This window comes from Dysidea avara, chromosome 12, assembly GCF_963678975.1.
Source record: "Dysidea avara chromosome 12, odDysAvar1.4, whole genome shotgun sequence".
Classification (NCBI taxonomy): Eukaryota; Metazoa; Porifera; class Demospongiae; order Dictyoceratida; family Dysideidae; genus Dysidea; species Dysidea avara.
Window position 1 is genome coordinate 9,705,292 of NC_089283.1, and position 136,072 is coordinate 9,841,363.

Below are 136,072 nucleotides of genomic sequence, written 5' to 3' on the forward strand. Positions count from 1 at the left end.
GTGAGTTTCAAATTAAAGATGCTTCACCACTCCATTGAAATCTAGTTACAATATGACAAATGTTTATCATTCGTACTTCCCCTCTCAAGACATGGAGACTGCCATCAATAATTAAACCACGTATCACGTGTGTTCACTTGAGGTGTTACAGGGACTTTCCAAGAGATTTCCCCTAAATAGGTCACATGATCATTGTCAGTAGGTGGAACCGTATTATCTACAGTGAAACTTGTTCATAGTGATGCCTCTACAATGCGATACGCGTACTTATTATTTTAGTATAAGCTGTCAAGAATTTTTAGTGCACTGCTGATTTATTTTTGGTGTTCGTGCACTGCTGAAGAAATGTTTAATTATTATTCGTACTTCCCTTTCAAGACATGGACTGCCATCAATAATAATATAAATCGCGTATCACGTGTGTTCACTTTTCACTTGAGGTGTTATTGTACAGGCAAGAGATTACCCCTAAATAGGTGAAGTGATAATTGTCAGTCAGGTGAAACTTATTTATTTCCAATACTGCACCATGGAGCTTGGCTTTCATTAATCATTATGCACATATCATGGTGCAACAAATTTGTAATGGATTGCTTGAATGTGGTTCATGGTTTGCCGGTGACTGTGTAGTCTACTAGCAGACATGCCAACTCTCACGCAATAGGTGCAATAGGCGTGAGTCTCACTCTTTGGCTAGTAATCTCACACTCTCATGCCTAACCCTCTGTTTCTCACTCTTTCAGCTTAGTTCTCACGCATCTCTCACACCTGATCATCTTCATCATTAGCCCTGTGCTTAAAATTGGACAGCCCTGTGCTTATTATGTACTTTGAGCATGCAGCGACCTTTTTTTTTTGGTCTTCACTACCAAAAATCCTGCAGCTGCACTTGAATCTGGTCTACATTGCTGGTAGTGTTTGAGGTCTCACTCCTAAAATTGTTCAGAGGTTGGAATCTCTGTGTAGTGGGGTTGTTCCATACAGCTTGCACAATATTCAAATTTCATGGATGTCTACATAACGACACAAGATTAAGTGAGACCTGTAAAAGAACAAGCAGACACTGAACTTAACCTAAAAATTAAACACACAATCAACTAACCTGGAACATTGGTTGCAACACTTGCTTGGATATCTCTGATGACACAATCTAGCAGGCACTGAATTAAAAAGAGAATGTATATACAAAAAAATCAATACTCCAGGCTGGTAGATCCTCATGGCTTAACTATGGAGTGACATGTGTAATAAATGGGCACTAAACAGAATGTACAACACAATTTTCTTTTCTGTAAGACTTTTAACACATAGTAAGGGTACTACCAGCTCACCTACAACTACAAGAGCATTTCAAGTTAACTTGTTACATCAAGTACAACCAATATGTGGTGTATGTGTGTGAATATGCGTATATAGTGTTTGCACCTTTTGTGTATGTCTTGTGCCTGTATTTGATGTAAGCATGTGTATGTAGTGAAATAAAAATAATAGTATGATGTATGTGATCTCTTTTTTAGCCCTCAGCAAAGCATCTTGTTCTATGAGTGGCAAACCAAGTTGATAAGTTGTCCTCAAGACACTACAGCCACTATGGCAGTGGCCATAGTCGGTTTTATTTATTGAAAAGTACAGAATCATTGATATTCTCTAATAGAACAGTCAGGCAATAAATACTCTAATAGAACAATCATCAAACAATATAGCTGAATATTTAAATCTCTGTCTGAAAACACTCCCAGATCCCAGATGCAATCTCAGAGTTGCTATTTCAAGATGGTTGCATTGCTTTGCAAAATAAGTGCTGTACACACATCTTTGATAACCACCCTGACTAATAGCTATTACTTGGCCTGATCAGTAAATCGCAGTAATTTCCACTGGATCTTGTCCTAATAAAAATTAACAGCTACTATAGGATTGTATGTTATATGCTCACCACTTATCAGCAGATTTGTGTTTGGTCGCAAGGCAGAATTCATCATACACCCCCATGGCTTGAACATTGAGTCTAAAATTATATAACTGACAAAAATTAGTGATATCCCCCCCAAAACATCTTTGCTGTAAACAAAGACACGTCCAAGAAACTACAAGTATCTGTACTCCTAACAACTCAACTGTAGAAGAAGAGTCCCTGAAATTAACTGGTAACCGAAAGAGCTGATATCTGGAGTGGCCAAGAATCAATGTTACTACAACTGACTATGATTACCAAAGATTTACCAAGTCCATGAAACAAATTGATGTTGTGCTACTTCTAAAAACCAGGCGCCGTGCAGCTAGCTAACTCATCTGGAATGACTATAGACAGTATATACTACTATGAATTAACCATCTATGTATAACTACTTTACAATAGGGTAGTTTGGGTTGTGCAATAATGTAATTAGCTATTTCTCGTATTTCGTAATTCATGAAATATTCGTAATTCGTTCAATTACGTTGCTATGCACTGCTAAGGAAGCGTTTGTTAAATAAACCGCTTTTACCAACATATTACGCACAAAACTATCTTCTAAACTGTTTTATAGTGTGACTAACGTGTTTTTTCCCACAAATTCTCTCGACAAAGCCTCAAAGCTACTCTTCATTTTCGTTCGCGTACGTAAGGGATACGCCCCCTTTCAACTCGAAGTGATAGGCTATTCCTGGCAGTGTACGAGGCCTGCACCGTTGTTTTTCAGTTGCTAAATGCCTGAAAACCTCAAGGGGAAGGTAGTCTGAGGAAAGTCACCACACCCGTATTTCAGTCCGCCGAAAAGAAACCACCTCAGAGCAAAGTTCACCTGTGCAAAAGTTTAATACAGACTTCATTTCACTTTTACTTCTTACGTAAAAGCTGCTTTTACCGTTATTAAACGATTTTGCTCACGTGGGTGCGTACGGACAAACATACGTAGATAGGTACACACACACACTTTTACGAAAACAATTTCAATAAACCAGGCGCACGCCCACAGCCGGCCTTCGGCCGGCTGTGGGCGTGCGCCTGGTTAAAAAAATACCTTGGCTGTAAAACAAGCAAATAAAGTAACTGGCAACCAAAACAGCTGATATCTGAAGCGGACAAGAATAAAAGTTAAGTTGATACAACTAACTACAATTATTAACTTGCAACATTGAATCTTAATCATTCAACTGTGTTCTATACATTCACCCTTGCTACATCCTAAATTAATTCTTTGTAACTCTAATTGGCTGGTAGTTTGGCCACCTTTTTTCTTTACACTGACTATTGAAAAAGGCGGCCAAATTACCAGCCAATTAGAGTTACAAAGAATTAATTTAGGATGTAGCAAGGGTGAATGTATAGAACACAGTTGAATGATTAAGATTCAATGTTGCAAGTTAATAATTGTAGTTAGTTGTATCAACTTAACTTTTATTCTTGTCCGCTTCAGATATCAGCTGTTTTGGTTGCCAGTTACTTTATTTGCTTGTTTTACAGCCAAGGTATTTTTTCATGGACTTGGTAAATCTTTGGTAATCATAGTCAGTTGTAGTAACATTGATTCTTGGCCACTCCAGATATCAGCTCTTTCGGTTACCAGTTAATTTCAGGGACTCTTCTTCTACAGTTGAGTTGTTAGGAGTACAGATACTTGTGGTTTCTTGGATGCGCCTTTTTTTACAGCAAAGATGTTTTGGGGGGGATAGCTGTTATACTGTATCAAGCTTTGATTCTCTTGTAAAGTCGTAGTTGTAGTGCTACCTCATGCTGCTACGAACTGATTTAACATCACTCCAAAGCCATGGGATCATAAAAATGAAAAATTGCATACTAAGCTGATCTCTATGTCCACCTCTTGTGATTTTTTGTTCTCTGTCTTGACATGACTCTCTTTTAGTTTCGTTTCCTCTCACTCAGGGGCAATTGCTCAGTTACTGGCCATATATCTACTTCATCATCTCTATAAAGGGTACACACCAACTAGAAAAATGCCAAAAGAACAACAGACTCACACAATTAAATAGTCTGGCTTCAGTAGTATTGCGCACTACAGTATTGTTGAACTGCTGTGGTACTTGGGTTCAGCGACTCTGGTTGAGAACACTTAAATGCATCCATAAGTCATTTCTGGGTCAGCTGTAGCTCAAAGGACCATTATTATGTAGCAAATGACTTTCCGGCTAACACACAGTTGGCTACTCATGTTACTGTAAGCATATGGCAAACCACATGATTCTTACATTATTGAAAACATACAATACGTGACCGAGCCTGCAAAATAGGGCATATATGTACAAACTACACCCCATCACATAACAGATCATATCTCAGCACTGGAATAGAATATTTGCATTCTGTAACTTGCTAATTTAATATTAGTAGGCAAATAAACTTTATGTGCCCACACATTTTTTTGCAGGCCCAGTCACATATACAACACTGAAGTTAATGTGAATGCTTTTAATGTGTTTAAATGCTAGCAGAAATAAGACTTTTTCTAAATTTTTGCTTTCTACCACCCTTGGTCTGCTGCTTGCATATAATTGTGATAAAATTATCTATGAAGCAATTAATGATGTATTTTAATTTGTCTGCAATAAATGTGACTAAATAATGCTTGAACTACACTAACAGCAATAGTTATATATAAAGGAGTCTTTATTTTACCTGTAAATTGTTGCCAATCTGTTTTAAATTTTTGTACAACTTGTGTATTAATATGCTGCATGTACAGTACATTCACTTCGTACCCATTTATCATATTTCAGGCCTAGTTTGTATATCTCATAAATTATGATTTTTTAATATCTTTTCTTTATTTAGAATGTGCTAGCAAACCCGAAATGAAAGATCTGAGTAACTTTGTGACTCCTGACTATGCTGCAAAATGGAGGGCTATTGGAACATTCTTAGGCCTAACTAGTGGCACACTAGAAATTATAGATAGCGATTATAACAGGACCGAAGCTCGTTGTAATGAAATGTTGGAACGGTGGCTAGATACAAACAGCAATGCAACATGGGGTAAAGTAATCTCAGCGATTGATGCTGCAGATACTCTAGGTGCTCCTGAAGTTTTAAGGATTGTAAAGGGAATGTGTATTAAACGGCGATCTGAGATTAATGGAGATGATTGGCCACCATATCAACCTGAAACATATACAACTGTAGTACTTATTCATCACAAAGAAAAAATTGCCTATAAAAAAGCTGTTATTGCTGTTGCAAAGAAAGCATACAAAGGAGAAGTTATGTCATCGTGCACAAATGGTAGCAATAATGATGTGAAGCCTTTATCTAGCCGAATAAAGAATTCATATCTGTCTAGCTGTAAGTACATTAGAAACATTTATGACATCTTCCCAGGCTCTAAGCCCTATACTGTGCTGATTGAAGGTGCACCAGGAATTGGTAAAACAATTTTGACTAAGGAAATTGCATTTCTCTGGGCAGACGGGAAAATATTGGAAGACACAAAGCTGCTGGTTTCAATATACTTACGTGATCCTTGTGTACATCAAATTTTGACTTTTACTGACCTTGCAAAGTATATCACAACTACATGTCATCAAAATAAGATGATAGAAGATTTTACCCTTGCTCTTTCAAATACATGTGGTAAAGATATAACGTTTGTGTTTGATGGATATGATGAATTGCCAGAATCCTTTCGAAAAGAATCATTCATAGCAAACATAATCAACCGCAAAATGTTCCCACTCAGTAATCTAATCATTACATCACGTCCATCAGCTTCAGCGCATCTTCATAAGATGGCAGATTGTAGAATTGAAATTTTAGGATTCACTGATGATGATCGAAGAATGTACATATCACGAGCTTTAAAAAATGATCTTGAAAAGGTTGAAAAAATCTTATCATATTTAGATGATAACCCAATTATCAATAGTTTATGTTATATCCCTCTAAATATGTCTATTTTTATTTGCTTGCTAAAGGAGTTGGCTCCAAATGAACTTCCCAAGAATCAAACAGAAATTAACAAACAATTCATCTGTATGACAATATCTAGGTATATCTTAAGAGAAGAAAAGAATAAAGTTGAAAGGTGTCTCTTGAGGGAAGAAAAGAATAAAGTTGAAAGCTTCTCATTAGACAATATGCCAATGGAATATAGAAGACAATTTAAAGAGCTGTCTGAACTTGCATTTGACCTTCTTGGTAAAGATAAAATTGTATTCAATCATACAGATGTCAAAGAAAATTCTCAGCTTTTCTCAAAAGATTTAAATGGCATGGGTTTACTAAAGGCTGTGAAGCATTTTAGCTTTACAGATAATTGTGAACAGGTTTCATTCAACTTTTTGCACTTTTCTTTGCAAGAATTTCTAGCTGCTTATCACATTGCATCGTCAACTGATGCAGTACAGAAAAGGATCATGCATGAAAAATTTTGGTGTGAACGATACCTAAACACATGGATTATGTACTTTGGCTTAACTAAAGGCAATTATCCTCCATTGATACACTTTTTGTCTGGAAATCGATTCTTATGGCTCACCAAACTCAAATTTAAAGGTAAACAACAAAGTCCAATTGATGAAACTATTATCGAAGATAAAATCAAATGTCTTCACTTATTTCAATGCTTTTTAGAGGCTGGTAACGAAACCATGTGTGAGCAAGTTGGAAATTTCCTAAATGATTTTATACTTGATTTGAGTGGACAAATTATAATGTCAAGAGAAATGTATACACTCAGTTTCTTTTTAGCAAGATCATCTTGTAAAAATTGGCAACTTTTGAATTTATCAAACTGCTCTCTTGATGACAGCCATTTTAAAATTCTATCAAAGTCATGTCTTTCAGATCAAGTAAGTAATTTAAGTATAAAAACTTTAGATGTTTCGTCTAACAACATTACATCATCCTCTCTCCATGAAATTTGTAAATTAGTGCTTAAGTTAAAGATCCAAAAGCTCATCCTAAACAACAGTTTATCTGATGAAGAAATTTCAGCAGCTCTTTTAAATGTTGTTATTAGCAATGATTGCTGCAACTTTTGCCTTCCACTAACAGTTGTCAGTAGTCAGAGAAGCATGAATAGTGTTAGCTGTAGTTTAGGCAGTTCTTGTGACAGTGCAAGCTTTGAAGACACAACATCTATCTATGTGATTAATTGCAAGTGTAATGAATTAATAATGAACTTGAATAACAAAGATAGTTTTGCTCATGCCCAGCGTCTGTTTTTGTGGAATTCAACATTAAACATTGACAATTTTAAGATACTTGCAAAGTACAATGTCGATTTACTTATAAGTATTTTTAACACCAGTTTGAATGACAGTGAACTTGACAACCTACAGTCAGAACTACAGCAACATTATACTTCAAGTCCCCTATCTTTGCATTCCAAGGGAAGAGCAAACTATGTTTTGAAATCTGAGAAACAGTTGTTGATATTTGGTGCAGATATTCAACACTGTGTTCTGCTTTTTAAGAACACTTTCACAATTCTATCAGTTCTCCAAGTGACAGGTTGCTTGCTTACACTTGACGCTTTGCATTGCATAGGAGCTATCATATCTAATAACCGGATCAGCTGGGAAATGGTTGGCTTGTCTGACTGTGGCATTAACGATGAAGGCTTTGCAGTTCTTTGTAGCTACTTTCCAGGTGTGACAAGCGACCATACTAAAGTTGCAATCAGCATTAAAGTGTTAAATATTTCTGATAACTGTTTGACATCACTTTCAGTACCAATTATTATGAACTCCCTCAAACACTGTATAGTAAATCAGTACATTTTGTCACATAACAATATACCACAACAAGATTTATCGGATGCTTTCATTACAGAGCTACGTACTGAATTTGTTTCTGCAAACTTTCTACAAAAACACCCTTTGATAATTATCAATAATGCAAAACATCTGAATACACAGGTGCAACTAAGCAGGAATGTTTGTAATATGTATATTATTAACTGCGAGATTGAGGCTTCCATTTTTGAGATTGCATTGCATAACCACTGGACAATTAATGAGCTTATTCTTACAAACAATGACTTTTACATGGATAAATTTGACCTATTTGTATCATTATTACCCAGTCTCCAGATTATGAAGTTAAGGATATTTCAAGCAGGAATTTCTGATGAGGTTGCTGTTGCACTTGTAAAGCTAAAGGAATTTACTAAGATTGAATTTGTACTGTTATCTCAAACAAAATTTCTGTGTTATCAAACTGATAACAAACAAATTTATAAGATCATTTCACATCATCCAACCAATACAGTGAGCTACTTACAGATAATAGATTGTTGTATCACAGACAGTCGTGTGCTGAAAATGATATTCAATAAATGTTCATTTAATCTACAATTCATTGATTTCGCGGGAAGCTCCATCAAAGACAAAGGCGTTATGGCTTTGCACACTTACCTAACTGGAAAGGAAACAACATTGCATGTGAAAATACTAAACCTGACAAGCAATAGCTTAACTTCATCTTCCATTGTTATGATTGTTAAAATATTCCATTTGTGCATAATAGAAAAACTGATAATTACTCACAACAATTTTTACCCCCAGGAGCTGCACAATGCAATTCTGTCAGGGATTCAACCCAACTCCAACATTCTTAACTTTAGTTGCCACATTCCCATAACGGTTATAAGTAGTGTTAAAAACTGCTGTAGGAATTATCAGTCGAGAAACTGCAAAAAGTATGCATACATTTATTTTGTTAATTCTACCATTACTGAAGACATGATGGATATTTGCAATGAACTATCAGAAGAAAACATATTAGTTCATAAGCTTGTTTTTTGCAATAATGAAATAAAAATGAAGAATGGTGACCTACTTACTTTAAGCCTTGAGCAAGGTCAATATGTGAAAATCAAATCTATTGGTAGTACATGTGAAACAGAAGATGACAAACCAGAAGTCATTAAAGGAATTAATTATCCAGGTTGCATTTTGATATACAAAAATAGGCTACTGTGCTTCAGAATGTTTCATTGCCAAATAGTCGAAGCATTAAGCCAGAGATTAATAGATCAAGTTAACTTGGATACACTGCAACTTATTAATTGCAACATACCATCTTCAGTGGAGCTTTCACAGCTAGGAAGGATCATATCCAGTTCCAAAAGGCAATGGAAATGTATAGATATTTCAGGATGCAACATTGAAGATCGGGGTTGTGCTACACTATCACGCATGTGCAAAGAGTACACTAAGATTGATGATGTCACTGTGAAGGTACTTAATCTTACAAACAATGGGTTGACTATGTCATCTCTTAAGGATATTAGTTCAATAGTGTTACTGTGGAAAGTTGAAAAGGTTGTGATTTCTTGCAATGGCATTCGTCAATATGATCTTAGTCATGCCATTTCTGCAATGGCAAAACATGAGATTTTTAAACAGTACTTATTTCAAATTGAAGTTGGAACTGTGTACAAAAGCATAATCATTCATAATCATAGCAACTGCAAGCAGTATCTGTCAAAAATGTTGACATTTGAAAAGGCAATGTTTGGCAAAATGATTAGTAACAATTTAATTGACAGTCAACAAATTTTAAGATCCTCAACTATAGAACCGCCTCCTCTTGAAAGCTACAACACCTCATCAATAGCACTGCCAGACATAAGACAGGGAAACCTGAATGTAATAAATACTGTCACTGTTGGAATGCATGACACACAGTCATACTTCAGTTTAAGGAAAGGTATAATTCCTTACAGGGACTTTCTTTACGTGACTCAAGAGGTAAAATTTATTGCACCCATCCAACATATCCATGTAGTAGACAGCATCATAACAACTGAAATAGCGTGTCAAATATCAGAGACAATTAGCTCTGGAAAACAACTTGAATCTATTGAACTAGTGAGCAACAATGTGGAAGAGCAAGACATAATAAAAATTGTAACAGCCTTGCAATGCACATCAACACTACTTTACCTTTGTGTTAGTGACAATGTTGTAAGCAATGTAACAGCACAGACTTTTGCTTCAGCCATAAGTTGCAATATTGATCTGGAGCATTTTCACTTGAGTCACTGTGAACTTAGAGAACAAGGAATGCTGACAATTATCAAATCTCTTAGATTAGTAAAGTCACTAAAGCACTGTAATTTAAGTGGCAATTACATCACTGATAAGTGTGCTACAGCGCTTGCATCCATTATAACTAACAATTCAATGCTTTCTCATTTGAACCTGTCAAACTGTAAGATGCAGGAGAATGGACTATTTTGTATTGTAGATGCTTTGGAGAAATCCTCAACATTAACTTACCTAGATCTAAGTTCTAATAAAATTAATAATGAGTCTGCTGTTCTGATATCTAATGTGATAGACAAGAATGATAAGTTAAGTCATGTGGATTTCAGTAGGTGTATGTTGAAAGAGAAAGGACTAATCGAAGTAAGCAAATCACTTTTAAAATTACCTTCCCTGAATTACATTGACCTCAGTTTCAATGAAATCTCTGATCATGTTGCTCAAAATTTAGCGCCAGCTTTTAAACATGCCAGCCATGTATTCTTGAATATCTGTAATCTGCAGAGGCAAGGTATTGAGAAGATTTCTTCAGTGCTGGAAATGGCTTCTTCAGTGAAAGAATTAGGCCTTAGTGAAACATTTCTAACTTCACCTGTAATTAAAAAGTTAGCAATGGCGCTGACTAGAAACATAAAATTGAATCATTTAAGCATTGCAGCATGTGGTTTGAAAGAAGACGACTTTCAGCCAATTTTGCAGGCCACTGAGATTTCGTCATCTATTAAGTACCTGGATATAAGTTGTAATGCATTTGATGGTGTAACTAGCAGAAGCCTAGGTAAACGTATCCTCAGACATAAGGCACTTCAAAATTTAAAGATGTTCAATTGTTCCTTTAAAGAAGATGGGTTAAAATACATATTTAAGGCTTTACAGTTCAACAAGAAGAATTTCTATTTTCTTGACACCAGTTGCAATCACATTAGCAATGATGCAGCCTTACAATTAGCATTGACTATCACAAGTAATCATACCTTAAAACACTTAATACTCCACCACTGTGATCTACAGGAACAAGGGTTTGTAGCAATATCAAATGCCTTAAGGAACATTGGTTGTTTGAGGACTCTAAATCTGAACTACAACAAAACATCAGATAATGTGGCTTATGAACTTAGTGGGGCTATCACATTGAACTGCATTTTTAGTCACTTGGAAATGGTCTCTTGCAACTTAACTGACCTAGGTGTAACAATCATAGCTAATTCACTGGCTAAAATATCATCATTAACACATCTGAATATTAGCTACAATTCCATCTATGACACAGCAGCTAACAAGCTGGCAACTGCCCTTTTATGTAATACATCCCTGCAGCACTTGGACTTGTCATATTGCAACCTAGATGAGAATGGATTTTGTATAATTTGCAAAGCTCTCTTGGTAACTTCTACATTAAGGTATTTAAACTTATCAGATAATAAAATAAGTAATTCTGTTGCTGAAGTTTTGACAGTAGCTCTCAACAAAATATCTACTCTAAATTACTTGATTGTTTGTAACTGTGACATACAAGAACTAGGATTTGACCTGTTACTGGGAACGCTTTGTTGCAAGAATGTTTTACATCATCTTAATGTAAATTGTAATATAGTTTCTGATCAAACAGCTGCTAAAATCTGTGAGGTTACTGCTGCTAGCACATTCTTAACTGAACTAGAAATTGGTTCATGTAACATTTCAGGTCACGGCTTTAGATTGATTGCAGAATCATTGATGAAAGACAATAAAATTTCACTGGAACATATAAACATGGGCTGTAACACAATATTATTCAATGCTGCCGAATCAATTTCAATCATGTTTCATGCAAACAAGTCACTGGAATATTTAGATCTATCAGGTTGCAAACTGGGTGAACGTGAATTTATAACAATATGCAAGTCCTTAAGCAATAATGTACTGCTGATGCATTTTAATGTCAGTTGCAATATCATTACTAGTGAAGTTGCCACTGAAATTGCCTCTATTATTAATGGGAATAAAACACTGCAGTATGTAAACTTTCACAACTGCAGTTTACGAGATGATGGAATTAGATGTATTGTTGATGCACTGTGTAATGTTAAAACTCTGAGAGCATTTATTGCAAGTTACAACCCTGCTATTTCAAATGACAGTGCCAAGTATGCAGCAAGTGTCATCACTAATAACACTTTTCTTGAACACTTTGATCTGTCAAATTGTAACTTACAAGAAGCAAGCACTAGTGTGATCAGTCAAGCAGCAAAGAACATCTCCACACTGAAGTGCTTAATTTTAGATTAATATCAGTTTATGCACAGTGAAGAAATTAAGTACTAGTATGCCTACATATTATAACAATAGAAGAATAAAACAATTTTAGTTGTATATAATGTAGAAGTGTATATAGCTTCAGTATAGTGAAGTATGACATCATAGCTATGTATATTTGCACCACTGTAGAGTGAAGGTATTATATTGTTACATATAGTATTAAGTTAATTATTTCACTATTCATTTTGTACTGTATCATGCACATTTTTATGCTATAGCTACAGATAATGTAAAATTTTCAATCATTTTATACGTCTGTACTTGCTAAATATTTTTGTAATAATATCAATGTACCATTTATGACATAATTATGACACTGGCTGCACTGTTGTCATGTATCATGCTTGCAAATTTCTGTACTCAATTGCAATCTCAAGGTGCCACAATAGTGTAATGGGGTGGTAAAATGTGAATGATGCACATTTACTGCATAAGTTAATGTTAATTATCATACTTTCTTTAGTTACATTATCTGATACTTAGTGCTAAATTAAAGGTAGCTTGTACATGTGCATGTGTGTACCTACAGTCTACATGCACTAAACCTATTAAGAAACACTAAAGTTATTTTTCAAACGTTAATGCCCATGCTTCTCTGAATCACTTGGCTGGCTTTGAGAGGTGATAGAGGAAGAATGGTGGGTCATCAATAATGGCCTTCTCAAATCTAACCATTGAATTATTGCTATGATGAGTCTGCCTCTTGTGCTCAGTAAAGTAGTGCTCAATTTGGTCAATCTTCAAACCAGCACTTTTGGTGTGGTCATTAATGAAACTAGTAGTATAGAAATAATCAGGGAAGACCATGGCTTGGGTCTTGATCCACACAGCTTGTCCATCTTTCAGCTGGTTTGCATCATTCACTCTGTACAAACGACCATCTTTGTTCAGGGTAAATGTCACCAGCACCACATCAGTAAGATCTGCAAATGCTTTGTGAATCTGCTCATTGCTAGGGCGAACAGGCAGCTTGGCCAATGCACTCTCTATTTTGCTTTCAACTGTTGCACGATTTGCCCCATCATGCAGATACATGACATCAAAAGCAGACTTAGCAAGATTAAGCACCACAGCCTTTCCACCAGGGGAAAGTATGCGATACATTTCAGTGAAATGCTTATCAAATGCTGGTTTTTTTAGACCGCAGGTGACATAAAAGCTTAAAGCTAAATCAAATGTATTATCACCATAAGGCATGTTCTTCACATCTCCTAAACAGATCTTAACATTGCCAAAACTAACAGTAGCTTGTTGTGCCAACTTCACCATGTCTTCATGATCCTCAAAGCCATCGACACTTTTAGCACCACTCTCTGCTGCACACTTCACCCAATCACCAGTTCCACAAAGGATATCCACCACCTTTTTTCCAGGCACTTGTGCTGCTAAGTACTCTTTGACATGTGGGATTAAGAACGCCTGCTTGATTGGCTCATCAACATTGTCTTTTGAGTAACGCTCGACTTCATTGGCATCATATATTTCAGCATGACTGTGATGCTCCATTCCAATGACAGGCTGGTAAGCAGAGATACTTGCTTTTGTTAGATCACTGTAGAGGCAGCTGCTAGAACTGATGTCAGTGTGAAAGACTGCTTCTATTTATACTTTCTAAAAGAATTGACTTCAGGCATAGTTTGGTGTAGTAAAGTAATTTCTCTAGCCATGTTTGAATGGATAAATAACTGGCTTAGGTTAATCAGATGATTTCAGTTACTTAACTGATTCATGTTATTTATTTATTTATTTATTTATTTATTTATTAAGGCTTTACAGCACAAGTACTGAAGGTATGTAGGACACCTGGTCCTACAGCCTATTTAAAGTTGTACATAAAGTGTGTTTAAAAAGGTGAGAAAAATCCATGACTGGACCTGAGCAGCCCCAAACTTGCAGCCATCCAATTAACGCTCGAATGCTTACAGGAGTCTGCCAGGCAGTCAGGATGTTTTCTCCCTGTCATTAAGATTTTCATGTATTATATCCATTGGAACTCTAGATAGTGACTTATTATCTCAAAGTAACCCAGGTGGAACCAAATGGACATCTCATGACTTACTTCTAGTCACAGCATATAATAGCTCACCTAACACAAACATACAGTACATGATTTCATATTAATTTTGACTTTACCATTACATAACTATAATGCTTATTATTATGATTATTCATACATACAACTGAACTAGCTAATGGTATTGAATCAGCTAATGAGGTATTATGTGAACCATGGTGATGGTTACAAGTGTTTAGTCAGAAACTCAAATTGGCTGCATATTTCTTGGAAGTAATCCTCTTCTTGTGAAACAGGTTTTCTACTATGGAAATGACATAATTAAGTTTTAGTGAATTCATGACTGTGCCAGTGGTTCTTCATATTAATTATATTTTTATACTTGAATTAATAGGTATTACGTATGTGTAGTTAGACTCACTGTAAACAAATGTAAATACATACTACTTAGTTGAACCTCATTTAATTCCCTTATCTAACACCATCACAAATCCAGGCAATGTTGGCCACAGTCTTTCCACCACAGACTGTGAGAAAGATGTTAGAGTCTGGATAACTTGCACCTTGCACCCAAGTGTTCAATGCCAGAAGGCCATATGCTAAAGTAATGCAAAGTGTTGCTACTATCAAACGATCATTTAAGTATATTACAATAGATTTATTTAACATCCTTTTTATAACATACATCCAACCACATATTGAGCACTGCATTCAGGCTTGGAGTCCATATTATGCTAAGGATAGATATGTTGGAGAAAATTCAGCACAGTGCTACAAAATTGATACCCCAATTAGTAAATCTACGTACCTTACCAAGAAAGCATCTAGCGTTATTCACTATACTGTAGATGATAGTGTGGAGACTTGATTGAGACTTCTAAGATTTTAAAGCAACACCTACTCATAGATTCTACAAAATTGTTTAGCTACCCTGTCACCAACCAATTTTACAAGAGAACATGATTTCAAACTTTCTAGACCCTGGTGAATTACCAGTCATGTTATTACCATAGATTATCTGCGGTAAACAGCAGTATTACACCCACATATAGCTAGCTGGTTGTGCCTTGTAAACATGTTTTTGTTAAAACAAATGTATGTGCATGAGTCCCATCATAAAGATGGTAGGCCAGGGGCGGTGGAGCAGGCCAAAGAGAGAGGGGGCCAAGCCAGCTGTAAGCTGAAGACCCAAAAAAAGGTAATCACCTACTGGCAATAGCTGCCCTCCACCAACTATATCTCCTTATTTATGACTACACATATGTAGCTATAAGTAGCTTGCTACACTGCTTCTCTGAATACTGTGACTGCTCTATTAGAGTATCTAGATCTTGACTGTTCTATTAGAATATCTCGATCTTTTCTTTTACGCATTGACAGCTGCATGGGGGTGGTTGGCTTTCACACAACCCAGTCTGCTTCCAGGTTGAGAGGTCTGCAGCCTGGGGATGGCTATATGTGGCTACACAGCTCGGTGGTGTTGAATAAAGACCTGTGCTGTAAATTTCTTTTCATTTTAGCCAATACTGATACCTGAATGGCCACAATATCAGAAATTTGACGTAATGGGCCAATTGATTAAAAAAATTAACCTAACATAGTACAGTGTTGCATTGGCAATACATTCAAATAGTGTAGTACAATATCCAATCTGTAGTGAATGTACTATTAATAGTGGTGTATTTATCAGGCCTGTATGCAGGATTTTCAAAAGGTGGGACGGGTAATTGAAGTAGTATCCCCCAGACACTAAGAAAGGTTTAAATTTAGTATTAGATTCCATGGCCGAAAATGTCCTCAAAATACAGTAATTTCTAAATGCATACACTTATTAATAATCTTTCTAACACTTGACACATACTATATATTCCTCTTGCATGACATGGACCCATCATATACTGGTGCAAACACTCAATTGTACATACAGTACACTCCATCATTTCTAAGGACTGCTCAGGGTCATTGTGCTACTGATAAGTTATGCTAGCTAAGCCGCCTAATATACATATGAATGCTACCAACTGTGGCATTGTCCACATCACAAGATTCATTAAGAATGAAAGTAACCAACATGTTCACACTCATTCCAGTTTAGAATTCATGTCATTGTGCAGTGATGGATCTAGGATTTTTGAAAAGGTTTTACTGCAGGGATGGATCTAGGATTTTTGAAAAGGTTTTACTGCAGGGATGGATCTAGGATTTTTTGAAAGGGGGGGCTAAATTAGACAGGGACATGGGTAACTAGCCAGACATTAGAAGATACAAAGCCTTCTCGCAAGGCCCTAGTGGTAAGATTCATGCAGTATTTATGGTCAAATTAGCTATTTGGAATAATAACTACATTAAACAATTAAGCATGCCAACCTAGGGGGCCTGGGGGCATGCCCCCCAGGAAATTCTGAAAATAAGGCCCTCTAAAGGTGAATCTGAGAACGTTTTTAGCAGTTTTTCAATGGAGAACAATGGAATTTCAGTTTATCAAAACACTTACTTTTCCATTAAATCAGGACTGATTGCAATATGCATTGAGTAGCTATCATGCATGCATGATAATCTTTTCATTTGTAGCTACCAAGCATTTAGATATAGCTAACTATATACCATAATGCATCAGCTACTCTTAGTCATGCTCTAATCAGCTAAATCTGTGAGGCATAAACATGTATAGCTAAGTAGTAGTGGTGTTGAATGTCACAATTATTAGTATGGATGCTCCTTAGCCTAGTGACACTTTGTTAGTCTTAACACCAATAAAGTGTACTGAAAGCAGAATGCAGTGAAGGATGCTGGTAGCTATTAGCTAGTCCACTGGCAATACTTAGCAAAGAGCAACTATATTGCATTTATGAACTTTCTGAATTTGCTGTTGTGATAGTGAACTTATTTCTAGACCTGCCGGATTATGAAGACTGATCTACTATAGCTGCCTTATGAGACTGTAAATTACCAAAAGACTACAATTTGCTATAATGGCTGTCAACATATTATACTGAAGTTGATAACTGTAACCAATTAAACTAACTAACACTTTTTGAATCATATAAACCACACTAATCACCCTTTATAGCCATAGTGGATAATTATCTGAATAAAACAAAACCCACAATTAAAACTTTTGTAACTGGAGATGTATGCAACCCACAATCGAAATCTTTTTTTTAAGAAATCTTGAGGAAAAGGAAGCTATACCCTCCTGGAACAGAGTTGAACAATAGATATAGTTAATAGACTTTGTGTTGGTAGTGATGCATAGTTCCTAAAATAAGTCTGCTTTTGATACACATAGAAGATTTAGGGTTTTATTGGCCAAGTACTAACTTAGAAAGGAAAGGGATGGGGGGGCTACAGCCCCTTTAGACCCACTCACCCACCCTAAATCCACCCCATCTTCTGGGAGGTGTATTATAAAGCCATCACTTAGTATAGCTATGACATTCTTACTTGCTCTATCTCTTTTATCAAAGAAAGATAGCTAATAGGTTTTCCTTGCTTTAAGTTCTCATCAGGGTCTCTTCTCTTTAGTTTTCTTATTTGAATTTACGCAGAAGCAAGCACGTGAAAAAAAAGGACCCTGTCCAACTGAAGCGACGTTGAACAGTGAAAAAATGAAGCTGCCCATAGCTTTAGCCATCACTGAGTTATGCTTGTCTGAAGGCATCAGTCAGTCAGTCACTAGAAAATTCTGCTTTTTAAAAATTTCATAGCAATATGTTGAAAGCGTTCGAGTCAATCTGAAAGCTTGTTTGGGCCTGCTTCATCGTCATCAGGGAAAAGTGAGGCTGGTTTTTGAGTGATTTTTTCATGGATTATGCTCACACCTTTGTGGTCCCTGCTATACAGTACAATAGATAATGTAAAGCCACAAGACTCTTAGAAAGTATGACAATAATGTTGCATCCAAAATGGTTAGATTATTCTTAACATGTTTGTGGACATTTTGTGAACTGATTCTCAAGAACTATGTAAATTTATGGCTTTGCTCAGAAGGAAATGTGAATTCAATTGTTATTGGAATGGTTGCACACAGATGCAGTGAAAATACATCCATAATGCAATTTGTGGTAAGTGGAATTGTACTCTGTGACAGTGTGATGGTATTGAATATACAGTGAATATCTGTAATGTGATACACATGGAGCACACATGTAGATGAATGCTTAGCTACATAATAATTATAGTACACTTGAGATGATCACTGTTATGTGATATCCTAAGTTAATCTGTGGTGTGTACCACACAATACCATATACATAGTATATAAAACTTTGGTGATTTAAAACATTGGCAAATTTGGTGAATTGCCATTTGATTCACCATAGTTTTTTCAACCAAAGTATATTTCCAGCTGTCATTAGCTAATGCAGTGTGTAGTGACATGTGACAAAACATGACAATTCGCCAAAGTTTTTGCCAAATAGATTTCACCAATCAAAATGTTCTATACCATCAAAGTTTCCTACTATCAATACAGTATACTGAAGTACTGTAGCTATATACTGAGATGTCACATTTTAGGTGCAAAGCATATCTGTATCATCTACATAATGAGTTGATTTTAAAAACCTAAATGACATTTCCTCTATATACACATCCCATATGCAGTATATGTACATGTATTTTTTCTTTGCTCTCTGTGTGATCAGTTCTCAGTCCTAAAAATATTGTTCATTGATATTTTAGTTTAATATAGTTAGCCATATCAAATAGTTAGCCATATCCTGGTTGTGGGGACAAAGTGCACATGTACCCACTCTTTGTGGTGCATGCAAACCACAACAATTAATGGCACAATAAACTTATACCCATTCTTATACCTGTGAAATGGTTTCTTGTATGTCTGCATTTACTGAACACTATGAATGAGAGTATCACAGAAAAAAACAGTACATAGACACACACACGCACGCACACGCATGCACATGCACACACACACACACACACACACACACACACACACACACACACACACACACACACACACACACACACACACACACACACACACACACACATGCACATTTACACATATATACTTTTTATATATGTAGTTGTTCTCAGTGTGCATGTGTTATATGTGTATCTCTCTATGTGACTGTCTCTGTGATTTATGCTAATACAATGTTTGCATATTTGCTAATGTTTGTTATTGGAATAAGCTTTGTATTTTTTATTTGGTTAGCTGTATCCTGTTTATTTAGACAAACTACACATACACCTACTGATTGTGGTAGCTACTGTATACCACAAAATATATAATTATATCATGCTAGTGTAGCAAATTTATACATCAAACATTTTTGTGTCAGTAAACAATAATACTGATTGGTTCGGCTGCAAAATACTATATCAGGACCACTGTTGATACCAGTATAAGAAGTGTATATCTTGCTCACTACTAGCAACACACAATAATAGCAATTGCTACCTTCTTGTTTCTGTCGACATCTCAAGGTTCTGCAAAGCCGTAATAGGAGATTGGTAATTTTGTGTGGTCAATTATCTATCAGTGTCTTTAGTAGTGTAATCATAGATTCAGCTTTGGCAGGCTATACTTCTCATATATGTCTCTACTGCAATGATGATCAAAAATGATAAGTTGAGCATGTGTAAATTTGCTGCACTTGTTTTTAGACAGTTAATTAATCACATGAGCTTTTTACTATTTTGGCTGCTTGTGCATGTGACTCACTACAGATACAGCAGCATGGACTATAATTATTCCAACAATTCTACAGTTGCATGCAACGGAACCTTGACTACTAAAATGTTCTTTTTAAATAAGTTGCACTGTTGCAGATAGGCATTTGATAGTCCTATCCCAAATTCATAAGCTTGTAAATGGGTTATTCAGCATCCCCTGGCTAGGTGAGTGTATACACCTTCCATAAAGAGTTAGAACAAACATGATGATCTCAAGAGGTCTATACAGGCAGATAAAGACGTGTGCATTGTGCGTTCAGGTACTCATGCATGTGTACATGTGTGTGCAGTGTTTATTCTAGGATTTCTCCTTTGGAAGGAATCAGGAATTTTGTGGGTGACAAGATGAAGGTCCACTTCCCCAAATTCAAAATCAAACAGTTGAAATAGTTGCCAAACTAGTTAGCTAGTCAAGGCTGTGTTGATTTTTGTGATTGGCATTGGGTCAGTGAAGCCAGACTTTCTAATTATATGGTTGGTTAGAGCTTGATGCATGGATGTTGTGATGAGACAGTGGTGTAGCCAAGGGTGGACCTGGGTGGTTGTGTCATAATGAACTGGGTGGGTGTCTTCAAAATTTTAAAATTTGACTTATAGGGTATTTTTCATGGTTAGAGCTTTAGAGTAGGGCTGAAACAAATACTAATACTCGGAGAGTACTCGTTAAGGATTTGGTACTCAGATAGTAAAATTGATACTCGAGTATTCGTTAAGATCATGTGAACCAGCTCACATGATGTATTTATCATCAGGGAGTGACACACAATGAAGGCTGTAGAGTTTTATTAGCATTTTTTTGTCAGGAACACTAACACCAGTACTTTAATACAGTGTGTGTATCATTGTTGTTACTTGAAAAGCTATAAACTGTTCAAGGTTGGTACAAAACATGTCAAATGGGTATGACTACAAATAGCTAGTATTCGTGAGTACTCGATTGTTAACTCTAGAGAGTACTCGAATACTAAAAAACCATGATCGTTTCAACCCTACTTTAGAGTCGTTCTTAAAAACAAGGAAATTTTTAAAATCAAGCTTTCTGAGATTAGATTCGAGGGTATTTCTGCTGGTTGTGCATGTTATATTTGAAAGCAAACCTCAAAGCAATTTTTAAAACTACATGCACACTTTCTGAGATTTGAATTTAAGGACAATTTTTTGAGAGCATACTATTTTGAAAACAAGCTTAATAATAAATTATTTAAGATACTGGGTAAAGTTTTGGGCTCTCAAATATTGAATACATGATATAGCCATGAATTTTTGATACTACTGAGTTGCATATGTATCTGGAGAATTTTTTTAATTAGGCCATCAGAGACTAAATTTGAGAGAATTGTGTATGCAATTTCAAACTGATGTCATGCTGAGATTGAATCTGAGGGCATTTTTTTTGGGGGGGGGGGGGGGGGGAGGGAAGGGCAGACAGCAAAGCTGTTTAAGCCAATTTTTGATAGGCTTGTGTGACGGCCTTAATAACAAGTAGCTAAAACCGAAGTAGCTATATAGCTGCATGCAGTGCAGTTGTCACAATTTTAGGGGGGAGTCTGAGATTTAAGAGCCCTAGAATATAAACACTATATGTGTGTGTGTGTGCACACCATTTATCTATCAAAGTTGTTACCCAAGATCAATATAAATTGCATGGAGTATATATACGTATATCACTGTATATAGCTATATCTTACCCCTGAACTATAAGCGTTTGTGTATAAGTCAGTGCTAAATACTGATAATTCTACTCAGACTATAATAGAAACCGAGCAAGCCACATAAGGTACCAGGGGCGGATCCAGGGGGGGGGGGGGGGCTTTGGGGGCTGAAGCCCCCCCCCTTCATATTTAGGCTTTACTTGATCAACTGATATGCTGATGAAATTTTGTCTTAGCATAATTATATGATCACTAATAATACAAATACTCATAAAACCACCTTATAAACATTTTTCCAAGGTATTATTAATGGATTTATGCTAAAGGTTATGCAACAAGGACCCGGATCAGCATTGGAGGTGTGCAAGATCAAGATAATCTAATAGAGCAGTCAGCTAACTACTCTAATAGAATATTCACTGGAAACATGTAGTTGGTTCTGTTATGGAATTTTTCCACTGCACCTATGCATACAATGAAGTGCATTGGTCTGTTTAAAGGGCTTCATTCATCTACTTGTGTAGTTAATATGTATGGCAATACTTAATTGAGGTACACAATTTCCATTGAAAATGCTCTCAGATTCAATCTTGTATTGTTCAAATTTCAAAATTTTCCACTTTCAACATTATTATTCTAACATGCACCTATTCAGTGTTGTGCAATTGTGAGAGGGGTGCAACATGTACTTGGTTGTCTGTACCTACCCAAACTTTTCCATTAGCAAAATGCTTCAGAGAGCCATACCTATAACCTAAAGGCAGTATATAAAATATCTACAGGCAGAAAATATTATTAATTTTATGTGGAAATATCTCTAAATTGCAGTATTTTAGCATCTATTTTTCAAAATTTTCCTGGGGGGGGCATGCCCCCAGACCCCCTAGTTCCAGCATGCAAAGCATGCTGGAAAGTGTGCTTTGCACACTTCTATACCCAAGAGATTAGTACCTTGAGTTAGCCCCCCCCCCTTTTATAAATCCTAGATCCGCCCCTGGGTGCCTCATATATAAAACAACATGCACTTTCACAAGATAGTTTTAGCTACGTACTTGGAATTTGTGCTTTGCCGGGAAGTTACTAGGGTCATGCCTTACATGCAGCAGCCCTATAGCCGTCTATGCCGGGTAAGTATTTTGACAGTTCGGCACCTGCATGACACGCTATCTTTAGCTATAGTTGCATACATGATATTGTACACAGAGTTTATGCAAGTTAATTTGCATGCATGCAAAAGTAATATAAATATTCATTCAAACGCTCAAACTGCATAGCGTGGTATATGTATATACGTTGACTAGTTACCGCGTGGAGGCTAAATCAACTAGCCCATAGCTACCGTCCTAGCTGAAGATCTACGTAGTATTCTGAATTCTTCGTCCGTGTCAGCGCGCTCGTGACGGGATATGCACTAGTACTTTGTTAATTTGGTGAGTTGCATACTTGCATGTGTATATAGCCATAGTGGCTACCATATGTAGGCAATGAAAGAATCGACCCCCTTCATTAACTTGCAACTCAGGGGATGGAATGGTATAGTTTTAAACGGTGGGTTTGGTTAGGGAGGAAATGCCTTCGGTGGTCTGATAGCTATATAACCGCGTGTCGCATTCAGTTGGCGGATTTTCGCTCAATCCGGCAGGAACGTCATTGTTGTCCATTGCTTTTTTGGGTTATTGGGCGAAGTGCTCTACAAAATACACTTACTTATTACTGGGCAGGCAGCTCTGCTGATGTGCCCAGGAAAAAAAAGAATTTACAAAGATTTACTAGTAAGTATTCCCGGCTAGCTACAATGATTTAGGAGTATATAGCAGTAACGTTAGTAAGTTACTGCTGGTCAGCTGTCGTTTCTTTTGCGGGCGGCTTCGGACACTCTGCCAACTGCCATGAATTTTCGAAGGTGGAATATACAGTGTCATGCAAAATGTGTACTTTGTGATTCCTCACGTCCGACTACTGCTCATGTCTTGGGGGGTTGCCCGGTTGCGTTATCTCAGGAAAGGTACACTTATCGACATGATTTAGTCATTCAGTCTTTGGTCGACAGTTTCATCAGGGTTTACATTGACTTGCCCTATATCCGGGTTTATGCTGACCTTCCTAACTTGCGAGCCAGTGAGTCACCCCCATCTACACTTCCACCTAATGTGATTGTGACCCCCTTCAGACCAGACATTGTTATCCATAATACCGTCACTTCTAGTATACTTTTATTTGAACTGACATGTCCATTGGACAGTGCCCACCATCTTGAGCAGGCTAGATCCCGCAAACAAAATAAGGCTGAATACCACCAAATTCTATCAGAGCTAGATCGGTTAAATGTTACCAACTTTTATGAGACTCTTGAGATCAGCGTTTTAGGTCACTTCCAGCAATTTTCAGTCACTAACACTTACAATGTACTACATTTTATTGATAAGGACATCAATATCACAAGGTCACTGGTTCGACGGATGCTGGATGATGCCTCGAAGGTTTGTATGACTGCATCCCAGAGGATTTTTATGGCAAGGGACTGCCGAGAGTGGTTGTGATAATGTACTTGTAATTTAATATTTTTGTTTTGTTTTGTAATTGTTGTTTTTGTTTGTAATTGTTGTTTTTGTTTGTAATTGTAATTACTTTTCTCCCTTGCCATGCCCACGTTGGTATCACTTGATCACCAGCCTTGTGGTCGCGTGTGACCGAGGGTTACTGAATTTGTAAATGTATATACATGTCTCATTTATCATGATGGTTTCAACAATCAGTAAATAAGTTCAAATCATCATGTTCGATTATTGCTGTGCATGGGTAGGTTGTTCCAGTCATTAATTGTTTTTGAGTACTGAGAAGCTCTGTTGATACGTTACAACTAGGAGATGAATTTGGAATATTGAAGTGTTGGGGGTGATACTGTCTAGTGCATGGTGTGTCTTGTTGGGTAGAGATAGCGATGTGGGATTTCAAGAGCATAGTCATTGTGTAAAATTTTAAATAGTCATTATTAGTCTTGTTAGCGCCTTTTTTTAAGAGTGTCCCATCCTAAATGTTCCAACTTGTCACTGACTCGCTTAAAAGTGATTCGCTGTACCTCAATTCTCGCGTTTCACGAGTCTGCAATCGAGGGGTCCGACATCCAAAAATCGCGTGTAAGATTCCAAATCTCACCAATTTTTTGCAAAGATTTTGGATTCCAAGCCAAGATTCCAGATTCCAAATCTCGAAATTTGCATAGCTATAGTACGTTCGCGTTGAGCTGAACCCTCAAAAACGATTAATAACTTACGATTGCTACATCGCATGGGGCTCCTGTATTGCTCGATACGTAGCGCTTCTCGGTCCGCTAAAAATATATTAAAAGCGCTTCATTCGAATGTAAGACACTCCCGTTATGACACTGTAAAGTTTCGCCATACATTTTCAATGGGGAAGCCTCTAAAGCGCGGCCCTTTGATGGTCATGTTGACACATGTTTGTGGCGAAGCCAGACGTCACATACCCGCCCTCAACACGCATGATTTCACCATCCGTTATGTAAGAGGCTGTAATACACTTTTACAAGAAAAATAAAACAGATTTTGTGTGTGTAAAACAGAGTTGCATAAATAGAAGAGCTGGGGCCACTGTTGCACTGTATTTAGAAGATAAGTGGCCTGCTTATATTCAGGTAAAAACTTCTTCAGCCTCAAAAGAGAAAAAAACCAAATTATAACAGCTCAAAATCCGTTATGTAGCATTGGTGTTCCTGCAAATGAGCCAAACAACATGTATTTTACGTCACATTCACCACAGCTGACTATCGTCTTCTGTTCCCATTTAGTCAATTTGTCATTTTAATACTTTTCTCATCACTTCGCCACACATGTACACAGTTTTTCCAGCCAGCATTTTGTTTTTGAAGTTACATTCCCAAAAAACTCTAAAAGTTTCAACAAATGAAATAATACTGTTTGTATGAATTTGGGCTGATAGTACCTGTAGTGACTTCCAAACACTCCTGCACTGATTAAATATACAAGGGATGGTATGTTCAACTTCTGATAGCACAATAAAGCAATGATATTTTTTATTAAAGTGCACACACTTACACGTACTTCATCTGTATTTTCATGTACTTCACAGAGTTTAATCCCAGCTACCTGATGACTCCTGGGGAACAAAATTCAGTTATAACACCAATGCTGCAAATATCAAACAATCTTACATCAGATGAAGTAAGCCCAGAAGAAGACTTGGACCCGCTGCTGCTAGTGGACAATTCATTAATACCACCATCACCATCTTCACTATCACTGCCGATTTGGATGAGGAATTGCTCTAGAAGTTCTTCATTACCCAAGTCTCATCTAAATACACAACTGGTCTTCCTTCAGTTCTGTTGCACCTCGTTCGTCTTTAATATTTATGATACTGATGGACTGTGCAGGGCTGCTCATAGCATACCCTGCACATACGTGTAGTGAAATTAAAGCACAAACAGTTTCAATGCTAACCTCTTGTCATTAATCGTCTTGTACTTAAATCCCATATCACTCAACACTCTTTAAAGCAATGTTCTACCCCCAGAGAAAACACCATCATTCTTAAGTTTGGCCTAAGACGGAGTAAGTGACAAAGTTCCAGGTTTCAAAATTTACCTTACCAAAATCTTTGAGAGCGATAGATTTCCTCCCTTCCATACAATGAATGGGGTCAAAACTGTCTGTATCAACATGGACTCGTGAACATTTGTACCTGACGATTACAGAATTGAGCGGGCTTGTGCAAAGTGCATTTTGTACCTTTTTCTTGGCGTAAATAAACCGCCTTTCTTGCGGTGTTCCATTCTAATGGATGTCCTTGAAATCCCTGCGTGGCGTAATGTATGCCAAAACTCAGCAAAGAAGGCATGATACAATACCGGTGGCCTTTATTTATTTATCTGATTTGTCAAAAAAGACAGGGTGACACCAAAAGGCAGAGCCTGTACGAGGGTGTTTCCCTAGAAGATACAAAACCAAAAATGGAAGGGGACAAATACAGAGAAAACACAGCTACAAAAAAAAAACAAGCAAGAACATATACACATATAAATTAATTACAACAAAACAGATTATACACAGCTTGGCGAAACTTAGATGAGCTGAGATCAAATACATCACACGATAGAGTGTTCCATAAGAAAACAGTGTTCACAAAGAAAGAATGTCTATAAGAATTGATAGAAGACTGTAGCGGAACAAGGGTGAGAGGATGCGCTCGGGTACAAGATGTATTGAAATTACAGTAAGCCTTCGAGATTCTCTCCGTGATGTTGATAGAAATTTTACATTTCTTCGCTTCTTGCTTAAAGTACTCCCATAGTTTCATAAGTAGATACTTCGTTTGGCTGTTTAACGTCTTTCCAAAAGGGTTTCGCTCCGCACTCGCCATATTCTCAACAATTAAGTGCGCGCCCGTAACATGGGCTTACGAATAAATGCGTCATAAACATTATGTTTAAAGCCTTTGATCTTGTATGGCTTCTTAACCAACAACCCAGGATTCAGCTCAACGCGAACGTACTATAGCTATACTTATATTAACACTTTTTATGCACTCTGCTGGCTTCCAGGCTAATTGGATCAATGGAGATAGAAATTCCTGTACAAACATGTCGAGACACGTGCACAGTGCTCACGAGACTAAATTAATTGCACGATATAATATGCAGTATAATTTACAGAAAGTATTCAGACTTTAAGAACATTTGTCGAGATTTCATTTTATCAGAGATTCCGGATTCTTGCCCAAGATTCCAGATTCCATTTTGGGATTGCAAGTGATTTGTGTTGGATTCCAGTTGGTGTTGGACCCCGTTTGCACCCACTGAAACTCACTTAACGAAGTGCAAAATTGGTTTACTAACTCTCAGACACCTTTTTGGACCTAAATACCTTAAGTAGTTTTTTGCTGTTGGAATAGCTATCAATAAATCTATTACTACGACTACGGTAACACTACTATATACCTACTACTAATTAAGGGAAAAGGGATTGTTATTAAGTAGTCGGTTTTCACGTTCAATGCAAGCTGACCCTCAGGGCCATCACGCCAGCTATGATTTACTAGAGAACCACGCGGCATCCGTTACTCTCAAAAATACTGATGCATCCTTTTTCAAAAGTATAATGACTGCCATGCAATGTATCATTTGTGGAACATTAAAGCGCAATAAACTGCGTCACTGATGGTGCTGCCCATTTTTTTATTGAAATGAAAAAACCAGCCGCAAAAATTTTTAATGCACGCTACAGAAATACAAGAGGAATCACCATATTATTACCCTTTACAGTAGTCCCTCGATTATCCGGCCATTGATTAACTGAACTTTCGGTTATCCAAACTGTAGCGATGACTGCTCTAATAGAGTATTTTTATATAAGGTGTGCATTCTATTAGAGCAATTGAGCAATTAAGGCTCTGTATATAAATAAATTGGCTTTGATTATCCGAACTTTCCGATTATCTGAACACACCCAGGGCCTAATGAGTTCGGATAATCGAGGGACCACTGTATACGGTTTTGATGTAGACTTAAAATAGAATTGATCACCCAGAGTTGGATGAGAAACTATAGAGGCTGATTTTTATTGCCAACCCTACTATTATATAGCAACATATATCTAGCTCTTGGTCTAGCTATACTGGCAGTTTTGTGCATCAGTACCGTTGAATACAACTTAGAGGCTATTTTGGCATTCTTGTCTGGCAAAGACGTATTTGTAACCTTGCCAACTGGCTACAGCAAACTTGCTTTGCTTCAAGCAACTGTTCAACAGAATAAGAGGTAAAAGTTTACAATATTATTTGTAAATTTGTAAGTAAGAGTGCTTTTGTTTAGGTTGTGATAATAGCTTGGCTGTATGCATCAGTCCATTGACATCACTGGAAATAGACCTCACTGAGAGGTTTCAAGGCAGGGGGATTAATGCTTCATGCAGCAAAAGGACTGGAGAAGAGTGTTGGAGGGAGATGTAGAAGTAGTGTTCATTAGTCTGCAACAAAGATTTTAGGAATATGTTACAAAGTGAAGCTTATAAAGAGAAAATGGTTGCCTTGGTGATCGATGAGGCACATTGTGTAAAAACATGGTGAGTCTAACAGTGCTTTGGCCTATGTATATATCAATACTAATTTGTTGCAGGGGTAATAAATTCCGAGTAGAATTTGCAAAACTGGGAGAGCTGGGTAGTTTAAAATCAGAGGCTGTTCACGTGATGGCCTTGACCGCCACAACTACTTCAGATACTCTCAAAGTTGTTACGGAGTGTCTCCTCTCCCTGAATGACCCTGCTGTTATTGGACTGTCCCCTGACCAACCACATATATTTTATACTGCAGAAGCTTCCCAAAGTTGGAGATTTTTGTAGGCATTTGTGTTCTGGTTTAAAGGAACTGAGAGTCTCCTACCTAAAAACAATTATTTTTGCCAGAGCTACAGTGATTTTAGTGACATGTATCATACCATTGAAGTTTTATGATGGGTCCCATTTTACTGAGCCTTATGGCTATCCCACAGGATTACACCAGTTTAGACTTGTGAACATGTACACAAGAGCGTCAACCAAGGAGATGATTATGAAACAAGGTTTTGGATTTGTTTGTTTCTGTTAATGGTACATTAAGAGTTGTAATTGCAACAACAGCCTTCAGCATGGGCATAGACTGTCCAAACATAAGGGAAGTTACTCATTTTGGCACTCCAAGTAGCATTGAGAAGTTCGCTCAGGAGACTGGCCGAGCTGGGAGGGATGGTCAAACTGCAACAGCGATGAAGTCTTATGGAGCCAATAGTGAACAATCCTGTTTAAATCTTTCCTATTTTATGATAGAGAAGCCAACACTTTAACCAGATGCAAATGCTGTGATAATTGTGCAAAGACTTGCAGTTGTAGCATTACGTAATAGCTGTAGTTACACACATTATTGATTAACTAAAATTAAAGTTGAGTTAAAGAATTGATATAATGATTTAAGTTGCAAACATCACTGAATTATTATTTTAACACATTAGTTAAAGGTTAAAGCATTTGATACTTTCAGTTTTTTCTTGGATCCAGTTATGCAACTTGGGCAGGCTTGGATGTACCCATGTGTCAACTTAAATGTGTTATGCATTCTCGTAGGTTTATTTGTGAATACCTCTCTTTCTTGAATGGTCTCAAGAATCAAATTAATCATTTTTATCTGGCTTATATTTATGGTGGTCACTGTCTTTGCTAGCACTAACCTCCTTTTCAAATTGTTGGCACACCTTGCTGACAATGCTAACAGTTTTGGCTGCTCTTTGAATAGTAATTTGAGTTATTGTTTGGTCCTAGGCTATGCAGACTTCCCTTAAGGTTACGGGATACTGTGAACCTCACATGTACACTATCAATCATTTTTCATGATTAGGGGTTTGATTTTTCTTAATGCATTGTTATCAAATATTTATGCATTCTTAACTTCTCATTAATCGACATGAAATTCAAATGTTGTTATGGAAACATGAGTTGTCCCCATGCCAATTAGTGAAAACTATGAACCAAAAATCAGACCAATGAAGAACCATGAGAACTTACTAACAATTCTAAGGTTTGAAGAACATCACTTGTGAGGGACTGACAAGAGGATTTGTGAATAATGTGTATAGTTGCTGAAATATGCCACTACAATATGGCCTAAACAAGACACTGTGGTCACAAAATTAATTTTTAAATTGATGTCACAAGTACTAGAAACATTATTTCTAACAAATGGCTCCATCAGGACCTAGACAAGAAGCCAAACTAGTAGTCTTTTATACAAAATGTTCACAACTAGTTTGACAGTCCTGATTTTTGGTTCAGGAAAATATCACCATTAGTCAGCAAAACTATGCATGCGCTTACAGGTGTGCCAGTTGCTAAGTGTGTTGTTTCTATGTTACCTTGTACTGTTACGCGTGTTTTCTTGTACCTGTCCAGTCAGCACACTATGGCTCTCCCAACAATTTAAGCCTGTTACCAGCTGATGCACAACACAACAACACCAAGCCTGCCTTAATTATGTAATAAATTTTTGTTTGACAGTCGCTCAGTATCCCGTAACCTTAAACTTTCAATTGAGGTGTTCCATGTGTAAATCTGCTGGTATGTTACACCCTGGCCATCTTCCCATTTTAGCTGTGCCGATAATCTGGTAGGCAGGGTGTGTGCTTGATAGAGCAGGTTGATGGCTTTTATGGGATAGTTGCGACAACCTCCACGCTTGAAAATCAAAAGGAGAAATTTCCAATAAACAAACGCTTTGTTGTCATCTCCCTCCCTAATGGTATTGTTAAACCCTAACCATAACAAACCCAATGTTAGGACTTCTGTTCCATATATATAAACACCATCAACTGGAGGAGCACGTTGGCTGGCAGCATGTTGCCTAGCAGCATGCAACTTCACACCAAAACTATGCAACAAACAGCCTTCGCAATGCAATGATGACACAGACACCTCTTCTGTCCGGGCCCACAACCAATCAGCACTCACCATATCACTGGTGAATCCTGAACATGGCAGACTACTCCTCCTCAGTCATTGGAAGTTTACCGTTGATAAACCCCTTGGCTTCACCTCAGGGTTGTAAACTTCCTCTGACTTCAGAATTGGGGCATAGGCGGCGGAAAGGGGGGGGGGCTAGGGGGCTGTAGTCCCCCCTCAGAATGACATCACACTGAAATTATCCTTCTTGGAGTGGGGCTGAAAACCGCGATAAAGATCGAGATACTCTAATAGACGCTACTGGGCAATATATCCATGCTATTACCATGGAATTCCCATAATCACCTTGAAATACCCATGAAAGTTTCAGTTGGTATTTTTCATGGGTAATGAAATACCTATGAAATGCATGGAGCAAAATAATGTACCAATGAAAAACCCATGAACGAGTGAGTTTTCATGGGTTTGTATGTATGTACAACCCATGAAAAACCGGTGAAATCAAACCTATGAAAAATGTATGGAAAACCTATGAAACACATTCATAGGTTTTCCACAGGATTTTCATAGGTGTGATTTCATCAGTTTTTCATGGGTTGTACATACATACAAACCCATGAAAACTCACTCGTTCATGGGTATTTCAAGGTGATTATGGGAATTCCATGGTAATAGCATGGATATATTATCCAGTAGTGAGAGCAGTCACTCTAATAAAGCAGTCACAGTATTAGAGCAGTGTGTAGCGAGCTATGTAAGAATTTTATGTAGTTTATCAGCTATAAATGCATAGCTAGTGAGGTGGGCAGCTATTCTCAGCTGGCTGTGACCTTTTTTTTTTGGTCTCACCTTACCAAACCAGAGACAATGTAGATCATTTCCATAAGTCTGGGTCAGCCCAGCCCCCAACTACTTCCTCCGCCCCTGATTATTGGGATGTGTATAAGTGCAATACACCACATAGCCATGATTTATATACATATACCACTTTGACACCTCAGATCAAAAGAATCCACAATAGTATAGCAGCGTAACCCCCAAAATTAGCCAAATCGTGCACTTTTTCATGAAACCATGAAACTTTCCACATAAATAGTATTCCTCATGACATGTATTTCTTGATATAGTGCCATCACAGATTTGACCTTTGGTGACCTTTATGATCAGTTTTGTCCAGAAATTTGATCATTCCTGTCTTTAACTCCCTGAGGCAGTAATTGACATGCTAAAACATGTAAAGATCTTATTGAACGAAACAACTTGTTGTTTAATAGGCTATTCCATTTTGAAGTTATGATTGCTTTTATAAACCGCAAAATTCTCTGAGTTTACCTGCCCTTGGGGTGTAAATTACCCATGGGGAGGTAAATTATCTCAAAATTCATGGGTAATATAAATGATTATAACTTTGGAATGAAATTACCTAATAAAAACTAAGTTGTTTCGTTTAACAAAATCTTTATTTTTGCACCATGTTTTAACAAGTTAATTAATGCCTCCAGGAAATAAAGACAAAAATGATCAATTTCTGGCATAAAGGTCACCAAAGGTCAAATCTGCAATGGCAGTATATCAAAAAATTTATGTCGTGAAAAGTACTACTTATGTGGAAAATTTCGTGCTTTTATGAAAAGTGCATGATTTTGTGTTGTGCTGCTATACTACAAGGCTTTATATCATTGATAACATTACAATCACATTAATATTATTTAATCACATTGATTTGTGCACCAAATATTAATAATCGATTAGTGGGCATGGCTCCACATTAGCCTGCAGATAGCAACTTGTGCATACCTGCAGACTGCTGATAAATGGGCATGGCTCCGTGTAGCCAGACAGTTTGTGTCAAATCTGTGAAGCTGGTAATGCCCACAATGATTCTCAAAGCACAACTTCACATTGCAGCGTCACACAATACTCCATGTATGCCTACAAACAGTAGCACACTATCCTTATAAGTGGGAGTATCTTACGAAAGAAACTGGGGCTAGACTATGACGCGTTAATACACTTCCAACTAATTTATTTATTTAGCATGTGATCCAATATAAAGCAGGTCAGACCCGGATGATCTGGACAAAATGTGACCCGGTTGACCCAACCCTGTTTCAATGCTGGTACCAGCACATGCTCTGTATCTAAGGGCATGCATACACTTTATGAAAACATAGTTTTCTGAGATTGAATTTGGGTAATAATTTCTGACATTGTTGAAAAAGCATTGAGTCATTGCATGTTGAAAGAAAGTGATGTGGATACTTAATCATCTTCTCAGAGGTATCAGACTATTTTGTTTGAGTTATTTGATGGCTCTATTACAGTAGCTGACTGGTCTATAAGCACAGAGATTATTCCCCCTCTAAAAAATAGGTTTCAGCAATCCTTGCCCCACCCCCTTCTGTTTCACCTAAGCAAGTCTTACCTCAATATATTCAGTATCAGACAAAATGTGACATAGTATAGTTTACCCAGATCTAATGAATTCATTGTTCCCCTCCAAATGTCTACTTTCTTAAGAACAGAAAAACTTGGCTAATATATACATCATTCTTTAGTATTATTGGCATAGATTCAGCAGTGGATTAGGGTTGGGAAATATTTCAATATTATCGCCTGTATATGATGTGCAATACTGAATACTGCAGCTTTTTTGAAAATACCGCAATACCATTTGTGCAATATTATTGCATTTTCTGCATAATTGCTAAGAGAGAAATTGTACATGTGTTATTGGTGCTTTGCAATGATTACAGGACTGACACAAACATTAGAGAGCTGTACCTAGAAGCACTGAAGGTCTGACAGCAACTTGTGCTGCCATTACATATCAGAGTTGAATACTGTAGGCCCACAATAATGTCTTATTTATGACACATAGTATCTTATAATGGACATGGCAATACTCGCAATTATCACATGATCACCTCAGTGCAATAATCGCAAGTAGAAAAATTAATACCAGTACTGCCCAACCCTACAGTGGATACAGGGGTTGCAATGGTTTCCAATGAAACTTCCTTTGAAAATACTGCTCACACCCCAGATGAGTTTATGGAGTGGTGGGTGATACTGCATATGCACTATATATGCAGGCTAAATAGTGCCTGAGTGATAGTAAAAGTAACATTCATTACACAGCAGCACATGACTACCATATATGTGGTTTGATTGGTGAAGATTTGCTTTGGTGAATTATATAGCTGTGTTTGCCAAAATGAGATCCTGCCAATATACTTTACCTATGCTTTGCTGCGTAGCTGTGCTCCCCAAGTAAAATCCTATATCTGTCCTTGTCGCTTAAACCTGAAAGTCCCTCTGAAGTTTTATATAGATCTGTCACTGGAATTTGTTTGTGTGGTAAAATTAAACTGTGCAAACTAATTCAAACTATAGAAGGTATCCATTTATGTCATTACCCCACACATGCACAAAAGTAATCGAGTTGTGCCCCTGTTTACAAAACTAACACTGCTAACTCACTCATACATTTTGTAATGAATGCCTTTACCAAAAAAAAACAGTTTTGCCATCTTAAAGTATAGTCTCGGAATCCTCAGTGTCTTCTACAAACAATGTAGGTCTATTTGTTCTACCATACTTTAATTACCAACATTAAATATTTGCAAATCAAAATTGCAACATTTATGGATCTGAGAAGAGACCCAAAGCCTTCGCTTAAGCTTTATGAGCAACATGAAATTGAACTTGAAACAATAGAAGCTTATAAAATAAGGTAAATACCCGAACATGCAGTCTGTAGTAAATCTTCTGCTCGTTATCAGCTGATCCATCATTATTCTAGAAGATGTCAAATGAATTCCCAAGCAAGAGCAACAAAGCGCCAATCGCCCATTGTTCTACAAAGAGAGGCAGACACAAGCACAGCAAAACACCAATCCCCCTCTGTAAGAAAAACAGAGGCTGAAGCTACAGCAGCAAGTGCAATGATTAAAGTCTATAATAGAGAGTACAGATTGATGACTATAGATACATTTACATTGCAGCCAATCAATTCACTGACTGATGCTGTAATTGCAATATGTAAACTACACTCAATGACACAATGTGTGGTATGCAAGAAAGGAAGGCTACTCCATCAGAGTCATCTCCAACTACTACTTGTATGGAATGCAATTCTACAGTATTAATCTCTGCTTGGGATGAATTGAAATCAGCTGAAGTTGTCGTAAAAGTACAGAGTGTTGCTTACAACCTTACAATTAATTAAAGATGAAGAATTGGCCACACTGGCACAAGTTCCAAGCAACCAGATCACTAAAGCAGCACTACTGGCAAGTTTGACAGCCAGTATAATGACAACATGCAGATAACTAAATCTGTCGTTAAACACAGTTTAACCAGCTGACAAAAACTGTTGTGATTTTGTTTATAGACAGTCCATTTCTATTTGTAGTTGTAATCATCACAGTGTGCTAACACGAATCATTCGAAATAGTTCAATAGATATAATAAAGCAACACAACAAACTGATTGCAGTTGCAGCTTAATTGTCTCACTAGATACCGATCTAACACGCAAGTATCATGATGGCTGGGGAACAATCAAATAATCAGTATTACAGCTGGTTTTGCCACATTGTTTTCATTAATGCAAGTACACAAAAAATTAGGAATTTTCAACTAGAGTAGGGACCATAGCACATCAATAAAAAATACTGAAACAAGCTGGAGTAGTGCATGATATTAAATCACAGTAAAACAATAAGAGGTGTTATATCCCTACTGTGCTCAAGATACCATAACGGAAATGTACAGTAGGGATATAACACTTCTTATTGTTTTACTGTGATTTAATATCATGCAATACTCCAGCTTGTTTCAGTACTTTTTATCGATGTGCTATGGTCCCTACTCTAGTTAAAAATTCCTAATTTTTTGTGTACAACATTTTTTATAAAATAGAATTATTATGACTGGTGAACCCACGCATACTGCATCAAAAGAAAGGCCGCCACATGCCCCAGCTATCAATTATCATCTGAAAAGTGAATTATCCATTACGCTTCGTTGTCAGCTATGTTCAACCCGTTACATAGCATTACGGATCAAGGACTGTTCATAAAGCACCTCTGCAATCAAAGTAGCCACAATTAAAAATACGGATGATTACCGTTACGAAAGGAAGCCATCATGTGCTACTGCCAAATTGACACATTTCACTGTCAGCAAAGATGAATGGGACACAAGGAGGACACTGGTAAGTCCATGAAGAATGCACTGTACGTACTGCAGTATGCCAAAAGGCACCTCTCGGGCTGAAGCGACATCAAACAGTGAAAAAATCAAGCCCGTAGCCTTAGCCGTTATCGAGTCATGCTTGTCTGAAGGAATCAGTCAGTCAGTTACTCAGTCAGTTACTCAGTCAGTAGAAAATTCCATTAATTTTTTTTTAATTCCGTAGGAACTTGTTGAAAGCATTTCGGGTCGATCTGAAGGTTTGGTTGGACTTAGTTTTACCTAACCAATACTGCTTATCATTGTCTGGGAAAAACGAGGCTGGTTTTTGGGTGATGTTTTTCATGGGCCACACCTACTCCTTTGTGGTCCCTACTATACAGTACTATCGTACTGTATGATGATATAGTGAATATTCGGTCGACATCATCCAGGAGTACAAAATCCAATCACATCGTCACTTTGTATGCTATCACTACCACTGTCACTTGATACCTCGCTTGATGCAATGTGAAGATCCATTATTCCAGTTTTGAACTGAATGAGTATGATAGCCACAACAAAGTTGGTATTCTACATGTGAGGTAAACTAATGTGACAAATTAGCCATGTTCAACAGGGGTTTAATATCATGTTTCTGCCTCCCTGCTACACAGGCTTTCAGTAGCCTTCTTTGTGGGTCCCTCGTGGGACAGTGACTAACAATGTTGTCACTTTAGGTTATGAATTTAAAATAATTCCATAATGCATAAAACAATAATAGTTTCATATGTAGCTAGCCAGTTAAAATAAAGCTTATAGTTTGCACCTATCAATTTCATGCCCCATGCACATGTTATAATTATACATGGCAAGCTACAAATTTCAACAACATGATACTTATATTAATTGAATAAGTATATTGCTATTATTTAACAGAACTCATAGATTGATGACTTCCATATCTGGACTTTTCTTGTTAAAATATACTGGTGATCATGGACTGCAATTAGCACAGAATAGAATGGCTGCTTCATAAGCGTGTCTAAATCTCATTGCTGATGTTGAGTGATTGTCTGGTTGACGTATCTCACTAGATACTTGCACATGCCTTTAGAAATGACAGACAGTGTTCTACTACTGACAGTAACAATGTAAGCAGATAAATCTTCTAAATCAGGGTGAAGAAATATTATTTTGAGCTAGGAATAATATTTTTCACTGCCAGCATTACACCACCATCTGATCTTTGACTCTAGAAAGTCAGCAATAATCATTCTTCCTAGATATTTAGCGATAGCCGTTCTTCTCTGCCAGAGACATAAATACAAATACACATTAACGATGACCACTACAATATACACTTGCTCTGCACCAGTGGTGATTCTAGACCTGACCTACAAGGGGCCAAGTAGGGCAATGCATGACTATTGTTGTATGGTTGTAATATATAAAGTAGAATTTCAGGGGGTCTGGGGGACTTTTTCAATTTGAAGGCTTAAAAACAGCCTAAAATTTATATTAAAACATGTTAAAAATAACAATGCCAATCTGTACTGCAACTTTTCCCCAAGATTTTTCACAACTTATTTTTCAGCAGGGAGGCCATGCCTATGCTCTGCACTACACTGCAGTACACTACCCTTGCCTATTCTAATAGAACACCCGCAAAAAAATCCAGTCAGAAATAAACTCCATTATCAAATATTACATGATAACCAAGATTCTGTTATGCCAGATATGTCATAAACTCTAGGTTTAAAAATTAAAAGTTAATACTTCTTATCATGCATCAATACCAACCTTAACTGACTTTGCCTTTACTCTGTCTTGGGACCATAATTTTAGTCTGAGACAAAAACAAATCCCTGTTCCCAATACTAGCCACAAGTCCCAAGGATAGATAGTCAGTATTGGTCAGCAATCAAATGACACGTTTGTTTTATGGATATTTTGCAAAGTGAGGGGAAAAAAGAAACGTTAAACTTTGGTGAAAAATATGGCTCGAACAATAATATTTTGCTTGAATTTAGTATGTATACTGCCCTACCTAGCAGGCAACAACGCTGTAAAAATTTCTTTGTTCTAATAAGGGAGCATGAAGCTACACATGCATATATAATGCTTTATTGTTCTTGCTGTTAAAAGCATACTGTGGCACACCCACTTCCTTGGCAGCACAGCACACTAACAAGTGCCTTAATTGCCTTGATATGGATCTGTCATTGTGAGAAATTATATATTATGAATCTATTGGTGATCCTTATCTACTGCAAAAAATCTGCCATTACAGTAATATGTCTTTGCTTTGCAGCTACCATATTGAATACACTACACAGAATGGATGTACATTGGTTACTACTGTTTTTGTGCTTTCTAAGTGGACAAGAGTAAGTTTACAGGTTTCATTGTGCAATTTATTTGTTTTACTGGTTATGTTTGTTAGAGAATCATATGCTTCATACTTGGATCCTCCGCGTATTCATTTCACTGGTCAGTTCAGAGCAGATGGCAACTCTCGCAACAATCTCCCGTGCAACTTTGATCTAAATAATCCAATAGATAATGTCATGGAGTGGAACTACAGAGGCACTAATGAGTGGGAGTTCATTGATACAGTAGTGACAGCTGTAGTTGATGAGACTGGGAATGAAATTCCTGATCACCCACTATTGAGAGCAGTGGTTTTCACCAATGAAAATCGTCCATTTGGAAAACTTGTAGATCTTGATGTAGATTTACAATTTTCATCACTATATGGCCTGGAGTTTGGTCTAGAACATAATGGAGAGAACTTGTTTTGGGGAAAATGGTCAACATCTGTCATTGTTCAAAATTTATGGACCAAAATGAAATGTAGCAAATTATCAAATGACCCAACTTATGGTACACAAAGCACTACAAGAATTACTGATATATCATGGTCAGAATCTGAAATTATACATAGTTTTAAACATGTTGCCACTGAGAGCTTTGGTGCTACTGGTGATTTGTCTGTTTCTATCAGTTTAGACATGTGTGGAGTTGACTTTCCAGTTATTGGTCGTGTTCGTGGAACTATAGGTGTAGCTAGGGTCAATGAGTCATTGAATGTTGGTGGAGAAAGAAAAATGGAAGTTGTTGATGAAGATATGCCTATGATCTTTCCACCTGATCATCCTTGCTATCATTCTCCACATTCAAATGAAGGCCCATGGATCAACAGAATAGCATTCAAGATTGACTCTGACAGAAAAGTTTTGGTAGCTGATCTTGGAAATGCTTTTTCAATACTAGAGGATGGTAATGTGATAGATATTGGAACCTTATATTTTGGCATCTTTCAAAATAATGAAGTAATAAGTTTTGACGAAGCTATCCCATATAATAACTTGAGCAGCTCTTTGTGGAGGCACTCAGGAATTATTGAAGTGTCACTTGGAGATTTTATTATTACTCAGCTACAAACATATCATCTTACAATTTTTATGGATTCCACTAATGATAATAAAACTAATAATACAAATAAAAGTATCTATCCAGTTAAATCGGTTTTCCCATCTTTGAAAAATACAGAAATGGTATCACTGTTATTACTGGAAGTAGATTATTTTATTCGGCCTATGGGTTACTACATGGACAGACTGGAGTATTCTGGTAGCAGTGTATCTGCTAGAGACACTAGTGATTTTACCCTTCTAGTTACTCGGTTTGGTCAACCAGTTGCTAATGAAGAAATTGAGATCAAGGCTGATAGTTTTAATACAACTCTACCATGTGGTGCTGTGTCACCTACAGAATCAAGTAAGATGTCAGACAACAATGGACAAGTAACTTTTACATTTAAAGTGAATAGCCCAATACCTGAAAACCGAATGTATGCAGATGTTTGCCCATCTAACGCAGAGATGTACAAATGTTTGTGCTATGGTAACAAAACAAGCCACAAATTTGATTTTTTAAATAAAAATAAGTATCATGAAGCAACTCAATGTGGTGAAGCCAAATACTCTCTTCCAATCGATGGTCAAGTGTATAATTTTCGTTACTGCATGAAACAAAACTGTAAACTCCCAGAAGAAGATGAAGCAATGATCTCAATCCTTGCATTTTCGACAATGACATATAAGAAACCATATGAATGGGTGCGTGACGTGGAGCCTATTTTTAAACAATTTCACCACTTGCACTATATTATGGGGACTATCCTGAATATGAGTAACTTTACACAAGTCACGTTACCTTACAATATAGAATTACTAAAGGATGTATTCAGTAAGCAAATTAATGACCCAAACTACATGCCTGTTACCAGAGATCTTTCACCAGCAAAGAAACAAATGATAGTAGAATGGCTAGAACACCCTATTTATAGTTCACAACATAGTCAACCAAACAATGTCACTTCACAGTGTATTCATAGTGATGTGCCATTTAGTGCATTGATAACAAATGATTCACATTTTATTCCACCAAGATGCAGAGAGAAGCACATCCCATTTAAATCTGAACCGATAGAGTATGATAAACATTTCGAAAATATATTTAAAGAACCTCATGTATCACGGCTAATAGAGCTTGCTCATCAGCCACCAAGAGCACTTTTTGGTTTTGGATCAAAACAAAATAACATCGAATTACATAAAGTACTTTTAGAAAATGGTTACAATTCAACATCTGCTTGTGATATAAGTGGATTACGGCATCAGCTACAAAAGGCGGTGCTCCTTGAATTTTATACTATACCGGTATACTTGACAGCTTTGTATTCTATAGTGGATAATTGCAACATTGATGCCTACCAAGCCATTAAGGAAATTGCGATGCAAGAAATGTTGCATTTTGTCCAGGCAGCAAACATTTTGATTGCACTTGGTGGAAATGTGAAGATAGATGATCGAGACCACGTCCCTTTTTATCCCAAAACTGGTCTTCCCGGTAATGTGTTACCAAAACTCCCTGTTTCATTAAAGAAATTTGACTTACAGCATGTTTACTATACGATGTTGGCCATAGAAATACCAACAATTACCTTTTTACCTGAACCGCATTTTCACCTTAACACCATAGGGCAATTTTACAGTGAAATAGAGCTTTGCATTGACTTTCTCACATCACTTGGAGAAGACATATTTGATGAAAGCACAATTAAATATCAGGTAAAGTGGCCTTGGAAAGAGCCTGATGATCTAGGCAAAGTGTATCCTATTAAAGATGCAAAGTCTGCTTTGAAAGCAATAGTGCAGATTACAGAACAAGGTGAAGGGAAAAGTCCCATTAATCCCAAACAGATTGGCACTGGTGAATATGGTCACTTTTATCGCTTTGAAGAAATTGTATGCCAGAGAAGATTAGTTAAAGTAGATGATGATGGTTATGCTTATGCTGGTGCTCCAATAAAGTATGATCCCTTTGGCGTATATCCAATGAGAGACAATCCAGACTCCAATACAGTTGTGCCAGACAGTGCTTGTTATATTGAGGCTAAAACGTTTCATCGCACTTATCGTAGTTTCCTGACCACTTTACAAGAAACTTTCAACAAACATCCAGAAAAAATAAAGAGTGCTGTTGAATTGATGGAAGCTCTTCAAATGCATGCAAAGAAATGTATGTGGACACCTTATGGAATAGGAAATACTTGTGGACCTGTCTGGAATTATGACTGGGATTGACAGCACCTACTGCTTAGTTGTTTTGTAGAATTCTGTAGTTGTAGAATTGTTGCAAATGGCATAATACATTGACTGCAAACTATTTCCTTCCATTTTGCTGTACACTTTTACACAAGAATGCCAATTTTTTGTAGTGACAATAAAATTAGCATATTTTATGAAGAAGACAACTCAGGATGAAAGAAGCATCAAGACAGAGTAAGTTAGTAGGCACTCCAGGCAGGTAATGGGCTGAAACTAGGCCTGTGTCATATATGACAGCATAATAAAAAGCATAATAGGCTGGAGTGCTATGCCAGCACAATTAGGTGAATATTTCAAACTATGGAGCTTAATTCTGTGAAAATAGATGGATATTCCCTCTGCAAACTGCAACAGAGCACTCAAATAGTTTGTATATAGCTCCTAGATCTCTCTAATATAACAGTCACTTTATAGTGAAATACTCCAATAGAGCATTCACTGATTAAATTATTTGCTAACTAATGCAAGCATAATGTTAACACTGAAGAGGATAATAGGCGAAAAATTTGAAAGCATTTTGAGCAAAATTTTGAACATATTTGATTCAGGCCTAGCTGAGACAAAATGGGATTGGGCATGTGGCACAAACTACACCTGATCTCATAATAAATCATAGGATATGTATATCTGCATTCTGTTACTTGCATTACAAACCCAGGGTGAAAATTCAACACATTTATATACAATTTGTTTAATAATCATGTGCATGCTATAAAATGTTGTAATTTTGTGTGTTGAAAAACATTTGAAATAACAATTTCAGTGAAAGTATAGTGACATTGAAAGTTTTGAATTGTTAAAAAGTTCAATAACACAAGTGCCTGCATAAATAGAACATATGGGCACAAACTACGCCTCACCACATAAGAGATCATGATCATATCTAAGTACTGGTAGAATATCTACATTCTGTAACATTTAAATGTGTAATCAATGAGGAAAATTGTGTGGCCATAGCATAGCATCATATAAAAGTTGTGAGACATGAAAATAATTATATACCCACATGTCCTATTTTCACAGTCCCAGTAACATGTGTTAATTTTTTTTAAATTTATTAAGGCTTTACAGCACAAGTGCTGAAGGTCTGTAGGACACCTGGTCCTACAGCCTGTTTAAAGGTGTTACAGAAAGTGTGTTTGAAAAGGTGGAGAAAGGAGAAAAAATCCATGACTAGACCTAGGCAGCCTCGAACCTGCAGCCATCCGATTAACACTCGAATGCTTACAGGAGTCTGCCAGGCGGTCAGGATGTTTTCTCCTCATCAATTTCATGTATATGTATCCAAGGAACTCTAGAGAGTGACTTATTATCTCAAAGTACCCCATGTGGAACCAAATGGATATTAGTTTATTTATTAAGGCTTATGTGCCCATATGTTCTAGCTTTAAATTTTCAGTCACCAAATTACCTGAGTGTAAAGAGAAAGATTTTTTATGGTTGGAAATTGTGAACATAATGCTGTAGTTGCCTGAAGCATTATGCATAATGCTAGTACAATAGGCAGAATAACTGTGCTAGTTTGCAAAAATGCATAAAAATATATGCAAAGTGGCAAAATTGTTATCCAATTAGAGTTCAATGGAATTTAGCAAAACTGAATGTAGAACATGGAGCACATTCAGCATGGTGATGACACTAGTCCGGATCCAAAGCAGTGGATGTCATAGCTAGTATATATAATCCACAGCAGTAGATGTAGTATTAATTCACAGCAGCTGGATAACCACTGATTAAGACCCAATGTTACAACTTTGCTTATGTATTTGTTTACATGCATGCTTGGCCATTCCAGTCCAGATGTCAGCTTTTTCGGTTGCCAGTTACTTTTGCTTTCTTGGACCGGCATCCCTTTTTTGTAGCCCAGTTGTTTTTGCATCATTATCTCTACTGGTATGATAGAGATTACTCTTGCTACTGGTGATATATAGAAAAAGTTTGAATGGGATTAAACTGCATTGAGATGTCGATGCATTATACTCTACACAACATGTTAAGGTGTCATTTAAACACCACTATCAATCAGTCTCAATTAAAAATCTTAAATGATGCATCTGTTCTGCTACTTTGGCAGCATCTCCACTCCTGATAAAGGGAGTGTTGATAGTATATAAGTAACAATTTAGTACATATTACTGTGTAAGCATGTCTCTTTAAACTATTCTAATAAAACGCTCACTATAATATTCAATACAAAAGTTCTATCTATTGTGACTATTTTGACCCTCAAAAATAATACTTTGCCACTATATTCCTTATACATTTCCCTTCGCTACCACCATGTTGCCTTGCAGTTAACTACAAAAATAACTAATCTGTATGCAATTACTCTTTGCTGCTGTATGTATCATTATGTTAATCTTAGTGTGTGGGCATGCCTGTACTTGTGTCTGTGGGTGCATTTCTTTCTGTGTGAGTGTGTAATAAGGTAGCAATTGGTATCAAAGGTGGATATATATTGTTATATTGGTGTGATTAGGTCCCACCAATATCATGTATCAGCATGTATAGAGCCGGTCCCAAATATTTAGTTTTTTTGTTCATTTGTTTGTTACAAGAATTAAGTATACTAGTGTGATCAGTCAAAGAACATCTCCACACTGAAGTGCTTAATTATAGATAAATATCAGTTTATGCACGGTGAAGAAATTAAGTACTAGTATACCTACGTATTATAACAATAGAAGAATAAAACAATTTTAGTTGTAATGTAGAAGTGTACATAGCTTCAGTATAGTGAAGGAGGGTCATATATTTTGAACCACTAGAGGTATTGTTACATATATTTTTAGGTCATCTATTTTACTATTCATTTTGTATCATGTATACATTTTATGCTAAAGCTATACAAACAATGTAAAATATACATCTGTATACTAGCTAAATATTTTTGTAATAATATTGATGCACCGTTTAAGACATAATTATGACACTGGCTGCATTGTCGTCAAGCTAATTTCTGTACTCAATTGCAATCTCAAGGTTCCAGGTAGATAAAATTAAAATGTGAATCATGCACATTTATTACATATTTCTCTTTATGTTGTTTATTATATAATCCATATATTGTCATGTCATGCATAATCTCATGTACATATAATCTCATTTGCTATTATGGTGTCATTGTGTTCTTGTTGATTTTTGTGTATTGTTACGTACACTACCGGCTTTGTGGAAAATGTCACGTACTTAGCATAGGGAAAGTAGGCAATTATAGAGCTTGATGCGGTGGAAGGGTGGATAGCTAGGCAAATAACTCTATATATGAGCACATATGTGTAATATAGTCCTCAATAAATGGTGGCAGTTGCCACTACTCCCAGGGGTGGGCCACAGCAACCGACATGTTAAACTAAATTAAATATAACAAATATAACACACAAAATTCAAAAGTAATTGTGCATGTGTGTAACTACAGTCTACACTAAGCCTATTATGAAACACTGAAACTATTGTTCAAATTCAGCTGCAGTTAATGTCCATGCTTGTCTGAATCACTTGGCTGGCTTTGAGAGATGATAGAGGAAGAATGGTGGGTCATCAATAATGGCCTTCTCAAATCTAACCTTTGAATTAGTGCTATGATGAGTCTGCCTCTTGTGCCCAGTAAAGTAGTGCTCAATTTGGTCAATCTTCAAACCAGCACTTTTGGTGTGGTCATTAATGAAACTAGTAGTATAGAAATAATCAGGGAAGACCATGGCTTGGGTCTTGATCCACCCAGCTTGTCCATCTTTCAGCTGGTTTGCATCATTCACTCTGTACAAACGACCATCTTTGTCCAGCGTAAATGTCACCAGCACCACATCAGTAAGATCTGCAAATGCTTTGTGAATCTGCTCATTGCTAGGGCGAACAGGCAGCTTGGCCAATGCACTCTCTATTTTGCTTTCAACTGTTGCATGATTTGCCCCATCATGCAGATACATGACATCAAAAGCAGACTTAGCAAGATTAAGCACCACAGCCTTTCCACCAGGGGAAAGTATGCAATACATTTCAGTGAAATGCTTATCAAATGCTGGTTTTTTTAGACCGCAGGTGACATAAAAGCTTAAAGCTAAATCAAACGTACTATCAACATAAGGCATGTTCTTCACATCTCCTAAACAGATCTTAACATTGCCAAAGTTGGCAGTAGCTTGTTGTGCCAACTTCACCATGTCTTCATGATCCTCAAAGCCATCAACACTTTTAGCACCACTCTCTGCTGCACACTTCACCCAATCACCAGTTCCACAAAGGATATCCACCACCTTTTTTCCAGGCACTTGTGCTGCTAAGTACTCTTTGACATGTGGGATTAAGAACGCCTGCTTGATTGGCTCATCAACATTGTCTTTTGAGTAAAGCTCAACTTCATTGGCATCATATTTTTCAGCATGGCTGTGATCCTCTATTCCAATGACAGGCTGGTAAGCAGTGTTATGATTGCGGATTACATAATCATTATCACTCATGCCTTTACACTGTTCCTTTATAGTGTAGTGTGATTATAGTGTACAGTGACTAGCTTTTAGTCACAACATAATAGCTCACCTAACACTAACATACAGTACATGATTTTTGACTTCACTATTGTGTATGCCTAATGCTTATTAGTTATTATGACTATTCATGCATACAACTAGCTAATGGTATTAAATCAGCCAACGAGGTATTATGTGAAGCAGTGAACCATGGGTGATGGTTACAAGTGTTTAGTCAGAAACTAAAATTGGTTGCGTATTTTTAGGAAGCAACCCTCTTCTTGTGAAACAGGTTTCCTACTATGGCATGCAATGACATACATAATTACGTTTAGTGAATTTGTGACTGTGCCTGACTTAATGTCATTCTTTGTATTTATTTTTATACTTGAGTTAGTTGTAAGTATTATGTACGATTGTATAGTTTCACAGCAACAAGTTAAGTGCTTATAGGTGACTTTTCAGGTTGAGTCAGTAAGCCAAATAAGGTATGTGTGTATAGCACAAAATCTGTAGTATATACATATATATATATCAAATATACTTGAGACAAGACCGCAGTAATCTGTGAATAACATTCAATCTGCCATAATATATAGAAGTCTTTGTTTTATGTTGTGTATATGAGTTGATGGTTATTATGCAACTGCATTAAGTATAAGTCAGATTACATGAAAAGCTAAAGGAGAAATAATGTGGATTAAAGTTTTATTTACATACTTGATCGGTTAATCTGTCTAAGTTTATGATGATTTATGCACATATGCTTTTTCACAAAATGACTTTTTAAGTGGAGTATAATAATCAGCAACACTGGATAAATATCAATCTTACATGCAAATGAAATAAAGTTTACATGTGGCCAAATATATATCTTTGGGCCAAAAATGTTGTCGTCACAGTAATCATGTGATCCTACATGTATATGAACAAAACACAAACAACATAACATAATCATGACAAAATTTTTCATGTCACCCATTGTACTGTGTGTTTAAATACTACATTTGCCTTTGCATTTTGACAGTATTTGCTTAATCGGTGTTCAATGAAGCTTTAGATTTCCAAGAATCTAGCAAGTTCTATGAAAACACTATAATCTATGTTGGCTTCTGAAGTCAGATACTTGGGTAACATAATTACTACACTATGATGTTTTGTGTTGTGACTCTTTATGGCTTGGTGTAATTAGCTTATGGGTTGTTTATATTTCAGTTGCTAAATTATGCCTTGCTTTGTAAATTAGATAGCTGCTTAAAACTTGGCCAGCCTAATAGTAAAGCTGTTTCATTGCTCCATAAAGTGGCAAAGTTTGAAGCATATTCATTATAGATCATCTTAAACTTATACACAGCTTAACCAGTTTATAGGTCAAGTACAAAACTTTAATCCATATCATTTTCTTGTAGCTTTTTGTGTCAACTGACATAGAGTTAAAGCAGCTGTGCAATTACCTTCAAAGCATATACACAATGCAACATAAAACAAAGATTTCTATGCATGGCAGTTACAATAGCATTACACAGATTACTGCAGTCTTGTCTAGAGCACATTTGATATATGTACTATAATCCAAGTTTTGTGTGTTACACACATACGTACCTTATTTGGCTTACTGACTCAACTTCAACAGCCACCTGTAATCACAAAACTTGTGAAACTCTATGCATACGTAATTTAAAGAAAATAAAGACATTAAGTCTGGCACAGTCACGAATTCACTGAAATGTAGCTAATTCATTCACTGAAACATAATTATGTCACTGCAGAAAACCTGTTTCACAAGAAGAGGGTTGCTTCCAAGAAATATGCAACCAATTTGAGTTTCTGACTAAACAATTGTAACCATCACTCATGGTTGACTGCTTCACATAATATCTCATTGGCTGATTTAATAACATTAGCTAGTTCAGTTGTATGCATGAATAATCATAAGCTAATAAGCATTATACATACTGTACATAACAGTAAAGTCAAAATTAGTAATCATGTACTGAATATGTTAGTCTATCATAATTATGCTGTGACTAGAAGTAAGTTACTGTACACACTAAGCAAACTGAATACAACTGACACTGATCGGATATGTAGAAAGTAACACTGTGGCCTGTTTGGTTGTGTAAGTCTTTGTGTAATCCATTGACAAGCAATAGAGTATATGGGTTTTGTCATAAAATGTAACTGGGTTAGTGACAACAGGACATGTGCCATTTGTAATAAATTTGTACAGGTTATCATATTGTCATGACTCATAGCAAGAGTAAATAATAGAGAAGAGAGTATCCAATTGCCATATACCATATCAAAAATGATCCTGTTAAGTCTTTCTGCATACACACACACACACACACGCACACACACACACACACACACACACACACACACACACACACACACACACACACATGTGCATGCACGCACGCACGCATGTACACACACACAAAAATTCAACTAGTAAGGAGTTATTAGCTTGCAAGATGCTTAGTAGTTATTATGTAAGAGTAAAGAATTGTTCTCTGACTGTCCATCAAAGTATGTGACTGCTTTATTAGAGTATCTCAATCTCAATTGGATATTATGCTCAAACTTGTTTCAAATACCCTACTTCTTTTAGCCCATCATTATTCCCATATTTATTTGGGCATAATTATAATTTTCTGAGACAAATCTTATTCAGCAACACGATTATGATTCAGTTGCAGAAATTAAGCTACCTTCACAGGAACAGTGTCACTTCTCAAATACATTTATTTCTGTTTGTTGACCCATGCCATGCTCACATGCAAACATGTACTTTAGATGCATATTATTTTTATACATATTTGTATAAAATTAGTACTATATTGATGCCACACACTATAATTATAGTTCAAATCAGAAGAAACAAGCACAATACACATGTACTAAATGTATAGTGAAACATCATCAATAAGATCACTTTTCAGACCAATGACAGCAATAATAATGAAGTGTTTTTATTAATGAAGCTCTTTACTGTCCTACTTGATATGTTACTATAAAGAGGTATGGTTCTATTAAAGTTGTGTATAGCCACTATGCCATACTGTACATGATTGTGTGTTAGCTTGCATTTGCAAATGGATACGTAATTTATGCTATCCCTCTATTACAGTGTAATGTCTTTGGTTAATGTTGTGTACAAACCAATGAAATTCAGAGAATGGTTAAACTTCCAAGAATCTTATGTGTTCTTTGTAAATGGTATGTTGACATGACTTCTCATGGATGGTTGAGATGCAATTAAATTTTATGCTCTACAGCTCTGTAAGTATATTAGATTTAAACTGGTCTGATTACATGATTAGTTGTAAAAGAACAAAAAAAAATTTCATAAACAACCTCTATTGTACAGCATTTATTCATAGAATAACATTAGTGGTGAATGCTCCACATTACATCAAGTGCAATTGTAATGCATACACATTCATATACCAGACCACGCAGACTATATCCAGCTTTTTCTCACATGACCCAAACAACCACTCATGTGACCATAACTTTAACATCTTAGAAAGTTCTGGTTTCTAATAGATCAATCATGTTTATTAGCTGTCTTAGACTATACTGATGATTAAGTTATGGCATGGACCTTTATACAGTATTGTAAGTCTTGAGATGGTTCTGCAAATATGTAATTCTGGCCACTGTAGCTCAGAAAGCATGGTTGATACACTGTTCTCCTAGTTATAGTTTGATTTCATCCATCTTGCTGCCTCTTTCAATGGCATTGATGTCTTTTAATAGGTACGGATCCCAAACTGCAGATGCATACTCCAATTTTGGGTGAATTAATCCAAGGTAAGCAGCAGACATTACAGACTCTTCACATTTATTGAGATTACACCGCACAAAGTTTAGTGACTTTATTGCATTACTTGCTATATTGTTAATATGTGTTGAGAATGACATTTGAGAATGGAATAAGACTCCAATTGCAAGATATTGGTGTTGGCTTGTGCAATTTAGCATTGTATTGTCAATGTTGTAAGTGGAGAGGTAGATCTTGAACAGGTAAGTATGACACATTTTTCGATGTGTAGGCTCATTTGCCAGTGTTTAGTCCATTGAATATAAATTAAATCCTGCTGTAAGTGGTGGCAAGAGTTCATACATTATGAACTCTTGGTGGTGGTGATCCTGTTCAGATTGAATAACTCGGTATAGTACACAGTCATCTGCAAATGATCTGATGCAAGAAGAAATATTAGAAGTAATGTCATTGATGTATAATAAAAACATTAGTGGACCAAGCACTGTTCCTTGAGGAACACCAGAATCATCATGAACTGTGACCTTTGATGACAACCCGTTGTGTTCTTTTGGTAAGCCAGGTGGACATCCAGTTATATAGATATTTCTTGAATTCCATAGTGGTGTAATTTCTTGAGTAAACGTTGATGTGGTACAGTATCAAATGCTTTGCGAAAGTCAAGTCAACTGGAAGATGATTGTCCATTGCTAGTTGTATTTCTTCTACAACACTAAGTAACTGGGTCTCACATGGATGATTAGGTCTAAAGCCATATTGTTTGTCACTTAATATTTGATAGGTCTTTAGGTGTTCTGCTATGCAATGATAGAGGATATGTTCCAACAGTTTACAACATATGGATGTTAAAGAGATAGGTCGATAATTGGTAGGGTTAGCTCTGTCTCCTTTTTTGAATATTGGTGTTACATTGGCTGTTAGCCAGTCTTCTGGTAAGTTGCCTGAATTTAAAGATTGGGTAAATATTACTGTTAAAACTGGAGCTATTTCATCACAACAGTACTTAAGTATATGAGCTGGTATATTGTCCTATTATAGTTATTCATCACAAACCTTGCTGTTCTTCTCTGTACCATTTCTATTTATAGATGTTATGTTCATGGTATGCGGACCACACTGTACAGGCATATTCTAGAATGGGGCGGACAAATGTATTATAGCATCCAGTAGTAGCGTAAGTTACCGATTATCGGAATGCTTATTACCGCAGCGCCTAACAAACGTAACTTTCGCACCACACACGCCAAAATAAGTACATTCCTTCTAAGTCACAGTAACTAGACACATGCCAAGGTATAAGTCACTAGTGCATTTAGTCACCAGTTACTACTTGGAGAAGAGTGATGTGCATTAGCCAGTTATCGGTACGATGTATCAATTACCGGATTGACATTAAATTGCGTAGACCAATTATCGGTAATGTGCAATACCTGAAGTTATAACACCAGCGCAGTCACTGCTAAAACTCTGTAATAATTCCCACTGGTTCCAGCAAGTATAATGACAGCTACCAAGAAATTTCAGATTGATCTAATACTGTATGTATGATTCATGATTTTTCAAAGCAAATATGACCTACAATCATACACATTAAAAATAACTACACTATGATAACAGTAATCTTAAACTGAACAGTATGGACAAAAAAGTTCCTTTCCAGTAGAATCAAAGACCACATCCATGATGCACGATTCACGAGTCCATCTACTACACCCACACATCACCCAATCTTCTTCATCCTCCTTATTGTAATATTCAAAGCAGACAGGGCACTGCCATACCATACTCATTGAAGATGAAGGAGCATCAGGGTCTATCAAAGCAGCTTTACTTCTTGCTTGCTTCACTGGTCTTGTCGAAGAACTAGTTGGTTGTTTGGTACCTGCAATAGACTTTCCTGTCCCTCTTTTCTGTGTCGCTGCTGCCTTCTTTTCAGCTACAACTGCCTTTTTTTTCTGCTGCAATTGCTTTCCTTTCAGCTGCGGCTGCTTTCTTCTTCATCATCTCTTCTTCATCTCTTCTTCCTTATCTTTTCTCTTTTGTTAATTGTCTTCTTCTTTCTTTTTCTTCTTTTTCTTTGCGCTTCTTTTCTTCCTGTTCCTTAAGAAATGCTGCACATTTATATCTCCAGTTAGCACTCTTGCCCCAGAAATATGAACAGCTTCATCCATTTTAGCAGGCTTAACTGGTACATATTGTATGAGGTATTTAGAAATGTATTTCAACTCACCACCTGAGGAATTCTGAATACCATTGCTACATGTGTCCTGTTTCTGTTGTGTTTCCTCCCTTGGTAAAGACTGTGGCTACATGTACATGAGCTTCAACTTCTTGCATGTTTTGCTGGGCCATTTCTTCCTCCTGTGTGCCATGATCTGCCAATACTTCCTTCTGTGAGTCATGGTTTCCCATTTCTTAGTTGATGTCAGGCTCTGATAGCAGCATGGTTACTACTTCTAATGGTGCAGCTACAGGCAAATCAGAAAAATAATCCACTAAAGAAGACACATTGTCAAGCTGTAGATGAGTATCATGCAACCATCTCAAGTATTCCTCATCAGGTAAGTCATAGCCCTCTTCATATCTGCATTCAAAAAGGGCAACCTTTTCAGCTGACCACTGGCTGCCAGTTGCTTCCTCACTTGTACTTTTGGGTTCCTCATCGGATACATCTGCTTCATTTGATGAAGTTTTAGGCCCTCCTTTATCTGGTTTAGCCACACTAAGACCACAGTCAATTACAATTGCATCAGGATTAAATGGGAAAACACCACACTTGCAAAAGCCAGCACATGTTGTTGATGGGGCCATAGTTTTGCCCCAAGCTTAGTCCAAGAGACCAGAAAACTGGTACTTGGTGATGGTCATTGTTGGGTAAGATTGCATATAAGTGTGACAAACTGCTGTTAGACCTTCAGTGCTGGTCACTGTAAAGCACTAATAATAAATACTTTAAGTTTAAGGTAGGCACCGGCCGATTATGCCGGCATAATTTAAAGCATAATAGGTGGCCAAAAGCATCAAGCATAATAGGGACGATGTTTGAAAAATTAATTAAATGCGCAATACGCGCGCCTGAAAGAAAGCAAATATTCACTGCCAATAGTATTTATTAGTGCATTTTATAATCAAAAACACGTAATACAACTTATTAAACCGTTTCTTTGTTGGTTATTTACACTTTGCAGAAATAAGATCGAGATACTCTAATAGAGCAGTCACTTACTCTAATAGAGCAGTCAGGAAAGGCTGATATACTCTAATAAAACAGTCACTTCTAGAGCATAATTTTGATTTCGAAAGCATAATTTTGAGCATAATAGGCTTAATTTTTGAGCAATGCTCAAAAGCATAATAGGTAAAATTTCGGGCATAATAGGCCGGTGCCTAGTTTAAGGAAGAAAATCCATCCCTCCTGGAGGAAGACTGAGTGTGCCCCCGACTAGACATTGGGTGACCTGCAGTTCAAATCCTGGGGTTGGAGGGATTTTTTTTCCTTACTTTGGCCCCTTTTCTGTTACACCTTATTCAGTCACTAAGTCAAGTCACTAAGTCAAGTCACTAGGTCTAAGTCCTTGTAGGTTAGGTAATCCTAAGGCTGCAGCACATGTTGCTGTTAGACCTTCAGTGCTGGTCACTGTAAAGCACTAATAATAAAAAAAAATAATAACTGCTTTCCAATTTTTCTTTAAAGATCTAAAAACACTGGCATCAAGTGGTTGACTATCATGAGTTGTATGTGGTGGCAAGCAAAATGACACAATCCCATATTGTTTGGCAAAATCAATTAATTCAGGTTGATAGTGTAAACTATGCCCATCTTAGAGCAACAAAAGAGGGCGTGCCCCAACAGCATGCTCAATAAAATGTTCAACAAGCCAACCCTTAAATTGCCTATTATGCTTTTGAGCAGTGCTCAAAAACCCAGCCCATTATGCTCAAAATTATGCTCTCAAAATCAAGATTATGCTCGAGAACTGACTGTTTTATTAGAGTATATCTGCATTTCCTGACTGCTGTATTAGAGTAAGTGACTGCTCTATTAGAGTATCTCGATCTTATTACCATAAAGTATAAATAATCAGTCAAGAAATAGTAACAATGCAAGGTTTGTTGATATGAAATGCAGTAATAACGTACAGGATGCTCATGTTGTATAGTATTTTTGGCATGCGCATTGCACATTTTTAATTAAATTTCTTGAAAATCATCCTATTATGCTGGCATAATGCTTGATGCTTTTTTCCAGCCTATTATGCTCAAAATTATACCAGCATAATTGGTGCAAGCTTAGACTTCTTGCTGAGTTTGCTTTTGCAGTGATCATGTTGACATGTTGTGTCGAGGGGTAGGTAACCAGCCAAAATCGTCTACAAAATTTCAGATGACTGCCCATCTTTCAAGACAAATTTCAGTCCAAATATCCATAAAATTCAGTAATTTTAAAATTAGTAAATCCGTAAATTTTAGGCTCTGTAAAATTCCGTAAATTTTTGTTACATATTTTTAATCGTCAAATTTCATCTTTCAAACTGCACAAATTCCAGGCAATATTTCATTTTCAGAAATAATTTCAGAGACGATCTATCAGGTCATTACCTACCCCTCGTGTTGTGTCTTTAAGATTTTGTTGATTGATGGTATCTAGTGCTACTAGTATGCTGAACACACTCAACTTATATACTTTACAACGAGGAAGAGAGAGCTAAACTTATAATGATGTATAAAATTACAGGGGCGGTTTTAGGGGGTTTCCGAAACCCCTTGGAGTTTGGCAACTTTAATACAAGGGGTGTCACGTCGGCTCACGCTTTAGGTAGATCTGCGACCGCGGTCAAAGTGTTGACCGGGGAAAATTTCACCTTGACCCGTGACTTGCAGAGTTTATCGTCTTTGACCTGTGACTTGAGCATTTCTTGTCGAACTTTTGACCTACACTTATTTCTCTATTTTCCTACAGAGCGGTTGCATGTGACATCACAGGTGCGGCGTTCAACTGAAACGTGTGGCATTTGTACAGCCAGGTGCTGGGGAAATTGCGTGTTTCATTTTCCTGTTATTGTAGAGTGCCTAACAGTGGCGATTCTAGACCTGACCTACAGGGGGAGCCCAGTAGGGAACAGTATAACTATTGTTGTTTGGCTATAGTATAAAGTAGAATTTTCAGGGGGGGGTGCAACCCCCAGAAGCTGCAGGATTTTTGCAATTTAAAGGCTTGAAAACAGCCTAAATTTGTTCTAAAAACATGAAAAATGCTAAAAATAACAATGCCAATCTATACAGCAACTTTTCCCCAAGATTTTTTAAAAGTTATTTTTTAACGGGGGGGCCTTGGCCCCCCCTTAGAATCGCCTATGGTGCCTAACAGCCAAACTACGTCGGTGTTGATAATCATCTGTTACCAGGTACTAACATACTACAGTAGTGAAAGCAAAGCCGGTCTGCTTTGTGACTACATGGCGAAAATAGTGTATATTCGCCCACGCATTTTCGAACCAGGTCCACTCGTAAGTTGGAATGGCGAGACTAAACTGCTTTCTTTCTTCATAATTGCTTCAGAAAAACTCTTTTAACACATCGGTAAACGTGAATAGGCATCTGGCTTCGTGAGCGTACTAGCAAAAAGCGGAATTTTATCGTAATGTCAGAAACCAGACCAGTTACGCTCTCATCCTTCTAGTATATTAATACCTTATAATGGATGAATGTAACACTGTAGTATCTAAGCTATCCGTACTTGCGTTGTGGCAGTAGAATCGAATACGCAATTTTCATGCATTGTGGCGATGTATTCTTGCCACACGTTTTTTAAAGCGCGTCTAATGTAATTATTTGTGCAACCGCTCTATACGCACCTGGTAATTGGTAAAACCGGGAGGGGAGCGGGAGCGGGAGATTGCTTGGTAAAATCAGGAACCGGGAATCGGGAGATCACGTGTTAATCTTTGCTGTCACAAGTAACACACATACGTAGCTAGAGCGCCTGCAGTGCTGTGACGAAGAAACTAATATAAACTAGTAAATTATGAGCTTGAGGGGAAAAATAGCTATAGCTAGATAAAGTTTGCATGATGGCCGTATATTAAAGGCTTTCATTAGAGCTTTATAGTTATTAGCAGTGAATGCATAAAATTGTATTGTGTGGGTTTTTAGCACAGTAATTCACAAAGTGGCTATTTTAGTGGACATAAAATTTCTGAAAGGTAATTTCAGTGAATACATGCAGCAGTTATTTGGCATATTGGATTGTCTTACAATAATGAATGATGAGCAACAGGCCTCCAGTCCTAGCTACATGGTTCTGCCCCAGTCTATACTAAAGTTCATGCACCCTACCAATCTAAAATCCATTCAACTAAACGTGATTAGACTTCCCATCATTGCCAGCAGACTTTCAATGGATAGACTGAAGTACAGTACACCAAGCATAATTATTCTCTGAGTATACAAAACACATTAATAAATCATAAAGTGTTAATTAGCTACAACATACAGTATGTAAAATCAAAGCTGCCTAAAGTAATATGCATATGACCCAGTTTTGTTCTGGAAATCATTAAGTTTAAAAGGTTGAATCCTGTGGCTTCTCATGCCATCATAATATAATGTATGACCATACCAGAAGCAAACTGCAGTAAAATGATTGTCACTACAAACAGTGCAGCCAGCTAGTTGATATCCATGACCATATATAGTTAAAACTTTTGGAATTGTCAATATTGATCTACCAGTCAAGGACTGGATATCAATCGGGATCATCCAAGGCACTCGATTAAGAAATGACGATGCCATTACCTGTGGTACACCGCGGCACTCATAAAATGTTTCTCTGTTTCTGCCAGTTAAATTTAATCGGTCAGTAACTGCATGGAGAGATTCATTTGGTGGTTGGCAATGAAATTCTGCACCACAGTAACCAACCATATCTCCAGCTATAGGAAAAATTTCATTAAAGTTATCTAATCCAGAGCTGAAGGAAAACGTAGAAGGGTATTTTGTTACCTCCGTGTTATGATTAGGGCAATGCTCAGAGGTACATTTAAGTTTAATTACCAGTTTCCAGATATGTGTGAACAAGCAAAGACACCTATTATTCTCACCACCAAAACAATCATATTTCAAATTATTCTCCTGAGAAATTGTAAGATTTAATCTTGATTGAAGCAAATGCAAAAATAAGGTTTTTCCTTCATCCAGCTTTCCTTTATTCATCAATACAATTGCTGCTTTGAGAGAGTTCTCAGCTTCACTGTCACCAAAGGTATCCAAGAAAGATTTGTACTGTTTGCAGTGGAGTGACAATATTGTCAGGAAGTTATCAGAAGTGCAAGTGTTGGTGTATTCATTGTGCATCCATGGAAGAGATTCTGGTACAGTACATGCACTGCAAAAAAATCGGCATTCTGTTTGAGTATGGTAATGTCACATGCACTCAAACAATACTTATGGAACCAGTTGTCACACTTTGAACAGTTGTACATGTTGAAGTCTCGCTGTGAATTGCCATATAGCGTGGCAGATGTTGATCCATCAACCCATGGTGTTTGGCAGTAGCAAAACAGCTGAACCATCTCTTCTGCTTTCCTGTGATAGTCCTTTTTAACTTGTGAAATGCCATTGACTGTTCCAGTATCATCTTGTTGCAATACTGAAAATAACTGTGGCAAACCTTTAACCAAATCAATGCGCAGTTTTCCCAAATCCGTATCCGGTTGTTTGCAAATGTGCAGGAGCAAAACTGCAGTTATAATCTCGGCTTTTGCATTCTCTTTACTGCTTTGCACTCCAACATGAATGGTATTCACAACTCCAATGTTTGAACGAGTGGCAGTTCCTGCATGATAGTTTAGTTCTGCATAATCAGGGTCACTGTAACTTGATACAACCTACAAAAATATATTGCAGTAAACGCTATCTATGCATGGATATTGTTATATAATACCTCTACTCTTGGTGTTTTATCTTCCTTATCGTTTAAACGTCTCAAAAAGGCTATTCGATTACTCCTTTTCGTCTGAAGTACTGCAATCTTTCCAATGTCAAGATCAGTAACTTCCTAAAGGAATGATAAATTTTAACAGAGGCTACATATTATATGAATGAAGATATAATTACCTACCTTGTCAATGCTTGGTTGCAAAACATAATTGTACAGGAGAATATCTTGACAGACAACATTTAACTCAGATAAGAATCGGTCCCAACAAAATTCTTCATTTAAAAACTTGACTCTTCTTTCACATCTCCTTATTTTAGCACTACTGCTGGCCTTTTCCCTTAATTCTAGCAGAAACTGAGTTAGTGGATGATTTGGTACACAGGCCTCTTGAGGTGGACTTGAATCTGTCTGATGTACAAGGGTTGTGGCACCTAATAAAATTTGCATGTACAAAATTTAACGTAAAAGTGCTACAAAATTTTTAGCATGTCTCACCCTTCAATTTCTTTTTAGGAGCACATGACATCTGTTCTCCATTGCAACAACTATTGTCTATATCCAGCTGGCCTGCATGTATAAACATTAATAAATAACATGTGTAGTTGTTAAGTACTGTTTTGTGCACATAAACAAGTACACTTACTGTTAGGATGCTTTTGTTTCTGGGAACGAGAATGAGATTTGTTTTCTGTGCCTATAAATAGAAAAGTCACTAAATATAGCAACATAAAATAGTATCAACTGTATACGTACGTTCTTCCTTGATGCTAACAAAATCTTAGTCATCAGCAACTCCTTCAACAGCTTTTTCTTCTAAGTCTTCTGGTTCTTCTGTAAAATCACAGATACTTAAAAATTGAATTCATAGCAAATAAGCACATTAAAGTTCCAATTGCTACATTATTAAATTAATATGCTTCTATAGCTTTACCTTGTTTTATTTCCTCTGTTGGACAACAGTCCTTTACTCTGGGTGGTTTCCTTCCAGATGGTCGCTCTTTGTTTTTTCTTCTGATTTTTTGCTGTAGCAAGGTCATGTTTGGGTTTGAGAAAGCATCAACATTCTGCCCAATCATTATTTTGCAAGCAAGAATATGATAGCAGACACCTGAAGCTGGACAAGAGCAACTCTCTTTTGGATAAAGTCTGACTGCATATGGTGTAGTACCATCTGTGCCCATAACCATCCAACAGCCAGAATTTACTAATGAAACTTGCTTATTCTGTATAGCTTGATAAGCTAGTCCAAGTTGGCTATTTGGTGGTCTGTTAGTTGTCACATCAGCAGCATTTCTATTCTCATATCCGGTCTCTGTAGAACTGGTTTCATTGCCATTATTCAATTGACAATAAATGTCACCCTTAGCTCTAGCTACAATCTCATCTGGGTTAACCACTTTCGGTAAAATAGGCATCAACGAGGGATCTCGTTGACAAAACAAAAACTCGTCTTTCAGTTGCCACGAACCACATTGATGTGAACCTCGCACAATTTCCTGGTGATAATAACAGCACATTTGAAATAATGAGTAACAAATAATATCAAGTGGCACTTGCTTCCAGTTCTGAAGTCTGTGCAGCACAGCATTCATGGATTCTGATGCATTATTGGTAATTCCATTGTGTGGGTTCACTACACCAGCAGATTTTAGTACCCATATTGACGAAGTCTCTTTGAAAATGGGCAGTAGATTTTTCTCAAAATAGTTACGAACTAATGCTTTGGATTGAAAAGGACCTTCCATTTTAAATTCATCCCAACAATTATCAAATTCTGTTTCTGTGGTTTGTTGCATCAATTCCTTCAGTACATTAGCAAAGTAGCTTATTTCACCAGCATTACAATTGGCTTTTTGTTTGAGGTAATAGTGAAGATCTTGTTCCAGCAATAAACTTGTTGGGCTAGTGGGAACACTGATGAGAAATTGAATTCTCTGTCTGATACAATTATTATCCTTTTTGAAGCTAAAATTGGAGACAACTGACGAATTGCTTCCATGAACTGCATATGGTCTACTTGGTAGCGTCTGGTATGGACTAGAAATCCGAATGGCAGAACAGGAGAGTTTTTAAACATTGTGTGTTTGAAGATAAGGGTCGACAAGTAGAAATCACCCATATTAAACACAGTGTCATAATGAAGCGTCACAGGTTCTGTGGATAATTTCAAAGCAGTTTCTAGCTCTTTGATTATTGGCTGTCCAATCATTTGGACAATTACATTAGGGTGCACAGAGAATTTTCGTATGAAATCAAGGGGTTCACCTTTTCGATTGTTAAACTTTAGTTGATGACACAAGTGGTACATGTTAAACATTGCGTCATGGGATAGTCTGGTATGTCTATCCACTTCCTTACGAAATTTCTAACTTGATTTTGATCTCTAGGTGTGAGCACTGCATGTCGAGGTCCACCGCTGCTTTCATTGACTAATTCTTGATAAACAGTTCGATGTGGCTTCATTGAATCTTTCTGTAATATCTAAAAAGCATATTGCATATGATCATACGCACGTTTTGTCTTTAAATCAAATCTCACCACTCAAATAACATTTGCATTCTATAACATAGGCCATTCAAATTTGTAAAAGTACTGGAATTTCATGACATAACCTTCTTGCAGAAAATTTATGTGTCATAAAAGGTAGGCAAATTTTATATGTCCATGTTGCCTCCTTTATAGGTTTGGTAACATATACATGTTTATTTTAAATTCAGAGAGATTTTAGCCAAGCTTAACTAAAAGGCATAGTGCTGCTTTGAGCAATTACTTTTAAAAGATACGAGTGTAGTAGTGTAATAATTATGATAAAGAGCAAAATGAAGCGCCTCAAGAGCAGAGCAAAATTAGCAGTTTTGCTCTTGAGGTACAGTGCATCCGAGCTATACACAACATATACACAATGTACATGCACATGCTATAATGTAAACACAAACAAAAGCAATATAGCTATATACCTTATCAATTATACTATGCACATTACACTCAGACGGTCTTTACAATGCAAACTACTATAGCTTATAAATGTGAGTTGATTCACAAGACTTTTTTTGCTCACCTTATCCTTCACATGTGGTGCTGATCTCACAAAAGACTTGGAATTATTCTTACTGTTCCGATGGCTAAATCCTTGATATAAGGTGTCATCCCCAACGTAGTGTAGCATAAAATGTTGCCCGATACCCCAGAACTCAAATCTTCTGAATCGGTTATCACCCTTTTTATCCACAGAATCAAGATCAATGGTACTACATTTTTTCTTGAATTCACATCCTCCATGTTTGACACTGTAAGATCCTACATGTACCCATCTGTATTGATCACACCTATAATAATTGCAATGTACAATTTATTTAATTACTGTATGACTCTAGAAATATAGTTATGTAAACTTGTTTTGTTAAACTGAGACAAGCTAGCTAGCTATATTGTAACTATACTCTTTAATATCTAGACCTAACCTTAGCTTTTTCTTCTCTTGTTCCTATTTGTCCGAATCAGGCCCGAGGTTGTAGATATACAAGCTGCCGCCTTTTGGCTGAACAGGAGGATCTACACTAATCTGTAGCTTTCCACTGATAGCTTTCGAGAAGTAATTATGCGCCTCCGCAGATGTCAAGTTATTGACAGCGTCTTCTACTGCAGGAACACATAGCACATCTTCCTCCATTGTGCATGCGCGGCCGCACTATAGCTACGTGCAACTCTATACTTGCAACGCTATACTTGCAAAATCACGCCTGCCGTTCGTAGCAAGTGAGAGATTTAGTTGGCACGTGATTACAAGTGAGATTTTTAGGAGAAGTCGCACGTGATCTCCCGATTCCGGGTTCCTGATTTTACCAAGCAATCTCCCGCTCCCGCTCCCGCTCCCCTCCCGGTTTTACCAATTCCTTACGCACCTGCGCTTGTAATCTAGTATAATATTTTCTTAGTGCGTGCTACCAGCAGCTAGGAGAGAAAAATCATTATAATTACGGCAAAGTGCCTGTTGGAGCTTTAAAATCTTAAAGATCCTTACTTTTCTTGTGAGTTACGTATAATCCCGTAAACTTAATAATAGCTACGTATAGTTTTCGAACCTTCCGTATTGTCTTGACCCTTGACCCACTGTAAGAGCTATTTAGTGGCCTTGACCGTTGACTTAGAGTTTGACCGCGGTCACAGATCTACCTACAGCAAGAGCCTGAGTGACACCCCCTTGTTTAATACTTCAGAACAGCTAGCTAGCTGTCCAGCCCGGGGGTCCGCCACTTTCTCGAAGGGCGTACGAGATTTCGAAATCACAGTGATTTCTCTGAAATTAATGATTTCATTAGTGATTTCATGATTTCATTAGTGATTTCATGATTTCAATTGTGATTTCGTGATTTCAATTTTGATTTCGTGATTTCCGTGATTTCACCATTGTTGACTCTCACGGAGCTAGAACAGGTCCAGAAGCTTCGTCATCAGTAAACTGGATGGTAAAAGTTATATCTTCACTAGAGTCTAGTTCGTAAGCAAAGATGCTGGGGCCAAAGCCGTCTGGCTGAGATGATTCCAGGCACCAGTAGCGGTGATGGTTTGTGGTTGTGGTCGTACGGTAGTGCTGATGATTAACAGGCAAGCTAACAGTGTAAAGAGGCTGTCTAAAAATGAATAGAAGCCGTCCCAGAACTTCGTGCATAAGTTATATTCTAACAAGGGTAAAAAAATAATAGGCGTGGATCAAGGAATGCCGCACTGGCCTAGTTATAGCTAGCCGCCGGCATTTTTACGAGGCAATCCACGACTTATCTGCAGCCTATCAATACCATTATCCTCTTAGCCACACAATGTTCAACTAGACACCACTACCCTTACCACTTCATCCAGGTACTTAGCTACATGAACCGGCATTCCTTCTTTCCAAGAGCTGTCATCGACTGGAATAATTTGCCAACTTCAGTGATTGAGTTAGAAAGCATGCATTATCAAAAAGCTACTACATACTTGTGCTGTAAAGTAAAAATGGTATAGGCAATGTTAGGCATTATCGAGTATCGTCTTTACCGGTAGATATAATAAAGCAGTACTGTTTGTTATCTTGTGTATTTTTTCCTTGGAGCATTACTCACGTCCCCTTGGCACATCGGCATGCCCAGCAATAATAATAATAAAAGTAGCTGATGGTGATACAAGTGATTAATTAAGTATAATTGGAATTGGTTACTATTACATGGTTGCGTGTCATCAGTGGGTCCACATGATTTCAGTTACACTTTTATCACGGAGTTATGATGAATTTAAAACAGTATCTTTGGTAGGAGATAGACTTGGACTCAATCAGTAATGATTAGGTAATGAAAAAGGTGTAAAATTATTTACAAAAATAGATAACAAACAAGTACACAGAAAAGTTAAGCACAAAAGAATACAAAGACTAGCAAATTACAAACTACCACACTAATTACAATAAACTAAACTACTTGCAAGCTACACCTACTTAACTACATTATAAAACCTAAACAAAATCTATAATGTCCTCCGAGCAAAGAGCATATAGTGTCTGAGGACCATTTTGGCATTGTATTTCCATAAAGTCACTGATTAGGTAATTGTTCTCCGTAAAATTTGTGTGCTAGCTCCAATGCATCCTGCATTATCAGTTCTTCAGATAATATAATGCAAACCAGTATGATGCATTGCCAGCAATGAACATACCTGCAAAATTTAGCAGAACTTATAAACCTTATCTGATCAATATGTAATGTATTTAATCTGCATGAAGCTGACTTAGCTATATGCAGAAAGATAGCTACTTGTATGTATTACCTACCAGTTTTATAATACACAATAGATTAAATCACACCTGAAAGTTGACATAAACAATATCTCTGCTAACATCAGTAACGTGCACATCCCTTCCTTCACAATGGTATTGAAAACTGGAATGGTTCTCTGTTAACAACCCTATCTCATTTCATATTGACTAACAACCACAGTGGCAGGAAACACCTAAGTACACAGTCAACTGATCTGGATACATTCATGGTCTTCATTGTGTATGCCAGGATTGTTTTATATGAAATGTTGCTTGCAAGTTATGTAAAGATGTTTAGTGGGTCAGCTGAACAAGCAGAATCATATTATGTGAGCTAATCTTTGAAAAGTTACACCTAGTAGCTAGTTACTAACCAGTACTGACATACATATTTTCTAGACAAGCTGCATAATTATTTGTCCTGAAGCTAATGCTGGGAACTACTTTCTTTGCAAAAGTGTGCTTATAGTTTGCAGCCCTTCTACATGGTTTACCCGTTTCATCATTAACCCATGCAGTCACTATGATGTACCGTCACTTGTGGCTGCGAGTAGAGCCTAAATTGCTAGTTAAAACTGAATAAGATTCCGAGATGGATTCTCAGATCACTCGTGTGGCTCCAGCATAGATTTTAGAGGCGCTTACACGCCTCTAAAATCTATGGCTCCAGTGATGGAAGCTTTTGACCATTAGTGGACTCAGCTTGGGCTGTAAAATTCTAGAGATTGGCAGCCGAACCAGTGCCAGATCAAGTGATTCGGGCCTTAAATCACTTCTGTTATGATCCAATTAATAATATCGCGTAATTCAATGCGTCCGTAATTTACGGAAATATACGGAGTTTTACTATTTTCGTTTTCAAAAAGTGTGATTTCTGATTTCTTTTGAGTGTGTGATTTCATGATTTCAAATGTGATTTCTGACGAAGCGTACGAGATTTCAAGAGTGTCGGACCCCTCGGTCCAGCCATTAGGCAACTAGCTAGCTACTCTACAACCAAACTATCCCATACGCCATAACACAAATCATACTCACCAATATTCATCAGCTAACTGATACTATCACTTCCTTACAAAGGATCACACCCCAAGTTTTAATCTTCTAATTAATGCCCATTGTTTAATCGTTATAATTTGTGCATTGTTAATAGTAAACCTTTCAAGACTACATGCAGAATTCGAACAAACAGGAGAGGGTGACAGTAGTAGTGAAAACGAGGGACATATGCCAAGATGAAGAAGCAGAGCCTTAGATCGATACTTTCTAATAGAACAGTCACTTTGTAGTGAAAGCATTCACTGATTAAAATGTTCCAAGATAATTGAAAAAATGTTGCTAGCCTATAGCTAATGTAAATAAGCTACCCAGAAAGTTGCCATTGATGTTCAACGTGGCAATGCTGCTTTTGTATAATGGCAACAATACCATCATCCCAGGACTGGGCAGAGTTTGCCTCTCTACACACTGTTTAAGTGTTTTATATTATTATCTTTGTGGTTGTAAAAAAAAAAAAGCTAGCACCATAAAAAAAATGAATAAAAAATAAATTTTTTTTTTTTTTTAAAAAAGCTACCCATATAGTTAGAATTCAGTAGATAGATTGACTTATCCATAATTCATTAACTATTGGTCAGCTAGCACTAGCTATAGTAGCCTGGCTGTAATTTATTTTGTAGGTTCAAGATAAGCTATAGTCAAGACACCATTGTATTTCTGCATTGCAGAAGTTCCAAGAAACACTCAGAAAGTAATGGCATGAGATGATATTAGTGAGGATCAGTTGACCAAAACTAATGTGTATAGTAGTTTTAAACCATCAAGCTGTATTAAATTTCAAGCATTATAAAATTAAAACCTTACCCCTGCATCTGAGTCATACTACCACTGGAAATCTCAGTCTGTTAGAAGTCCTAGATTCACCCTAAAGTTATGATGGTTGCTGCAGGGGCGGATCCAGACTTATGGAAAGGGGGGGTCAAAATGACTACATTTGTCAGGTAAGACCAAAAAAAAAAAAAAAAAAAAGGTCACAGCCAGCTGACAATAGCTGCCCACCTCACCAACTACATATTTATCACTGATAAAGTACATAAAATCCTTAAATAGCTCACCACACACTGCTCTAATACTATGACTGCTTTATTTGAGTGACTGCTCTATTAGAGTATCTCGATCTTGGTATATATACTAAAATTTTTTTGAGGGGGGGTCAAGAGCCCCCTTTGACCCCCCCCCCCCCCCCCATTGTATCCGCCCCTAGGTTGCTGTATTAAGGTGACTGCTCTACTAGAGTGACTGTTCTATTGTATCTCAGTCTTGTTTCTGGAATCATCCTTTGAGCTATCCACTGTCACATTACAGGGAGTCCTGACTGTATAGCCCTACTTTCCCCCTATCCCTACTAAGTATCCACTTTCATTAGTTCTACTGCTCTTGTTCCCGTCCACATCTTGATTTTCCCCTACCCCATAGGGACTCCATTCACAAGTACACCGCCAGTAATTATAACTTCACACAACATAAACCTCACAAACCACACCTTCTTAATCGTCCTTTATTGTAGTTTACAGGAGTATAGGTAGGCCATAACCACATCTTTTGGTTGTAAATTCTGATAGACCACAGCATCTGATTATATACAAGTTCTATCAATGGCAAGTATAAGGAAAAATTAGGAATTTTAAGTTTGATTAGGGATCATAGAAAAAAAGTAGGGAAACAATTAAGGGGAGTTGCCTACACCTGCAGATATACTAGTTGACATTTAATCCCTACTTTAGTCTATGCCCATGACTGAATTAGGGATTAATGTCCACTAGTATAACCATAGATAATACACGTTACGTGTATTATCTATGGTATAACTGCAGGTATAGGTGACCTCCTTGTTAATTTCCCTACAATCACTTAAAATTCCTATATAGTTCGTTTACTTTTTTTCTAACATTATTATGTATGGTGAACGCACGCATACCGCACCAAAAGAAACACTGTGAAAATGAAGCGTGTCCTGCACACCAAAATGTCACAATATACACACCAACACACAATTGGTGTGTATATTAAGACACATTGGTGTGTAGGACACATTTTTTACAGTGAAGGATGGCGCCAGAGTTAATATTTTTGTCTGAACGGGTACCCCAGCTATCAGTTACTGACTTGAAAGTGAAGTGGCCATTATGCTTCACTTTCAGTTACTGTATGTTCAGCCTGTTTCATAGTGTTACAAATGAAGAACAGTAGGAGAAGCATCTCTGCAATTAATCCAGTCACCAAGGAAAATATACAGACGATTTCCATTTACAGACATATGGAAGCCAATGGACTAATTTAATCTTTAATTTTAGATGTATTATATTGCTTGTATAATATTTATTTATTTTTAATTAAAAAATTGTATCACGAAAAAAACAAAACGTATGAAAGCCATTGCGCTACCAAGAATTGACACTTTGGACTGTCAACAAAAAGAAATGGAATACAAAGAAGGACAAAAGTTTGGTCCATGATGCATGCACTGTATGTACTGCAGTATGCCAAAGGCACCTGTTGGCTGAAGCAACGTCAAACAGTGAAAATCAAGCCCATAGCCTTAGCCTTTATTGAGTTATATGCTTGTCTGAAGGCATCAGGCAGTTAGTCAGTCAGTAGAAAATTCAAAATTTTGTAGCATTCTATTGGGGTCATACTGAAGACACTTTTGGGTTTGGTTATACCTAACCAATACTGCCAAGGTACCAGGATAGTATTGTGAAGCTGGTTTTTGGGTGATATTTTTGGCCAGAAAAATCCAAATCCCTAATATACAGTACTACGTGTATGGTGTTATACTATATTGTAACTAATGGCAGCGAGGTCAGTTGTATAACAATAATGCACTGTTAGTTATATGTGGCAAGTGCATGCATGGTACCACTGGTAAATGTAAAAAAATAATAATTGGTGCAGTGCTCACTAATGGGGGAGCCCTAGGTAATTTTATGAGTAATCACCATGGCAACATGCAACCAACCACATGCGGAATACACGCATTCCAATACATTTTTCTGTCCTTTACGAAGAGTCCTCTTATTCCCTTCAAGATCCTAAGAGACTATAGGTGCATTAGTAATTACCATTGTCTATTAGCTACAATGTACAACAGCTGTTTTAATTACTGTTAGTCATAGTAAAACAATTAATATTCATGAAATGTCTTTCAGGACACCTTTTAACACCACTATATGATAAAGTGATCAGATGGCTAGTAAAAGAGACGCCAATTGTATTGGGAAGGGCGTACAAGTGTTAAAGCAGCTTAATTTGAGAAAGTTGTGGAAACTGCTATTAAAAGAAAGCTTTACATCTTCTAAGAAAACTAAAAAGTGAAGTTATAGATTCTGTAGAAGGCATAAAAAAACTAATGACCAATCTTACAAAGTTGGTACTGACAACTCCAACAAGAGAAATCACAATAAGACATGGTGTCAAGCAAGCCATTAAATATGGTGCAGCTGAAGCTGGTCAACAAGCCATCCAAAGAACTCTAAAGTTTGCTAATCCAGCAAGTTTGGCAGCTGACCTAGCCCAGATTGGATTTGAAATTGCTGAAACTGGAAAGGCTGTTGGGAAATACGGAAATATTGGCACTGATGCAGTTGCTGGCACCATGATTAGTGGAACAGTAAAATTTGCTGTTGGAGCATTTGGAGGATTCCTAACTTGGGGAGTTGGTGAAGTAACCAGTGATGTCATGCAATGGATGTTGTCTTAATTTTAAACTTATGCAAAAGTTAAATGTTGTATGCAAAATTATATTATGCACTTTAACACTAATAAATTGCAGATTTAAATGTGTGGTAAGGACGTATTTCTAAACAAGAACTACAAATGGGATGACTTTACTAAATGAGCAAAGACAGTCGGGTTGTTAAAACCAATCTATGACTATCAGTTATGCTATTATACACAGTCTATTCTTACAAAACTTAAGGTTCGTCTTCTCTAGCTGCCATAACATCAAAACGATCATGTGTGTATTCACAATCATCACTGGACTGTTTAGCATCAACAAAGTTGGATCCACCAAAATCTGTCTCATCCATCACCTTCACCTTGACGTGACGGACAGCTGCACGTAACTGAGGTATCAGTAACCCATTTCTACCCAGTTTGATCCTCATCACTCGATACGCCATGTTAGTGGGCTTGTTTCTCTCCACAACTAATAAAAGAAAACATACAAAAGCAAATTCAGTGCTATACACAATACAGCTGTGTGCATGTGGCAAAGAACATTTGAACATACTTAAGTAAAGTGCGAATACTCAAAGGTATGTATTTGACAATACTTAAAAACACAATTACTCATGTACTTGACTGAGCAAGTATAAAGTACAAGTACTAGTCAATGTGTACTTTTAACTTACAGTATAATATGCAATTGGGCCCATGTCAGGCAAATGTACACTCAGTAAGTTCCACCTGTGGTTTATTGTACAAGACAAGGGGAAAATCTGATGTCATTTGTAATACTTTACCTGAAACCATGTAAGCTAAAATGTCAGGGAATTTTTTTTGTTTCAAGCATGTATATTATACATTGCAATGAAAAACTTTTGAACTGCTGACAAAACCACAGATTTAATTTGGTAAAAACCACAACATTTGTCAGCACATTCAGATATGCCAAAGAACTTGTGTGAAAAGTTTAGGGTCTCTCATTGGAACAATAACATTTCTTAGTCATCTTTGTTCTATAGACATGTAACAATCTCATTTGCCATAATTCAAACATCCTCTTTACTGATCCACAGAAAATATTGACACAAGATTCTTTTTTACAATGCATAGATACTGCATTACTCACAATATAATGTTTAGGAAGCTGGGACAGCACAACAGAGACTAAGCACATTGCTGCCTATCACAGAACCTGCTAAGTAATGCCTAATATTCCTCCATTGCTTAAATCATTGTATCTTTACCACTATCATGCTTTGCTATCTTTAAATACGACCGAATTGAGCAAAACATACACTGTAGCAGCTACAGTAGTTACAAGTACAGGGACATACACTCTATCAAGGTGAAGCAGAAGTAAAATACTAGTAGTATGCTAAAAGTAAAAAAAACAACTTAGAAGTAAATAAATTCATACCTTCAAAACTTAGAATGGGCATAAAAACCACAAGTTTTTATGTGGTCAATGCAACTTTCCCATTCGTTGTCATAATTCTAAAACATCTATACCCATTTCAGTTGCAAGTGATAGCTATATAAAGGTACTGTTCCCCCATCATAAGTGCATGCGAACAAATATTGTCTTCAGATATCACAGCAAGTAAACAAGAGTATATAATGGATTTTATAGTTCATAGTCTATATGTGTATATAGGTAAACCATTCTATAATCCTTTTGCAAAGAGTGAGATAAATGATGGGGCTATACATGGATATATGTAAGAATGTCAGTTATTGTATGTACAATTACCAACCAATCAACCACAGTACATTATATACCAGATGCCGTTCAATTTGTACTAGAGATGATTGGACTAGACAACATTGGAAAGACTATTGGTGCAATAGGAAACACCTGTTTGGTGCTATTGTAGGAGTTGCTATTGGAGGACCACTAGGTCTGTTATTTGGAGGTGTTAAAGGCATCGTATCATGGCTGGTTTGGGAAGTAATTTGGGATCTTATATTTAAGATTATACGTATATTTTTATAAGTAAATTAGTGAACATTAACTGCAAAACTGAATGAGTACTGAGTAATGTGTAAATTCAATTTAAAGGGCTATAATTATCATGAGCATTGTTCTATTGTTTTTCTTCAAATGCTTTTGAAAGTGGTACCAAAGGTATGTCTTTTGTTACAGGTTTGGTTCATTAGAGCTGGGCGATATACCGGTATTGTTAGTAATCTGTGATATTTAAGTCATACCAGTTTTGATACCGCCTGTTTTTTTTTAATAACGCCATACCGTCTGGGCACTATGGCCTCCCTGTGGGCTTGTTTCATCGGACATGACTAAAACACGGAATGGATTGGGAAAACAGACTCACAAATGGACTGGAAGGAACTTCCCTGAAAATGTTTTTTTGCCATAGAAACTCACTAAATCGTTGCTACAAAGAATATAACACGTAACAACAGCCTTAAACAAACCTCTACACATGTGCTCGAGCCACCATTACTACCCTGAGATAATTTACAAAGCGCCAGTCTGCCAGTTTGAGTGCCTGTGACAGCGAAGTTGTCGGTTAGCTACAGTTTAAGCAAACAAAATAACACAGACTGTATTTGTAGTCAAGGGGTTTGACACGAACCTAGAATCCTGTACGAGATTCCGAATCCCACAAAATTTTGCCCAAGATTCCGAATTCCAAGCCAAGATTCCAGATTCCAGATACTTAGATATAAAATGCTCAATAATATTGTTGCATAGGGTTTCTAATCAGTTCCGAAGACAATCCAGAAGACTAATTCCTTAGTCCATACTGTAACAAACAGATATATATCACTCTCTAGAGTTCCTATAGATGCAAAGTACGCATGAAATTGTCAAGGACAAAACATCCTGACCACCTGGCAAACTCTTGTAGGTAAGTGTTCGAGCATTAATCAGATGGCTACAGATTCAAGGTTGCCCAGGGATTTTTCACCTTTTCAAACATACTCTATACAACAACTTATAAACAGGTTGTAGGACCAGGTGTCTACAGACCTTCAGCACTGTAAAGCCTTAATAAATCAATAAAAATGCAATTTGAAGTTGTAATTTAAATTCTGGTAAGACTATTATAGTATGCAAGAACTGCCTGAAAGTCATTTCTCTACATTGTTTTTTACACATGCAAAATCAGCATCCATGTAAGCCGAGATGCACATGTCAGCAATAGCCAAGGCAATAATAGCTTCAAATCCTGATGCAAGAAAACATTTTATATTATTTTATTAAATAATGTGCAGCTCACAAACTAGCAACATTTCGCTACATATACTGGTAATTTTTCCTTTATTAATGCTAATAACTCCGGTGAACCAAAATCCAAGTTAAAATCAGAATCACTGCAAGCAAAACTCACTCAGGGCAAAGTTCAGTGTTACTTGTGTTATTTCTCACGGATTAAATTACTCTCTTGCGAGCTCTTTGACACAGCTATGCAATAAAGTAGCTTGCCTTGGACTAGCTACAGTACCACACCCTCGTACTGGCTTGTACTAAACTTAATCTACTCTCTGGAATTCACCCGCGGAGGCACCTCAAAATAAACCAAGCTCGAAGTAAACAGCTCATGAGCAGCTTAAACACTTTGGAGTCTGCTTTGAAGCGGAGTTCAAAGAAAACTTGGCTTGCAAATTCAGTGTAAGGGCATGCGCAGGTGCACATTATTAGAAGTATTCGAAAATATCCAAAGGTTTCCTGAATTATGCAAGTCCCAAGATTCCAGATTCTAGGCAAGATTCCAGATTCCAAGGTGATTCCATGTGGGATTCCGAGGGATTCTAACCAAGTTGTATGGGATTGCAGCTCGTATGTATCAGACCCCTCGTTTGTAGTAACCAGTGGCTTGCCAGCTGATTAAATACAACATGGCCACCACGAAGCCTACCTGTCACGAGCTGTCACCTGTAAAACTGAAGATCAGCCATCAAACTAATTGCAGCAATTAACTAGACCATGAATTCCAAGTAACATAGTGTCTTAACAGGCTTAAAGCTTGTGTCTTGTCTTGTTTACACATGCGAAAAGAAAGTGCGCTTTTAATTAAACACAAAATGAATTTAATTTTAGACTATCTTTAAGCGCAGGGCTTAATATCGGCTTGAGCAAACTTCCGAGACACCGTGTTCAGAGCAGTTCAGAAGTTTGTTTCAGGTCTTTGTTGTGTGTTATATTCTTTCTAGCACCTATACAGTGAATTTTTATGGCCAAAAAACGTTTTCAGGCAAGTTCTTTCCAGTCCATTCTGTGTTTTTGTCATGTCCTGTTTCATCCCATATTTAGAAGGCAACCAGACATGTGACAATGTTTGTAGGGGGATGGTATATTTAGCGGAATTGGCGGAAACAGCAGAATCATAGCTTACAGATTATGGACAGCCTTAAACACCAATCACCACCTAGCTGCTCACTGTTACATATATAAAAACAGCTACATAGAACTCACCATGATTAAAACATAATTATGGTCTGCATCGCTGATTTCTGTCTTCTTGCAGCTTTAAATAACATCATCAGTAGCAATCAATTCTTAGAGTGTAGTCTCAACCATCACACCCCATAGCTATAATAGTTTGAAGCACATGTTACTAGAAGCGCCTTCAAGGGGGACACTTGTAATTTAAAATCTGTAAAAGCCACCTGGAGTAAATAGAGTATGGCCACCTAAAACTAAGCCTGACCATTCAACACCAGTTAAACTAGAACGCTCTTATCATGTGTTTGGTAACTAGCTATAGGGAACTTCTAGTAGCATGCACTTTATATTTGGAATATAGAGCTCACAACAATTGAAGTGCATGGTCTTTGTAGCGTCAATTTTCTGTCTTCTACCATTTGTGGCAATCAATTCTACTCTTATCTCAAGCCTCATTAGTTAATTTAATGATTTATTAAACATCACCTTCCAACAAACCTTCCAATTAGCACACCATATAAAGTGCATGCTACTAGAAGTTCCCTATAGCTAGTTACCAAACACATGATAAGAGCGTTCTAGATTGTTCTTTAACTGGTGTTGAATGGTCAGGCTTAGTTTTAGGTGGCCATACTCTATTTACTCCAGGTGGCTTTTACAGATTGAAAATTACAAGTGTCCCCCTTGAAGGCACTTCTAGTAACATGTGCTTCAAACTATTATAGCTATGGTGTGTGATGGTTGAGACTACACTCTAAGAATTGATTGCTACTGATGATGTTATTTAAAGCTGCAAGAAGACAGAAATCAGCGATGCAGACCATAATTATGTTTTAATCGTGGTGAGTTCTATGTAGCTGTCTTTATATATGTAACAGTGAGCAGCTAGGTGGTGATTGGTGTTTAAGGCTGTCCATAATCTGTAAGCTACGATTCTACTGTTCCGCCAACTCTGCCATTTCGCTAAATATGCCATCCCGTGCTGATGTAGTCAGCTAACCAAACTATGTAAACAAGTTTGTTTGTGGTAATTTGTACCTGAAGTTTGCTGACCTACCATGGGTATTTGGTGCTTTTGTTGAGGTAAATAGCAGTCACTTTAATACTAATGGCTTTTATATTAATATTGCGATATTTAGTAATACTGTGATACTTTTTATGGAAGGTATACCGTTTGCTAATTTTCAATACCGCCCAGCACTATTATTCATCCTCCATGACATCATTGCAACAAGAGGATGCTATGAATCCACTTACACAGATATTTAAGGATCAATAATTTGTTGTACATGGTTTGTTGATAATGTCCTGAATGCCAAAAATTTAGACACCATCTACGTAGCTGTGCCAACATTGACAAATATACACTAATAGAAAAGCCATCACACACTTTTACAGGTTTTGCAATTGAATTTGTTGTCTTTGCGATTGAATTCGTCCTGTTTACAATTGAATTAGTTGGTTTTGCAATAGAATTCATCGCATTTGCATTACAATTCGTCATAAACAAAATGGCTCCAAGAAACCAATCGTTCATTAAGAGATGAATTATTTACGCCATGGAGAGTTACACTTGAGACACTAGAAGGTAATTGGAGCTGGTAGTACACAAAGCTGATAGCTGTCTGACAAGTTAATTATCTTGCTTGTGAGTTTGGAATGTTGCTGGATAGGCTGTAGAGGAAGAATGGATAGGCTGTAGAGGAAGAATTATTAGAGTTGTTTACTACTGTTGTACTTGAACAAGTTCTTGTAGCAGCTGCTACACCATGTTTTCGTGTTTTCTCCAGCTGCCATTCTTGTTATGGACTAACTTAACTGCAAAAGTGATGAATTGTATTGCAAACAGGACGAATTCAGTTGCAAAACCGACAAATTCAATTACAAATGGGACTAATTCAATTGCAAAAGCAATGAACTCAATTGCAAACTAGATGAATTCAATTGCAAAGTCGCCAAATTTAATTGCAAAAATCTGCAATAAAGATCAGTAATTTTATTCAATCAGCTTTTAGGAGTCTCATCTACAGGTAGGTGTATTTTTTTAGTTTAAAGGTGCATTAAGCTTAAGGGGGAGGAACCCTGGTCTACCAGAAATGAAAGAAGAGTTAGCGTCACTTACTACAAGCATAAGTTCCTACATAAGTACAATAGCAATGCCTGTATCGAAGAAAATATTGCCAAGCAATGAGTAACGTAACAATCAAATGTGTGAATTCAGAATTTTCATCAAATACCTTCATTGAATAGTTCAGTGTTCATTATTACAGTGGGGTTTAAGTAGACAAAAATGGTGAATGACAATAATCGTATAGCAGAAATGTCAATATTGTTCATCCCTCAAACAAAATACGAGAACATTTACTACAAAGTAATGTGACCCTTTTAATTACACTCACACGAGATGAAAGTATGCTATGTCGTACAGTACAATGGTACTGTATATTAGGGATCATGAAGGTTTGGGCTTTTCTGAAATATCAGCCTAAAACCAGCCTCACAGTACCTTCATTGTGCCTTGGCAGTATTGGTTAAGTACAATCAAGCCCAAAAGCGCCTCCAGTACAACCTGAAACACTTTCTACTGACTGACTGCCTCACTGATATAACTCGATAATGGCTAAGCTTACAAGTTTGATCTTTTTCACTTTTCAATTTTGCTTTAGCGCAACAGGTGCCTTATACCATACTGCAGTTTGTAGAATGCATGCTTCATGGACTTAACCTGTGTCCCATTTTGCTGATGGTGCAAGGTGTCAATTCACGGTACGCTGTGCAATATCTTCCTCAAATTTGTAACAGGAATCATCTGAGTGACTGGATTGACCTTCTTGTATGGTTCTTTGTTTGTAACGAATGCTGTGCAATAGCCTAAACACAGCTGAAATCAAAGTGTAATGGCCAAGATACCGTAATTCGCTTTATTTTCGTGCAAAAAATTTTGTGATAAAAATTTTTCATGTAAAAATATTTTCATATGATTTACGTGAATGACTGCTCTATTAGAGTAATTCGATCTAAAATTCCTGTAAGAAATTTTCACACAAGTTTTCCATACAAAAATTCTTTTACAATGAAAAAAAGCAAATTACGGTAATGGCCATTTCAGCAATTGGTAGTTGGTATACGCATTCAGATGAAAACAATAAGCCTGGTGCCATTCTTTCATCAATATGCATGAGTTCACCAGTCACAAAAAAAAATACAAGGTCAAATAGGGATCAAATAAAAATACTGAAACAAGGGAGGTCTGAAAGTGGACATTCACTACTAGATAATTTGTCGACCAATCATGCATGATAAATTTGCATGAAAAATATCCTGTCCATGAAATATTAACGTTAGAATCTATGAACATTCTATGGATTCACTAGGAATTATCAATGGAACAGCAACTTCTTTCATGGGCAAAAATCTAGTAGTGATTAATCTTTACTTGTTGCTTGTACAAGTTTGTTTTTGCTATATGTACCATAGTGCATGCAAACAGTGAACTATTAGAGGGGCAGTACCATCAGCAACCAATCAGCATATAATGGAGAACAGCTAATTGTACACATTTCCAGGCTAAATGGAGAACAAAGATTATGACACTAGCATGGTTGAGGTCATAGCATATTGTTGGCTACCTTTGTACCATGGCCAAAGATATAGCAGATGTTACAGATAATAAGGCACATAGCATAATATTAAACTTCTAGTACAGCACACTTTCTGATTACCAACTACTGTATCGTCACTTGGTCACTGTACCAAGTCAGCACAGTTAAAGTAGCAGGGTTGAATCCCACTTTCTGGCCAAGTGTTAACAGTTTTTGTCTTAGTGATTAATGAACACTATTGGCAAAAAAATATGCTCAAATGAAGGGAGACAAAAAAATTGCCAGTGTTACAACTGTGATTCAATCCAAACACACTAGCAGTAAAACAAGGCATTATACTAAATCTTGTGTGTGATTTGTATCAATGTACAGTCAGCAGACATAACACCTACCTGATTTTCCAGTTGTGGTAAAAGACACATCAATGTCAGCACCAGGTCCTTCTGGTACAGTCACCGCAGGAGTAGCTGATGGAGTTGTGGCAGAAGGTTGAGGTGGTGGGACCTGACCTGTTGGAGCTGTTTGATCACCAGCCGGTGGAGGGTTAGTAGATTGAGATTTTGGCTTAACTGTATCATTGGTGTCATCTTTACCCCCAGCAGTGAAGTTTAAATTGACTATTGCTTTCTCAGCCACATACATTGACGTTATAACAAATAGTGTAGAATTTTTTGACAACGCATCTTGAATAACAGGATGTGTCGGTGAAGCAAACACTTTCCCTGATTGTTGTGCAAGGATGCTAGAAAGGTTAGTAAAGTGTCTGTCCACTTTGCCAAAGTCCACAGACATGCCGGCGTTCTCAGTAGCTTGAACATCCACTCCGAAATGGGCCACAGCGTATTGTATCTCCGCATCTACTCTAGCGTCCACTCCGAAAGAACGGCTCGTGTTAGCATCATCAAATATCGACTCTTCACTTTCTTGTATGTTCAGTGGCTCTGCCTGGTCTTTAAGAAGTTCAGATATATTGGCGCCGGTGAACACCAGGCGATGTTTCCGCCATGGCATGAAGGGACGTAGTTTCTTCTCAAAAACTAAGACATCTCCTAAAGCGTACTCGTCAGAACGATCTAGATGAGTTGGAATGGCGGATGGGAGAACGAAATTGACGCCACGGTTGAAAACGATGCGTTCTGCTTCTGCCATGACTTCTGCACTTTGCAAATACGCATGCGTAAAAAGCCACGGGTAAGTGGCACATTTGTGGTTGCCTAGGTAACAGTATTTATATTCTACAAATTAGTGCACTAGAAAACAATGGAAGCAAATGAAGTTGACGAGTCGAGAGAATCTCCTGGTGAAAATGAAGGAAGCAGCTCGCGTTCTTCCATTTCAGAAGAGCATAGTGGCACAGACCAAGTTCACCCAGTTACCAGATTGGTGAGTTCAAACGGGACTGTACACGATAGGTGCGCATGCGTTGTTTTACAGGTGCCACTTGTCAAAGAAAACACTTATTTGTGTAACTTAGCTGAGAAAATGTGGACAGACAAGCACAATAAACAAATAATGGAGTACCTAGTTGACACCTCAGTGCAATTACTGCTTGTCTACATCGACAGTCGTAACGGTCTTACTCTTGCTAAGGCCATTCCACCTTACCAGTTAGAAGAAGTTGCTTATTTTGTTAAACCACAGAATACAGAAGTTACTGAGAATAATTTTTACAGTGTTCTACAAATGGGAACTGCAAAAGGGAATTTTGTTGATAGTCTTTTAAGAGCAATGCATGATATGTATGCCCCAACCTTCTTTGAAAGCACAAACTGGCCAGACAGTATCCTTTAAACCATGTCATATACTTGAGAAAAATATTTAATAATCAGTAAGTTTTCCTTTACAAGTCTTGCAGGTGTGAAGAATGACTTCTCTGCTCAACTTCACAAGTTCATGGCACATTTGACTGATGCTCAGCACAAGACAGTTGGTCATACAGTTCTCTATGTACCTGATGAGGGGCCCTCCATGAGAAGACCAAATGTTGGTAAAGATAAAGACCTGGTACAAAGACTAGAAGGTAAATAGCATCTGTCCAATGTGTCCATAATGGTATTGTTGAAATGTGAGCTACTTTGTATTGTCACTTGTAAGCATACGCTATATTAACGCCCTCAGAAGTATGAAATTGAGTCAGACATGCAATGTTGTGTGCGTGCATGTATGTGTACATTTTTTGATCTTGATAGTCATCATCATCCACTGGACAAGACAGATCAAGGAGGTACTCAGTGGTCAAGAGTCACTGGATAGTACTGAAGGAGATGGTCCATTAGAAGAATTGGAGTTTTGGCGGGCTCGTTGTGAGGACTTGTCAGGTCTCACTAAGCAACTTGACCAGCCAGGTGTCCGGCAAGTTGTGGCAATATTACAACAAGCCAAGTCATCCTACCTTTCTCCTTTTCTGAAATTGACTAAACAGATACAGGTGGGCTTGTTATGATCCCATGTATCCTCTTTACAGTGCTGGCTATGTGTAGGATAGTTTTGCAATGGCTGAGAATTGCTTGAAATTTTTATCAACACTGAGGGCTCCTTGTACAGAGTTGTCCACTGCTAAGCCAAAGGATATTCCTAACTTATTACCAAAGCTTCTTAATATCATCAGAGTCATCTGGATGAACAGTGAGCACTATAACACAAGAGAAAAGTTAACTAGTTTGTTACGAAAGGTGCGTGCGTGCGTGCATGTGCATGTGAGCAAGCATGCGTGTGTACGTACATGTGTATACAATTATCTATTTTCTTAACAGGTTAGTCATGAAGTTATCAATCGTTGCCATAATAGCATATCTTTGGATGATATATTTTCTGGGCACGTTGAACGCAGCAAGGTCACTTTACAAGAATGTATTGACTGCTGTGAGGCATGGAAGAATACGTACACACACACAGCTCGTGTACACAGCAAATTCTCTAGTGAGAAATGGGTGTTAGACAATTCTAGTATTTTTGCTCAAGTGGATGCTTTCATGCAACGCTGTAGAGATCTATTAGAGGTCTGTGAAGGCTTGGTCCATTTCACACGCAGCTCTGAAGGCAAGAAGAAGCCTATACCATGTTTCCAAGGATGTCGAGGTCCTGAAATAGCACGCAGCTTGCGTGAAATTGAAGCCACGTTTGAGAAGCATCTTGGCAACTTAAAGGCAGTCAAGAAAGGCATATTGAATGTAAAGAACACTAGATGGCATGATGATTACAATCGATTTAGAGCTGGCATTAAAGACCTGGAGATTATGATGCAAAATGTGATCACTTCGGCATTTGAAGTAGCCACAACAGTACAGGAAGGAGTTGAATTACTGGACATTTTTGAGCAGTTCAACTCCAGAGAGGTATGTGCATGTATTGTATTACAAGTACGCATATTTCATAAAATGTATATGCAAATCCGTTGTGTTGTTTGCATAGACCATTAGAAGGGCCATAGACAGAAAGACTGTTGATCTCTACCAGATGTTTACTGAGGAGCTCAATCTTGTCAAGAAAGAGTTTGCTGGGAAGAATCCTCAACTGCCACGTTCACAACCTCGTAATGCAGGCCTGGCTACTTGGGCACGCCTGCTAAAGAGAAGGATAGATGCACCTATGAATGTATGTGTAGTGTAGTGTGTGTGTTTTCTCCATACTAAGTGGCTCAGTCAAAATTGATGTATTTTTGATGTAGCCAGTTTTCATGTATTACCTTTCATGTGTCGTTTGTACAGGCTTTGGAGAAGGCTTTCTTCTTACATCAACAAGGAATGGGAGAGGAGGCCAGATTGCAATATCTTCAGTTGGCCCAAGCATTAGAGGAATTTATAGGCAAAACATTCAACGAATGGGCAGGCACTGTTGAACGAGAGCCCACGAAACACCTCGAGATGCCTCTAATGGTTAAGAGCCACTACAAATCAGGAACAATTGATATCTGCTTTGCTAAGAATTTATTGAAACTGTTCACCGAGGCTAGTTACTGGGAAAGACTAAGATTTGAAGTACCACATTTTGCTGGCGAAGTTTATCACAAACGTGAAGAACTACGTGTATTACGAGAAAATGTTTTACTAATTGTGAGGGACTACAATCACATTGTGGGAAATCTTCTACCAGAGGAACGGTCACTGTTCCGTGAACGTATTAAATCATTAGACAAAAAGATCAGACCTGGAATGACCAAACTCACATGGGCATCTAAAGGAATTCTAGAATTCTTTGTAACAGAGTGCTGCACCCATGCCACAAAAGTGTCAGAAGTTATAAAGAACTATAAATCATCTAACCGCTCTATCGGTGGAAGTTGCCGTCAAATCAGCGAAATGTTGATGGTACAACTTGATGGACGTAAAGTTTATGAGAAAGAAGAATTTGAAGTGGAACAGATACAACACTGTACAACTGTGCACCACAGAATTAAGGACCTACATGCAGAAATCATCAAAATCATGCGGCAAACATTTGAGGTATGTATAGGGACCCGCCGATTATGCTGGCATAATAATGAACATAATAGGTGCCTGAAAGCATTGAGCATAATGCTAGCATAATAGGCAGAAAAGTTGTGCAATACTATAAATTTTTGCTTATCAAAATACATATCCCACAAAAAGATCGATATACTCTAATAGAACAGTCTGTAACTCTAATAAAATTATCAGGTAGCTGACTGTTCTATTAGAATATATCGATCTTTTCTGTGACATGCATTTTGACAAGCAAGGATTTACAGTCTGTGCTTCAACCACTTACTGCTTTCCCATAAAGTGCGAAGTTATTAGAAAAACATGAGAACTGAGGTAAAATATTGAGCATAATAGGTAAATATTGAGCATTAATTTAACATAATAGGTAAATTTTTGGGCATTGCAGCATAGCATAATGGGTAAATTAATGAGCATAATCAGCGGGTCCCTAGGTATATATGACAGTATAGTGATACTGGACAGTTAATATTTGCACGTTATTAGGTATTCAGAGGTGATGGTGGTGAAGTTCAAGGTCATTGGGTACGCTACACAGAACGTATGGATCGAATGGTGGAAGAAGCATTTAGACTGAATGTCAAGTGGTCCCTTCAGGCTTTATCTAGGGCCATTAATGGAGATGGTAAAACATCACCAAATCCTTTGTTTAAAGTTAATGTCGTCTTAAAGACCAAGGTATAGATTGTATGTTAATAGAATCTTGGGATATTTATAATGCAATTGTTTAGATTGAATTTGAACCAAATATTCAAACTGTTGCTGGCTTTATCAACAATGTATTAGCTGAGGTGATGAAGTGTGTATCAACCTTCCCTCGTCTACCAGAACTATTGAGCAAGAAAAAGCCCAACAGAATGGTAATGTTTAGTGCGTGTTATTTTCATTATAAAGTGTGTTTCTCTGTAGACTGTACATGCTGTTATTGACAGTGATGAAGAAATAAAGAAGATTAGAAGTTCAATCAATAGTGGGATTGAGAAGACAGCTGGAAAGCTACAGGAGTACCTTGGTTTATGGACAAAGTGAGGCTGTTTATGTATATCATGTGTATGTGTTTGTGGTGCGTTGTGCACAGCTATCATCCTATATGGGAGACTAAAAAGGAGGCATTCTTTCGACGCTACCGGACCCTGGATCCATCAGTAGCTCAGTTTGATGCTGACATACAAAGGTATGTAAGCTAGTGTGCACATGCATTTGTGTGTGTGTGACTATACTGCCTCATACTCCCATAGGTATGGTCCCCTAGGAGAATGGTCTAACAATGTACAGAAACAAGACACCATTAACAATGTGGAGTTTATAGTGTTGGACTGTTCTCCACTCAAATTTGCCATCTTGTCGCACTGTAATGAGTGGCAGAGCAAATTTTGTAACCTGCTGTTGGATATGGCCAGTAATAGACTCAGCTCTCTCTGTGCATACATGGAGGACAATGCTAAAAGGTGCAGTATGCAGTTTGTGGATTTTTGTAACTGTTGTAAAATATGTCATAGGCTAAAGGCACCTCCAGGAAAATTGGATCAGTTGGGAGATAGTTTGACGCTATTGGAAAGGCTGCAAAATGAGCAGCCAAAAACTGAAGCACAATTTCAACCCTTGAGTGACCAGTTTGAAATTCTGAATAAATATGAAGTACTGATTCCTGACCATGTAAGTCTGAGAAGATGGTACCTGCATGTGTACATGAAGTCAATATACCTAACAAGTTATACTCTAATAGAACATTGATGTAGAAATACTCTAATTGAACATTCGGTAAATTATACAAGACCAAATACACAGATTAAATGATATTGATATTAGTTTTCTTATAATGGTATTCTTCTTGAAAGTCCAGCTGGTGCCAGCTTTACTAACATTATTGTTTAGTATTTTTCCTAGCAATCTGATATGATGGTTACCTTACAGTATCTCGCTAATGTAGTTTTATAACTAAATCTTCTTAGATTGAGGTTTATACTGCTTGAGAGAACTATTAGCTTTGACTTGTTCTCTGCTTTGTAGTCTGTTTGCATTCGTCTGTTGTAGTATGGTTGTTTCAGTACATGGGGAATGAACACATGCTCACCTCTTTGTTTAAAAATGATTTGGTTGGGGGGTCAGGTAAATGTAGAGCAAATCCAGCAGCTGTGATGGGAGCTAGTGTACTTCTGATGAGATCTATCTGTCTGCACGTGAGTACAAATTAAAAAATGGCATCACTACTGTAGTGCTCTGTGCAAGAATGTAGGCCCCAGCTGATTATGCTAGCATAGTTTAATTAAAGCATAACAGTAACCAAAAGTATCGAGCATTATGTCAGCATAATAGGAACAATTATTTTCATACCAAAAAGAAAAGCCAATATTGAACACAGTACTGTATTTCTAACTGTTTCTTTGCTGATTAGTTCAAATTTTACAGGAATGTACTCTAATACAGCACTCACTCTAGCTACAGCAATAATAGAGCGGTTGAGCATAATAAGGCTTGATTTTATTTTGAACATGGCTGGATATAGTGTATGTTCTATTAGAGTAGTTGAGCAGAACATTATTAGTAATGTCTGAATATAGTACCATTACTACAGTTCAATAAGTGTGTTACTATATAATTCATGTTGTTAACATATTAGTGATACTGTATGTCTGGTGATCAGGTACAAAGTCAGTTTGATGGACTACATTCAGCCTGGATCTCCTTCCAACAGTGTCTCATTGACAGTGATGCCATGTTGAAGAAACACAAGGTCCATAACCTATAACCATGCTTAATGTACATATATATATATCCCATCACGTGATCCTTACAGGAGAAATTCCGGACTGGTCTCTTACACTCAGCAGAAGAGTTTAAGAAAACTGTGTCAAGCGTTGTAGATGAGTTTGAAACTCATGGACCATTTAGCCATACAATACCATGTAAACAGGTTAGCTCTCCGTATGTTTACACATAATATTAAACTGTTCTCTCTCATATACTGTCAACATGCACGCAGGCTTTGGATTACATTCACAACATTTATGCTCAAGTGGCCAATCTCAAAGTACAAGAGAGCAACATTAGGAAGGGATTGAATATCTTCAAGATTGACCAGCCTCCATCACACCTCATCTTGACACTAGAGAAAGATCTTGAACACCTTCAGGCTGTTTGGGACTTGACTAGTGAGTGGGAAGCAGCTTGGGACAGTTGGAAAAGTGGAACGTTTGGTTCGTTGGTCACTGAAGAGATGGGAATGCAGGCACAAGGAATGTTGAAGAGATTAGGAAAACTGGCTAGAGAAATAAAGGTACATTGAACACGTCAGTTTTGGATAAATATTCAATTTGTTTCGCAGGATAAGAACTGGTCAATCACTGACCATTTGAAGCAGAGGATTGATACATTTAAACGAACAATGCCTCTAATCCAAGACCTTAAGAACCCCGCCATGAGAGGCCGGCATTGGGAAAGGCTCAAAGAAGAAGTACAAAAGCCATTTGACCAAACAAGTACATATATCATTTATACATTCCTCTAACTTTCATTTCTGTCTCTTTTCTTAGGTGATGACTTTACTTTGGAGAAATTGATTGAGCTAGGACTAGATCAGTTCTCAGAGGCCATCGGAGAGATCTCTAGTGCAGCCAGCAAGGAACTGGCCATTGAACAAGCCTTGAAGGGAATAGCTGATGCTTGGGAAGTAATGGAACTTGAAATAACTCCCTACAAAGATAAAGGCCATTTCAAACTAAAGTATGAACCGTAATATTTATAATTAATTCTCCCTTACCGTATAAGCCCAAATATTTATGTGGCTCCAAAATATATTCATTGTCCAGACAAAGCATCCATGTAGCTGAGATAACCATTTTTGTCCCAAACATTAGAGGATTCATTTAAGATTGTGAGTTATATGAACTCATTGGTAACTATAGGACTACTGATGAATTCTTCCAGCAACTAGAAGACAACCAAGTGACCTTGTCTACTATGAAGGCTTCACGATATGTCAAGGCCTTTGAAAAGGAAGTGAGTCCCATGATGTTTATGTTGAGTAAAAAGACATCTTGTTGATGTCATGTTTACAAACATGTGTACTGTAATTTTCTACCTGTAGTTTAGTGTATATGTGTTTATTTATTGTAGGTAGACCAGTGGGAGCGTACACTGTCACATATTCTAGAAGTAGTCGAGATGACAATGCAAGTCCAAAGACAATGGATGTATTTAGAGGTACATACATAATTGTGAAGTGTTTATACTTACTTCAAGTAATTACGTACTTTAGAATATATTTATCGGAGAAGATATTCGACGTCAGTTACCAAAAGAATCAGCTGATTTTGATGAAGTTAATGGTAACTGGAAGAAGATAATGGCCAGGTTTAGCAAGGACCCTAATGCATTGAGAGGAACACACCACCCTGGTATGTATGATAGTGTAGTTACATCAAGTGGTATGTGAATGTGTACTTACAGGTCAGCTTGAGATGTTGAATGACATGAACAACAAACTAGAAGAAATCCAGAAATCCCTGGACATGTATTTGGAGACAAAGAGGCAGTTGTTTCCACGATTCTATTTCCTCTCCAATGATGATTTGTTGGAGATCCTGGGGCAGTCACGTAACCCAGAAGCAGTTCAGCCTCACATGAAGAAGTGTTTTGATAATATTGTCAAATTGGATCTGTCACGAATGAGGGATAAATGGGATGCTACAGCCATGAACTCTGCTGGTGGAGAAAAGGTGGACTTCCATAGTGCAATCCGCCTAGATGGCCCTGTTGAAGTATGTACATTTGTCTACTATTAATATATTTGCTGATTTCAACTTCAGATCTGGCTGAGTAAAGTGGAAGATATGATGAGGGTTACTTTGAAGAGTTTGTTGAGAGCTTGTAGAGCAGATTTGAAGAAGAATCTTAATAAGCGTGAGAAGTGGGTGAAAGAATGGCCAGGACAGGTAGAACCCTTACATATTGTCATGCATGATGTTAGTGTACTTTACTATTAGATGTTGATCACTTCAAGTCAGATACAGTGGACTGCTGATTGTGAGAAAGCTCTGGGTAGGGGAGACAAGAAAGGACTAAAGAGTTTGAAAAAGAAACAAGTATTGTCTACTATGAGTTGTTCGTATACCATACAATGTTATGTGGATTATTTTTAGAATGCAATGTTGGACAAGTTTTCTGAACTAATTCGTGGCAATCTGACAAAATTACAGCGTTCCAAGCTAGTAGCATTAGTCACCATTGAGGTATTGGGATATTGATCTACCTTGTGTATACTGATCTTATGCATGTAGGTACATTCAAGGGACATTATCGAAAAACTGCTCAAGGCTGGTATAAGCTCTCCCAATGCTTTTGAATGGATGAGCCAGTTACGATTGTACTGGGTAAGACTAGCTTGTTATTTGTTAAACAAGTCCATAAGGACTTGCAATGAATAATTGTTGTATGTCTTCAGGAAAATGATGACTGCTGTATTAGACAGACCAACACACACTTTGAGTATGGATACGAGTATCTAGGAAATTCTGGACGTCTTGTTATCACTCCATTAACAGATCGGTACTAAAATTACAAAACATGAAATCATATTATATGTCACTCCTAGTTGTTACATGACTCTGACTACTGCCCTTCATCTTCACCGAGGGGGAAGTCCCAAGGGACCAGCTGGAACTGGAAAAACTGAGACCACCAAGGATCTGGGGAAGGCCCTAGGGATGTATGTTATTGTAGTAAACTGCTCAGAAGGACTGGACTTCAAGTCTATGGGCAGGATGTTCAGTGGCTTGGCACAGGTACTGATTACAAATTTGAAATATTTTACATTTACAATGGTATCTATTTGATCATGCATAGTCTGGAGCCTGGGGTTGTTTTGATGAGTTTAACAGGATTAATATTGAAGTGCTCAGTGTTGTGGCTCAGCAGATCTTATCCATCCTTCAGGCTCTTGCTATGGAACGTAAGAGATTCATGTTTGAGGGTAGAGAAATCAACTTGAGCAAGTCTGTAGGGATTTTTATTACTATGAACCCTGGTATGTGTAGTGTTTGTGTTTGTATGTGTATAGTGTAGTGTGTGAGTGAGTGTGTGTTAAGTCGTACCTGACCTTATGTGAGTGACAAATTGTAGGATACGCTGGCAGAACTGAGCTTCCTGATAACCTAAAGAGTATGTTCCGACCAATTTCTATGATTGTTCCTGACTCTGGCTTGATTGCTGAAATCATCCTTTTCGGGGAAGGGTTCTCACAGACTAGGGTAAACAGGATAGATATTATCACATTGTTTTGTATTAGTACAATCTCTATACAGCTTCTTGCTAAGAAAGTATTCACGCTATACTCACTAGCAGTACAACAGCTATCTAAGCAAGACCATTATGATTTTGGTCTACGTGCTTTAGTATCTGTACTGAAATATGCTGGAAGAAAGAAGCGCCTTCAACCAGACATGCCTGATGAAGAGGTAATAAAATCATTTTAGTACAAGTGTTTCACTGATGTTGATTTACACATGTTTTATTGTCAGATCTTGCTGCTGGCTATGAAGGACATGAATCTGGCTAAACTGACTGCAGCTGACCTGCCTCTCTTTAATGGTATCACGTCTGACCTGTTTCCTGGTGTAGATGTCCCTCAACTAGACTACAGCACTGTAAGACTTTGTGTGTAGTGTATGTAGGTGTATGTAATTCCTTTGTTCCATTTTGATTGGTTTTATTTTCTTGTTATTTCTGTATTTCAAATCCGTGTAGATGAAAGAGGCTGTTACAAAAGAACTAAAGATTGCCAACTTACAGGCTATTCCTATCACTTACACAAAAATCATTCAGCTTTATGAGACTAAGAACTCGAGGCACGCTGTCATGATAGTTGGTCAAACTGGATCAGGAAAGTCAGTAATGTGGCAAATGCTAAAGAACACTTTAACACGACTAAAGAAAGAGAACAAAGGAACTCCTGGACAGTATAACATAGTGAAAGATTTTCCCATTAATCCAAAGGCTTTATCTCTGGGAGAATTGTATGGAGAATTTGACCTCAATACTAATGAATGGACTGATGGAGTATTATCCAGTGTAATGAGGAACACTTGTGCTGGTAGGTGTGACTTAAAAGCAGGCCAATTATGTGTATAAATAGAAGTCCAAGTGGTCGTTTTACTTACATCAAAATTGTAGTCACAATGCATATACCAATGTTTCTTGTGTATATGCAGATGAGAAGCCTGATGAAAAGTGGTTGGTGTTTGATGCTCCAGTGGACACTCTATGGATAGAGTCCATGAACTCTGTTATGGATGACAATAAAGTACTCACACTGATCAATGGAGAACGTATCTCGATGCCTCCCCAAGTTAGTATCTAATTACCCTATGTACTGGATGAATAGTAAAACATACTTGAGATCTACAAAATTTCTTTTGTAATACATTCTATACCCTGGAATGTCGAGAGTTTCTAAATTCCATTAATTTCTATTGTTTTATTTAAGACTAGATTTTGTTAACAAACAGGTTTGGTGACTAATTGATTTTATTTCCAGGTGTCACTGTTGTTTGAAGTGGAGGATTTGGCAGTTGCCTCACCAGCTACAGTCAGTAGATCAGGTATGGTGTACAGTGATACATTAGACTTGGGCTGGCAACCTTATGTCAACTCCTGGCTACAACAAAGACAAGATAAGGTGATGTACAGATTCCATACTGAGTTGATGTCATCGCAGTTTTATCTTTCAGCAATTGGTTGACATCCTTCAGAAACTGTTTGATAAATTTGTGACTAAAGTATTAGAGTTCAAACAAAAGCATTGCAAAGAGCTGGTATCCACAGACCAACTAAATTCTGTAGTATCTCTGTGTAAGTTATTTGAAACTCTAGCCACTGCTGAGAATGGGGTAGGCTGTATGTATTTCACTTATTTGAGTATATTTCAAATATGATGTGGTACAGGTAAATCCTGATGATGTGGAGAATTACCCCAGGATGGTTGAAATGTGGTTCTTGTTTTCTTTGATTTGGTCAGTGTGTGCTAGTGTGGATGAAGATGGGCGTAAGAAAATTGATACTTTCTTGAGAGAAATGGAAAGCCAGTTCCCAGCAAAGGTGAGAAATATTTGTAAATGTTTACAATAGGGAAAATTTTCATCTTCCATACAGGATACTGCTTATGAGTACTTTGTTGACGTAAAAAACCGAACATGGACTCTGTGGGAGGAGAAACTAAGATCTGGCTGGAGATACCAACCAAAGTAAATTTCAGCTAAAATTGTAGCCTCTTCTTGAAATATAGCTATAGTATGTGCATCATAAAGGGCTGCCATATCATCGGTTTACTATCTTTTTTCTTTTCTTTTTATCAAACAGAATTGTAGGCTAGCCAGAGTATATCATTTTTCATTGTTGTTCAGTAGTTATAGTTACAGACAAGATGCCACATTAAGATGTTTCTATGCAGGTGGCCATAGTACACACAAGTTGATAGCTGCCATTAAAATCAGACTAATGATTTGTACCTTTCTATACATTAACCAATCCAAACATGATGAACACCCATCTAATTGTATGACCATACACAAGTATAAACATTTAAAAATTTCAGTTGCTTAGCAACTGTTAATGTACATCAATATATTTTCCAATAGTTTGCCATTCTACAAGATTATGGTACCTACAGTGGACACAGTTCGGTACGACTTTCTGGTCCACAGTTTAGTGTTGGCTGGCGATCCTGTTTTACTGGTTGGACCTGTCGGTACTGGTAAGACATCTGTGGCACAGACTGTCCTTCAGAAATTGGACAATACTGTATTTTCTGTCCTCACCATCAATTTGTCAGCTCAGGTAATTTTTATATCTTGAAATGTTCTGTACTTTGTGTTGTTTTAATTTAGACATCTTCCAATAATGTTCAAGATATTATTGAGGGAAAAGTAGAAAAGAGAACAAAGGGTGTGTCTGTCTGTCTGTCTGTAGCATGCATTATACCAATTGCATATTATGTGGATCAAATTTAATGTGCTTTAGGAGTGTACGTTCCAATTGGTGGAAAGAAGTTGGTCACATTTATGGATGATTTTAACATGCCAGCTAAGGATACATTTGGTTCCCAGCCACCCCTAGAGTTGATAAGACAGTGGATTGACTATGGCTTTTGGTATGATAGGCTCAAACAGACTATCAAACAAGTCAAGGTAAAGGAAATATGTCAGTGCATGGCCTGTTTTGTATACTGCCAGTCCTTCATCGTTTGTTTTCTGTAATAAAAGCATCCAAAAAAAGTTTTTATAAAGAAAAAATGATACACTGTGTTGGCTGTGAGTCGAACCCACTTCTATTACTTGGTAGGCAGAAATGCTGACCATTATACCACCAGTGCTAATGTTTTTGGGGATTTATATTTTGTGTAATATGTTTATTTAGTAACTATATGCTGTGTCGTTAGGTGTGGTAGTGTTTGGGTTGACAAGGTACATTTTAACTACTTCCTAATTATATACAGTTGCTTATTTTTAATTGCAAAATTCATACTACAGTCCATGTAAATGTTGTGTTGTTTACGATCAGTTTTTAAAGAGCACGTTGCTGTCTTCCTGCCAGCCTTACCATATCAAAAATGGCAGGTCTATATTAAAGAACACAAGATCTTACTTCAAAGTGCATACCTCTCCCAGTGTATATAGTATTGTCTTTCATTTTCTTTGATTACTTCCTCTACTTTCTGTGATAATTTATCTAACACACTCCATCTTTGCAAGGGATTTCTTTAGCTGTATAATGGCCTCCCTGAATTATGTACAATACTCATATTTCATAGTCCAATTTACACATTGCATGTGTGTAGCAGCAGCATGCGTGTTAGTTTCACACGTGCAGATTACGCACATGCTAAGGAGGAAATGTATATATTCATTGTATTACTGCCGCACAAGTGACACCTGCATTAATTTACACACGCACGGAACTAGTGACCAAAATATATTGCAGTGTAATTAGTATTATATTCAAATAGATGACAGTGACAAGTAAGCCATATTCACAACTATAATTTAGTGATCATATTATATGTTAAGTTCCAGGTACCCCAAAATGGTTTAATTTAACCAAAAAGGCAGCTTCATTAGATCACAGCAACACACACAATCATGTGTATTGCCATTATTGCATGCACTCATTTCATTATTACCAATAATACTCATATTGCCAGTTATGTTAGCATGAGTCACTGATAATAAACCTCCTAAGTTCAAGCATGTTGTATTGCTTTAGTACCTAGTATGTTGAGTAGTTCACACTCTTTCACTATCTTACAATTGCACACTTATATAAAGTATTCCAATACATTCTCGTAATATTTTGTGTGTGGCTGGTATGTATTAACGTATACCCTCCAAGTGCCTTTAAGCAACAACTCGTCTAATATAATTATGCATGAAAAGCCATCAAAGATCTTCAGCCAGGTGTGCAATTCTAGCTAAGAAAAGGCTTACTTGGAAGTGCATTAAATATTTCTGTAATTTACCTTGTGTAATCTGTATATGTTTACAAGTACTTTATGATGTACACACAGACATAGTGTCATGTACGCTGACCAGTTTTACTCAATGTCACAGTACCTAGTCAGACGTCTGTAGCTCTACAGATCAATGTAGTACTACAAGCAAAATTGTGTTGCAATGGTCAAGAAATTAGACAGTATCATAGGCAGATACCATAGTTTGAGTAAATCATCAGTATATTGCTCGGCGCTAACTTACTCTATCATTATTTCCTATAGGGAATGTATTTAGTGGCCTCGATGGGTCCACCTGGTGGAGGTAGGATGGTAATATCCCGACGGTTGCAAAGCAGATTCAATCTCATCAATATGACCTTCCCACAAGTAAGCACTCAAGAAATTTTATCTGCGTTTGTAATTCCATTCTCTTATGTCAGGAGAGTCAAATTAAACGAATTTTTGGTACAATGATTAACCAAAAGTTACAAGACTTTGAAGAAGATGTGAAGCCATTAGGTGACAAAATGACGCAGGTAAATTCAGGTTTGTTACATTGTTATGTTTAAAGTGTTTTCTTTTGTTTCAGGCTACAATTGATATTTACAATTTTATCAGCACCCGTATGTTGCCAACCCCTACAAAAATACACTATCTATTCAACTTGAGAGACATTTCTAAAGTAATATGAGACTATTTGGTATTTACAAATATACTATTATTTCTGTTAGGTATTTCAAGGTCTGTTACGTGCCCATCGAGATTACCATGACACTCAGCAAGGAATGGCACGTCTTTGGCTCCATGAAGTTTGTCGTGTGTTTTCTGATAGACTAGTGGGTGAAAAGGATCATGAAACTTTTTCAAACTTGATCAGTGACAAGCTTGGAAGTTTGTTTGACATGTCTTTTAACAACCTATGCCCTAGCAAGATGTTACCAGTGTTTGGTAAGTGTGCATGTATATGCATCAGTGCATGCATGTGGTATATATGAAAATGCTATATTATATGCATGTTCTAATGCTGTAAAATATGAATAATGATATAATGTAGTGTGTGGTGGTATTGTTTTGCAAGTATATATTATTCATGTTTAGGATATTCATCACAATATATTATATCTTAGGGGATTTTATGAAGGAAGAGAAGCCAGTTTACGAGGATATCACTGATTTTAAAAAGCTAAAATCATTCATGGAAAACAACCTTGAGGATTATAACAATGAACCAGGATACATTGCCATGGACCTAGTACTGTTCAGAGATGCCATAGAACATGGTACAATACAACAACATCTACTTGTATACTGTTGTTACCGTTTGTTTACTGCTTAGTTACACGTATCGTCCGTGTTATTCGACAACCAAGGGGCAACATGTTACTGGTTGGTATTGGTGGTAGTGGAAGGCAGAGTTTGTCAAGACTGGGGGCCTACATTATTGGTTATCAGGTGTTCCAGATTGAGATCACCAGACACTATCGACTACAGGAATTTAGAGAAGGTATATATTCATAAAACTCAATTACATATTTGTATTTTAGTGTTATTTTATTTGTGTAAAGATTTGCGGAAGCTTTACTGGAAGGCTGGTGTGGATAACAAGCCAACTGTATTCCTGTTCACTGATACTCAAGTAGTGGATGAATCTTTTCTTGAGGACATTAACAATATTTTGAGCAGTGGAGAGGTCCCCAATTTATATGGCCCAGAAGATTTTGAAGAAGTATGTAAATTGTACACACATTAAATTGTTTAGTGTAACAAACATGTAAACATGGTGTGCGTGTTGTGGGTGTATCTATGTATGTGTGTACGTGTAGCTCCTGTAGCATAGTAGCAATTCCAGTTGTCTTAAATGGTCTTGAGTATGTAATGCTATACATTGTCTATTGATCAAGTAAAAACTTTTTTACCGTACTCACATGTATCATGTATTAGGTGAAGAATGGTTTACATGATGCTGCAAAGAAAGATGGAATTCATGAGAGTCCAGAGTCATTGTTTAACTACTTGATTGACAGAGTTCGTAGTAATTTACATATTATTCTTTGCATGAGTCCAGTTGGAGACCCCTTCAGGTAAGACCACTAGGTTATTCTTACACTGATCTCTTCTATGTAACTAATATAGAAATCGTCTTCGTATGTATCCTGCCTTTGTTAACTGTACTACCATCGACTGGTTCACTGAGTGGCCCAAAGATGCACTATTGGAGGTAGCTGAGAAGTATTTAGAAGAAGTAACATTTGAGGGTGAATCAGATGCAGTAATAGAGGTATCGTAAACTTTGCTTGCAGCAATCTTTTTACTGCCAACTCCCTTTTAGATCAGGCAAAATGTTGCCACAATCTTTATGACAATTCATCGTTCAGTTATGGATATGTCAAAACAGATGTTGTTTGAGATGAAGCGACATAACTATGTCACTCCAACTAACTATCTTGAGTTGGTCAGTGGTTATAAGGGATTACTGGATGGCAAGAGGAAGGAACTTGGTGATAGTGCACTCAAACTGCGTAATGGATTATTTAAAATTGATGAAACTAGAGAAAAGGTAATGACCCATAAATATAGAGCATGTACTGTATACCGACACTTGTTACACATCAGTACATGTTTTGTTATTTTATGAATAAATTGTTTAGGTGGAAAAGATGACAATAGAGTTGGAAGAAGCCCGAGTAAAGGTTGCTCAGTTTCAGAAGCAATGTGAGGAATATTTGGTTGTGATTGTGCAACAGAAGATGGACGCAGATGAACAGCAGAAAGTAAAGTCCTTTAATTACTACCAGCTTGTTAATATAACATGTACGTTGATTGTGCTTGTAGAATGTCGCTGCTAGAAGTGAAAAGATTGCCGAGGAAGAAGCAAAGTGTTTAGCAATAGCAGAAACAGCTAAACATGAACTTGATGAAGCATTACCAGCCTTACAAGAAGCAACAAAGGTATATAACAATTAAAATCCACTGACAATAACAAGAGAGATTTTATCAATAGGCTTTAGAGGCACTTAGCAAGAAGGACCTTCAGGAAATCAAGTCATACACTAAACCACCTGACCTGGTAGAGATGGTGATGAGAGCTGTGATGATATTGAGACTCTCAGAGCCAACATGGGCTGAAGCCAAACGACAATTGGGTAAGTTGAGTCATCACTTTTGCCACATGTTTACAAATATCTTGTTAGTAGTAATATTGTTTGTATATACGTAGCACAATGTACAATGGTAAAAGATGCTTCATCATTAGCTGGCTTAGTGATTATGTTCCTTTAGACTGTGGTTCTTGGTAATGATTTTCTTGCAGTTTAGAGTTGTAGTTTTAAAACTAAGCGTGCACCCATACCTGATAGTGTATCTGTACAAATCTCTTGGTCCTGAAGTGTAGCCATGAGTACTGGAAGAAAACCGACATTTAAATGGCCGAGAAGACATTTTTTTGTGTGCATTAATTATCATTTGTTGTGAATTCCATAGTAACCAATTCAAACTTAAGTATGTTGATAAAGGTTACTATTAATTAAATAAATGAATTGGCAATTAGCAAACTAGACACCTTAAGTTTTATGAAGTAGCACAAGTTTTTATATGACAGACTCATACCAATATTTATGTAATTCTTACTCATAATTGTGTAACTCTCCCACTCATAATTGTGTAACTCTCCCACTCATAATTGTGTAACTCTCCCACTCATAATTGTGTAATTCTCGCTTAAAGGTGATGCTACATTTATCAACCAACTGGTGGATTTTGATAAGGAGAACATGTCTGATAAAGTATTAAAGAAGATAGGTACCTATGTCAATAGTCCTGACTTTAAACCTGACTTGGTCGGTCGTGTGTCTGGTGCTGCTAAGTCACTGTGTATGTGGGTCAGAGCAATGGAGGTCTATGGTAGAATATTCCGTGTTGTAGAGCCTAAGAGAAAGGTATTTAATTTGTTAAGATTTTGTATGTATATGTTACCATGCTGATTTTTAGCGCTTGGAAGAAGCTAATCGTAGGCTAGCAGAGAAACAGAAGATACTTACTGAAGCAAAGGAAAGATTAAAGGAGGTGTGTAGTGTGTGAGCACTTGGATGCTTGTATGCGTGTGTCATTATGGATCTCATACAGATTGAGGACAAGCTTAATGACCTCAAGAAGCAGTATGATGACAAACTAGCCCAAAAGGAAGAACTACAAAGACAAGCAGAACTCACAGAGCTTAAACTAGACAGAGCTGGCAAGCTAGTAACAGGATTAGCAGGTGAAAGAGTAAGATGGGAGGAAACAGTCAAGGTATGGACACCATTGTATTGTTAATCTCATAATACAGGATATGTAACAGCAACTAGAGGAAAGCATCAGTTATTTACCAGGGGACTGTTTGGTAGCTGCAGCCTTCCTGTCTTATGCTGGACCCTTCCTATCTCAGTATCGTGATGAGATGGTGCAGAAGACATGGCTTAAAATGGTATAATGTAATTGTGTGTGTGTGTGCTTTGTGGATATTAACAATTAGTTTGTTTTCTATCTTGCTTCCTTTGGACTTATGAAGAATCAATATATCACCCAATAAAACTGATTATAGGTCCCAGACCAACAAGGAAACCACTATAATAAAGTTACCCTGTCTAAACTGGCCTTGGAAATAGATAAGATTTCACTGCATGTATCTTGTGCAAAAGTACTTTGTCAAGTTTGCAGTGCATACATCTTGCCTATGTTGTAGTGGTCATGACCATATGTGATTCTTTGTGATTTTCCTTGTGTAAATTTGGTAATGTAAGTCATGTTGAATGATCTTGCAGCTGTGTGAGAAGGATGGTTTTTTATTTTTAAGGAAACCTTATGGTTAACACACGAAACCATTGACATGCTACTCACTCACAGGTTGACACCTTTTGTGCTGCAAGTAAAAAGAAATGGTGGGAGACAAAAGAGAAGTATTCCATGATGCCATGTTGTTCATGATCCATGCATTGTACCGCCTACCAAAATGCACATGTCGGGCCAAAATAACGTCTGACTATAAAAATCAAGCCATTAGCTATATACATATTATTGAGGTTGAAGGCAACAGTCAGCCAATCATAAAATTCCAAAGAAGAAAAATTAAAGTATGTAGAAACTTATTGGAAGCATTGCAGCTCAGTAGGCACATTTGTCTGGCTTGTCATATGTAATTTTCTTACAAATCAGTCTTTCATCATGGAGAACACTAACCCTCAAAGTATCATCTACAATTTAATAGCTGGAACAAGGTTATTTCCCAAGGACTGCCTGGTTGTGGTTACTTAATGATCAACATTTGTATGTGTTGTGCCAACCATTGTGGGGGACCATGCTACGATGTGCTTCAAAGTTGTTGCCTAAAGCCAGGTGCCTATATATCATCTAAATTAGTTGTACGCCTGAGGGCATTAAGCTATTTAACACTGTTTAGCACAGTAACTGCATGTGAGACTTACTCAGACATTGTAACCACGCACCATTGGATTTGTAAATAACTTTCCTAGTTCCATTAGACTGAGTGTCTAGTTATTGTTTAGAAGCCCTACACCACTTGTTACATATATAATACAGCTCACTGGTTATTGTGTAGAAGGGAAAAGGATGACACTTTTCAGCCCACTGGTTATTGTGTAGAAGGGAAAAGGATGTACACTTTTATGTCTTTGTTTGTAATAATAATTCTCCGTGTATGTACCTTCTGTAAGACCCTTACGTTTGATTGTATATATGTATCCTGGTAATACTCTAGTGGTATTTGTTGAATAACTATTTATAGATTTTTGATTACCATTCAAAGTGTGCATAGTGCGCACAATCGTAATACTGACTGATGTTACACATGCATATGGGAGATGTACCTAAATAGTGCATGCATATAGAATGCTTCCTTTTGTTTCAATTACTATCCCAAAACTTGCAAGAAATCTAAAAGCTTTTTGTAGCTGCTCAAGTGTACAAGTATCTGGTGGACTGTCCTGTAATTCAAAGACTACACCCACTGCTGACAAATATGTAGCTTGATATTACCAAGAGTATATAATAGAAACCAAGAGTGTCAAACGGTGTATTAGCCCATGTTTAATGATTATGTAAAATAACGCGTAATTGTTCGTTTACGCAAAATGATAAATTGAAATGTGTATGTAGCAACGGGTCTTAAATTTGTTCATCAGTTTTCCGTGTTATTCAACCAAGTATTCAACAGTTATTGTACAAGGAAAGTGTAGTAAGGACCCAAGATAACTCCAGCTCGCTAAAAAAAATGGTTGCACAAACGAGTGTGCTTCCACACTTTCAAATCCGCGTGGCAGTGCCAGAAACTTTAATGTTAGCCATTTCCCTTTAACGTTATCGTATTTTATTGGCTGAATTGGGCTAAACACAGCAACCCTTAATGGCAATATGAACTGAAATATCCATGTTACTTCATGCAATCGTTAATCACGAGGTAATACGCCCGCTCAGTAGTCTTGTTCTGTTGATATTACGTGTGCTTTATGTGGTATTCAAAAAAACCTGGAAAATGTGAAATTGTGAATGTCTTAGTAATACATGTTGCTGTACTGTGGACTAGCTTCCCTACCCTTCTCAAATAAAAATCTGATCTGAATTCTTAATACGGCTTTTGTGGAACACGAACAACATACCAGTAGTGTAGTTGAAGTATTTTAATGTGCATAACTTTAGTAATTAGGGGGAGTAGTGCTGAAGACTTGTAATGAATGAAGGCTAGTACAAATACATGAAAAATGCATAACTCAATGATTATGTGATGTGCATTTCACACTCAAGACAGAGTGTCAAAATACATAACATGTGTCACAGACCAGGTGTCGCTAGTCATGTTTAATATCCTATCTATCATACTTATAAGTTGTTTTGTAAATTTTACTACAGGAACGGAACCATATTTTCTTAACAGATGACTGTAGTTAGACTCTATTTAGGCTGTTTTGGGTGGGTAATAAATCTCATATACTCCACCTTGTTTTCTAGTATACTCCACGCCTTCAGGCACAATATAACATATGCTCAAAACCTAGGTTTATCCAATCACTATGCATTGTTCACGTGCAGTGATATAACGAGTGCTATTATTTTGTCACGTGAGGATGCATAGTTGCCATGGTGCTAGTATTATTGCAAGAAAACCAGCCGCTTTTGCCGAACCTACAGCAGAAACAGCCGTGGATGAGGTAAGTAATCTGAGTGTAATGTGAAAGAGTTATACATAAATTCATAGACTCCACATTGTGCCCATATAACTTTTTTTTGAAAAAAAAGCTTCTAGCCTAGCTTCTCTCTTGATGGCAACCAATCTGTATGTCTACTTCAGTGTGCCTCATAGTTATTTCACTGGCTAGATTATGCTCAAAGTCTCATTCATCCAACCATTCACTGTTATCCCATAAGAATCTGAATTATATATCTGAATTATAAATCTTCCTATTTGCTGTGTAAATGATTTATTGTCTGCCATACCAGTCAAGCATGTATCAGTTATGGCAATAATTTTATTATCCACCATCACCGTACAGCCAGCTAGCTAGCTATGATATCATATTGTGCAGTGAATAATTTTAACTGTATTTTAAGATCTGTTCTTCAGGGGTGACAAATTTATACCATTTTCCCATAAATTTTGTTCCTAATTGCCACATTTCTCAATTCCTGATTAAAAACTTAGATCTCTTTGAGTTTGTGTTTCTTTGAGGACCATTTGATAATTGTATATTACACATTACACATTATCAACTATGCAATGACAGACAATTTTACTGTTAAATAAATGCTTGGATATAATAATGTTTTTGAATCAGTTCCCATGACATGTACTGGTCACAGGAGTCATTACTATACATGGACCAGATCACAAGTCCTTCATGTGACTGGGTGATCAGCTGCAGCAATTACACACCAATTATTACTTTTACTTTATTGTACATGTGTTCCACTGTAATATGATAACTTGTGGTGCGTATTCTGGTCTTTGGTAGATCTCAGGTTTTTGTCACATGATGGTTGTTTTATTGAAGCAATTTTTTTTGTCTACGAAGTCCCTGCCATGGGATGCATAAGGTTCTGCTGTTGACTTTGTTGACGTACAGAGGACTGGATCTGCAAGACCCTCACGTGTTTGCTCATTTTTTCAAATACCATTTTATTGTATTTCTGTTATCTATATAGCCAAAGGAGTTGTCAACCAAAGTTACAGCCCTAGTAGCCAAGAGCTAGAAGCTACGGTGCTACAAAGTGGTAACAATGGAGAAATTGATTTGTACAGTGATAATGTGGATGAGCTACAGGCACTCAACTAATTGGTCATAACTTACAAATACAGTCTTATAGGAAAGGTACCGTACATATCACCTTCCCCATAAACAAGCGTAACCACAACTTAGTTTCTTCCTACAACCAGGGCAAAAGCAAAAGCTATGGGGAAAAAGACAAGAGTGAACTGCACGTCCAACATGAAGTAAACTAACACTCATATCTTATATCTCCTTGAAAGCAAGATTTTCAAACTCCTCTTCCCTTGGGAAATACAGTCTTTTTGCATCAATTCTTTCATTTGGTGCTCAACAAATATTTCAATAATTCATAAACATTTCACCCATTGTGTTTATTGTGATCTACTGTAAAAATTAGGCCTGGCAGATCCTGGTCGTAACTGTGATATTTTAAATAGCAGTACACTGCTCACATGCTTGTATACACTACCTAATATACACATGGGAACTTCTATAGAGTACTATAGTCTAGGCACTAGTTAAATAGAAACTTTTAAGTAACTACTCAATAATTGATTCATATTTATGTAATTAGTAATTACTAGGTAACCGTGGAGTTCAGAACTCAAATTATTTACATGTAACTTTATATTTGTTGTGTTTTTGTATTCAATCTGGCCCCGAAAAGGCTAATGTATTTTCTGTTGTTACATGTCCCCTACATGCCTACATGCAACTTATAGCACAAGCAATGTCTTGAGGAAATCTACCGAACAGCATTGTTACCATACCTGTCCAGGAATTTAATTTGGCTCTAGTCTCTCTGTTGCGCTTACATGAGACATACGAAACGCACAAGCTTTTTTTAAAACAGAAAAAGACGCCACAGACTGGTGTTTTCAAAAACTATTTTGAATTCTCAAAATCTCACTAACACGTATGTATGTTTGGAATGTACATGATGACTACGTATTTCAACCATGAATTCTATATACCGAATATAGAATTTGCCATATGTAAATACTTGAGTATGTCCACTGTACAAATTGAAACTGTGAATGAAGTTCATTGTACATACCTAGTACACACACGACATCCTTTATGTTTGTACAAGTCTCCCACTGCAAACACTTGTTAATTGTATTCATGTGATAATATCTACTGTATAACATTCTATGACACTTTGGTCATATTTCAGTGTCACTGTTCTCATGATACTCAAAACGGAATACAGTGCATGTGTACGTGTTTCCAGCTGGTTGACGTACCTTTATTGTTCATCATGATATTGAAACCAAATAGCGTGCTGCTGTAATGTTAGTACACTAGTGGAAATAGGTAAATTCTGTTCAAAATTAAATGTAGTAGCAATCCGATAACCTTTTTGCGGTTGTTGACCTACAGATGTTCTTTCATAACACACAGTTCTAAGAACTGCGTAGGTAACACTAAATCTCTTAACATGTACGTTTGTAACTCCTTATTCTTGTACAACAGTTATTGGTGTTTTATTCTTTTTGTACAAACTGAGATAAGTTAGCAAGTTATAGACGTACAATTAAATTGTCAGGCTTGTCTTTAGAATCCTCCCTACCTTAAAATGGTGTATAGGTCTTATCTCATTTAAAGTCTGAATGGCATACCTAGGACACATAAGGTAACCTCAGAAATGCCTACAATTAATTGCTTTTCATGGTCTAAAATCAAAGGACCTTATATTTCAGACAATAAAATTCTTATTGTTCAAAGATTTACTAGTGCAGAAACAAGTTATGAAATAATCTTCATGGTATATAACTTTGACAGCAAATAAGACACCTGGTAACAATGCTAATGTTTTGAGTTATTGGGAATACCACACCTTCAAACTGTTTTTTGTGTAAAGTTTGTAGACTAAATGGCTGGGTATATACTATTTTGCAATGGTTATATAATTGGGTTCAATAATAGATGACCTATATTTGAGTGAATGACTCTTTAGAGAGTTCTATAGATTATTACGGATTATCTAGCAATGGTTTTGAAACAAATCAGCAAATTACGTGGGTGTTTATGGTGTCTAGAAAACATACTGTTACTTAATCTCAAGAAATTCTAAACCATGACTCCATAGAGTACCACCCAAAGAGTGGTCTAAAGATGGAAGATACATGTATCACATAAACCCCACCATATTTATCTCTAATTCACTCTCTTCCATGCCTTTATTTCCGTCCAGTCTTGTAAGTGATACTGGTGTAATATAAGCTATGGAGTAGCTAAGTAAGACTTGTAGAGGCTCTAGTTGTAAATGTGCTAATGGCTTCTAAACAGGCTTCACTGTTCTTGTCAATGACATTTTTTGGCCACAGTATCATGGTTGAATTGGCTGAATTGAAGGATATGATGTTTTTAACACATGGCCAACTTTATCCTGTAATCTACCCTTTAATCAATTTGACTATGATAGGGTGTAGCACAATTTTTACTGTATAAAAATTAGCAGTCACAGCAAAAATGGTGACGTTATTACGTAGTTATGATTATTGTCAATATGAAGTTATTGTCAATTTACATCATTGTTTAGCTGTTTGTCACTATTGTATTATTTTAGGTGCGTCAGTTAAACGTCCCGTGCACCCCTGACTTTTCATTTTCCAATTTTCTTGCTAAACCAACTAATGTACGTGACTGGAACATCAAAGGTCTCCCTTCAGATTCCTTCTCCACCGAGAATGGTGTGATTGTTACAAAGAGTAGCAGGTAAGCATGTATTGCCGATCATGATTGTGTTTGATTTGTGTTTGTTCTAAATCTAGATGGCCGTTGATGATTGATCCGCAAGGTCAAGCCATCAAATGGATCAAGAACATGGAGAAATCTCGAGTAAGGATACTTTAGATTACATCACGGCTACTATGACATTGTTTTTCCTTCCTTAATGGGAATCCATTAACACCTTTAATGACGACACATTAACAGTAGACAATTTACCATTTGATACACTTAAAAGTTTTGTCCGACATGTGCTGCATGGGTGGTCAGTATGGGTACCAAATATTTTAAGAGGATGTGGATAATTTAAATGAAATATTCTGAATTTTGTGTTACCGTGTGTACACATTTGGTATACGATATTGTATTTCATGTACAGAATCTCAAGATAATTGACTTACAACAGCCAGATTTTTTACGTACCTTGGAGAACTCTGTACAATTTGGCAATCCTGTGTTATTACAAAATGTTCAAGAAGAGCTTGATCCATCGTTGGGTCCTATACTCAACAAATCATTGATCAAGAAGGGTAATCGTGTAATTATCAAGCTGGGTGATAAGGAGGTTGACTTCAATCCTGACTTTAAATTCTACATCACAACTAAACTCAGTAACCCTCACTACACACCTGAAATATCTACAAAGACTGTCATCGTCAACTTTGCAGTGAAAGAGCAAGGTAAGCAATTTTTGATAATGCTTCTTCACTACCTTTATTACTGTCGTGCACTGTGATGAAAGAAGAGATACAAGTGTGTGTGCGTGTGTGTTGCATTAGTGGCTTGAGAGCTTCACAGATGACAAGTCAATAAGTAAAAGTTTCACTTTAAGCATCATCTGCTATGAGTAGCCGACTATAAAACATAAAAATATAAGTTGTCGTTGTTTTTGTTGCTTTTAAAGTGATTTACCAAGCAAGCTGGCACTTACAGAGTGGTTGCTACAATCTTGTTGGCTTTTGAAGCCACGTGTGTCCCTTTACAAGTAATGATATCAGCAATGGCTTCAAGTGTCATGTCAATATATTGTTGTTGAAAAGCCATACAACAGACATTGGCACACTTATTGTGTTTACTAAACACCAACGTGACCGTTATCAGGGCAAGATACATATGTACTCTGTGATTAGAAAATCCATTGAGACTTATCTACTCATTCTACTACATTATGTGTGTTGTGGTATTTGTGACATCAAATTCTTATATAAATTTATCCAAATTTGTATGGTTGTTTTTCCATTTAAGTGACCACATCTCACACCTTTAATGGACTCATAGATTAATAGTACTTTATATGTACCTGGTTACTGTAATGTCATGTGTACTTGTATGTTCATAAGATCAATCAATGTTTCCTTCAGTTGTGTGTATTGTGTAAGTACATATGTGGTGTTTTGAAGAAAACATTTTCCCAGCAGTTAAAAAAATATTAAAGTCTCTTAAAATAAGACATGACTGTTGAGATATGTATCAGTTTACAGCAGTGTTGCATATAGTTATCTAAACCGCTACTTTTGTGTGGCTGGGAGTTAAAGTTTACTTGATGTCTGAGTGGGAAGGCTGATAGTAGAAACATCCTCTCTTTTTAAACAGGAAAAACATGCACATGATGTGTAGTGATTTAACACATTGTTTAATATTTCACACAGGCCTGGAAGCTCAATTACTGGGAATAGTAGTGAGGAAAGAGCGTCCTGAACTAGAGGAACAAAAGGACAGACTTGTTGTGAATATTGCTGATGGAAAGAAAAAATTAGCTGATTTAGAAGATGAAATTTTAAGGTAGAAATATTTGAATGCATAACGTAATACCTAGATGTGTGTACATCTATGTAGGCTATTGAACACAGCTCAAGGATCACTATTAGACGATGAGCAGTTGGTTAACACACTACAGAGTAGTAAGACTACGTCTATGGAAGTTACTGAACAATTGGAAATCAGTGAACAAACTGAAGTTAAAATTGACACTGCTAGAGAGGTACTCAAAATCATTACAGCCTCAAACAGTTTTGTAAATTTCTCTTTCAGGGATATCGTCCTTGTGCTCAAAGAGCTTCTATACTGTTCTTTGTTATGAATGATATGGGCCGTATTGATCCTATGTATCAGTTTTCACTGGATGCTTACATAGAACTATTCAACAATTCCATAGATAAGAGTTTGAAGCACCCTAAACTGGATGAAAGAATTAACTTCCTGAATGACTATCACACGTTTGCTGTTTACCAGTATGTTATATGTTCTGTGACTGTGAGTTACCTAGAATCATGCTTTACTCTTTATTTGTGGTTTTTAATAAAACAGAAACCATTGGACTGTTATTGTCTCCCACCTTATTTGGCTTAGAACAATACCATCCATTGCTTTAGGCTATTGTACTCTCCCACTGATCATGAATATAATTCCCATATGTTTTCCTATAGGTATACATGCCGTGGTCTATTTGAGTGTCACAAACTATTGTTTTCATTTCAAATGTGTACTAAAATATTGGAGGCAGCTGGAAAGTTACATATGGAAGAGTACGATTTCTTCCTACGAGGTGGGGTGGTTTTGGATCGCGAAACTCAAATGGATAATCCTTGTAAATGGCTGGACGATATGTTATGGGATAATGTCACTGAACTAGACAAGTATGCACTGTTTACTGTATGGTACCTTTCTATTGAGTGTGAATGTGTTTTAGGTTAGGTAGTTTTATGGGAGTAGCTAATTCCTTCGATCAGTATCCTCGTGACTGGTATCAATGGTACACCTCATCAGAACCAGAAAATACTCCATTGCCAGGTACAATCTAATATGTCTGTTAACATCATATCAATTGAACTGTGTAGGAGAATGGGAGAACTCTTGTAATGAGCTGCAGCGTATGCTGATTGTGAGGTCGCTGCGTCCTGATCGAGTGTCATTCTGTGTTACGTCATTCATCACCAACAACCTTGGAGCAAAGTTCACCGAGCCCCCTGTACTGAACATGGCTGCTGCTGTGGAAGACTCCACTTGCCGTATTCCTCTCATCTTTGTACTGTCCCCAGGAGTGGTAAGTGTAACAGTATATGGTGCCTACATGTCAGAGTATAGACGGATTATGTGTCAATGGGATGATGTGTATATTTCTACTGGATAGGATCCCACCACTGCTCTATTACAACTAGCAGACCAGAGTAACATGAAGAACAGATTTCAGACTCTTTCTCTCGGCCAAGGACAAGCACCGATTGCCAGAAGAATGATTGAAAATGGTGTCAAAGAAGTAAGCACAACCTCATATAACATATTCCTTATCAAACGCGTGCAATCCTCTTAGGGCCATTGGGTATTTTTAGCTAACTGTCACTTGTCTCTAAGTTGGATGCCTGAGTTGGACAAACTTGTGGAAGAAGAACTTCAGGTATTTCAAATAGTGTTAATACATTGCATGAAACATGATAGGAGGGTGTCATATTGAATTGTGGCAGTGTGAATAGATGTGTTAATCTTTGTCTAATGCTTGAATATAATTAGGTAGCTAACTATACACTTGTTTTACTGGTAAGGGTACTGTTTTGATAGTACAAGCATTTTAATTGAAATCATTTACAATTTCCCAGTGTTTACCATGTAACATGGTTACTCTTGGGACACCAGTTGCATTCAGAGTTATTTTGGGTTATGTCAGCTATTGATTTATATTGTTGTATGCTGTTGTAATTGAGACATGTGATGATGTGTATGTTGTTTTTGTGATATCTATGTATTCTGTTAGATCAAGGAACCGCATCAAGATTTTCGGCTGTGGTTAAGCAGTAGCCCTAATCCTGATTTCCCTATTTCAATACTGCAAGCTGGAATTAAGATGACAACTGAACCACCCAAGGTTGGTGTGTCACAATGACTCCCCTCTTTGTCACCTAGTGTGTAACACTACCCCCTGTAGGGTCTGAAAGCAAACATGAAACGATTATACCAGTTAATGAATGAACAGCAATTTCCTCGTTGCAGCGCAGCAGACAAATACAAGAAGTTACTATTCACACTTTGCTTCTTTCACAGCATCCTTCTAGAACGGAGGAAATTTCTCATGTTAGGCTGGAACATCAACTATGGCTTCAATGATTCAGATTTCGAGGTGTGTTGGTGGAAATAGATTTAGAAAACCTACTGGTTTATAATGAAATGTATGGTACTGCAACTAAATATAACTTGATTAAGATGCAGAAGGTCAAGAGTGTCTTTTGTTTTCAGGTTTCTGAACATTTGTTGGCCATATACCTTGATGAATACCCAGACACCCCTTGGGATGCTCTGAAATATTTGGTGAGAAATTTTCATTGTTGATGCATACCTGAAATTTTAATCACTAATGAATTGTATTATAGATCGCTGGTGTGAATTATGGCGGCCATGTAACGGATGATTGGGATCGCAGAGTTCTTTACACATACATCAATGACTTCTTTCATGATGATTCATTAGAAACTCCATTCTTTAAGTGAGTTGTTGCCTTTATCATATCCAAACTTAACATCACACAATCTAGATTATCATCGTTATCTACTTACTATATTCCAAAGGATGGACCACTACAGAGTTATAGAGTATGTGAAGTACCATCTAGTATGTGTGTGTGTTTTACCAATAGCATTTCTACAGGACTATATTAACCAGTTGCCAGTAGTTGATCATCCTGAGGCATTTGGTCAACACTCAAATGCTGATATTGCTAGCCAGATCAGAGAGACAAGGTATATTTTGTATAAACTGAATTGGTTTTTACATATATCTTGACATTTACAGAACTTTGCTGGACACGTTGCTGTCTTTGCAACCGCAAAGAGCTGTTACTCAGGGAGAGAGTAGGGAAGACAAGGTAATGAGGGTGTGTTGCTTATCTCACATATTTTAATACCTTTGTTCTATACACAGGTGCTCAACTTGGCTGCTGATGTACTAAAGAGAGTTCCTGATGTGATCGATTATGAAGCAACATTGAAGAACATCGCAGACGACATGTCTCCACTAAATGTAGTTCTCCTACAAGAAGTAAGCTTTCAGCATCACATGCAACTTTTTTGCAATGGTTTCTTTTAGATTCAGAGGTATAATGTCCTGTTAAAAACAATCCGTTCATCCCTCGTTGATCTTGAGAAAGGCATCAAAGGTTTAGTGGTAATGTCCTCAGACTTGGAGGAGGTCTTCACCTGTATACACAATGCTCAGATTCCACCATTATGGGAAAAGGTAATGATCTTAATTGTTTAGCATTCCACCACCAGTACTTTCGCATAGTAACTAAATTTATTTAACATCCAGGAATGTAACAGTTGTGTCTTTATAGCATATATCATTGTTGCGTTATTTGATAAATTGACGCCCGATAATTCAATGATGTATTATAAGACACTACTTTGATCTGTTATACTAAAGCTCTCAAATTGTTTATATATTCACCTATTAGTTAAGCCTAAAGTAGTTAAACAAGATAACTACGTTAAAACACATAATATTTTATTGTGTTATTGTGGTTTTGATAATGGTTGTGAATCACGCCTGCCTCTTATGCTATATGACACACTATATCCTATATTATGTCTCTATCTGTTCTTGGTAGTATCTACCTATGTCATGTGTCTGTACTGTCGTCATTATTCTATGAATGATGAGTCTGATCTTTACATAAACTCTAATTGCTCATGAATTTAATTCGTGCATCAATGATTTTTATAATGTGGTGACTTGTAAGATACTGAGCATATTCATTGTAAGTGCAAACTTTACAGCAGGAAGTGGATCAGTGGTGGATGCTGTTCAGATGTGTGCACAAAAATGTTACTGTGATTGTATCATGTAAAATATTTCATATCAATAAACACTCAGTAGTTTCTGGTTAGAACTTTCATATTACCTGTACTGCTGTACAATTTCTATGCTTATAACGTCTTATGTAATTGTGGCTAGGACATAATTCAATTGGATATCGCAAGACTTTGTGTTGACTTTTATAGCAATAAAATTTTGATGTAATCTTCCTTTGTAAAGGTGCAATTTGATTATTTAGTGCTGCAGGGAATTTAGTCATGAGCAATGTCCAAATATATCAGGTCCAATTTAGTATCGAATTTCTTAGCAACGATAATGTTGAATAACTTGGGGAGGTAGATTAAATTGGTCACTTTGTTACTGTATTTAGGCCTACCCCTCTCATAAGCCACTTGGAGCATGGACAAGAGATTTAATGTTACGAGTGGAGCAGTTTAGCAAGTGGGCCAGTACCACTCATCCTCCAACCCTATTCTGGATGTCCGGATTTACATTCCCAACTGGATTTCTCACTGCCGTACTTCAAACAGCTGCCAGGAAAAACAACGTTAGTATGGCTATTGTGTCTCCTGCGTCATATTGTAATTAGTGCCACCAGTGTCATTGTTTCTATCTATTACTCCTTACAATGTTGGTACTATCTTGTAATTATGAAAATCAATAAAGTGACCTCAAAGTTGAAGTATCGGTTTGACATTGTATAGGTGTCTGTGGACAGTCTTTCCTGGGAGTTCCATGTGTCCACATTGGATGATAGTAATATCACTGAAGCCCCCAAGGTAAGTACCAACAGTACTAAAGTGCATAAAGAGCAGTTCTTAATGTTAATAAACATAGACTGAAAATTCTGCAGGTGCAACTGCAATGTTACTGGTTTCTAGTGTGTTGTTTGTGTTTGTTTTGTAGGATGGTGTCTGGATCCGTGGCCTGTTTTTAGAGGGAGCTGGTTGGGACAAGAAGAGTAGTTGCTTGGTAGAGGCTGAACCAATGCAGCTTGTATGTGGAATGCCAACAATTCACTTCAAACCGGTTGAGAATAAGCGTAGAAGCACCAAAGGTACAAACAAATTGACAATTAATTGTTACTTGTTTATCATTTATATTTTTTTGTATTTGGTATAGGAATTTACACATCACCCTGTTACTACTACTCTAATCGATCTGGTAGTAGTGGAAGGGCTTCTTTTGTGGTTGCAGTAGACCTGAAGGCTGGTACCATGCCTGCTGACCACTGGATAAAGAGAGGCACGGCTCTACTCATGAGCTTGGACAATTAAAAACTCACAACCTGATCACTTAACAATTTTATAAACAAATAATATATTCCACCTACCCCTTGCAATCCTTGTATATCCTGTCACATATTTTTATCATCAGAAGCCATATCCTATACATTTGTATGTATAAATAGACAACCTATTTGTGACACCCATTGATGAGTTGGTGGAAACACAGAAGCCTGGTTCATGCATGCTAGGAGATGGTTTCTGGGACATTTATGGGTTATTAAGAACACCTAAGCAACTACTCACACCCAACATTCTCTAGACATGAATAAAGTCAAAAGTTTATATAAAAATTTTAAAATACTTTCATACATATGTACAACGGTCATGAATATACTAAAGTAATGCAGTAATTTATACTTGTGTGGAAAGAAATGCAACCTGTTCCCGTGAGTAGGGTGATTCAATGTGCCTGTAGTTAGAGTCTAATGGAGTTGATGGAATGTCAGGGCTTAGTGAGTCACCTACAGAGTTCCATCGTTTCTTCATTGAATACTGTGCTGGTCTATCATACATCAACTGAGCATTATTGGTGGCCAATCGTGCTCGGAATCTTGGAATGTCATAGGCTACATCTGAATCTGGGATGTACATTTTGTAGGATAGTTTATCATTGGGTGAATTTTGTATTCTCCACAACATTTTGCCTTTTTCACTGGGAATGTCATATATTGAAACATTAGGTGGGTGGTCATAAAGATGTAAGTCAGAGTCTCCTGTGCTAGAGGCAAATGTGGAACTACTGAATGAAGTGTTCTCAGTGTCGTCACCACTAGCATGGCTACTTCTTTCATCAATTTCTGGACTGCTAAACTTTGAGTTCCTTATGTCTTCGATGGTGCTGTAAAGTGGTTGATCATTATAGATACTACTATAAGTGTGTTGTTGAGATGATAGCATTGACAAGTATCTCTCTTTAGCCTGAGCATCTGTAAAGTCTAGCACAGACTGTGATTGTACATCTGTTAGTCCAGTACTTTCTCTTGAAAATAGCGTGCACATGGTGTTTGTTGTGACTTCGCGATGTCGTCTTCTGTTACGTGGTGGTGCTGACGCTCGTCGAGTTTCTAAATACCTTCTCAAGCACACATGGGAGCAATGATAAATGTCCCCTAGGATGTTCTTCTCCAAGACAACTTGTGATCTGCTTGGGATCTCCATAATTGCTGCCTCCATTAAAGTTATTAAACATTTTGATGTGTACAGGTCAGCTTCAATGATGCATTTTTCTTCACCATAACAGTTGGAGCAGCACTCAAATGTAAATGTGTTTCCACTGTGGCCAAATGAGGTCACAAATGCCAGTTTCCATGTTTTGATGAAAGTATGTTTGAAAGGACATGTAAGGATGACACAGTCACAACTGAATTGAATGTTCACAGGACTGTCATCAGGATGCCCTGTTCCAACTACTTCTCCTGAAAGCATATTCACATCTGTGTATAGAAAGAGGCCAGATAAATAACACATACCATAACAATTAAGGCAATCCTACTGTGTATTCAACTTTAATTTACAGTAACACGTCTTATGTCATTGTGGGTGTTGTGATTCTTGTGTTGTATCAAGTGTGTTGTACAAGTTGATACTACACAAATTGTCAATAACTATTTGGTTACCTCGATTGATGACTTGTCGCAGTTTTGCACACCAGGATTTTTTCTCTCTCAATCCATCAGCTGTATTTAGTTCATACATGTCTGCTCCAATTCTCAGCTGCATACATGAGTTGTCCTTCGGATGAGCTTTGTTGTAGTTCTTTACATTGAGAGAAATTGCCTCAACTGCTCTGTCAAGTGATAGTCGTCTCTTTAACTTCTTCTTTGTCTCATCAAAGTACATGTCAAGGCCAGTACTGAAGTTATTCATCCACAGCACGCAATAACGCTGCCTCTTGGATTGAATTGTTCCCTATGAAACGAAAACAATTGCATTAACTATGCTCAATGTAAAAGAATTAAAATTTGCATGTACCTAGCTAGCTAGTTAGCTATGGGAAGACAATGAGCTCCCAGAATAAAAAAAGTGTCGTATGATCACGACAGGCGTAGCTAGGTACTAGTATTACAAGAATTGCATCGAAATGTGTGTAAATACTTACTGTGTTCTTTCCTTTGAATCGTCGTACAGACAGGTATCCCTCCTTCAGAATGATGGTGTCGTAAAGTGGGATGGTTTTCTGTGGCCCTATCTTGTTCAGTTGAGTGGTAGAAGCTGACTTAACCCAGCCTCCCGGTGCATGAGGCTTTACGAAAGACATTGTGATTCTTTACAGTGACACTAACTGGTTATCTACAGCTACGCGGGTGCGGCAAACACACGTAAACTGATGCAAAGCTAACGAATTCGAGATTGAAAAAAATAACACTGCTCAATTACATCTCTCCAGTACTTATAAGAAACAAGAGCCCATATATACAACAGGAAATACGTTGTACTATCTGACCTAGTTGACAGGGGATACACTGGGCTATCCAATATTACGTCATTTCAAAAGGACGGCGTCATGCAGTGGATTGTGGTGCACGTGAACTTATTGCCATAGTAACAATAAACAGTTCTAAAGTTGAAAGAAATGGCGACCGACGCGATGGATATGGATCTAGACTTGGATAGGATGGGCCTAGCGGTGGCTAACGAGGAAAATAAACTCCTTGAAGTGGAGGTGCAGCAGAAACAGAAGCTAATAGGTGAAATAAATGGCCAATTGTCGGAGTACAGCGAGCGCGTAGCCGCCATGAGAGAACACATGAAGAATGTCCGCCAGGAACTCCATCACACACAAGTAATTATCCCAAAAATCTATTAGTGACCTACCATGTAATTCTGAAGGGAATTTATGGTGCTAGAAAGAGAGATTTAGAAACAGAAGAGCACATGAAGCAAATAGGTTAAATTCCGTGACTGCTAAGGGAAACACATATGGTGTGTTATATGTTTGTAGCTGAAAGAGAGCAAGGAAGGCTTAAGAGTGAAATTCAACGATTGGACAATGAGATTGCAGATTTGAAAGATAAAATGAATTCTTTTGAAGTACGTACATAATTCTCTCTTGTGCAATAACAGATGTACCTTTTAAATTTTGTTAGAACAATTGCTTTAGGTACAATAAAAAGATAGAAGACCTCAAGAAAGAGATGAACTGGGACCAGCAAGCTCTGGAGGCTTGGTTAGAGCAGACAGCTCAGAAAGACGATGATGTGATGACAATGCAGAAGTACGCACAAGCAGACCAAAGCAGAGTTAAGGTAGGCAAACTGCAACAATTCAGTTTTGGGAATTTCAATTGTCTGTGTAGGACATGAATTTGAAGCAAGAACGGCTGCTTGAGGCTAGAAATCAAAAGAGCAAAGCACTGGAAAATGAAGTGACAGAAACGTTGACAGCCCAGGTATTTAATTGTATTGTGAAATGGTGTATTAAATAAATAACACAGATTGAATTTGACAAAACAGCTGAAGCATTTAGGCGCACGCATATGGAACGTGAAGAGCTCATCAAACAATGGGAACAAACTATTAACTTGATGAAGAAAAGAGATTCTGACATGGATAAATTAGCTAATGTAAGAACAATAATTCTAGTCGGGAATCAGCAATAATGTCATCGTTAATCAGGACTTAGCTGAAATCAACAAGGAAAAGAGAATTAAAGATAGCATTGTTGAAGAAAAGAAACAATTTCTTGAAGGCGAAATTGAAAACAATGCAGAAGAGGAGAGAAGACTTAGCCAAAAAATCCGACAGGTACTAAAACATCATTTTGTTGCATGCAATTTATATAATTAGCTAAATTACCATAGGTGGCAAAATATCGATTGGAATACCAAGATTTAGAGAATGCAAGAATTCAATACAGGGATGAAGTAATTAACATTATGATGGGAATTTTGCATTTAGGTGTATTTTATACAATTTAGCTTGAGACCCTAAAATATTCAGTGGACCGAGTTGGGACAGATTATTACACAACTCGAGCACAAGTGAATCACTTAAGCCGGGAGCTACAAGAACGTAAAGAAAGGTAACAATATTTTAGATGGTATTTACAATTAACACGATGCACATGAAGGCTAGAGAAGTTGAAACACAAGCATGCCTTATTAGATGAAGAGCTGCACAAGAAGGCAGAGAGTACATTAACTTCTGAGGGCCGAGCTGAAGAAATGGACAAACTTCTTTTGGAAGAAGAAACTAGAATCACACAATTATCTAAAGAACTTGAAAAGATCCGGGACAAGGAGGTTAGAAGTTAGTTTAAAACATTTGCTTACCTTAGTATATTTTCTAGTTTAAAAGACTCCAAGAGGTGTCAAATTACAAGCAAGAAGAACAGAACTGCAGCGATGAAATACAAGTAACCTTTGTGTAGATTTTAACTAAATTAGTTATAACAACCTATTTGTTGTAGGGGTGCAGAGCAACATTGCGTAATTTGGCCTCTAAACAAAACAAGGTTGACAAGGAAGCCCTCAAGCAACAAGAGATACTCTACACACAAGACTTCCAGCTACAACAACTGGAACACCGCATGGCTCGCCTGCAAGGAGAAAGAAGTGATGATGAAAAAATACAACTTCAAACCAAGATAAAGGTACGTGGTTTATGGATACAGCTACAAGCTAATAATTCAATATACTGTTGTTGTATGCAGGAGTTGGAAGCTGAATGGGAGAGCCAGCAAAATAGCGCTCAGATACTACAACATCAGTTGAAGCGATTACAAGATGATCTGCGTAAAGTCAGCCGACATCTAGACAGGGACTGCAAAGAGAAGGACATCAATACTGGAAAAATTGAGGAACTCAATCTACACATTGACAGTTTACAACGGGAACTAAGAAAAGCTATTTCCAACAAACAGGTATGAAATGGGATGATAGAATTTTGGGTTAGAGCAATTATGAAACACTACAGAACCTAATGGTAGATGAAAACATCATCAAGCTAGAAGTGAAGAAACTTCGTGAGATATTATTCAGTCATGCTGATGAGGTGTTGACATTAGAGCAAAGACAGTTACGACTGCAAACTGTAAGTTATCTTAACATTTAAGGACTGAAGTGGTATATATATATCTGTCCATACATTTAGGCAATGACTGAACGTGCTAAGGAAATTACAATTCACAAAGAGATGTTACAGACTCAGATGAAAACAATTGAAACAGAGAGACAGACTATCAGGTCCGTAACTATGTGTACTTGATTAAACAAACACGAATGTAATGTATCTTCTAGTACTGAACTTCATGAAAGGATCTCAAAGATTGAAAAGCTAAGAAAACGGTACTCACTACTCTCTATGTACAATTTAGTTGCAAAATTCTTCACAGTTATGAGATACTAACAGTTGCAATGGCACCACCAGAAGGAGAAGAGGAACACTCACAAGCCTACTATGTTATCAAGGTACTGAGATCCAACTCAATGAAGAAAATTATATGATTTTTAGGCTGCACAAGAACGTGAGGAGCTGCAGAGAACTGGTGACCATTTGGATGCTAAAATACGTAAAGCTGAAAAAGAAATCAGAGCCCTTGAAAATACTCTGAGACTTATGAATGATAGAAATGAGACTTACAGAAAAAGCCTAAACAAAGCTGACAGCATGGGTATGGCTAAAATTTAACTCACCAGGGCACAAACAGATTGAAACACATTATTAGGGGAAGAAGTTTCAGAGCTGGATTCACTTGAAGGACAATTGAGGATGGTCATGGACAAGTTTCGACGCAAGAGAAAACTAATAAAAGAAGTACAACAAGATCTACAAACAATGAGTAACACACTACAAAGCCTGAATGGTAATAACAGTAAATATGGTGCCAAGACTGAGGACGTAAAGGTGAGCTGAGCACAAGCGGTGCACACTTTGTATAAAGCACATGTGTAGTTTAATATAGCTCAACGAACAAAGGAAATTGAGGAACAAAAAGTAAAATTAGATCGTGTGGGTAAGCAAACCTCTAAGTTACTCAAGGAGATCAAAGCTAAAAAGGGAAGTGGACCAGAAGAAGTATGTGATAGTCAGATCTATGACCAAACAAGTCATTACAGATGTATGCATGTTTGGTCAATAGAGTGATATTGAGTTGAGAGATCTGAGAGATTTTAATGTGAATATCACACAACAACTTAGTCAGATTAGTGTCCAACAAAGTGAACTGCAGACACCAATGCAACTATTGTTTTCTCAGGTACATAATCAATAATAAGCCTTATCACAAAAATGTTTATAATTCTTTACAGGCTGGTTTACCACCTCCATCATCAGCCCCAGGAAGTCGATCATCATCACAGCAATCGTCTTCACATAGTTCAACTGTAGCATCAAGGTCAGTAAATTAAATGACATCATTTTGATTATCCCCATTACATATAGAACTTCATCACGGTCTACCCCGTCAACTCTAGTTCATGCTAAAACAGTACAACCAGGGGACATTATTGGAAGACCTCCTGCTAGTGAACCATCAACTCCCAGATCAGGTATACATCAGCCAGCTGACTAGATCATGAAAATACTTTATGTCTATTGTACAGGAGTCTCACAGTTAAGCAGTAGAAGTTCAACTCACAGAAAGCGAATATCTCGGCCAGCATCTAAACAGTCTTCATCAAGACACAGTTCAGCAGCCAGTAAAGATTTGGGACTGTTTATTGGACCAAGCCACAAGTCATAAATGTTTCTACACTCTAATAGAGCAATCACCACTTTCTTGGTGAACACACATTATGTCTATAAAATCAGAAATATTCAATATTTTACTGATGCAGTATTATAACAAAAATCTATACCTTTTATTGGTTTGCATGAGTGATGCTATATTACTGAATAACATTGCAAATACATCTCAAAACTCTTGCAAATCCTCCACCATAATGTACATATCAGTATTTGTGCCATCCATTCTGGATTGTTAAGAAAAATATTCCCCATCCATTCTATCAAGTAGTACCCACCTACCTCCATGGTCCTACCTAAAATGTAGTGACTTGAATTGTGCATGCTATAAAATATAGTTAAACTATAGTTTCTAGTAACTAAACATTGTTGGCATGTTATTATCTCATGATAACATTAACAGCAACTTAAAAACCAGGAGCACATCAAATTCTATGGACAAGGTGGTCCTGCAAAGTGTGTCAGAGTAGGTGTGACCAGTGAGGCCAGAGCCTCACCACTTTTTGGCCAAACTTGACGTGAAGCCAAACTAACCAAAAGCCATGCATTTGTATTAAAGGCAACAATTGATAAAAGTGTAACCTGTCTTTCACAGTATGTGCTTTGTGCTCCTTTCTGCTACCTATGCTTTAACCCAGAACAGTTTCATGTCCACTTAGTCTGTATTAAGTGCCTCTTAACACTCTGTGTCCTGTACTCCTAAAGGATCTTGATTCACAGCAATCACTTCACTGTTGGTAAAAATGTCTAGTGTATCTTTGGATATGTTACAAATGTCATAGTCAATTAAAAGAAGAGCTTTTGCTAAGCACTAGTAAAGTGTACGCAATATTTACATTAAGTTAAACATCCTCCATTCCAACCAGCCTCCAAATTGTCTGCCATTCCAACTTCCTGGCTATTGTTGTCCCAATTCACATAATTCCAGTGGTTCGCCAACTATGTCCAACATTTGATGTCCACGTGACCATATCTTCTTGACTGTGTTCACACAATGAGTAAAACATTGGTCAACTGGTTTTGTTGGTTGCATCTCTCGTAACTAGATGTTGTATTTTTGGTTTTGTGCTACAAGTGTAATACTTTAGGAAGTCCACACTCCACACCCCAATATTATAATGATACGGTCTTTTCTGGCATCACTGTACATCCAAACTTCAAGTGCTAGCCTTTAATAGACAACATACCCTGGTGCCTGGATATATTATCTATGGCTATATATAAGAACTTCTGATCATCAGTGCGTATCTAAGCAGTATTCCTTAAGACAGCTAGTAAAGACTAAGGAGATAGACAGTACTCAGTTAGCATGTTGCATACAACTATATATAGACATTCACTGATCAAACTAATTCTCAATCAAAGAGTATCAAAAAGCAAAGAGATAAGAGTAGCCATACACAAATCCTCCTCTATGTAGGACTGTGCAAACAAGGCCAATAGTGAAAGTAAATATTACGATATGTACTTGTGACATATATAAACATGACATTAATTTTTTTGTTGTGGCACCCTTATATATGTAATTATGTCACAGCTCCATCAACTGAGCACCTATTGTGAAAATGGTACAGGTGATAGAACTGGGAGTGAAGTCTTCAAACAATTTCATAAAATGTGCATCCTTATAGCTAACTAGTACATAACTACATTAATACCTAGCTCTGTGTGTGCGTGCCTATCATGCAAAAACTAAAAACAAGTGTATGACACCACTAATTAATAAAATTGTCTGAAATGGATGGTTTGTAAATGTTAACTTCATGTTTTAGAGTTTTGAAAGTGACACTGATGATACACATGCAGGTATTACAGAAACCTATACAGTGTATAGCAAATCATGTGTATCTTCAATAATGAAGGTGTAATGTGCACAGCAATAATAGCACATATACAAATCATTGTTGTTTACACTTACTGTATCATACAAACATCAAAACTTGTGTGTGCTGTTTGTTCTGAGTACCCAATACTATTTATACTGCGTTACAGTAGATTAAACCAAATTTGCATGTATTCAATTTCTTTATAAACTATAGGTTATATATATCATAGAATTTTACATCATGGCTATCATGATGTTGTATCACTGAAGTATTCAACAAGTGTAGGGCTTAAATGATCATCCATACATTATCCAAATCAAAACAACAAGAACTCCTGGTGAGAATCCGTATAGCTACCTTATGTAATAAATAATTTCAACACAGTCTACACAGAATTTTCAGTGTGATAATTTGCATGTACAGAGAGTGTATTAATACTCAAGTACATTATTTATTTGAATCCTACTGGCTCATCAATACACATTAAGTAGATAAGCTTGCATGAACACTGGATTGTAACATGATACACAGACACATACACTATATAGATGCCATCCTACCACCTTTGTTAGCCTGCATGCTAGCTACAGCTGCTCAAACAGATTGATACAAAAGTAGAATAAAAGCCTTTCAACCACATAATTTTAACATGCCTCTTGCATGACTTGTACATAGATAATATAAATACCCATAGCATATTATACTTGCAGATAATAGTGAAAGTAAATATTACAATATTTATGTTGTGGCTATCATGATGCTGTGTCACAGAAGCATTCAACAAGTGTAGGGCTTAAATGATCATCCATACATTATAAAAAAAGCTCCTAGTGGGAATCCGTATAGCTACCTTATGTACTTTTACATTCAACACACAGTCTATAAGAATTTTCAGTGTGATAATTTTCATGCACAGAGAGTGCGCTTTACTATTTGTTTGAACCCCACTGGCCACAAGTCTCACCAATACATCAAGTAGATAAGCTTGAACACTGGTTTAAAACATCTCTGTAAATGATACAGACACGTAAATACTACGTATATAAAGCTGCCATCCTACCATCTTACATGCTATTACATCAAAAGCTCTACATTTTATCTACAGTTTAAACAAGGCAATAATACTAAAATGTGAATGCCTGCACATGTGAGTCCATATACTAAACATCATAGAGATGATCAGCATAATTATTACACAATACATATTGGAAACTTAACATGGCTGAGTCCTCACACAAACAGTACACACATTACAACATTAAAGTTGCTTTGGAGTAAGGCGCAACATTACAATAGAGTGGCTATCCACAGATCGGCTGATACTGTCAGTAGCTGTTCCTTGATCTTCATGGGCCCACAGGTCCCTAACTGATGCTGTGCCTGACATTCCAATGTCAGAAAAATGAGCAGTCACATTTTGAGTCTTACTACCACTGTTCAACAGTATCACTGCAACTGATTTATCTGATAGTGGTCCTGCCCACACTTCAGCTCCATCAGAGGTCATATTCACTCTATGTCCCTGTACTCCTAAAGGATCTTGATTCACAGCAATAACTTCACTGTTGGTCAGGATATCTAGTGTATCTTTGGACATGTTATGAATGTCACAACCAATTAAAAGAGGAGCTTTTGCTAAGGACCAAAGACTAAAGTGGGCAATGTTTTCATTATACGTTAGATTTCCTCCATTTCCGACTTCTAACATGTCTGGGTCATTCCATCCTCCTGGACCAGCATATTTCCACCATTGGTCATTTAGCACAGCTCTTGGGTAAAAACTTTCCCACCATGGTCTGATATCACGCGTTGTCCGCCAACTGTTTCCAACCTTTGGTGCCCATGTGGCAGGATCATCCTGTCCTTGTTCACACAATGAGTAAAATATTGGCCGACCTGTCTTGTTTAGTGCATCTCTCATAACTGGATAACGTACTTCTGGTTTTATTCCACCATTATTGCAATTGTCGTACTTCAGGTAGTCCACACCCCAACTAGCATAAGTTTCAGCATCAATATCCTCATATCCTAATGATCCAGGTCTCTTCTGACATGTCTTTGTGCCAGCATCACTGTACAGTCCAAACTTCAAGCCTTTACTGTGCACATAATCTGCTAGCTGTTTCATGTCAGGGAACTTTTTAGGATCAGACTGGATGGTTTTGTTAGGGAAACGTGCCACTTGCCAACAATCATCAATGTTCACATACTGATAACCAGCTGCCTTTAATCCCTTACTGACCTGTTATTAGAAAGAGTAATTAGTACCTAAATGGCATAATTATTGACACTGTTGAATCACATAAAGACCTTGGTATTACCTTTGACCATCAACTTAAGTTGCACACACATAGCAAAGACGTTGCTGCTAAAGCCAATCATTTAATAACCAAAGAAAAATTGAAAAAAGTTGTACATCTTTCTGCATCAGTTTTTTCTTGTATGCTAGTGAGGGAGACCTCTGTATTAGTGTAGAATAAGTGATTGGTCTTTGTAGCAGGGCCGCATGTCAAAAAAGATTTTTGTACTGCCTGTCGATGTTACAGCAGGTTTTAGGTCCCTTCGCGGTGGCCAAAAGGACTTCAAAATCCCATAGCTGAGTTTCAGCCTGGCATACTCCGAATTTGTGTTGATTGCACCCTGTTTATGCTGCTATAAAGAATAGATTCCATGTTTTACTTTGCCATATGGCTACAAGCTTTGCGTAAACTGACGCCGAAAGAATTTCACATGCTCTTACAATCGGCTCTATTGCATCATTGTTCAAGGTCTAATGGCCATACAAATCAGCATGTAGATAGAGGAAGAGCTGATCTACAATGTAACAGTGTTTGCTTTAGGGTAACTCTCCAAATGTGTTCACAACTGAATTTTAAAAAATATCCTTCAAACTGGAAATTGTGATGTAACTGCTACCTTAAAGATGTACAGTGAGTGACTGTCCACACTTCGACATCTTTAGCTTACAGGCACCACAAAGGGGACTTGATCCTTTTATACAAATTCACATTGTATACCTACACCAATACTACTAATATAGCTAACACCAGGGGACACCAGTTTTTTAAGGATCTTGGTTGGTTGGTTGCTTAATGCTTTATTTTGCTTAAATGTAATTAACGTTCATCTCCCTTATATGGGATAAAGCCTATCATCATGTAGACCAAACATTATAGCCAACAACCCACCTAAATGCAATCTTACATTTCAATGACTATGCCATCTATTTAGTACTAACTCTAACCATAGATATTAGTTTCCGTAGGCTCTAATATCTATGCTCTAACCATACACGATAGCTACAAACCATGTAAACCAACTATTGCTTAGTGCTTGGCTTAGTGTCATTTCTATTAGTATTAGTATTTGTGTTACAGGTAAAGAAAGCTCAAGGAGCCTGTAAAGCCTGATCTGTACAAAAAGAATTTAACAAATTTGCAACTACATAGCAAAGATTTAAGATACAAAAATAATTAACTAATTAATTCTAGATCTATGCATGTAGCTCTGGCCTGTTGACTTTAAAGATACTGTTGATATGTAACATTATTTTATCGCGAGATTTTATATCAGTACTTTATCATAATCAGTAATCACGTGACAGAACATACCATCGCATCGGCAGTCTGCATGACAATGTTTGCGTCGATTGAACAGCGAAAATGGTTCCAAGAATTCCATCCCATTTGGGGTGTTTTACCAAGTCCGTTGTCAAGTGATAAGCCTGACTGAAGGATACACGCAAACAGCAACAACGCCTTCATTTCGCAATTTAATAGCACCGGCGCATGCGCAAATTACTGCATTCCTTTATAGCTGATACCTCACTGGGATCTTGCAAGAAAGCAGAGTGTAAAAAGAAAGCAGAGAGTCAGCAAGTGTAAATCTGGACATTTGAACTCTCTTTCCGATGGGAATTACTATTTTCGTGTTTCTTCCTACGTACCCGCTTATCGGCTTCCAGGCACTTTAACATTTTCTGTTTTTCTTCCTGGTTTACTAGGTCGAACAGGCCCTCCTGGTGATGTCGAGAGAATACTGTTTTGCCTGTACAGCTAGGGTGCCTTGGTGTTTTCGATTCTTCAATTGTTGCATCCCAAGTAAATCAAGTGCTGGTCTCACTGTGCATGTGGGACTTCCTTTTCAGTGGAGCATGCTTTATCCTGTCCCAAGGGTGGCTTACCTTCTATCCGACACAATGAGATCAGAGATCTAACTGCTACCCTGTTGACTGAAGTATGCTCTCAGGTAGCTGTTGAACCAGAGCTCCAGCCGGTTTCACAGCAGGACTACCCTGCTTCTGCCAATATCCAAGATGGTGCCCGTCTTGACATCGCCATGAATGGTTTTTGGGGTGGAAGAAGTGAAAGATGTTTTGTGGATGTGCGGGTGTTCAACCCTCTGGCTGCTTCTAATGCGTCCTCATCACTGGCCTCCTGTTATCGGAGGCACGAGAACATTAAGAAACGTGCGTATGCTCAGAGAATTCGTGAGGAGGAGCATGCCTCTTTTACCCCCCTGGTAATGTCTGCCTCTGGTGGTCTGGCTCATGAGGCTTCTGTTTTTTATCAACGCTTGGCTCATCAACTTTCAAACAAGTGGGGCGATGATTACTCTGTTGTCATGGGGTGGTTAAGGTGCTGTCTATCTTTTTCTCTCTTGCGGTCCTCCATACAATGCATCCGCGGAGCCCGCTCATCCATCGGTCACTATGTTAAGACTCCCCCAATTGTGGAGCTGATTCGGGCAGAGTCTCAGTTTGCCGTGGACTAAGAAAGTCCCGGTTTGTCCAGCACAGGCCATTTATGTGCTGGGGGTGGTAGGCAAGGGCAGTCCATCAAGCCCGGGTAAAAAAAAATAAATAAAAAAAAAAATAAAAATAAAAAAAAAAAGCATCATGATGGCTTGACTTTCTCTCAACTTAGTAGCTACATCAACTTGGTAACTGCTGTACAGATGAACAGTTTCAGTCCCGGTCTAGAATTCACTCTAGGCACTATCAAGAGCAACTTCAATTTGCCAATCATTTTTTAGATGAACTTCCTCCTGGCATGTGTTCCTCAGCAATGGCGGAGGAAGTAGTTGATATGAGGGGGAGGGGGGGCTGACTGAAGTACAGAGTCTCTAGCAACAGGCCAGGGGTCTGGGGGGGAGGGGCACAGCCCCCCAGAAGTTATTTTAGCTTTCACAATGTCTCAAAATTAATTTATAACTACAATTTAAAGCATATTAATGAACACCAACTTTTAGTCAAAACTATTTAAAACAGGCTATTTGCCAGTTAAAAACTTTTTTTTGGCCAAGCTTTTAGCTGTTGACTACAGGGTTAATGAATCATAAGCAGTACAAAAAACCACCTGGATGGAAAAACTTGGTACAGTGGTAAGGCCACTCCAAATAAATTCTCTGTTTCCCGTCCTGGACTCAGGCATATTTGCATGTGGGCGGGTGGTCCATTTCCATTATTTCATTATAAGATTGGCTAGCTTTTCAAGCCATTATTTGCCTGGCACAGCCAAAAAGGCTGCATAAAAGCATGCTTAAGCTTGTTCCTTCTTTGTAAGTTGCAAAAATAACTCACTGACAAATTTGTGCTGACTTGATAGCACTGCTGACACGTAAGCTGACACTGTTTCAAGATAGCTTTTACTGAGCCTATCAGTATGCAAGAATAACCAAAAAAAAACTTAGGTACTTAAAAAAAAGTATGCAAGAATAACCGGATAATAATGGAAGAATACGGAATAATGGAATATTTAGAGCTGGCAGTAACCAGATGCGGGCGGTGTACGGGAAACAGAGAATTTATTTGGAGTGGCCTAAGACACCAACTCTTGAGTAAGAGATACCTGGTTCGATTCCCAACTTTTTTTTCCGGCTTTTCTTTTTCAAAAGCTACTCAGAAACAAGTTCACACCTCGAACAGGCTCTGCCTTCTGTGTAGCTACACACTCCAGTGCCTAACTGGTAAAGTAGATAATAACAGGTTTTTGTGAAGGCCTTGAATGCTCTATTAGGGCATTTGAGCGTTCTCCTGTATATATCGATCAGTTTATTGGCACGGTTTTCAGCCCCCGGCACTACTCTAAAGTCGGCGTGATATCATTCTTAGGGGGGGAAGGGGCTTTAGCCCCCCCTCCGCCGGCCTATGTTCCTCAGTTAAGTTGATTCAAGAGAAGGGTGCATCCAATTAGCTATTTTTGTCTTCCATTGAAGTCACACAACTTTGCGCTTCATAAAACTGCTTTTCGTGATCAGTCCAATTGCACTTTGCTGTATATAATTGGCTACCGTCTGCCTGCCCTACCTCCATGCTTGTGGTCACTCTTTTACTATAATGCACATTGTCAATTTTATGGAATACAGGGGATTTGACAAATCGTGGTGTCAAATTTCCCATTATACTGGGGCAAAATCGGCTGTCAAATCCCCACTATGTCCCCACCCCCATAGTAGGGGATTTGACAACACCTCAAGGATGACTAAGCACATAGTAATAAACCTGCACTGTAGTTAGTAAAATTATAGTAAGTGCAATTTTTTATTGTTTAGAAATGCAACTACCGAAAATCGGTCAGTGAATTGGACAACTGTCAATTGCCCAGGGGTGGGGACGAGAAGCAATGTCAAATCCCCACCTGGGGTATGGGGACGCCGGGGTGGGGCATGAAATTGACAAGTGCATAAAGCATGCTCTGTCTTGTCCAAAGGTGCATGGGTTTCCTTCTTTGAGACATAATGAACTGAGTACAGGATGTAACTGCCAACCTACTTTCTGAGGTCTGTAACAATGTTGTCATTGAACCCCACCTTCAGCCTCTTTCTGGTGAGACCCTTCAATACAAAACAGCCAACCGTGATGATAATTCATGGCTTGACTCTGCAGCTAATGGCTTTTGGGGAGGAAGATTTGAGAGGTCATACTAATTTTTAACCTATATATGCACCCTCAAATCAACCCCCTTCATTCTACATATCATTGTCATGATAGGGAAAAGAGACGTGAATACCAACAACGGGTTCATGAAGTAGAGAATGCCTAATTTATTCCTTTAATTTTCACCACTACTTTCTTAAGGAGTTGTCAGTTGTGATGGAATGGGTGAGATGTAAATAGAGCTTTTCTTTGTTGAGATCTGCAATTATGTGTAATCATGGTGCCTAGTTCAGTTTGCATTGTCCAGTTACTGAGGCACCAATTGCTGTGCAGGTCATATCCATTTGTTTTTGCTTATTAAAGAATTATTCACATTTTTTATAAAAAATGTACAAAAAAGAGCATGGGGAGTTTGAGCAATTGCCTCCCCCCTGCCAAGTTATACAGCTTTGCAAGGTATAATAATAGCTGTTTAAAGCATGGACCTACAGAAAGATATTATTAAAGCAAAAAAATGTATAGCTGCATCCTCTACTGCAATGCTCTGTCTCCAGGTGACTCAGACTACATTTAAAAATAAATAATTGAGACCCTCTAATAGAGTAGTCATGCAGTTACTCCGATAGACCCCAGTCATTGCAATATCATTATATACATCATATTTAGATCACTCAGATCCAGTAAATACTTCACTGTAAACACTATAGCCAGATAACTTTCCTTGACCCGTATTAGAGTAGTTTTGTCTGGTGTATCTCTCACACCTGGGTCTGTCCCTAATCAGTCTTAGCACTGAATTCTGCTACAAAAAGCTATAATGGTATCATGTTTAGGAGTGTAGGAAGAAGTGCTTGGGAAGCACTCTTGAACAAGCAACACCAGGGACACTCATCACTAAGTTACCAGCACAAGCAGCTAGCTAGTAGGGTGAAGATCCCTTAGTTTTCTACTAAATCCAGAGAGGACATGCCCCTTCGTTCCCATGCACTGTAGAATATTGATCAATCAGACTATTAGGAGCAGAGGTAAGAAATCTAATTATTCAACACAAATATAATTACAGTACTGAGCTTCATGAAAGAATCCCCAAGCTAAGAAAGCAATGCTTCACACTCTCTGTGTGCAATTCTGTTACAAAATTCATCATTATAGTTAGCTATAGCAGTTGTGAAGTGTACATGGACAGAACTACCCTTGTCCATAGGATTTGATGCATTTGTTTAAGTTATTGTCAATATTAGCATTCCGATTAGCTACTAAATTTATAGCATGCACAATTTAGGTCATTATGTTTCAGTGTTACCGTTTAGATACTTGGTATACTAGATGGGAATCACTACTCATTTTTAAAGTAATCCAGCATATAATGTAGATATCTCAATAGTGGTCTGACTAAACATGTGCATACAACGGAGAGATGTATTTGCAATATTTCAGTAACACATAGCTTCAGTACTCATGCAAAGCAGCAAATTTGGTATATTTTACTGTATCCAGTAAAATATTAGATATGTGTGTTCACCAAGAAAGTGGTGATTGCTCTATTAGAATGTTGAAATTATTCTATGAATGCCTAGGGACCTGTGAGAAAGCTTAAAGCCTGTGAATACAGGGAGTCAGAAACATGTAGCTATGGCTATTAATTATGACTTATGGCTAACAGTCCCAGATCTATACTGTCTGCTGAACTGTGCCTTGATGATGACTGTTTGGGTGCTGGCTGAAATGTTCGCTTTCTGTGTGTTGAACTTCTACTGCTAAACTGTGAAACTCCTGTACAATACAATAAGTATTGTCATGATCTAGTCAGCTGGCTGATGTATACCTGATCTGGGAGTTGATGGTTCACTAGCAGGAGGTCCTCCAATAATGTACCCTGGTTGTACTGTTTTAGCATGAACAAGAGTTGAAGGGGTAGACCATGATGAAGTTCTATAATGGGGATAATCAAGATAATCAAACAGCAATGTATATAATACAATCTACCGACCTTGATGCTACTGTTGGATTACATCAGTCTTCCTCAAGGCAGCCAGTATAAAGACTTATTGGATCAACATTCCACACACATACTTTCAGTGATGGTAATGACCAAACAATCAAAAAGCAAAGAAATGAGAATGTCCACACAAGTCCTCCTCTATGTATGGGACTGTGCATTTAAGTACCAATACATAGTGAAAGCCAAAATGATACATAAAGCATTCTCAAGACACATGGTGGTGTGTCATGCGGCCAAGAAAGCCAGTATAGCACATTGTGTGTGTATTTACAGGAAGAAAGAAAACACAATTTTCACATATGTATAGCTCCATGGCCCCTAGCCTTCTACAAAACACACTATTTTTGCATTGTAATTGTAGGGCAGGCCACACTAGAAATTTGATAAAATTTGCACTTGCCATTTATGAGATATGGACGTTCTCTTCATATTTTCTTCTTAAGTCTTAAGAGGTCTACAGGGCTTAAATTTCTTTTCACACACTAACAAAATTGTCCAAATGCAAATGTGTAACCTGATTGGCTTGACGTTTGGTGAAAATAAAGAGCATACAATGATGAATTCACGTACCAAGCTCAAGTTTACCGTGAATTTGATAATTTAAATGGTGTTACAAAATACTTGTTCACATAAAAAAGATCAAACTCTTTTGTCATGGCTATATAAACCACATACGGAAATAATTGAAATTTGGTGTGTACATAGGCTGATCATCATATAACACTGCCTTTTGATGGTTTTAAAAAACTATGCATCGAGTTACAGCTACAGAGTTATAAAACAAAAATCAAACAAGTGTAAAATTATGAGGTCAGGATACTCTAATAGAGCAATTACTTCAGAGCAAAAAAAACTGCACAAAAAGTTGAAAAATAATACTAGGGTTTAAACCAGGGACCCCCACGCCTACCCTTGACCACTGAGCCACTGCTATCTTGGCTGATCATCTTACTTAAAAATATTCCAGCATAAATCTGCTTATTGGCAAATGCTTTTAATTGCATAGATCTACCAAACCAATGGAAATTCTAGAACATTCTATGTGTATTCTATTAGAAGTCCTCAAAAAATGTACATTCTATTAGAGTATTACAATAATGTTCAATTAGCACATGCAATTCATTATAAATTTGTCTTCAATAATCATCACTATCGTTGTGTATGTATAAATATGGGAAAAATCAAACCCTAAAAGTCAGCCATAGGCTGGTTTTGGGGCTTTTTAAATACAAAAAGAAAACCTGCAAAAGTAGCCAAGCTATAAAAACGTGCAGCCTTCAAAAGCCTGGGTGAAATTAAGACTGAATTGTGAAAAAAGATGGTGGCCAAGAAATGGCTACAGTTTCATATCAAACAGTATGGTAGTACTGATTTAGTAGGGATCCCCCAAAAAATTACATGTGCCGCCTAAAATTCCACCTTCAAAAATCGTCCTAGAGACATCTAGCTTATGCCACAAAAATCACCTTTACAAAATAATATTAGTACATCTAACATGAAATACAGCATTAAAAGCAAGAAAACACATAGGATATAGAAAATTACCAAAACCTGATTTTTTTTTGTTGTTGATTATTATAATTTTTTTTCTACTGCTACTGCTACTGCTACTGCTACTACATTTAATACTTTGTTTTCATTGAAGAATTAAACATGTACACAGGTACAGAAATACATTGCATAACAACTAAGTTACACAAGATAAATTTACGTATCTCTTTATAGTGATAGTTCCTAACAATGCTGCCTTCTGAAGATTATCAAACACTGAGTCAGTAAAAGTCTTTGATGTTTTGAAATAACACCTGAGTGGCCGAACATTTCCTTATCTTCTCTCCACAGCATTAACATCTGCTGGACATGACACCTCTAGGAACATGATACGCTGATCCTGCTTCAGAAATATCATTATATCAGGTAGATTAATGATACCTTGACATCAGTCACCATATCAAAGTCCCACAAAATCTTGATCTCATTGTTTTCAATCATGGGAAGTGGATGGTGTGTAAACCAACTATTACTCGACACAGGGATGTGAAATGACTTACACAAATGAAAATGAAGCACCTTGACCACCAGATTGTGTCAGTTAAGATAGCAAGTAGGGGCCAATATTGAGCATCCAGATAAGACATGCTGAATAGTTTCCTCTTGGTCACCACAAAAGCGACACAACACAGATGAAATGGGAGATCTCATTATTTTAGCTTGATAAACACGAGTATAAATAACTTGATTTTGAATAGCAAATATTGTAGTTTCTGACTCACTGTGCAAAGACCTTCTTAGCCATCTAAAACTCCAGTCAACATTCATATCTGTATTTAGGGGGTTTCCTGGGGTTCCAACTGAAATTTTAATTTGTAGGTTTGCAGCAGTAGCACCAGACTATGTATCTTAGCACAGAATGAATGGAAACAGAGTAGCTATAGTGTAACAGGGAACTTACATATTGATGCCTCAAATAGGATTAAGAATATGTATTGAAAAATCTTTATGAAGATCAAGATACTCTAATAGAGCAGTCAGATGTACTCTAATAGAATGTTCATAACAAAACAATACAATGTTAAAACCAATTTGCAATTGAAGACAATTTAGTTGCTAAACAAGATTTTTTCATTTCAGTTGGATAATTTGGATCACTGCAAAAGCTCACCAGCTATAAAAAACAATAATTTTAGGACTTAAATGAAACCAAGTACATAATTTTATTGAAAATAGTATTTAGCTACAGTGTACTATCATAAATCTAGTAAACTCTGAAGCTAAAGATGCACCAGTGGCTGGGGGCTGTTCCCCCAGACCTCTACACCTATAGATCATAATCGCTACCAAATCTGGAAACCACCTTGGAAAATCCTAGATACGCCTCTGTGTAGGTGTACTGTATACAGCTTTAAAATGTGAGTCGTGTGTGTGTGTGTGTGTGTGTGTGTGTGTGTGTGTGTGTGTGTGTGTGTGTGTGTGTGTGTGTGTGTGTGTGTGTGTGTGTGTGTGTGTGTGTGTGTGTGTGTGTGTGTGTGTGTGTGTGTGTGTGTGTGTGTGTGTGTGTGTGTGTGTGTGTGTGTGTGTAGATTTATACTGTAGGGAGAACCATCATTAATAATAAGATAAATACATGTACATACAGTTATATTATTAGTCCTTGGTCTTGTGTGACCACAGTCAGATCACTGATAGAAAAGAAGATCTTATGGGCACAGCAAGGTGTGTATACAAGTTATTTAAAATCAATAGCTAATTACAAATAAATTAAATTAGGGTTTTGGTTGTACATTCACAACAGTTCTGGGCCATGAAAATATTTTGTGAGCATGTTAAGCTGCGATCTGTCAGATAGAAGATTTGGTGGTTACAGAAAGCTGTACAAAGTCAATCAAGTTCTTGATGCTCTGAATAGAGGTAGGTAGGTAGGTAGTGACAGCACACTAATTTCAATTGTTTCATAGTAGTTGGAAATCTGTAAGCAACCAAATTCTGTAAGCAATTCACAATAATCATTTCCCAGATTGAATGTTATTTTCTGAGCCTAAAGGACAAGATTTGTTCAAGTATAGCAACAGAGAATATATGTGGGTTACATATAACAATATCTGGTCTGTAAAGTGTCAGAAGTTGTAGGATGATTGAACACACCATCGCCTTAAGTTATGACTGCAGTTGGTAAGGTGACCAAAGCAGTCATCAAGGTGTCTGACAACTGCCCAGAGTGAAAACCATACATTGGCTGGTTCTATATATCTTGCATGATTCCTCTAACTTACAGAATCTCCAAATTTACATTGTACTGAAAGTGTTGCATTGTACTGAAAGTGTCTGCAAATGGGTATTACATTGGGACTTCATAATGTTGTCAGACATTAAATACTTGGCTTTGACATACAAAAATCTAGCAGTTGGAAGAGAAGATAGTTGTTCATAAGCAAACAACAAGCATCTTGTATTGTAGAAGGACTCTCCCAAGCTGCAGTTGTCTAGCTCTTAAAGCCGATGGTCAGAAGAGGCAGGATAATAGGTTCAGCATGGCTTCTTGGGAAACATGTGTGATATTAGGGCAAAACAATAAAGTACTACTTGACTTACTGTTGACCACTGAAGTAGTGAGTGGCAATTGATTCCATCTGTAAATTTCAGCAACAACACAAAGATGAAGGATATGATGTAGCTTTTAAGGTTACATAATTTAGACTGTACGTTTTTTAAAGCTTATAATTAGTTCAGTTTTTGCCTAGAAGTGTGCTGCATGTGTATTTCATGGAAATACAACCAAGGTTTGTATTTCATGGAAATACAACCAAGGTTTGTATTTCATGCTTAATCACATGCATGCCTATACTTTATTAGGGTAGAAACTACTGTACATGTGGACTTGGAGTGTGTATCTCAGTATTACTTATTCCATTCAATATTTACTATTGTTTGCTTTACAGTGTACAGAATTACAACAGTACAGTCAAATCTAAAACAAATTAGAAACTTTTTCAAATTGATTCCATTAATGAGGTTAGTTGTAAGTGAGCTAAAATTAGGTATGTAATGAATTATTTGATTTTAGTGTTACATATTGTAATCTGGTATAAAGGCTACCGTGTGCTCTATCATTATCACGTACGTACTATAAACATAGCAAGCCATGCACAGTCAACATAGTTTAATATAAACCAACAGATGCACTGCAATCTTAACAATGAGATAAAATATTTTACAGGCAGTACACAGTCACACATCAAATGACCATTTGAAATGTTCATATACACACATGAATAAATACTGATTACACAGACATGCATGTACTTTGTGTTCGTACGTACCATCATATACGTACTTCAGCTATACAACAACATCAGCTTAGCATGTTAATTTATATCAAATTTCTTATGTCTGTTGGTATCAACTAGTTAACTCTGACAACAATATTATCTTCAAGGCTCAAATTAGTAAAGCGGCATAGCACCAAAAATGGGCATTTCGTGCACTTTGTGATACAATTATGAAACTTTCCACACAAATTGTGCTCCCTGTGACATATGTTTTTTGATATAGAGCCATTACGGATTTGATCTTTGGTGACCTTTAGAGCCATTTTTTCATTAAAATTAATCCTTTTTGTCTTTATCTCCCTGAAGCATTATTTTACACTGTTAAAACATGGTATCAAATTAAAGTGTTGATCTAAGAACTATATTGACTTTTGTTTGAAGTTTGTATCTCATTCCACTACAAAGTTATGATCATTTTTGTAAGTCATGAAATTCTTTGCCCTTGGGATATAAATTACTAATGGGCAAGTAATTCATAGAATTTCATGGTTAATATAAATGATCATAACTTTGGAATGCAATCATCTATTGACTTCAAATAAAATCCGAGTAGCTCGTTTTAGCAGTACCTTTAATTTGAAACTGTGCAAAATGATGCCTCAGGGAGATAAAGACAAGAACAATGAATTTTCAATACAAAAATGGCTGTAAAGGTCACCAAAGGTCAAATATGCGATGGCTCTATAGCCAAAAAATTATGTCACAAGGAGTACCACTTATATGGAAAGTTTCATAATTGTATCAAAAATTGCACAACTATTGCACTATGCCGCTCTACTAAATGTGGTGTTCAATGAATCACTCTAATGAATGTAAGTATGCAGTCTACACAACTGGTTGTGTTAGATGATTTCAAATGATTGACTCACTGTAGCTACTCAGAATTTTGCGCCTTGTGCACATGCCTCCTGGCTCCTTCATGGCATCTAAAAATTTTTGACTAGCTATATCCTGCTCTGTTTAGTGGAATAGTTTAATGAAGGGTGTTGAATACTGAGCAGCAATGAGTACTGTACATGCCTATGAGTCCGGCTAGTTTCCTCTTATTATACATGTGTGTTTGATTGTCATTTACTTGTTACCCCAAAGGTTGGGATAGATGATCCATTGACTGCTTGAAGACCTTGTTTGTGTGCTTATGGTCAGGAAATGATGCTTACTTCCGTAATGCAGTGGCTGATAGGCAGTAGTGTTAGCAACTGCCAATCGTTGAAACGGAAGTAGTGTGGATTAGATGTGGAGGCTTGCTATCATGTTTCATAACACGTAATGTGGTATGTGTGGATGGGTCACCTTTGGTAGAAATTTAACAGTTTTCTTTGCTGTCTTTCAGTTATGGTCAAATAGTGTCTCAGGTGATTGCAGTCTCATTGATGGAGTGGCACTGATGATGGAGCTGGGCTCTCTAATATCTTATACCTGATAGTAAATCAAGTTGCTACGCTGTAAATTCAGAAGTGTGAAGTTCATACTGATGGTATGACTCCTGCAGTCGCTTAGTGTGATCATCATACTTCAGAAGTATGAGCATCGCACTAAGTGACCTCAGGAGTCATACCATCAATTTACAGTGTAGACATAATTTAATGATCTGTATTTGACCTGACACAGCTATTTGGTTACTAGCTAATAGTGAAAATTCTATATTAGAGCTAAGGCCCAGAAAAATTTACAACACAACCACAGGTATAGTCAATGACATTGTTTACCAAACTAGCCAGCTATCAAATATTATACTAAAATGAAAACCAGAAGTATCTGGCCATTTTCACTATGCAGCTGTCATATGACCTGTATGATTTCAACAAGTTATGCAACAATTTATATAACTATATAAAACTAACCACAATATGGTGTAATTCTAAACCAATTGCAAAAACAATGTGCACTAAATGGAGATGCTAACCATCAAAACTGACAAAATTGTGCAATGCTTAAGCATGCAATGTGCACTAATTAAATAGCCTAACCACAAATTATTCACACGTGATTTTATTTATTTACAAATTGTTGTGCAACAAATAGAGTTAAAACCACAAAGTTGTGCAATAATGTGTGGTCACAAACAAGACACTGTATGACCACAAAATTGTCAGTGAATACATTGTGATAACTGATGGTTCATAAAAGTGTATACAATAACTCATGATCTGATTCTTATCCCCTTTTAATGTAGGGCTGATGAAAGTGTGGTAGACTGGTAGCTACAATGCTGTGGGTAAACACGTGCCGTCATGTGACAAGCAGCGGATGTCTTGATGGCACCATTTCTTTACTTGTTGCATCATGCGTACAACAACTAGTATAAAAGCACATATGTAGACTGGCTAGCATCTTGGATTCAAGAATCAAGACGGTGAAGAAATGCAATTCTCTCAGATGTTTATGCTGCTAGTGGTTCTGGCTTGTTCTAATGCTTTGCCAGTAGCTATAGATTTCCAACCAATGTGTGTCAAGATTGACGAATGCTCTTGCAATCTAGTTAATGTCGAACAACCTGGATTGATTGATCTTCATGGATTAGTTAGTGGGCAAGGACCAGAATTTGAAACCACAGGGAAGTCTGAGCAAACTGGACTAGAATACAGCTTTTACTACAACCCATGCTTGAATTTCACTGATCATGAATGTCCAGAGACTGGTTTATGTCAGACAGGTGATGGTGTGGAGGCATATGATCTAGGAAATCTTAACAATGTTGAGTTTAAGGTTGTTGACAACTCTGTAGTTGCAGTTTACAAGTCTAGATTCCCTGACAAGTATGGCCAGAACAGATCATCAGAAGTTGAACTGGTATGTGATGAAGATGAAGTGATAGGAAAATTTGAGTATATTGGAGAGCCCATTGAGCGCAATTACAAATTTAAACTCTACACCCAATGTGCCTGTCCTGGAAAATGTACATCTGCAGAAACTGAATGTGTAGCTAAAGATTTGTGTAGCTGTGAAATGTCAGACGGAAGTGGTACAATTAACCTTCATTCTCTTGACAATCCAACAAATCCAATGAATGATGGACCAAATCCAGAACAAACCTTTTTCTACAACCCTTGCTCTTCAATAATAGATCCTTTCTGTGATGCACACTCGGTGTGTAAGAAACAAGGAGATACTATTACAGGCTTAGGTAGAACTGATACTGCTAAATTCACAATGAACAACAATATGCTTAGCATTCAATATCTTGGAAACTTTACAACTGAGATCTCAACTAGTACTGTTAATCTGATTTGCGATGAAAGCCAAAGAGAAGAACCATTCTTTAGAGTAAATGATGACAAAGAGACATTCGATCTTTACAGCGTGTGTGCCTGTCCTGATGGATGCAGCACTCCACCCACTCCTCAAACTTGTGACCAAACTGACTCGTGTACTTGTAAGAGTACTAGTGATGGTGCAGTGATCAACCTTCATGATCTAGACAACCCGTATGCACCACTGACTGCTGTGGACAGTGAAGGCTATACTTACTACTACAATCCTTGCAGTGGAATAAAGCTAGAGAATCCCATTGGAAAATGCAATGGAGTTGCTGCCTGTCAAGAAGATCCATTCCATGATACTTACTATAACATTGGAAGTACCGGTCCTAAAATAGGCTACAACATTACCTCAAAATCCTTTACATTTCATTACACTGGGGGTGAAGGGGGCCGCTCTTTTGATGTTAAAATGATATGTGATCCTGACTCTGATGACCCAATACTTGCAGCACATGGTGATATACCTAAAGGTGTGATTGCCTATCCTCTTACACTTACTACCAAGTATGTGTGTGCTGAACAAATGCTGGAGTAATATATATACAATAACTGTTGACTAGCTAGTACAAGTTATTAATCTGTAGTTTTTGCAATTTACACATACATATTACATGTAGTTTTTACCGATTTGTTGTATTACTAGCACTATAATTTTTTCTTTGCAATTAAAATTTTGATTGGGTTTCATCATAGCTATATCATAATTCAGTACAGCATGCAGACTTATAGTCCACATTTAGCTCACACTGTGAAATACACCAAAATTTTGTATATGTATATGCTGTGGGGGAGCAGGCAAAGAGAGAGGTGTGCCAAATTAGTAAGATGCAGGAGTCCGACCCATAAATTTCATCAGCTATGGTATCCATAACAAAACAG

General features: G+C 37.3%; 8 protein-coding genes and 2 long non-coding RNA genes across 16 annotated transcripts in view; 5 read left to right on the plus strand and 5 right to left on the minus strand.

The window, feature by feature from the left end:
• Positions 1-4,942, plus strand: part of LOC136240081 (uncharacterized) — a 23,829-nt gene extending 18,887 nt beyond the window's left edge. Inside the window, exon 3 of the long non-coding RNA XR_010693651.1 lies at positions 4,775-4,942. This is a non-coding gene — a long non-coding RNA (uncharacterized lncRNA). The remainder of the gene's footprint in view (positions 1-4,774) is intronic.
• A 104-nt stretch (positions 4,943-5,046) lies between these two features.
• On the plus strand, positions 5,047-12,258 carry LOC136239819 (protein NLRC3-like). The gene is made up of 2 exons (XM_066030569.1): positions 5,047-6,490; positions 8,948-12,258. The coding sequence occupies exons 1-2, from the start codon at positions 5,047-5,049 to the stop codon at positions 12,256-12,258; spliced, it is 4,755 nt and encodes a 1,584-aa protein (XP_065886641.1).
• A 10,684-nt stretch (positions 12,259-22,942) lies between these two features.
• Positions 22,943-42,097, plus strand: LOC136240121 (uncharacterized). 3 transcript variants are annotated; one of them, XM_066030971.1, is made up of 4 exons: positions 22,943-23,087; positions 23,139-23,205; positions 38,613-38,688; positions 38,745-42,097. In XM_066030971.1, the coding sequence occupies exons 2-4, from the start codon at positions 23,142-23,144 to the stop codon at positions 41,950-41,952; spliced, it is 3,348 nt and encodes a 1,115-aa protein (XP_065887043.1). In that variant the 5' UTR covers positions 22,943-23,087; positions 23,139-23,141; the 3' UTR covers positions 41,953-42,097. The 3 variants fall into 3 exon arrangements, with proteins under 3 accessions (XP_065887043.1, XP_065887045.1, XP_065887044.1); XM_066030973.1 differs by lacking the exon at positions 23,139-23,205 and adding an exon at positions 28,508-28,757; XM_066030972.1 differs by lacking the exon at positions 23,139-23,205.
• Positions 25,176-27,083, minus strand: LOC136240122 (uncharacterized). Of its 4 annotated transcripts, none has more exons than XR_010693682.1 (8): positions 26,917-27,083; positions 26,427-26,552; positions 26,288-26,379; positions 26,139-26,239; positions 25,850-26,089; positions 25,740-25,794; positions 25,621-25,679; positions 25,176-25,564 (listed from the first exon to the last, which is right to left on the minus strand). It is a non-coding gene; the product is annotated as an uncharacterized lncRNA (long non-coding RNA). The 4 variants fall into 4 exon arrangements; XR_010693680.1 differs by having other exon boundaries at positions 25,621-25,682; XR_010693681.1 differs by having other exon boundaries at positions 25,734-25,794.
• A 14,286-nt stretch (positions 42,098-56,383) lies between the features above and the next one.
• On the minus strand, positions 56,384-61,550 carry LOC136241442 (uncharacterized). 2 transcript variants are annotated; one of them, XM_066032651.1, is made up of 8 exons: positions 61,233-61,550; positions 59,106-60,655; positions 58,928-59,005; positions 58,818-58,868; positions 58,670-58,741; positions 58,355-58,605; positions 58,178-58,291; positions 56,385-58,121 (listed from the first exon to the last, which is right to left on the minus strand). In XM_066032651.1, exons 5-8 carry the CDS (start codon positions 58,698-58,700, stop codon positions 57,543-57,545), a joined length of 975 nt encoding a protein of 324 aa, XP_065888723.1. In that variant the 5' UTR covers positions 58,701-58,741; positions 58,818-58,868; positions 58,928-59,005; positions 59,106-60,655; positions 61,233-61,550; the 3' UTR covers positions 56,385-57,542. The 2 variants fall into 2 exon arrangements, with proteins under 2 accessions (XP_065888722.1, XP_065888723.1); XM_066032650.1 differs by having other exon boundaries at positions 56,384-58,121; positions 58,818-59,005.
• Positions 61,551-68,706: 7,156 nt separating this feature from the next.
• Positions 68,707-77,884, minus strand: LOC136240750 (uncharacterized). The gene is made up of 2 exons (XM_066031788.1): positions 77,087-77,884; positions 68,707-69,165 (listed from the first exon to the last, which is right to left on the minus strand). Exons 1-2 carry the CDS (start codon positions 77,841-77,843, stop codon positions 68,930-68,932), a joined length of 993 nt encoding a protein of 330 aa, XP_065887860.1. The 5' UTR covers positions 77,844-77,884; the 3' UTR covers positions 68,707-68,929.
• Positions 77,885-77,935: 51 nt separating this feature from the next.
• LOC136239988 (dynein axonemal heavy chain 2-like) lies at positions 77,936-109,817 on the plus strand. Its single transcript, XM_066030779.1, has 83 exons — positions 77,936-78,077; positions 78,129-78,474; positions 78,550-78,714; positions 78,884-79,122; positions 79,175-79,366; positions 79,448-80,029; positions 80,106-80,288; positions 80,402-81,136; positions 81,641-81,832; positions 81,886-82,014; positions 82,064-82,179; positions 82,233-82,328; positions 82,393-82,602; positions 82,654-82,810; positions 83,799-83,888; positions 83,952-84,068; positions 84,138-84,431; positions 84,480-84,633; positions 84,688-84,877; positions 85,060-85,153; positions 85,271-85,357; positions 85,413-85,551; positions 85,604-85,914; positions 85,963-86,088; positions 86,140-86,238; positions 86,296-86,385; positions 86,434-86,526; positions 86,598-86,701; positions 86,748-86,937; positions 86,999-87,179; positions 87,275-87,402; positions 87,457-87,609; positions 87,673-87,798; positions 87,899-88,244; positions 88,363-88,499; positions 88,689-88,829; positions 88,882-89,040; positions 89,096-89,248; positions 89,303-89,394; positions 89,788-89,986; positions 90,037-90,094; positions 90,170-90,336; positions 91,920-92,024; positions 92,078-92,173; positions 92,227-92,319; positions 92,369-92,585; positions 92,765-92,917; positions 92,974-93,141; positions 93,203-93,363; positions 93,579-93,718; positions 93,771-93,915; positions 93,967-94,194; positions 94,286-94,408; positions 94,470-94,586; positions 94,639-94,780; positions 95,361-95,572; positions 95,625-95,699; positions 95,760-95,924; positions 95,974-96,099; positions 102,465-102,613; positions 102,670-102,736; positions 103,005-103,305; positions 104,275-104,407; positions 104,462-104,606; positions 104,657-104,856; positions 105,052-105,261; positions 105,315-105,415; positions 105,463-105,668; positions 105,756-105,881; positions 105,936-106,019; positions 106,374-106,484; positions 106,545-106,736; positions 106,853-106,924; positions 106,987-107,099; positions 107,148-107,205; positions 107,261-107,352; positions 107,405-107,477; positions 107,534-107,650; positions 107,699-107,848; positions 108,798-108,974; positions 109,132-109,206; positions 109,334-109,484; positions 109,550-109,817. Exons 1-83 carry the CDS (start codon positions 77,955-77,957, stop codon positions 109,702-109,704), a joined length of 13,407 nt encoding a protein of 4,468 aa, XP_065886851.1. The 5' UTR covers positions 77,936-77,954; the 3' UTR covers positions 109,705-109,817.
• A 165-nt stretch (positions 109,818-109,982) lies between these two features.
• On the minus strand, positions 109,983-112,093 carry LOC136239989 (uncharacterized). The gene is made up of 3 exons (XM_066030780.1): positions 111,815-112,093; positions 111,333-111,624; positions 109,983-111,149 (listed from the first exon to the last, which is right to left on the minus strand). The coding sequence occupies exons 1-3, from the start codon at positions 111,971-111,973 to the stop codon at positions 110,068-110,070; spliced, it is 1,533 nt and encodes a 510-aa protein (XP_065886852.1). The 5' UTR covers positions 111,974-112,093; the 3' UTR covers positions 109,983-110,067.
• Positions 112,094-112,271: 178 nt separating this feature from the next.
• LOC136240929 (coiled-coil domain-containing protein 39-like) lies at positions 112,272-116,531 on the plus strand. Its single transcript, XM_066032015.1, has 24 exons — positions 112,272-112,498; positions 112,546-112,603; positions 112,658-112,746; positions 112,803-112,961; positions 113,012-113,104; positions 113,150-113,278; positions 113,331-113,459; positions 113,516-113,578; positions 113,633-113,736; positions 113,785-113,956; positions 114,004-114,069; positions 114,124-114,306; positions 114,367-114,576; positions 114,630-114,746; positions 114,807-114,898; positions 114,953-115,000; positions 115,048-115,123; positions 115,167-115,326; positions 115,381-115,559; positions 115,608-115,730; positions 115,795-115,911; positions 115,964-116,049; positions 116,097-116,203; positions 116,258-116,531. The coding sequence occupies exons 1-24, from the start codon at positions 112,289-112,291 to the stop codon at positions 116,395-116,397; spliced, it is 2,910 nt and encodes a 969-aa protein (XP_065888087.1). The 5' UTR covers positions 112,272-112,288; the 3' UTR covers positions 116,398-116,531.
• A 2,799-nt stretch (positions 116,532-119,330) lies between these two features.
• On the minus strand, positions 119,331-122,001 carry LOC136240468 (uncharacterized). Its single transcript, XM_066031455.1, has 2 exons — positions 121,837-122,001; positions 119,331-120,467 (listed from the first exon to the last, which is right to left on the minus strand). The coding sequence occupies exons 1-2, from the start codon at positions 121,987-121,989 to the stop codon at positions 119,484-119,486; spliced, it is 1,137 nt and encodes a 378-aa protein (XP_065887527.1). The 5' UTR covers positions 121,990-122,001; the 3' UTR covers positions 119,331-119,483.
• Between the last annotated feature and the right edge of the window lie 14,071 nt (positions 122,002-136,072).

Excerpts from the sequence above, each read along its gene's own strand:
- LOC136239819 (XM_066030569.1), top strand. The coding sequence starts at position 5,047 with ATGTGTATTAAACGGCGATCTGAGATTAATGGAGATGATTGGCCACCA. Across the intron at positions 6,491-8,947 it reads CACCAAACTCAAATTTAAAG|TCGAAGCATTAAGCCAGAGA; the intron begins GTAAACAACAAA and ends ATTGCCAAATAG.
- LOC136240121 (XM_066030971.1), top strand. The coding sequence starts at position 23,142 with ATGAAAGAATCGACCCCCTTCATTAACTTGCAACTCAGGGGATGGAAT. Across the intron at positions 23,206-38,612 it reads GAATGGTATAGTTTTAAACG|CTACCATATTGAATACACTA; the intron begins GTGGGTTTGGTT and ends TTTGCTTTGCAG. Across the intron at positions 38,689-38,744 it reads TGCTTTCTAAGTGGACAAGA|AGAATCATATGCTTCATACT; the intron begins GTAAGTTTACAG and ends TATGTTTGTTAG.
- LOC136241442 (XM_066032650.1), bottom strand. The coding sequence starts at position 58,902 with ATGTTGCTATATTTAGTGACTTTTCTATTTATAGGCACAGAAAACAAA. Across the intron at positions 58,292-58,354 it reads TGCAACCAAGCATTGACAAG|GAAGTTACTGATCTTGACAT; the intron begins GTAGGTAATTAT and ends TCATTCCTTTAG. Across the intron at positions 58,122-58,177 it reads ATAAAACACCAAGAGTAGAG|GTTGTATCAAGTTACAGTGA; the intron begins GTATTATATAAC and ends ATATTTTTGTAG.
- LOC136240750 (XM_066031788.1), bottom strand. The coding sequence starts at position 77,843 with ATGGCAGAAGCAGAACGCATCGTTTTCAACCGTGGCGTCAATTTCGTT. Across the intron at positions 69,166-77,086 it reads TACCACAACTGGAAAATCAG|TTGTGGAGAGAAACAAGCCC; the intron begins GTAGGTGTTATG and ends TTCTTTTATTAG.
- LOC136239988 (XM_066030779.1), top strand. The coding sequence starts at position 77,955 with ATGGAAGCAAATGAAGTTGACGAGTCGAGAGAATCTCCTGGTGAAAAT. Across the intron at positions 90,337-91,919 it reads AGACTATCAAACAAGTCAAG|GGAATGTATTTAGTGGCCTC; the intron begins GTAAAGGAAATA and ends TATTTCCTATAG. Across the intron at positions 105,416-105,462 it reads AGAAAATACTCCATTGCCAG|GAGAATGGGAGAACTCTTGT; the intron begins GTACAATCTAAT and ends TGAACTGTGTAG.
- LOC136239989 (XM_066030780.1), bottom strand. The coding sequence starts at position 111,973 with ATGTCTTTCGTAAAGCCTCATGCACCGGGAGGCTGGGTTAAGTCAGCT. Across the intron at positions 111,625-111,814 it reads GATTCAAAGGAAAGAACACA|GGAACAATTCAATCCAAGAG; the intron begins GTAAGTATTTAC and ends TTCGTTTCATAG. Across the intron at positions 111,150-111,332 it reads GCGACAAGTCATCAATCGAG|ATGTGAATATGCTTTCAGGA; the intron begins GTAACCAAATAG and ends TTCTATACACAG.
- LOC136240929 (XM_066032015.1), top strand. The coding sequence starts at position 112,289 with ATGGCGACCGACGCGATGGATATGGATCTAGACTTGGATAGGATGGGC. Across the intron at positions 114,307-114,366 it reads AACTTCAAACCAAGATAAAG|GAGTTGGAAGCTGAATGGGA; the intron begins GTACGTGGTTTA and ends TGTTGTATGCAG. Across the intron at positions 116,050-116,096 it reads AGTTCAACTGTAGCATCAAG|AACTTCATCACGGTCTACCC; the intron begins GTCAGTAAATTA and ends CATTACATATAG.
- LOC136240468 (XM_066031455.1), bottom strand. The coding sequence starts at position 121,989 with ATGAAGGCGTTGTTGCTGTTTGCGTGTATCCTTCAGTCAGGCTTATCA. Across the intron at positions 120,468-121,836 it reads TGCAGACTGCCGATGCGATG|GTCAGTAAGGGATTAAAGGC; the intron begins GTATGTTCTGTC and ends TTCTAATAACAG.